This window comes from Elephas maximus, chromosome 3, assembly GCF_024166365.1.
Source record: "Elephas maximus indicus isolate mEleMax1 chromosome 3, mEleMax1 primary haplotype, whole genome shotgun sequence".
Lineage (NCBI taxonomy): Eukaryota > Metazoa > Chordata > Mammalia > Proboscidea > Elephantidae > Elephas > Elephas maximus.
Window position 1 is genome coordinate 199,314,419 of NC_064821.1, and position 144,179 is coordinate 199,458,597.

Below are 144,179 nucleotides of genomic sequence, written 5' to 3' on the forward strand. Positions count from 1 at the left end.
CTGCATGGTGACTTGGTAGCTCATGTTTAAGTGTTCAGTCTCCACTAAGGCCCAATAACAAGCTAAAAGCTGTTTCTCAAAAGGTGTAGTTGTCTGCAGAGGATGGCAGGGCTTTGTTCCAAAATCCTAAGGGCCTATGCTGTGATTCACCAATAGGGACCTGCCAAAGACTCCAAACAGCATCTCTATCTCCCATGGACACAAGAACCATTGGATCAGCTGAATCATATGGCCCAAGTGGCAGATCAACTTGCACAGCAGCCTAAACCTGTTGTAGATCCTTCTCTTGTTCTGCACCCAACTCAAAACTAGCAGTTTTTCGAGTCACTTGATAAATAAGCGAGAGGAGCACACCCAAATGAGGAATATGTTGCCTATGAAATCCAAAGAGGCTCACTAGGCACTGTGCCTCCTTTTTAGTTGTGGGAACAGCCAGATACAATAACTTACCCTTCACTTTAGAAGGACTATCTCGACATGCCCCACACCACTGGACCCCTAGAAATATCACTAAGGTGAAAGGTGCCTGAATTTTTGTGGGATTAATTTCCCACCCTCTAGCATACGAATGTTTTACCAATAAGTCCAGAGTCATTGACACTTCTTCCTTACTAGGTCCAATCAGCATAATGTCATCAATGTAATGGACCAGCATGACATCTTGTGGAAGGTAAAGGCAATCAAGTTCCCTGCAGACTAAATTATGACATAGGGCTGGAGAAGTGATGTAACGTTGAGGTAGGCAAGTAAAGGCGTATTGCTGCCCTTGCCAGCTGAAGGCAAACCGCTTCTGGTGTTCCTTTGAAGCAGGTATGGAGAAAAAGGCATTCAGCAGATAAGTAGCTGCATACTAGGCACCAGGAGATGTATTAATTTGCTCAGGCAATGAAACTACATCTGGAACAGCAGCTGTAATCAGTGTTACCACCTGGTTAAGTTTTTGATAATTTACTGTCATTCTCCAAGATCCATCTGTTTTTTGCACAGGCCAAATATGAGAGTTGAATGGGGATGTGGTGGGAATCACCGCCCCTGCATCCTTCCAGTCCTTGATAGTGGCAGTAATCTCTGCAATCCCTCCAGGAATGCAGGATTGCTTTCGGTTTACTATTTTCCTAGGTAGGGGCAGTTCTAATTGCTTCTGCTTGGCTTTTCCTAGTGTAATAGCCCTTATTCCACTTGTCAGGGATCCAGTATGGGAGTTCTGCTAGCTGCTGAGTATACCTATTCCAATTATGCATTCTGGAACTGGGGAAATCACCACAGGATGGGTTTGGGGACCCACCGGATCTGCTGTGAGACGGACATGAGCCAAGAGTTCATTAATAACCTGACCTCCATATGCCCCCATTCTGACTGTTGGGCCACGGTGATGTTTTGGGTCTCCTGGAATTAATGTCAGTTCAGAGCCAGTGTCCATAATCCCCGATTATGAGTATTTCCCTTTCCCCAGTGAACAGTCGCTCTTGTGAATGGTGGTAGATCCCTTTGGGGAAGGCTGGGAGAGAGATCAACAGTATAAACTTTTGGCAGTGTATTGGAGTCCTTCCTTAAGGGGACCTAGCCTCCCTTTCCTTCCAGGGGTTGTGGGTCTTTAAAATCTCTCAAGTCTGGGAATTGATTGAGAGACCATGGCTCTATTCTGGTGATTTGAGTTAGACTGCTGTTCGCCTGGCCTAGAATTCACCCACTTGTACAGATCAAGTAAATATTTAGTAGGTCTCCCATCTATTTCACTCCTAGGGACTCCATGACTAAGTAGCCAAAGCCATAAGTCCATACGAGTCAGACTATTCTGATTTCTGCTTTGACCCTGCTGTCCATTACTGTAATCATGTCCACCTTGTCTTTGTCGACTGAGTGCAGCCACTTGGCTCCTGCTACTACGGGGTCCAATCAGCCCCATTGTAGTTAGGTGTCTTAATTCAGCTAGGGCAGCTCCCACTGTCAAATCTGATTTACATAAAATAGCAATCACAGCAGTCTTCAAGGATGCTGGAGCTCCCTTCTCAGATTTGTTCCTCACCAAACCTGAAACCCTCTGCCGTTGAGTCAATTCTGACTCATAGCAACCCTTTAAGACACAGTACAACTGCCCCATAGAGTTTCCAAGGAGTGCCTGGTGGATTCGAACTGCCGACCTTTTGGTTAGCAGCCGTAGCTCTCAACCACTACACCACCAGGGTTTCCTTGTTCCTCCTCTGGGCATTCTATGTGTGGGTCTGTGGTACTAACCTTATAAATCCACTCTTGCACCCCAATTTCCCTAAGCCTTTGGATACCTCTTCTATAGTACACTAAGGCAGGTCTGGTACTTCAACTTGGTTTAGTGTACGCCACTGTGTAACCCATGCCTCAGCAACCCAGCCAAACATACTACTAGATTCTTTCCTAACTTCTCGAGCTGAAACACTGAATGAAGGATCTGTGCTTAGTGGACCCAGATCAATAAACTCAGACTGATCTGTATTTATGTTCCTTGCACCATTATCCCATACCCTTAATAGCCATTCCCACACATATTCCCCAAGTTTCTGTTTGTATGTATTAGAAAAGTCAAGCAGTTCTTTTAGGGTGTAGCATACAGCCTCCTGGGTCACACTTCGTACTTCTCCTTCTGGGGCTTGCTGGGACTAAACCTAGTTATAGGTCTAGAAGCCAGAAGAGGTGGTGTGGAATTGTTTTGAGAACATTCAGCATTCTCTTGTAAAGCATCTACCTCAGGAGATGCCGCAGGCAGTGACTCCTGCAAGGGCTCTTTAGAGGCAGCTGGGCTAGCACTAATCTCACGAGGTGGGAGTGCAGGGGCTGATGGTTTTTCTGGGCAGGGTGGTGGAGCAGACAAACATGAAGTAATCTCTTCAGATGGGAGTGGTTCTGTTGGCAGGAGTGATCTAACTTCAACAGAATTTAGGGGCTTCCTGTTTCCAGCTTCCCGATTATCTGCCCATATGTCCCCATTCCAAGTTTCAGGATCCCATTTCTTCCTGATCAATGCCCTCACTTTAACTTCAGACACTGCTCTGGGCTGGCAATGGAGCTGGTGTTGTAATTCAGCCACTCTTACAATAAGAGTCTGAGTTTGACTTTCAGCAGTATCAGCTGTTACTACAAGAAATAAGGCTTTATTTCAAAGCACAAGTGCAAGATTTGAGGTCATTTATGTGGCATTTGAGATTTGACTCTGAAGCCCTGAGCACATCTCTTTATTTCACCACTTTGTCCAGTGAAAGTAGGACCCAACGACCAGCTTCCTTATACTTTTCATTCTGAAAACTCTAGAAAGATATCACACATGTGTTTACCCAGAGCCTCGCCTTTCACCAGTGCCTGATCTAAAGGTGGCGATATTTTGCTTATTTGTGTTGCCACCTCATCCCATGGATTAGCAGTGCCTTCTTTACTGTTGGAAGCAGAGTCATCAACATTTTTAAGACTACCCAGATTTGAGAACCAATTTAGGATATTCATTCTTACAGTTCTGTTTCTCTAGAACCACTCCCAGTACCAATTGTCTTAGGCTGGGTTCTCCAGAGAAGCAAAACCAGTAACGCGTATAAACATATATACAGAGATTTATATTAAAGAAACAGCTCACACGATTGTAGGGGTTGGAACGTCCCAAGTCCTTGGATCAGGATAGAGTCCTTTCCCAATTCACGGAGCCGCAGAAGCTGGTGAACCCAAGGTGAGCAAGTTGGAGAGCTGAGATCCGGCTCACAGGTTGTGATGGTGGAGGAATCACCAGGGTCGGCAAGCAAGACCACAAGGTTTCTCCTGAGTCAGCTGCAGGGGCTGGAGAACCCAAGATAGGCAGGTCAGGGAGCAGGACTCTTGCTTATAGGCCTTGAAGATTGGCGAATTCCAAGACGGACAGGTAAGCTGCTTGCTCAAGTCCCAAGAACCAGAGGTCAGACAAGAGTCAGCTGCTGGATCCAGAACAAGCCAACGACCCTTGCAAGAGGAGCAGGAAAATGAAGTAGAGGGCGGAAGGTGACAGGTGGAGAGATGAAGGCTGAGGGGGCAGTGAGCCACCACAGGCCCCACCCCTGCCGGCACCACTCAGCAGATTCCATCATGGGGGTGATCACATACCAAATTTCAACAGGAAAGTGATCACAATATTATACAACTACCAAAATACTGAGAATCATGGCCCAACCAAGTTGACACACAATCTTAACTATCACAGAGACCATAAAAACTGTAAAGAAGTATTTGGCTTGATAGCGTTCAGGTCTGAAATTCATTCTGTGTGAGAAAACCTGTGGAACCAGTTCTGCCTGTTAAGAAAATGTGGGTTTTTTTTCCCTTGTAACCTAGCTAAAACCTAATGTTGCCAGTTTATTTCCAAGGGGCCTTTATGTACCTGAGACCACTCTGTGAACTCTTTATGGTAACTAAGTGGCAACTAACCAACAAAGCACCCATATTATCAAACAGGAACTATCTTACTTCACCAAGTACTACTCAGCATTGTGTTAGCTTGTTTCCAAGGGAACCTTAACCCAAGCTGCTTATCTCTATGCTTTATTACCAAGAAGACTTAAAATAATACTTGTAAGCTACTAATCCATGTAATGTCAGTAAATAGGTAACTAGTCATCTAAGCTCTGTAAACCTATCTCTATTAAGATGTCCTTTTGTTATCCCACCTTTGACAATGACGAACCTTTACTTCCTTCTGTAACATATATTAGAGGCTCCACGCTTGTGATTCAGTGGACTCTGCTAGTCTCTTGTGCCTGGTGCACACTAGCAGACCCTCACTGTGATGGCTGTCTTTGTCTTGGCTTAATGAAAAACTCTTTTAATTAAATTTGAGTCTGGGGTCTTTTCCCCTACAACAGAAACAAGAAGGAAGAAAGAGAGTATAGAATTTCCAAGAGCTGAAAACATGACTTCATATTCTCTTTCTTCCTTTTTCCTTCTCTGTAGGAATGTTCCTTCTTTCCTTGTCATTTAAAGCTTTTTCTTTTTCCTGGTCTCACGTGTATACCTTTAGAAATGTCAGATTGGTACCTTGCTGAAAGTCATATTTCCTGTTATGCCTGGGCCAGTGTCTTATCTTTGTCTCCACTTTAAACAGCAAGACAGCTAGTGGATATTTATCAGTAAGGCACTGGCTTTTGAGAATTCTTCTTTTGATAAAGATGTAGAAGGATATGAAGGACCTTCAGTTCCACCGTAACAACAAGAAAACCATTGACAAAATAAAAGCCATCCTTTTCTATGGGTCTATCAAAGGAAGGAAACCCTGATGGTGTAATGGTTAAGTGCTACGGCTGCTAACCTAAAGGTCAGCAGTTCAAATACGCCAGGCGCTCCTTGGAAACTCTATGGGGCAGTTCTATTCTGTCCTATAGGGTCGCTATGAGTCGGAATTGACCTCGACAGCAACAGGTTTTTCGGGTTTATCAAAGGAAACCCTGGTGGCGTAGTGGTTAAGAGCTATGGCTGCTAACCAAAAGGTCGGCAGTTCAAATTCACCAGGTGCTCCTTGGAAACTGTATGGGTCAGTTCTACTCTGTCTTATAGAGTCACTAGGAGTTGGAATCGACTCGATGGCAATGGGGTTATCGAAGAACGGTGCATGCAAGAAACCTTTGATGGACTGAATTCCGGAGAGAAAATGCATTATCCCACACATTTCATAATGGTTGGATTCTATGGTTTTAATATAAAAGTAAAGGAAAAATACTGAAACTGCAGCCCAACCCCTGCCCACCTCAAAAATTGATAAGATCTACAAGGCAGTGGTAGTGCAGAAGGTTGGGGTTAGGCTAACTACAGGTGGAGTCAATCTAGTTAAAGCAGTGATCCTATGTCAACTCAATTTAATTCTAACAGGAATATTAATAATCAGCTTCTCAAACTGCCAGACAAAGGGGAAGGCTTCCATTCCCTGGGAAATAAACAAAAGAAAATGAAAAATATTATACTTGAATATAATTCTTTTTATAATCATTAGAATAAAATAAAAATTATGAGATTTGTTAAAAAGCAAGAAAATGTGATTCATAATTAGGAGCAAAAGGAAGAATTGATGAAGTAAAAAAACTGAACAGAAGATTTCAAAGGGCAGCTCGAGAAGACAAAGTAAAGTATTATAATGACATGTGCAAAGAGCTGGAGATAGAAAACCAAAAGGCATGAACACACCCGGCATTTCTCAAGCTGAAAGAACTGAAGAAAAAATTCAAGCCTCAAGTTGCAATAGTGAAGGATTCCATGGGGAAAATATTAAACGATACAGGAAGCATCAAAAGAAGATGGAAGGAATACAGAGTCATTATACCAAAAAGAATTAGTCGATGTTCAACCATTTCAAGAGGTGGCATATGATCAGGAACCGATGGTACTGAAGGAAGAAGTCCAAGCTGCTCTGAAGGCATTGGTGAAAACAAGGCTCCAGGAATTGATGGAATATCAATTGAGATGTTTCAGCAAACAGATGCAGTGCTGGAGGTGCTCACTTGTCTATGCCAAGAAATATGGAAGACAGCTTCCTGGCCAACTGACCGGAAAAGATCCATATTTATGCCTATTCCCAAGAAAGGTGATCCAACCAAATGTGGAAATTATAGAACAATATCACACACAAGCAAAATTTTGCTGAAGAGCATTCAAAAACGGCTGCAGCAGTGTATCGACAGGGAACGGCCAGAAATTCAGGCTGGTTTCAGAAGAGAAAGTGGAACCAGGGATATCATTGCTGATGTCAGATGGATACTGGCTGAAAGCAGAGAATACCAGGAGGATGTTTACCTATGTTTTATTGACTATGCAAAGGCATTTGACTGTGTGGATCATAACAAATTATGGATAACATTGTGAAGAATGGGAATTTCAGAACACTTAATTGCGCTCATGAGGAACCTTTACATAGATCAAGAGCCAGTTGTTTGGACAGAACAAGGGGATACTGATTGGTTTAAAGCCAGGAAAGGTGTGTGTCAGGCTTGTATTCTTTCACCATATCTATTCAATCTGTATGCTGAGCAAATAATATAAGCATCTGGACTATATGGAGAAGAACGGGGCATCAGAACTGGAGGAAGACTCATTAACAACCTGAGTTATGCAGATGACACAGCCTTGCTTGCTGAAAGTGAAAAGGACTTGAAGCACTTACTAATGAAGATCAAAGACCACAGCCTTCAGTATGGATTGCACCTCAACATAAAGAAAACAAAAATCCTCACAACTGGACCAAAGAGCAACATCTTGATAAACGGAGAAAAGATCGAAGTTGTCAAGGATTTCATTTTATTTGGATCCACAATCAACACCCATGGAAGCAGCAGTCAAGAAATCAAAAGACACATTGCATTGGGAAAATCTGCTGCAAAGAACCTCTTTAAAGTATTGAGAAGCAAAGATGTCACCTTGAAGACTAAGGTGCGCCTGACCCAAACCATGGTATTTTCAATCACATCATATGCGGGATCAAATGCATGTGAAAGCTGGACAATGAGTAAGGAAGGCCGAAGAAGAATTGATGCCTTTGAATTGTGGTATTGGCAAAGAATATTGAATATACCGTGGACTGCCAAAAGAGCAAGCAAATCTGTCTTGGAAGAGGTACAACCAGAATGCTCCTTAGAAGCAAGAATGGCGAGACTGCGTCTTACATACTTTGGACATGTTGTCAGGAGGGATCAGTCCCTGGAGAAGACATCATGCTTGGCAGAGTACAGGGTCTGCGGAAAAGAGGAAGACCCTCAATGATGTGGGTTGACACAGTGCCTGCAACAACGACCTCAAGCATAGCAACGATTGTGAGGATGGCTCAGGGCTGGGCAGTGTTTCGTTCTGTTGTGCATGGGGTCACTATGGGTCGGAAACAACTCGACGGCACCTAACAACAACAACAATCAATAGAAGGAGGCCCATATTTGACCCACTTACTGGAATTAGCAGACAAGGACTTTAAAAACAACAGTTATAAATATTGTAAAGATTTTACAGGAGAAGATGTTGGAAGGTTGAAGAGTTGGGGTATTTCTGAAGAGAAATGAAAACTCCAAACGAGGACTAAATGGAAGTTCTAAAATGTAAAAAATATAATGTATTAAACAAAAATTAATTGGATGGGCTTTAAGCAGAATAGGTACTGCAGAAAAAAAATTCAGTAAACTTGAAGACAATAAAAACTATTCAAACTGAAGTGATAAAAATATCAAATATTTTGGCATAAATCTGGCAAAAGATGCATATACTCAAACTAGAAAATTCCACTGAGAGAAAGTAATAAGACCTAAATAAATGGAAAGATATAACTTGTTCACGGGTTTGAAAATTAAATATTGTCAAGATGTCAATTTTCCCCCAAATTAAGCTATAGATAGGGCCAAATTCCATTAGAATTTTTTGTAGATATCGACAAGTTGATTCTAAAATTCATATGGAAATACTACCCATTGTCATTGAGTAGAGGCTGACTCACAGTACCGTGTAGTCAGAGTAGAACTTTCCCAAACAGTTTCCAAGGAAGGGCTGGTGGATTCAAACTGCACGCCTCTTGGCTAGCAGCTGAGCCCTTAAACACAATGCCACCAGGGCTCCTGCAAAGTACCTACAATAAGCAAAACAACTTTGAAAATGAAAACCCAAATTAGAGAGCTAACACTACCTGATTACAAGAATTATAAACTCAGAGTTAAGCAGTGTGTGTTTGGCTTAAAGAAAGACAAATAGATCAATAGAATACAGAGTCCAGAGAGAGACTCACACATATATGGACACCTGAATTTTCAGAACGGTACAAAGGCAAGGCAATGAAGTGTAGAAAAGATAGCCTTTTCAACAAATGGCGCTAGAATAATTGGATATTCATATGCAAGAAAAAGAAACTTTGATCCATTCATTGTACCATATGTACAAAAGTTCACTCAATGTAGATCATGAACCTAAAATTATAAAACTTTTAGAAGAAAATATTTGAGACCTTGGGGTAGGCAAAGAGTTCTTAGATACAACACAAAAACCCAGTTTATAAAAGAAAAAACTGATAAACTGGACCTCACCAAAATTAAAAACTGTTCTTTGGAAGACATTGTTAAGAGAATGAAGAGACAAGCCAGAGATTGAGAAAATTTTCTAGAATATATAAAAAAAGAGCTCTCAAAATCCAAACAACAAGAAAACAAATAACTCAATAAAATGTATGAGCGAAAGATTTGTACAGACACTTACCAAAGAAGATATTAGGTTGGAAACTAAGCAAATGAAAAGGTACTCAACATCATTAGTCATTATATAACTTGTTGCCGTCGAGTTGATTCCGACTCACAACAGAGTAGAACTGTCCCATAGTGTTTCCAAGGAGCTTCTAGTGGGTTTGAACCGCTGACCTTTTGGTTAGCAGCCAAACTCTCACCCTCTACACCACCAGGGTTTCCATCATTAGGGAAATACAAATTGAAACCATAATGAGATACTGCTACACACCTATTGCTAAAATTGAAAAGACTAAGGCTGACTATACCTAAACGAGTTCTGGTGGTGCGGTGGTTAAGCACTTAGCTGCTAACTGATACATTGGTTGTTCGAAACCAGCAGCTGCTCCATGGGAATAAGGCATGGAATTTTGCTTCCGTAAAGGTTACAGCCTTGGAAATCCTATGGGGCAGTTCTATTCTGTTCCATAGAGTAGCTATGAGTTAGTTGTAACTGACTTGATGACAACGAGTTTTTTGACCAGACTGAATGTTGGCGAGGATGTGCAGGAACTGGAACCCTCAAACATGGCTGGGGGAAATGTAAAATGGTACAACCACTTTAGAAAACAGTTTGGCAATTTCTTAAAAAGTTTAATTACAGTTAAACTACAAGTGACTTCCTATTCCACTCGTTAGTATTTTTTTAAAAAATTGTATTTACTAAAGAAAAATGAAAGCATATGTTCTTACAAAGACTCGTGCATGAATGTGCATCACAACTTTGCCATAGTCCAAACCGGAAGCAACCCAGATGCGCGTTCATAGATGAATGAATAAACAAATTGTGTTATATTCCTGTCTAATACTCAACAACAAAAAGGAACAAACTATTGATGCATGTAACAACATGGATGAATCTCACAAAATTATGCTGAGTGAAAAAAGCAGATAGAAAATATACTGTTTTATTTATAAAAAATTTTAGAAAATGTGAATTTATACAGACAGAAAGAAGATCAGTGATTGGTTGGAAGGTGGGGACAGTTTTTTTTTTTTTTTTTTTTTTTTTACCGCCAAATACTTTCTTTTACTACGGATGTGTCACAAAGGATACAAGGAAACTTTAGGGGGTGGTGGATATGTTCAATATCTTTATTGTGGTAATTGTTTTACAGTGTATGTTGTTGTTAGGTGCCATCGAGTCGGTTCCAACTCATAGCAACCCTATGTACAACAGAACAAAACACCGCCAGGTCCTGTGCCACCCTCACAATTGTTGTTATGCTTGAGCCCATTGTTGCAGCCACTGTGTCAATCCAGCTCATTGAGGGTCTTCCTCTTTTTTACTGACCCTCTACTTTACCAATCATGATGTCCTTCTCCAGGGACTGATCTCTCCTGATAACATGTTCAAAGTATGTGAGGCTTAGTCCCACCATCTTTGCTTCTAAGGAACATTTTGGTTATACTTCTTCCAAGGCAGATTTTTCATTCTTTTGGCAGTATTCGATATTCTTCATCAACACCACAATTCAAAGGTGTCAATTTTTCTGCTGCTGTAGTGTATACATACATCTAAATATATGTATACACATATTTAAGCCAAGAGCATTTGGAGTTTCCTATGCCTTTTTTTTTAAATGCCTATTCCCTGGAGTGGAGAGCAAACATGGGTATCCGAAGTTCGATTTACACCAGGTTGTTCAATTTTTGTTGAAAGTATGCAGATTTGACTGTATATTCTAAACGTTGTACCCCCCGTATAGTGTTAGGCCGTTTTACCAATTAGTTTCACCTCTCACTGGAAAATGGTGAATGATGCACATTATCTCCCCTCTGACAAATTGCCTCTTCTGTCACTTATTTTCCTAAAGTGAGTTCAGTAACTGTTATCATTTCCATCACATAACTTCATGATAGAGGTTAAGTTTCCACGGTGACACCAGGAAGAGCCTGTGCAACGACTCTAGGGCCTTAAACTTATAGCAAAATAGTCAAGACATTTGGAATCTATGTTGGTGCTACCAAACCTCCAACATAATTCCTCAATCCCACTTTTATCCTTCTTATCTGTGCTTTGTGCAATAAGCACACAGTGGTGTGTGGTTTGGGTAAGAGAATGTGCAATGATTACCGTTATTGCTTCTTGATTTTTGCTTCTTTTCTAGCCTCTCTATTTGGTCTTTCTGAAATTTCTACTGAAATATGTGTGTGGTTTGGGTGAGGAAATGCACAGTGGTAAAATCGGCTTCAAAGATGTAGTAACCACAGAATTTTATGCACCTAACAACTTTTTTTTTTTTTAACAACATAGCATTCACATTCATGAAACAAAATTGTGGGCGTGTATGCAAGCAGAATTTGTCTTTGCATTCTAATTAACCTGAGACTTAACATTTTCTATATGGTGTCTCTTGTCCAGATCACTGGAGTGATTTTTTTCTAATTTCTTTCTGGTGGAGCTACCAGTTATCACATCCATGAACTGGTTAGCCAAAAGTCCATTTTTCTACTGCCAAGTTCTTTCTCTCACTGCCAATCTGTCCTAATGCCCTAACAGACAGGGATAAAATCTTGAAATTAATCTATTCTATTAATGATTACGCACTGTATTTTAAGAAACATACACAAATCTATTTTTATGTCAGTAATTAGAATTCACTAGTATTGACTTCCTAGCAAGGTGAAATATTTAGCATGTATTAATTTCTGTCCATCCTTTCATTGTGTTGAAATAAGCTGGAGTTTTTATTTACTTGGAAACCCTAGTGGCATAGTGGTTAAGTGCTAAGGCTGCTAACCAAAAGGTCGGCAGTTGGAATCTACCAGGCGTTCCTTGGAAACTCTGTGGGGCAGTTCTACTCTCTTCTATAGGGTCGCTATGAGTAGGAACCAACTCATGGCAATGGATTTGTTTTTTTTTTTTTAATTTACTTATTAATTTTTTCCCCCATCTTCTGTTTTAGGAATCTTCTCTTAGGAATTTGTTATATTAATAATGTCATTATCAACAATTATTGGGACTTAATATCATTGATTTCTTTGTTCACCAGTATATCTTGAGTTCCGTAACTTCCTCCTTGTTTTGGAAATCCTTAATTTATTTTTATTTTGTTAGAGAATATCCTTGAGTAAATTTTTAAGTGTACTTGAATAGTACACATTCTAAGTACATAAATAGCTGCAAATATCCTCATTTTACTCTTACGTAAGTAGTAAACTCCATGTTTTTTCTAGCATTTGGATTTGCAAACAAGAAATTGTATGCCAGTTTGATTCTTGTTCTTTAACTTCTTTGTCTGGAAACATTTAAGATTTTTTCTTCATCCTTGGAGTTCTAGATTTCACCAGGGTGTGCCCAGGTGTGTTTTCTTTACATATTCCTGCCCAGCATCTGGTTGTATTTTTAATTTGATGGTTCAAGCCTTTCTTCAGCAAAGGAAATTTTCTCCTATTTCCTTGATTATTGCTTCTTTTCTAGCCTCTCTATTTGATCTTTCTGAAATTCCTACAAAAATAAGTGATGCTATCCTCCATACTGCAAAAATTTCATCACTCAATTTTTCTCTGTCTTTTTGTTTTGTGTTCTGGTAGAATTTCTTATACTTATCTTATGGAATGCATTCTGAACATGAGTTTTCAGCCATGTTTGGAAGGCATACCATACTAGTTTTCAGCCTTCTGATTGAGTTTTAAATTTTGGTAATTATGCTTTAATTTCTAAGAGTCCTTTTTTTTTGCCTCTAGTTGTACCTGATTTTTTTTTTTTTTTTTTTTGCTTTAATATCTACTGTATTTCCATAGAAGTGGTACTTATCCCTCATGGGGGTACTCAAAATTTAGGCTCGTTTATGGTTTATTACTTTTGGATTTTTCATGAAACTTTCTCCCTTCCCATCTTGGATATTTTCCAGAATTAAACTCAGAGGAATGAGTAACATAACACTTTAAGAATCACTAAGTAAAAAAGCATTATTTATACCATTTTTCTGCTTAATATCATGTAAGCATATAAGAACAGTATTGAAATTAGCCAAACAGAGTAATCTGCTGCTGAGATAAACATCTTCTGATTCTGATAAGTATATTAACATTTATCAAAAATCATTCTATTGGCTACTTTTTTCCCCTAAATTTTATTTATTTGGTTGTTGTTAATCTACACAGTAAAACATACCAATTCAACAGTTTCTACATGTATAATTTAGTGACATCGATTACTATAGTTGGTTCAATTGTGTCCCCCAAAAACATGTGTCAACTTGGCTAGGCCATGATTCCCAGTACTGTATGATTGTCCACCATTTTTGTTATCCTGTGCAATTTTCCTATGTGTTGTAAATCCTAGCTCTTGATATTAATGAAGTGGGATTAGCTGCAGTTACATTAATGAGGCAGGACTCAATCTACAAGATTAGGTTGCATCCTAACCCAATCTCTTTTGAGATATAAAAGAAAGAAGTAAGTAGAGCGACAGGGTATGTCATACCACCAAGAAACAAGAGCCAGGAGAATAGTGTGGCCTTTGGACCCAGGGTCTCTGTGCTGAGAATCTCCTCAACCAGAGGAAGATTGATGACAAGAAACTTCCTCCAGAGCCAACAGAGAAAGACTTCCCTTGGAGCTGGCATTCTAGACTGTGAGAGAATAAACTTCTGTTTGATAAAGCCATCCATTTGTGGTATTTCTGTTACAGCAACACTAGATAACTAAGACAATTACATTCTTTGAGTCATATAACCATGTTCACCTTCCTTTTCTGAGTTGTTCCTCCCTCATTAATATAAACTCACTGTCCCCTAAGGAGCCTATCTAATCTTTTTCTAGTTCCCGTGGTCAATTTGATCCCATGTAGATAGTTCTTATAAGAGCATAATGCCCAAGGCAGAACTTTGTTCCACTGTCTGCCTTTTGATTGGAGCATTTAGTCCATATAAAAATGGCTTGGGGCAGTGCCTGACTTCCTCTTACTTTACAAGAGGAAAGGAGACTCAACAGTCCAAGGCTGATTCCCATGAGGAGGAGGTCAGACATGCCTCCTCTTTCTTCATCTTTACTAATTCTGACACCAACCATTCCTTGCACAGCACACTCTCTACTAGGTTCAATAATTCATTGCAATGGCCACACAGAAGTCACAGACCATATTCAAAATTATGGGGTTTATTAGTGAAGTAACAGTTATAATTCAGGCTCAAGAACACTCAGGATACAGTTTTTGCATCAGGACAGACTCTCCCCAGCCATGCTTTCAGGCACTCCTCTCCCTGGCCCTCAGTCTATGCACAAAGGCACTCATGTTTCTCTCTCCATGGGTCAGTAAGCCTACCACGCTGTCTTCTGCTGACATATCTGTCTTTCCTTGTTGTTGGTGGGTTCCTCCTCTTTGCTCTGGAATTGGGTCTTTTTTAAGCCAAAACTGACCAATCTCCTTGGTAGGCCACAATTACCCTATCACACAATTACCGGCGTGGGAGTTACAAAACCAGGGCTATAAAGGCCACACACAAAAGTGATTAATCCACCACAGTCCATTTGCATTCACTGTTAAGTGTAAGAAATGCCTTATTTCTGCCATTTTGTTGTTTTTTGTACGTCTTCAGACTTCGTTGCCTTTAACTTTTACGACTGCTTGCTTTTGTGTTTTATTGGTTTATTGTAGTGGGCCTTTTTGGTTCTCTTCTTCTTTCCTTTTATGCATTAAAAAATTTTTTTTTCCTAGTGGTTATCATGAATATTACATTTAACAGCTTGTATTTATAAAATTTATAACATTCTAGGGTAAGTTGGTACCAACCTGATTATTATGATTATCTGCAATTCCATGTGGGGGCCATTCTCTACACTAGAGAAAGTGTAGATCAAAAAAAAAAAAAGAACATAAAGACGAAATGCTGTGGGAAACAACTATGAGTGGAAGAAAAGGAAACTGACAAGAAATTGTTAAGTTATTGGGAGAAAACAGGAGAAGTGGCGTCATGAAAGCAAAAAGAAGATGGGCTAGAATAAGAAAAGAATCCAATATAGAATTAAACATTTTTAATTCTGCAGGTGATTAAAAGAGAATGGTAATTTTTAAAATAGTGTTAAGCAAAAGTTAGGTTCCAAGCAAGCAATGAACCAAATCAGATAAGACTACAAATGCATGAACCTCTGTGGCCATAACTTTGAGCTTTACAATAAAACTATAAGAAGAAAAGAGAAAAAGGAAACCACAACTTATCTGAGAGCCAATGGCAACGTGATGCAAGTAGATGAAAGCATGGGAGAAAATTGGCGGGTGACTCCCTCTACGCCCCACTAGCTGTATGACCTTGATTAGGGTTCTTAACTTCTCTAAGTCTTGGTTTCCTCATCTGCAAAATACCCTGTTGCTATCAAGTCGGACTCAAAGCAACCATATAGGACAGAGTAGAACTGCCCCATAGGGCTTCCAAGGAGCACGTTGTGGATTCAAATTACCAACCTTTTCGTTAGCGGCCAAACTTTTAACTTCTGCTCCATGAGGGTTTCCATCTGTAAAATAAGGATAGCCATATAATACCTTAAGTTTGTTTTCAGGGTTAAGTGAGAATGCCTGTAACCACTTAGCAAAGTGCTTGGCACATTGTCCGCTTTCAGTAAAAGCTAGTTCCTTTTTTTAAAAAATTTTCTAAATTTCCTCTCTTTTCAGGGCGGTCATCGGCTGTAGCCGGGAACCATCTAGCTTTTCTGGCCTCAGGCTAATGTAGTCTCTGGTTTATGTAGCTCTTCCAGTCTCTTGCGCTCATAATTACCTTGTGTCTTTGGTGCTCTTCATTCTCCTTTGCTCCCGGTGGGTTGAGACCAATGGATGCTTCTTAGATGGCCACTTGCTAGTGTTTTTTTTAAGACCCCAGATGCCACTCTCCAAAGTGGGATGCAAAATGTTTTCTTAATAGATTTTATTATGTCAATTGACTTAGATGTCCTCTGAAACCATGGTTCCTAAACCTGCTCCCCTGCTACAATGACCTTCGAAACGTTCAGTTTATTCAGGAAACTTCTTTGCTTTTGGTTTAGTCCAGTTGTGCTGGCCTCTCCTGTACTGTGTATTGTCTTTCATTTTACCTAAAATAGTTCTTATGTACTATCTAATTAGTGACAACCCCTCTTCTTCACTCCTTCCCTCCCCCTCCAACCCATAACCATCAAAGAATATTTTCTTCTCTGTTTAAACTATTTCTCGAGTTCTTATAATAGTGGTCTCATACAATATTTGTCCTTTTGCAACTGACTAATTTCACTCAGTGTAATGCTTTCCAGATTCCTCCATGTTATGAAATGTTTCACGGATTCGTCATTGTTCTTTATCCATGCGTAGTATTCCATTGTTTGAATATACCATAATTTATTTATCCATTAATCTGTTGATGGGCACCTTGGTTGCTTCCATGTTTTTGCTATTGTAAACAGTGCTGCAATAAACATGGGTGTGCATATATCTGGTTATGTAAAGGCTCTCATTTCTCTAGGATATATTCTAAGGAGCAGGATTGCTGGATCATATGGTAGTTCTATTTCTAGCTTTTTAAGGAAGAGCCAAACCGATTTCCAAAGTGGTTGTACCATTTTACATTCCCACTAGCAGTGTATAAGTGTTCCAGTCTCTCCACAACCTCTCCAACATTTATTATTTTGTGTTTTTTGAATTAATGCCAGCCTCGTTTTTTTTTGTTGTTGTTGGAGTGAGATGGAATCTCATTGTAGTTTTGATTTGCATTTCTCTAATGGCTAATGATCATGAGCTTTCCTCATGCATCTGTTAGCTACCTGAATGTCTTCTTTATTGAAGTGCCTGTTCATATCTTTTACCCATTTTTTAATTGGGTTATTTGTCTTTTTGTAGTTGAGTTTTTGCAGTATTATGTAGATTTTAGAGATCAGGCGCTGATCAGAAATGTCATAGCTGAAAACTTTTTCCCAGTCTGTAGGTAATCTCTTTACTCTTTTGGTGAAGTCTTTGGGTGAGCATCGGTGTTTGATATTTAGGAGCCCCCAGTTATCTGGTTTCTCTTCTGCATTGTTAGTAATGTTTTGTATACTGTTTATGCCATGTATTAGGGCTCCTAGCATTGTTCCTATTTTTTCTTCCATGATCTTTATTATTTTAGATTTTATATTTAGGTCTTTGATCCATTTTGAGTTAGTTTTTGTGCATGGTGTGAGGTATGGGTCTTGTTTAATTTTCTTGCGGATAGATATCCAGTTATGCCAGCACCATTTGTTAAAAAGACTGTCTTTCCCCCCATTTAACTGTTTTGGGGCCTTTGTCAAATATTGGCTGCTCATATGTGGATGGATTTATATCTGGGTTCTCAATTCTGTTCCATTGGTCTATGTATCTGTTGTACCAGTACCAGGCCATTTTGACTACTGTGGCTGTATAATATGTTCTAAAATCAGGTGGAGTGAGGCCCCCCACTTTGTTCTTCTTTTTCAGTAATGCTTTACTTATCTGGGGCTTCTTTCCCTTCCATATGAAGTTGGTGATTTGTTTCTCCAACACATTAAAAAATGTCATTGGAATTTTGATCAAAATTGCACTTCTATCTATAATCCGATATGATTCTTTTGATTTCAGTTGGGTCCGTTGTAATATCGCCCATCTCATTTCTTATTCTGGTTATTTGCTTCCTCTCCTGTTTTTCTTTTTTCAGTTTTGCCAGTGGTTTATCAATTTTGTTCATTGTTTCAGAAAACCAGGTTTTGGTCTTGTTAACTCTTTCAACTGTTTTTCTGGTCTCTATTTCATTTAATTCTGCTCTAATTTTTATTATTTGCTTTCTTCTGATGCCTGAGGGTTTCTTTTGTTTCTCTCTTTCTATTTGTTCAAGTTGTAGGGATAATTCTTTTATATTGGCCCTTTCTGCTTTTTGGATGTGTGCATTTATTGATATAAATTGACCTCTGAGCACTGCTTTCGTTGTATCCCAAAGGTTCTGATAGGAAGAGTTTTCATTATCATTGGATTCTATGAATTTCTTTATTCCATCTTTGATGTCTCCTATAACCCAGTCGTTTTTGAGCAGGGTATTGTTCAGTTTCCAAGTGTTTGATTTCTTTTCCCTGCTTTTCCTGTTATTGATTTCCACTTTTACAGCCTTATGGTCAGAGAAGATGCTTGTAATATTTCAATGTTTTGGATTCTGCGAAGGCTTGCTTTATGACCTAATATGTGATCTATTCTAGAGAATGTTCCATGTGCACTAGAAAAGAAAGCATACTTGGCTGCTGTTGGGTGGAGTGTTCTATATATGTCTATAAGGTCAAGTTGGTTGATTGTGGCATTTAGATCTTCCTTGTCTTTATTGAGCTTCTTTCTGGATGTCCTGTCCTTCACCGAAAGCGGTGTGTTGAAGTCTCCTACTATAATTGTGGAGCTGTCTATCTCACTTTTCAATTCTGTTAAAGTTTGTTTTATATATCTTGCAGCCCTGTCATTGGGTGCATATATATTTAGTGTGGTTATACCCTTCTGGCATATTGTCCCTTTAATCATTATATAATGTCCTTCCTTATCATTTGTGGTGGATTTAACTTGAAGTCTATTTTGTCAGAAATTAATATTGTCACTCCTGCTCTTTTTCGATTGTTGTTTGCTTGGTATATTTTTTCCATCCTTTGAGTTTTAGTTTGTTTGTGTCTCTGAGTCTAAGGTGTGTCTCCTGTAGGCAGCACATAGACGGATTGTCTTTTTTTTAATCCATTCTGCCACTTTCTGCCTCTTTATTGGTGCATTTAGTCCACTTACATTCAGCGTAATTATGGATACGTATGAGCTTAGTGCTGTCATTTTGATGCCTTTTTCTGTGTGTTGTTGACAGTGTCTTTTTACCACTCAATTTTTTGTGCTGAGTTTTTCTGTATATATTGTCTTTTCCTCTTATTCATTGCTGTTGCTTTTGTTTCCACTGAGTCTCTTTTTTTCTTGGATTTTCTTTTGATGAGTAGGATAGTTAGTCTCCTTTGTGGAGACTAGTAAATGCTAGTTCTTAATTTTTTGTGCTAAGTAGTTTATCTTTATGTATTGTCTTTTCCTCTTATTTGTTGTTGTTGATTTTGTTTCTGCTGAGTCCCTATTTTTTTTCTTGTATTTTATTTTGATGAGTAGGATAGCTAGTCTCCTTTGTGGAGAACTAGTAAATGCTAGTTCTTAATATTAATTACCACTAACAAATTAATGATAAAATACCATTTTGAATAACATTAATGATCTGGAAGAATGTCCACTAGAGGAAAACAAATGGTAAAATGTTGGGCATTGATAACAACATGAAAGACAAAATTATCTTTTACTGAGATTCAAGTTTGTTTCAAGAACTATGTTAAATGCTTCCACATAAGAAACAGTTGAGGGAACTGGAGCTGACTAGCCTGGATAAGGGATCCTGGTGGCACAGTGGTTAATAGCTTAGGCGTGCTACAGCTGCAAACCAAAAGGTCAGCCATTCAAATACACCAGCTGCTCCTTGGAACCCTATTGAACAGTTCTGCTCTGACCTATAGGGTCACTATGAATGGGAATCAGTAACAGATAGCCTGGATAAGAGAAAATCTGGTGGGTGCTGGGATTAAGGCAGTGGATGGGTTAGTGCAATGATCATGGTTAAGTGTTTGAAATGCTGTCATTTGAACGATGGAGTCAAAGTGTCTCCATAAGGCAGACTGTAGTCACTATGGATGCGGTTTCGGGGAAGCAGACTTCAGTTCAACGTAAGGACCCCCCCCCACCCTCCGACAGCTGTAGTCATTCTACAATGGACAGAGGACTTCAAACCAAGACTTGGATAGGCCTCTGATGTGGATGATAGCATGGGAATTTCTGCATTGTTAGGTTGGATCTTGAATGCCCCAAAACAAAAATTTTTAATTTTTAAAAATTCTGTGTTTTTTTTTATTATGAAATCCTCCCAGGTACCTAGTGTGCAGGGCCATGAACTTAGTGGCCGTTTATCTAAGAGATTTTGTTTTTCTAGCTGGCTTAAAAACACCATGAGCAGCACCATATAGGTAACCTACAATGATATCAGTGAGGGAAGGGGTAAAGTCTGCACTAGTTTTGATAGTCTCAGCATGAAAGCTGCATTGAACGGACTTAGTCACTTTTGGTATTAACATGTGGAAACTTATTTTGGGGTCATGAAAAGCAAAGAAGCTTGTGTTTAACTGTTGATCAGAAAGAGCATGAAACACCAGCTGGGGCTCAGGAACACTCTCTCCAGTTACTTGGATAAAAAACATGAAGAGAACAGGAATCCCCTACAGACACATACACATACACGTGCATGCACACACACACTCTTTAGGTTATTTGTTCGGAGTCAATTATTGGCATCTTGGGGCTGACCCGACGGCAGCTAACAACAGTCCATATCTCCAGTGTGTAAGGGAGAGGTTCAGGTTTTAAATAAAAACCATGTTTTTTTCCTTCCTGCTTTCTCCTCCCCTTTTTCTTTTCTATATTCTTCCAAAAAGGACTGAAAGTGGTTTACAAAAAAGATTTAAATATATATATATATATGGGAATAAAGCAGAATAAAACCCCAAAAAACCCTGTTGTTGTTGAGTCAATTCCGACTTACAGTGACCCTATAGGACAGAGTAGAACTGCACCATTGAATTTCCAAGGAGCAGTTGGCAGATTCAAACTGCCAACCTTTTGGTTAGCAGCCGTAGCTCTTAACCACTGTGCCACCAGGGCACCAAAGCAGAATAAAGAAGAGAAAAAGCAAATAGGTATACCAGAAGGGATAATATGATTAGTCTGAGAGAAAAGCCAATCTTCCCCTTGTTCTTTGGATCCCATCCCTTTCCCTCTCTCCACCCTGGATCACCAATTTCTGCCTCATTAATGGACTACTCTCACCACAAACAAGTATACTTTATGTAATTTAGCCCAAAAAATACAGTCCCCTAACTTCATATCCTCCACTATACACTTACTCATTTCTTTGCTCCCATTCAAAGCAAAACTTAATGAAAAAAGAAATACATTGTCACTGTTTCTACTTCCTTACTTCGTTTTGTTATTTTATCTCTCTTCAGTACAGCTTCTGTTGCCAGTAACCACTAAGACTCCTCCTGCAAGTTCATCAATGATCTATCTGCATATGGGGAACTCTATTGGTCAGTAGTTTAACATTCAAACCAGAAGGCTTTGGAGATTAAGAGGGTCAGTACACTAATGAATAGCCTTTGATTTTTAAAATATTAATTTATTGGGTGGCAAATTAATTTTTTATTATAGTGGTGAGTCTGTAAAATAGTTTTATTAAAATATTTTTAAAAGAAACTTATTTCTAAAAATAAATAGAACATATATCTGTACTTATTGAAATAACATAAAATTTTCTTTATTACTACTTGTATGTTAAACTATATTGATATTATTGATAATCTACACATCAAAAATAACATTAAGTAAAATAATTGTTCCTGACACATAGGTGCAGAATTTCATTAGTTTTTCAGCTGTATTTATCTCTAATTATCAGGTCACTAGAATTTTTAATAAGAATGTATTTTTTAAATAACATTGATCTTATTGTTTTAAATTAATTACCGTAAAATCAAATTTGAGTTATTAAGGTTTTTTAAAATTATTGTACCTTCATATGGCTTTTCTCTATAGAACGTAATGTTTTTAGCTGTGAAAATAATTTCTGTATAGGTGCTGAGGTACTTGGAAAGCTCAGGGAAAATTCTGCTAAATGGAAGATGTTCTGAATTCTAAATTTTCGTATGTAAACATTTTAGTTGGAGATATTTTCAGATTTTGTATTGTTAACGCTATTCAGATTATCTTTCTTCCACAAATATTTTTATGAGAAAAAATCTGTCAAGTAAGTTGTATCTACTTAAGATTCTTTTGGAAACCCTGGTGGCATAGTGGTTAAGTGCTACAACTGCTAATCAAAAGGTCGGCAGTTCGAATACACCAAGCGCTTCTCGGAAACCCTATGCGGGCAGTTCTACTCTGTCCTATAGGGTCGCTATGAGTCAGAACTGACTCAACGGCAATGGGCTTTTTTTTTTTTTTTTAAGATTCTTTTGCTAAATTTAAATGTTGTGAAATTATAGGCCTTATTAACTTCTTTCATGTCTGGTACTGAATAAAAATCTATGCAAAACATATTTTTTTAAAAAAAGAATTTGATTCAGAGATTCTTTGCAAAAGTCATATTACAAAGCATAGACCTTCTCCTTCTAAGGGGGATGTAACAGTTTGCAGCAGGTCAATGTTCCCACTGCAACAAATAAAAAAGGCCAGAGAATTACAAGTCTTACTTTTAAAGACATCATAGAGATGTGGACAACATGTAGACAATGTGATATAAAATTCCAGATAAGCAGAAATTTCCTAAGGTAAAATGACAGTCACTAGCCATTTTTCCTCCTGGGTGTATCTGCTGATTCTAGACATAAGCTGAATATTGAGTTTGATCCAGGCAAGGGGGAGATAAGAAACAGCAAAGATTTTATTGATTGTACAAGACTAGAGGCTAAATTGTGAAAGTGAGAAGGTCTTAAACTCATAGCTGATTTTCCCAATAGGGCATTTGCTAAGCTCCAGGAGTACATGGAAGGCTGGTGACCCAGACTGTCATCTTTTAAAAGCAAAGCAGAAATTCTCACAGTCCTGTAGTGCTGTGAAAGAGACCACCCATAGTGGCCTTTTCCTTAAGTAAGTGTGGAATGGGAGATTGGAGAGCTGGGCTAAGAAACTATGAAACAAAGAGCTAGATCTCCTATAGTCTTCCAGATCTAAGGGATGGATGCCTGACAGTCTCTTAATAAAATGCCCATGAGGGCCACTCCCAAGGAACAGGATGAAGCAGAGGTAGAGTAAGTCTTATTTAAATTGCAACCCAACCTAACCAAGCACAATCTCTGATTTCACTGAAGTAATCAGCCTCTCATCCTCTGCTTAAGAAAGCAATGTGGGAACCCTCTTTGGAGAAAGATAATCTGATAATCGGAGGCCTCTCTGGTTCTTTTATATACTACATATACATTAAAACAAGCAAAACAAAACAAAAAACAGAGAATCAAGAGAAAGAAGGGACATTAGAAGCATACCTACAGCAGATTATCCAGATATTTGATAAGGGCACATGGATTTTAAAATAGCTCTGATTAATATTTTAAAGAAAATAGAGGAAAAAGAAGTACACAAACAAAAAGACAGAGTATTTCAACAGAGAATTTGAACCTATGAAAAAGAAATGGACATGTGCATACTAAAAAATAAAAATCTGGAAATAAAAATTCAATGATAGGTTTAGTAGCAGTTTGGACACATCAGAGCATAAGATGAATGAACTGAAAGACAATAAGATGAATGAACTGAAAGACAAGGCAATATAAAATCCTTACACACCAAATACTCAAACTGAAGCCCACAGAGAGAAAAGATCAGAGGAAGGGGCAGAAAAACAAAAAACAAAACAAAACCCGTAGTGTAAAACACATGTGGGACATGCTCATAAGCATTATTGGAGTCACATAAGGTAGCAGAGCTATGTCTGAAGAGATAAAAAAAAAAAAAGAAACCACTAAAAGTGTAACAAGAGAATATATAACCAACAAGTTAATACTTGTTAGGAAAGGAAAATGGGATAACAAAAATTTCTCATGAAAGGCAAGAAATAAGTATAAAGGAAGGTAAAACAGATGGTCTAAATAGAAATAAATAATAAGATGGTAGATATAAACCCAACCATATCAGTAATCACATTAAATGTAAGCAGACTAAACACTCCAAGTAAAACATGAAGGCGTTTTATGATTGTATGATATTCATTTTGATTATAATTTCCTTGGATGGTGGGGCACAACACAAAGATGCTCAAATGAGCTCTAAATGAGCTTCAAATGAGAGAAGGGGCCACACAGGGGGTTGCACCCAGGGATAGGGTAACAGCAAGCTGGAGTTATATAAGACAGCTTATGTATGGCAAGTAAGTGGGGTTACTTGTTTCACAGGCCTCCTGGAGACAGGTATTTTGAATAATTCCACAGGCTCTGCAGCATAGAGGCTACGCCTAGTTGTTTGATATCTGGCCCTGGGGTGATTAGGGCAAGTGCATAGCGGCCCTGGAATGTAAGAACCAGATTAAGAAAGTGACTGGAATGTGGACTAAACAGCTTGTCAAGAAGGGTGACTGACTGGCCTTTAACCAGGGCTTCAAAACTGGGTCAAAACAACATTTGTGAAATAGTATGTTACAGAAGGTTATCAGATTGGATAAATAGCAAACCCCACCTACATTTTACTTAAAAGAAACACATTTTAAATACAAGGTCATAGAAAGATTGAAAATAAAATTAAAGAAAAATAATATACAAACATTAACTAAAAAAAAAAAATTTTTTTTAAAGCTGGTATAAATACACTCACAGTAACTATATTTAAAGTAGACTTTAAGGTGAGAAACATTACTATAGTTGAAGGAATATTTTACTACAATAAAAGGGTCAATCCAAGAGACCACCATCCTATATAGGTAAGCAACAAATAATATAGCTTCAAAATATAAAAATAAAAATTTGACAGGACTAAAAGGAAAAATTCCAGCATTATAATGGGATAAATTTATAATCTTTTCTCAATAGTTGCAAACAAATCATTAAAGATACAGAAGATCTTAACATAATTAACCAATTTGACTTAACTGATATATAGGACACTACACATAAACAACCACTTTGTTTGCAAGCTCACATGGACCATTTACCAAAATTAAACAAAAATAAGTTTGACAATTTGGATGAGATTGAAAAAAATTCCTCAAAAAAAAAAATTTATCAAAGATAATAGAAGAAACAGAAAGATCAGGATAGTTCAATGTCTATGAAAGAAATTAAACCTCTTATTGAACATGCTTTCCACAAAGACAACCCCAGACCCAGAAGGCTTCACTGCTGAATTCCAAATATTTAAGGAAGAAAATTCTTCCAAACATTTGAGGAAGATATAAGACTGAGGTGCAATGGATCGCTTTTATAATCACATCCTGGATGATAACAGTTCTACTCTTCTGTGCATTGGCATGTTTTACAACTGAAACACAGAGTTCACTCTTGAAAAGCAAATTTTAAGAGATGTTGGCAAACTGAATTGTATTCAGAGGAGGACAGTCAGGACACATGTAAGGGACATGTGTCATGTAAAGGACAGTTAAAGAAAAAAAACAGGCAAAATAAAATTTTAACAGAGAAGACCTTAGAAATCATCTGGTTTATGCTCCCATCACCCCACTTTAACTTACGAAAGCATGAAATCAAGTGACTTGTCCATGGTCATGTGGTCACACAGGAATGACACTTATTTCCAAATATTTGAAAAGTTGTCATGTGGCAGGGGAATTAGGTAAGTCAAAGAGAAGAACCAGGATGAGCAAGTTTCAGGAAGAAGAATTTTAATGTCCAACAACTTTCCACCTGGATCTTTCCAAAAATGCTATGGAAAGAGGACAGGGAAAGCAGGGAGGATGCTCAGCAAGGTAGTTAAAGAAAGTGGTAGGTTTTAGGGAGAAATCAACAAATGATACCTCCTTCTCTCCTCCTGAATTTGGAATCAATTTTGAGAAAAGCAGAAGAGTCATATAGATGGAAAAAAAGGATCAACTCAATTATTGACAAAGCTGATTGGCAAACCTGCCTTTAAGTTAGTTAATATATAATTGGCACTCAGGACAATGCCTGACACTTAGAAATCATTCCTAAGTGTTGGTTATTATCATTATAGTGATGAGGAGGAGGGAGAGGAGAAGGAAGAGAGGAAGAAAGAGGAGACCATCCCAAGTGGGCAACCTCAAACCTCCCAACAGGAGTACAGCCTGCCATCATGAGCAGGTATGAGTAGACAAGAATATATGCATCCTGCTTACAGGTTGGCTCCGAAAGAAAGGAATTCAGAAGGGGCTGAGTTGAGCTTACTTAGTTCCTGCTCCCAAACTCACATGAGGTGGAGTGACTGACAGGTTGGGGGAAAGGCCAGGAATATCATTGAGCCTCCGCAAGAAAAGGATGTCTACATTGGGTTGGGGGTTAGAGTAAGAGAATTCTAAAATTCCTACCACTTCTTTAAGTGTATAAGGCTATACTTCTTAAAATATATTCTCAGTTTTAGTCTGCCACTGTTTCCCTTAGTTTCTCCATTTCCTCTTCACCACTTTGTACAGGCCCTCTTGATTCCTCATTTTCCTAGTTGACTTCAACTCTATTTAGGCTAAGAGTACCTTTTTCCAAGACTGAATATTTGAGATTCCTTCTTTCCCAAGGTTGACAATAAAGAGTTGCTATTATGACACTACATCAATCCACCTTAGGTGTCCCAGAGAGTACCTAAAGAGACAGTGTTATGGATTGAATTGTGTCCCCCCAAATCATGCGCCAGCTTTCGTAGGCCATGTTCTCAGTATCATGTAATTATCTTCCATTGTGTGATCTGATGTAATTAACCTGCATTTTGTGATCTGATGTAATTATCCTATGTATTATAAATCCTAACCTCTATGATGTTAATCTACCACATGTCTTGTCAGTTTGTTGTACTGTGGTGGCTTTCGTGTTGCTGTGATGTTGGAAGCTATGAGATTGGTGTTTCAAATACCAGCAGGGTCATCCATGGTAGACAGGTTTCAGCAGAACTTCCAGACTAAGGCAGACTAGGAAGAAGGACTTAGTGGTCTACTTCTAAAAAACTGGCCAGTGAAAACCTACGAATAGCAACAGAACATAGTCTGATATAGTGCCAGAAGATGAGCCCCTTAGGTTGAAGGCATTCAAAATATGACTGGGGAAGAGCTGTGTCCTCAAAGTAGAGTCAATCTTAATGATGCGGATGGCGTCAAGCTTTTGAGACCTTCATTTGCTGATGTGGCATGACTCGAAATAAGAAGAAACAGCTGCAAACATCTACTAATAATTGGAAAGTGGAATGTGCAAAGTATGAATCTAGGAAAATTGGAAGTAGTTCAAAATGAAACGGAATGCATAAAGATCGATATCCTAGGCATTAGTGAGCTGAAATGGACCGGTATTTGCCATTTTGTATTGGTAATCATATGGTTTACTATGCCAGAATGACAAATTGAAGAGGAATGGCATCTCATTCATTATTTAAAAAAGAACACTTCAAGGTCTATCCTGAAGTACAACACTGACAATGATAGGATAATATCCATATGCCTGCAAGGAAGGCCAGTTAATGCTATTACTCAAATTTACACACCAACCACTAATGCCAAAGATGAGGAAATTGAAGATTTTGGCCAACTTCTGCAGTCTGAAATTGATCAAACATGCAATTAAGATGCATTGATAATTACTAGTGATTGGAATGTGAAAGTCAGAAACAAAGAATCAGTAATCAGAAAATATGGCCTTGGTGATAGAAATGATGCTGGAGATCACATGATAGAATTCTGCAAGACCAACAACTTCTTCATTGCAAATATCTTTTTTCAACAACATAAATGTTGACTATAAATGTGGACCTCATTGGATGAAATACAAAGGAATCAAATCAACTACATCTGTGGAAAGAGGATGGAGAAGCTCAATATCATCAGTCAGAACAAGACCAGGGGCTGAATACAGAACAGACCATCAATTGCTCATATGTAAGTGCAAGCTGAAACTAAAGAAAATTAAAACAAGTCTGTAAGAGCCAAAATACAACCTTGAGTATATCCCATCTGAATTTAGAGACCATCTCAAGAATAGGTTTGATGCGTTAAATGCTAGTGACTGAAAACCAGACGAGTTGTGGGATGACATTAAGAACATCATACAAGAAGAAAGGAAAAAGTCATTAAAAAGGCAGGAAAGAAAGTATAGACCAAAATGGATGTCAGAAGAGACTCTGAAACTTGCTCTTAAACATGGAGTAGCTAAAGCAAATGGAAGAAATGAAGTAAAAGAGCTGAACAGAAGATTTCAAAGGGCAGCTCATGAAGAAAAAGTAAAGTATTATAACGAAATGTGCAAAGACCTGAAGTTAGAAAACCCAAAGGCAAGAACATGCTTAGGATTTCTCAAACTGAAAGAACTGAAGAAAAAATTGCAATATTGAAGGATTCTATGAGGAAAATATTAAACGATGCAGGCAGCAACAAAAGCAGATGGAAGGAATACATAGAGTCACTGTACCAAAAAGAATTGGCTGACTTTCAATCATTTCAGGAGGTAGCATATGATCAAGAGCAAACGATATTGAAGGAAGACATTCAAGCCGCACTGAAGGCACTGGCAAAAAAACAAGGCTCTAGGAATTGATGGGATACCAATTGAGATGTTTCAGCAAACAGATCTATTGCTGTAAGTGCTCACATATCTATACCAAGAAATTTGGAAGACAGCTACTGGGCCAACTGACTGAACTTCGTACCTGTGCCCATTCAAAAGAAAGGTGGTCCAACAGAATGTGGAAATTATTGAACAACATCATTAATATCACACACAAGTAAAATTGTGCTGAAGATAATTCTAAAATGATTGCAGGAGTACATCAACAGGGAACTGCCAGAAATTCAAGCCGGATTCAGAAGAGGACGTGGAACAAGGGATTTCATTGCTGATGTCAGGTGGATCTTGGCTGAAGGCAGAGAGTACTGGAAACGTGTTTACTTATGTGCTATTGACTGTGCAAAGGCGTTCGACTGTGTGGATCATAATAAATTATGAATAACATTGCAAAGAATGGGAATTCCAAAACAATTGTGCTCATGAGGAACCTGTACATAGACCAAGAGGCAGTCTTTAGAACAGAACAAGGGGATACTCTGTGACTTAAAATCAGGAAAGGTATGCATTAGGGTTGCATCTTCTCACCATACTTATTCAATCTGTATGCTGAGCAAATAATCTGAGAAGCTGGGCTATGTGAAGAAGAATGCAGCACCAGGATTGGAGAATGACTAATTAACAACCTGCGATATATAGATGATAAAACCTTACTTGTTGAAAGTAATAAGGACTTGAAACACTGACGAAGATCAAAGACCAAAGCCTTCAGTATGGATTACACACCACTGTAAAGAAAATAAAAATCCTCACAACTGGGGCAACAAATAACATCATGGTAAATGGAGAAAAGGTTGAAGTTGTCAAGGATTTCATTTTACTTGGATCCACAATGAATGCCCATGGAAGCTGCAGTCAAGAAATCAAATATGCATTGCATTGGGCAAATCTGTTGTAAAAGACCTCTTTAAAGTGTTAAAAATCAAACATGGCACTATGAACAGGACCACAATGCCATCCCTCCACAACAAAGACCCAAAAAACTGAGTGTAACAGAGACAAATGACGATCCTGGAACCCTAAGCTTCAAACGAAGAGATAAAGAACTCAGCCAAGCACTGAATGGAATAACAAACTGATTGAGAACAGAGAGCAAGGAGAGATATGTGTGGAGGTTCCTTCTTAACTAATGCAGCACGGATTCGCCATATTGGACTCCTCTCCGAGGTCGGTTGACAGGAAGTACAGGAAAGCAGCTTCATAGAGCTCTCAGCAGGAGACAGAGCACCAGTAACCAGTGCTTTCCCACCCACCATTCTTCTCCTCCCTGCTGCTTGGCCTCTGCCGCTTCCTAGCTGGCTGTGGTCCCTCGGCCCTCTGGGAAGTGCAGAGTCCGTGCTGCTTGGATTTGCCCCACCCACACTGGAGATTGGGGGACAGGGAAAGCAGCTTCAGAGGTTTCCCAGCAGGGGACAGAGCACTCCGTAAACAATGATACATGTTTTCCCACCTCCCATCCTTCTCCCCACTGCTCCACCTCTGCCACTTCCTGCTGGCTGTAGTCTTTTGGCTGAGAGGCATTGGCACCAGCCCTGTGATGCTTGGATTTGCCTAGCCCACAATGACCAGCTCCTGGAGTGCCATTTGTTTGTTGCTTTTTTTCTGCTTCTTTTGATTTCCTGCTGGCCTTTCACCACCTCCCCACCCACTCCTTTCTCTCCAACACGTGGCTCTGGATGCCAGCTTTGCTTCTTGAAGAAGGGCTGTGAAACCCCGCTCAGCTGGGGAATTGCTTCTCCAGACCGTGCCACCATGCTGGTGGAACCCCCAGGCCTTTCATTTTGTTTGTTTCCTTCTTCTTTTTGAGGCTTGGGAGCCCTCTAACCAGACCGTGTTGCCTGGCTTGGAAGCCACTACCTCAACCTCCAAAGCTGTGTAGGTGGAATCCCTAGGGGCATTTCCTTTTTTTCTTGTTTTGTTTTGTTTGTTTGCGTGTTTTCTTTTTCTTCTCATTGCTTGGGAGCCCCTTCTAGCCAGGCTGTACTGCACAGCCTGGGAGTTACTTCCCTGACCTTCACAGCTGCACTGGTGGGATCCCTGGGGCTTTTCTCTTCTCTAATTTTTATATATTTTCTTTTTTCTTTTCTCCATTTCTCAGTTTCTCATCTCTCCATTCCAGTGGCAAACTCCCTTAGCACTCTTTTTGTTTCTTTGTTTTTGGCTCCTGTTTCTCTCTCCTCTCTCTCATCTTTCCCACACCAATCTTAGCTCCAAACATCACAACCTCCCCCTCCTTCCTGCCTACCTGCACCTTGTGCTGAACATCACACCCCCAAGCAGCACAGGCATGGATACCAGAATCTGCCCTGCACTGATTCCTGGCCTGACCAGTCAGCCCAAGTACGTGCCACAAACAACCCATCCCAGCCCCTCCTCTTCAGCTGGACCTGCCCTGCTGCACCACAGTTGAGCAACTGGCCCTACCCATTAGACAAAGAGGTGAAAAATATCATGCCCACAGACAAACAAGCAACAAAGAACACACAGTCCACCTGCTCAGACATAACCAAATAAAACAAAAAAGCAGGATGAAATAAACAAATCTACAATCAATAAATGAAGAAAATAACAGTGAATGTCCTGAAGACAGCAGACAATATCACAACATAAAAAAAAAAAAAAGACAGGATGGTTCCAGCAGACATTCCAAATAAAACACTAGATGACTTTCCAGTGGAAGAAAAGGCACTAGAACTACTTGATAGGGAATTCAAATATCTAATATTCAGAGCTATCCAAGAGTTAAAGCAAAAAAAGCAGACAAAAATGAAGAAAAAATGGACAAATTCATGGAAAAGGCAGACAAATTCATGGAAAATACAGACAAAAAAGGGCAGAATTCAGGAAAATAATACAGGAACAAAAAGCCAAAATAAATTCACAACTAGAAATCATACAAAAACAACAATTAGAAATCCAAAAAATAAACAACAAGGTTTCAGAAATGGACAGTGTCACAGAAGGGCTGAGGAGCAGGTGTGAAACAATGGAAGATAGGGTCTGTGAAACTGAAGACAAACAATTGGACACAACTTTATTTGAGGAAAAATCAGAGAAAAGAACAAAGAAAAATGAAGAAACTCCAAGAATTATGTGGGATAAAATCAAAAGCAAAAATTTGTGAGTGATCAGAGTTCCAGAACAGGGGAGAAAACAGAAAACACAGGGAAGATTATTGAAGAATTGCTGGCAGAAAACTTCTCTAATATCATGAAAGATGAAAAGCTGACCATCAAAGTAGCTCAGTGAAATCCATATAGGGTAGACCCCCAAAAGAAAATCACCAAGGCATATAATAACACTTGCTAAAACCAAAGACAAAGAGAGAATCCTGAGAGCAGCTCAAGAAAAATGAAAAGCTATATACAGAGGGGAAACAACAAGACTAAGCTCTGATTATCCAGCAGAAACCATGCAGGCAAGAAGGCAATGGGATGACATATATAAAACCTTGAAAGAAAAAAAAATTGCCAACCAAGAATAATATATCCTGCAAAACTCCTGTTCAAATATGATGGTGAAATTAGGACATTTCCGTATAAACAGAAATTAAGGGAATATGTAAAAATCAAGCCAAACTTACAAGATTTATTAAAGCGAGTCATTCAGTTTGAGAACAAACAATATCAGACAACAGCCTGAATCTAGTATGCAAGATCATACCAGCCAGATACCAACCCAGGAAATGAACTTTCAAGGACTACCCAAGAGCAAAAGAATTACAACAGGGAACCAGAGAGGTTAATCTGTAAATGACAACAACATCAGAATAATAAAAGAGGGAATAAATGGTGTAGGTATAGAACTTTCTAATGGAGAGGAAGGCAAAGTGATACCAAGTAATAATAGGCTAGTTCAAACCTAGGAGGATAAGGGTAAATTTCAAAGTAACCACAAAGAAAGTTAACAAACGTACTCATCAAAATAAAGAAGAAAAACATAAAGTCTCAGTAAAAACAAAGTCTACAAAAACAAAAGAAATGAAAAAAATCCACAACCAAAAGGAATTCAGCACAGGAGGGTAGGAGGAACAAAGAAAACGTCAGCACCACACACACACACACACACACACACACACACACAAAAGCACTACAAAATGACAGCAATAAACTCACACCTATCAATAATTACGCTGAATGTAAATGGCCTAAATGCACCCATAAAGAGACACAGAGTGACAGAATGGATAAAAAACAAATCCATCAATATGCTGTCTACAAGAGACACACCTTAGAAACCAAGATGTAAATTTATTAAAAGTGAAAGTATAGAAAAAATTCATCAAGGAAACAGCTACCAAAAAAGAGCAGGAGTGGCAATACTAATCTTAGATGAAATAGATGTTAAAACAAAATCCACCAAAAAGAAAGAAGGGCACTATATCATGATTAAAGGGGTGATCCATCATAAAGACATAACCATAATAAACATCTATGCACAACAGGGCTCCAAAATACATAAAACTAACTCTAACAGCACTGAAAAGAGAAATTGACAGTTCCACAATAATAGTAGGAGACTTCAACACACCACTCTCTGTAAAGGATAGAACATCTAGAAAGAAACTCAACAAAGATACAGAAGAGCTAAGGGCACAATCAGCCAGCTTGACCTCATAGACATATATGGAACACTTCACACAGCAGCTGCAAAGCATACATTCATTTCCAATGCACATGGGCCGTTCTCCAGCACAGACAACATCTTAGGCCACAGAGAAACCCTTAACAAAATCCAAAACGTTGCTATGATACAAAGTATCTTCTCTGACCACAACACCATCAAGACAGAAATTAACAACAGGAAGAGCAAGAAAAAAAAAAAAAAAGAATTACGTGGAAATGGAATAACGCCTACTTAAAAACCACTGGGTAATCAGAAATGGAATTAAAAAATTCCTAGAATCAAACGAGAATGAAAACACACCATACCAAAACCTTTGGAACACAGCAAAGGCAATCCTCAGAGGTCAATTTATAGCTATTGATGCACACATCAGAAAAGAAGAAAGGGAGAAAATCAAAGCATTAGCTACACAACTCAAACAGATAGAAAGAGAACAGCAAAAAAAAAAAAAAAACTCACAGCCACCAGAAGAAAGGAAATAATAAAGATCAGAGCAGAAATACATGTAATAGAGAATACAAAACAATAGACAGAATCAACAAAACCAAAAGTTGGTTCTTTGAAAGGATCAACGAAATCAACAAACACTGGCCGAACCGACCAAAGAAAACAGGAGAGGAGGCAAATAATCCAAATAAGAAATGAAATGGGGGAGAGTACAACAGACCCGACTGAAATAAAAATGATCATAACAGAGTATTATGAAAAACTGTACTCCAACAAATTAGAAACCCTAGAGGAAATGGACGTATTTCTAGAAACGTGCTACCTACCTAAACTAACACAAAATGATGTTGAAAATCTGAACAGACCCATAACAAGAGAAGAGATTGAAAAGGTAATTAAAAAAAAAAAAAACTTCCCCCACCCCCCCCCCCCCCAAAAAAACAACCCTGGCCCAGATGGCTTCACTGGAGAATTCTACCAAACATTCAGAGAAGAACTTACATCAGTACTGCTCAAACTATTTCAGAACAGAGAAAAGGAAGCGATACTTCCAAATTCATTCTATGAAGCCAGCATAACCCTGATACCAAAACCAGGCAAAGACAGCTCAAAAAAAGAAATTTACAACCAATACCTCTCATGAATATAGATGCAAAAATTCTGAACAAAATTCTTGCCAATAGAATTCAGCATCATATCAGAAAAAAAAAAAAAAAAGTACACCACAACCAGGTAGGATTCATACCAGGTATGCCCAGATGGTTCAACATCAGAAAATCAAACAATGTAATCTGCCACATAAAAAATAGAAAAGAATCACATGATCACCTCAATCAACGCAGAAAAGGCATTTGACAAAGTCCAACACCCATTCCTCATAAAATGCTCAATAAAATAGGTATAGAAGAGAAATTTCTCAACATAATAAAGGCACCTATACAAAACCGACAGCCAATGTCATTCTTAATTGAGAGAGGCTGAGAACAGGAACAAGACAAGGATGCCCATATTACCACTCCTGTTTAACATTGTGCTGGAAGATCTAGCTAGAGCAATAAGGCAAGAAAAAGAAATAAAGGGCATCCAAATTGGTATGAAGAAGTTAAACTGTCCCTATTTGTGGACAATGTGATACTATACATAGAAACCCCCCCAAAACTCCACAACATAACTACTGAAACTAATAGAAAGATTCAGCAGAGTAGCAGGATACAAGATCAACATACAAAAATCAGTTGGATTCCTATACACCAATAAAGAGAATGATGAAGAGGAAATCAGGAGAACAATAACATTTTTAATAGCCCCTAAAAAAATAAAATAGGAATAAATATAACCAGAGATGTAAACATCTATACAAAGGAAACTACAAAACACTACTGCAAGAAACCAAAAGAGATCTACATAAATGAGAAAACATACCATGCTCATGGATAGGCAGACTCAACACTGTGAAAATGACAATTCTACAAAAAGTGGTTTACTATTAAAATGCAATCCCAGTCAAAACAACAACAACATTCTTTAAAGAGATGGGAAAACTGATCATTAACTTTATATGGAAAGGGAAGAAGCCCCAGATAAGTAAAGCACTATTGAAGAAGAAGAGTAAAGCAGGAGGACTCACACTACTTGATCTCAGAACCTACTATCTAGCTACAATAGTCAAAACAACCTGGTACTGGTACAATGACAGATACATCGACCAATGGAACAGAATTGAGAACCCAGATGTAAATCCATCTACCTACGGTCACCTGATCTTCAACAAATGTGCAAAGTCTATCAAATGAGGAAAAGACAGTCTTTTTAACAAATGGTGCTGGCAAAACTGGATGTCCATCTGCAAAAAAATGAAACAGGACCCATACCTCACACCATACACAAATACTAATTCAAAATGGATCAAAGACCTAAATATAAAGCCCAAAACTATAAAGTTCATAGAAGAAAAAATAGAATCAATGCTAGAGGCCATAATACACGGCATTAACAGGATACAAACCATAACCAACAACGCACAAACTCCAGAAGGTAAACTAGATAACTGGGATCTTCTAAAAATTAAACACTTATGCTCACCAAGAGACTTCACCAAAAGAGTAAAAAGAGAACCTACAGTCTGGGAAAAAATGATTGGCTCTTACAAATCAGTCAAAGATCAAATCTAAAATCCAACACCTGTACAACAAAAAGACACATAATCCAATTAAAAAACGGGCAAAGGAAATGAACAGACACTTCATTAAAGAAGACTTTAAAGCGGCCAACAGACACATGAGGAAATGCTCTTGATCACTAGCCATTAGAGAAATGCAAATCAAAACCACAATGAGATAACCACCTCACCCTGGCATTCCTGGCATGAATCAAAAAAATAGGAAATACCAAATGTTGGAGAGGCTGCAGGGAGATTGGAACTCTTATGCACTGCTGGTGGGAATGCAAAATGATATGACCTTTTTAGATAACAATATGGTGCTCCCTTTAGAAAGCTAGAAATAGAAATACCATATAATTCAGCAATTCCACTCCTAGGAATATGTCCTAGAGAGATAAGAGTTGTCACACCAATATGCATATGCACACTCATGTCCATTGCGGCATTGTTCACAATAGCAAAAAAGATGGAAACAGCCTAGATGCCCGTCAACAGACGGATGGATAAACGAACTGTGGTACATACACGCGATGGAGTATTACGCAATGATGAAGAACAACGATGAATCTGTGAAGCATCTCATAACACGGGTGAACCTGAATAGCACCATGCTGGGTGATAAAAGTCAATCACAAAAGGACTAATATTGTATGAGACCACTATTGTAAAAACTCATGAAAATGTTTACACACAAAAAGAAACAATCTTTGATGGTTATGAGGGAGGGGAGGGGTGGAGATGGAAAGACACTAAATAGACAGCAGGCAAGTGCTAACTTTCGTGAAGGTCAAGACTTTACATAATACTGGAGAAAACAGCACAACTTGTACAAGGCAAGGTCATGGAAGCTCCATAGACACATCCAGACTCCCTGAGAGACAGAATTGCTAGGCTGAGGGCTTTGGGGACCATGATGTTGGGAACACCTAGCTCAACTGGCATAACATAGCTTATAAAGAAAATGTTCTACGTTCTACTTTGGCGAGTAGCGTCTGGGGTCTTAAAAGCCTGTGAGCAGCCATCTAAGATATTCCACTGGTCTCACCCCTTCGGGAGCAAGAAAGAATGAAGAAAACTAAACATACAAGGGAAAGATTAGTTCAAAGGACTGATGGGCCACATCTACCATGGCCTCCACCAGACTGAATCCAGTACAACTAGATGGTGCCTGGCTACCACCACGGACTGCTCTAACAGGGATCACAATAGAGGGTTCCAGACAGAGCTGGAGAAAAATGTAGAACAAAGTTCTAACTCACAAAAACAGACCAGACTTACTGGCCTGGCAGAGACTGGAGAAACCCAGAGAGTACGGCCCCCGGACATGCTTTTAGTTCAGTAATGAAGTCATTCCCGAGGTCCATCCTTCACTCAAAGATTAGACAGGCCCATAAAACAAAACGAGGCTAAAGGGGAAAACCAGCCCAGGGGCAAGGACTAGAAGTCAGAAGGGGACAGGAAAGCTGGTAACAGGGAACTCAGGGTCGAGAAGGAAGAGTTTTGACATGTCGCGGGGTTGGTAACCAATGTCATAAAACAGTACATGTACTAACTCTTTAATGAGAAACTAGTTTGTTCTGTAAACCTTCATCTAAAGTATAACTTCAAAAAAAAAGTGTTAAAAAGCAATGATGTTAAAATCTATGAGTAGGAACTAACTGGACGGCATCTAACAACACATTTTTGATTCTGAGTTGCAGTGTCCATCTTTGTCTAACTCCTGGATATTTTCCACTTCACTTCCTCAGTTGTAAACTTCTCGCCTCTCTTCACTCCTGAAGTCTGAGTTGGGTGCACCTCCTATGTGTCGTCTGAAGACCCCTTACTTTGTCTGTCGTTAAGGTGACTACACATTCTGATTTGCCCACCAGTTGACCTGATGTAATTATCAGTTGCATCCCCTGGCGGTGCAGAGGTTAAAGAGCTACAACTGCTAACCAAAAGGTCTGTAGTTCGAATCCACCATTCCCTCCTTGGAAACCCTATGGGGCAGTTCTACTCTGCGCTGCAGGGTTGCTATGAATTGGAATCGACTTGTTGGCAATGAGTTTGGTTTTTATTTTCAAATGGGTCCTAGATTGGACAGTAAATCATGCAATCACCTTTCACAATATTCTAACTGTGTCCTTTATATCTTCCACTGGATTATGAGCTCTAACACATAGTAAACCCAGAACACATAGTAAAACATAATAACTATTTGGCGAATGGGTAAATCACTGAGTAGAACTAGGAGTCTTATGTGAAATAAACAATGCAGTGACTTTGATTAGAGTCCCTCATCAATCCACATTGGGCCTCCAGCCTGTGTTTTGAGTTGATTAGAAACCAGTTAAGGTCTCAGGGAGTCTGTGACTAAGGCCACATTCTTTAGGTACAAAAGACGTGGTGCGGAGGCTGTAGTGAGGAGAAATTTATTGCTACATCACCCTCTTGTGGCTGTTGAGCGGAACTCTTCACAAAATTCTTTCAGGTATGACTATGGAGTTTCTAGGATGGTGGTTCTATAGATCTCAACTCAGATTTCATCTGGGTTTCAGGTAGGGATTAGACATCGGTATTTTTAAAAAGCCACCCAAGTGATTCTCAGGTGGAGGTATCCTTGGGCGTTCTGGCATGAGTTGGGCCATGCTTAAGTGACCAAGTGGACACTTTCAAAACATGATTTTTGATAGATTTGCTTCTTGCCATATACCAAAGCCAAACCTTTTGCCACTGAGTCAACTCTGGCTCATGGCAATCCCATGTTTACAGAGTAGAACTGCTCCACAGACTTAGAAGTATACCTAGTCTCGTATATGCTGACCAAGAGGTCAGCTTTTGTCTAGATCAGTGGTTCCCAATCAGTGATGAGTTCACACTCCAGGGGACATTTGACAATGTCTGGAGACATTTTTGATTGTCAGGACTGGAGCAGGGGATAGGCTACTGACATCTAACTAGTAGAGTCCAGGGATGCTACCAAATATTCTACATTGCACAGAACAGGCCCCCACAACAAAGAACTATCCAGCCTAAAACATCAATATCGCTGCTACTGAGAAACCGTGCTCTAACTGTCCTTCACGAGGGGAAATTGGGGAGATCCAGGGAATGGGTTTGTTCTGGCCGTGACAAAAAAATAAACTATGCTTCAGAAAGAATTCTCCTCTTTGTATGGAGGCTGGCCCCGGGCCTTTGGTGAAGGGGGTACAAAGCTAGCCCTTGCCTGCTCCCTCAGAAAAGGAAAATCTCACAGTTCACTCATCAAATCAATCAGCCCACCTTCATTATTTCATAACTATAGCTACAGAGACACAAGGCCATGGAACTAATCAGTGTTTATCCACATACCTCCATGAGAAACACAAAACAAAGGTACAACTTCTTTGGTGAACTGGCAGTATTTTATTTATTTCTAGGAGGTAGACACACAAGCTTCATTAGCATAATTAATTTATTATACTTAGTGGTTTCTCCGACAGTGGATGCACCCTTTAACAATCACGCCCCAGCATGTGACTGGGGTAAGTGTCCTAAAGAGGCCTGGGACTCCGACAGTGGATGCACCCTTTAACAATCACGCCCCAGCATGTGACTGGGGTAAGTGTCCTAAAGAGGCCTGGGACTACACCCAGTTGTACTTTAGAACGTCTGTCCCTTTTAAAACCAAGAATGGGTATCAGTTCCTTCTGAGTTCTCTAGAATTCAGATATGCTTGGTCAAAAGAAAAGAACCATTAGAGAAGAAACACAGGGAAACTAGACACTAGAGTACTCATTTTCTTTTTAAGCCTGAGGAAAAGGAATGTTTCAGCTCCCCCCCTACAGCGCAATTTGGAGAAAACTGGAGGATGGGAAGAGTAGCATCTGAGGAGGCTCTCTGCTTCCCACTTGTAATCTGGGGTCTCAGGGTGCAGGACATAACATCAACGGACATTCAAGGGAGGATGGACAGGCCAGAAGACTTCCTCTGGAACACAGCCTCCATCTCCAGTGAAGACTTGAGCCCAGGGATTCGGGAATTTTTAGAGGAAAGCCTCTTCTTTCTCCCTTTGTTTTTGCCCTTCCATCAGGTAGAGTTCAGCCACAGGAAAAACCCAGGTGTTGGGAACTGAGCTGCTAGAGCCAATCGGAGCTGCCGTAAAGGAGTGAGTGCTCATAACCCAGGATTCACGAAGGCCAGTTAGTAGCTGTACAGTTCTTGAGTATAGACAGCTAACGAGCCTAAGGTTATAAAAAGGATGGTATAATGGACATTTATCATTTTTTTGATTTTTTTGGCTGTCCCTATCTGAAGCTCCCGTCCTATGTTTGGGGAACTTCCTAACTCATAAGAGGCAGAGCCCACCAACCACTGCGAAAGTGGAAAATGCCAAAGTTTCAATTCCCAGCCTCCCTTGGAGGTGCGCATGAACATATGACCTAGGTTTGGCCAACTGGTCCCAGACTTTTAATTAGAAACTAGAGATGGCAAGATGGAAGAGGGACTCTGGAGAACTCATTTTGGTGGCTGACAGTGTGACAGCAACTGTAATATTGAGTTTCCAAGCCCAGTGGGGGCGGTGAGGCAGTGGTGTCCAGTGCCTAGTGCTGGGGGTGGGGCAGTGACAGTGAAACTGTGAGGCCCAGAATCATCATCCCTGGACAGGCTTTGTGACTTTTAGCTATAATCCTAGCCACATCCTAGTGTCCCCCTTTCTTGCCCATTTTCAAAGTATAGTTTTGCAGAACTTCCTAGCAATTCTTTGAGCCAACCAATACCTTTTCAGTAGAATTCCTATAAAAATAATTCCAGAGTCAGTTTCTGTTGCTTGCAACTAAGAACCCTAGTACAGAAGTTCGTACTAGGAAATGGGACGCACCAAGCAATAGCACCTAAATGGGAAGGGACAGAATAGAGGAGGTAAGGCAAAAAGCAATCAGGAACTCAGAGTTCCAGGCTGGGAAATTGGTGACCCTTGCTATGCAACTGTGAAATAGTTGGTTATTTCTTAAAGTGCTTCATAACTGTATACGATAACCTACAAGAAAAAGAGAAGCTTATATTAAGGAGAGTCAGGGTGGACTCGACGGCAATGGATTTGGTTCGGGGCTGAGCAGAGAATAGGAAGAAAATAGGACTTTGCCAAAAGAGGTTCTTTCTGCCTCCAACCTGCAATCCAAGTTACTGAGAGTTCAGTCATTTAAAGCCAAAATACCTTCATTTTCTACTTCAAGATGAAATTAGCATGAGGACAGCTATGCAGGAAACAGAAAGTACCTGGTACAGACCCTGGCCTTCAGTATCATTGAACCTTAGATCTGAAAGTGAGCTCAGAATCAGGTTAGAGAGACTTGTCCCTGAAGCTCCAGGTTTGTTGTTCAGGGGAATACACAGAGAACTAGGATTTAAAAAATCACTTTCCGGAAATGAAAAATCTCCCTGAGATAAGTTCTTCTGAGAATCCCAGGTTCCTTTGTAACACATACCCCTAAACACTTGCCACTTGTCTTTAAAACTGAATGTCATTTGCACAGAATCATACTTTTAAGGCTCTCAGATGGTTGTCATTCCATTATTCAAAGCTCAGAGACCTCAAAGTCTTTCTGTTTATTGACTCCTTACCTTTTGAGTTTTGCAAATAAAATACCGACCCTTTTAGCTTCTTTTATACAATAACCTCAGAGTGTTTTACACGTAATAAGGAATTCACCCTTCGTTGCCCATCCAGAGAGAGAGAAACAGGCCCAGAGCCTGGATCAGGTCTGCACGGTGATCAGATCGTCTTCCAGAACAAACCACAGCAGCTAAATGTAAACTTTTTCAGATTCAGTGGCTGGTGGGCAGCTGCCTGGGATAGGTCATATATGTTCTGGCTTTCTGTCTTTGGCTTTTATTCTCCAGTCCCAGCAAAGAGCAAGATGCACAGAAGTCTGGACTCACTGGACTCAAGCTAATCATTTCATCTGCTGCACCACAGAGGTGGAAAGCTGTGGCAAGTCGCTCTGTTCCATGCCTGTGCCCACACAGAGCAGGCTACATACTTGGGAAGCCTCACTTCTGTGTCCATTTCACAGGTGGTTGTGGAAGAAACATTGCCAAGGATTTGATCTGAGAAGGGTACAGACGTGTAGAGTGCCACAGGGAACTTGGGGCCTGTGGCCCAGCTCCGTGTTTATTTTGGTTCTTTCATATTCCTTCAGAAAGTCCCTTCCCTGGGTCTGTGGTGTCAGCTCTCCGGAAGGGTCACACTGGCATAGACTGTGATGGAGTTTGGTTCCTGGTGGAGAAGCAGAAGGCGGCCGTGAGTGGAGGGACCAGATACTGGGTTCACAGGCTACAAATGGAAACAGCAATCCTTAGGAAAAGAAAAAGGCCTCAGAAATCCTATAGCATAGAGACTTGCTCAGGGACTGTCACAGTTGGGACATTGCTGGAGGCAGAACCCAGGTCCCCAGACTGCCTGTCCCATCACAAGAAGAGTTACAGCTGCCTCCTAAGCATTCACATGCAACCTGAAGATGGGAGGACTTGTCCAGAGTGATCTGAGAACTACATTCATTACCATCTCCCTTTTGACCTCTTCCCTTGTAAGGAAAATTGTTTGTTTTACTGGTAGGCATGGGGTCCAATTTGCAGAAGCCAAGAGAGTTTTAAATTGCTGAACTTTAGAAAGGGCTCATGAAACCTGAGAAGGCCCTGGGTGGTGCAGAAGGTTAACATGTTCAGCTGCTAACTGAAAAAAAAAAAAAAAAAAGGTTGGCAGTTTGAGCCCATCCGGAGGTACCTCAGAAGAAAGGCCTGGAGATATACTTTCAAAAAATCAGCCATTGAAAACCCTATGAAGCACAGTTCTACTCTGACACACATGGAGTCACCATGAGTTGGAGTTAGCTCAACAGCCACTAAGTTGTGTAGTGAGACCTGAAGGGAGAAGAGAGCAGTGGTACAGGTAGGTGAGTGGGTGGGGAGAGGAGGTGGGAAAAGACCTCTCAGACGGAGAGGAGATTTAGATAAAGAAAGAGACAGGGATGGGGGAATTTAGGAGGTTTTGCTATAAAATGTAATATAACATACAGTTCTCTTTCCACACACAAACTTCATTAAAAATCTAAATTTTTTTAAAGCTTTTGAAGTCTGATTTATTTTTAATCTCCCTTTGATTATGGCAATGTACTGAGAATCGACCTGAAGATGAAGACAAGGAGAGGAAGTCAGTACAACTTGACCAGGCAAAGTCACAGAAGCGTTCTAGACACACCCAAACACTTTGAGGGACCAAATTAACCGGGGCTGAGGGCTGGGGACCATGGTCTCGGGGCACATCTAGGTCAATTGGCATAATATAGTTCATAAAGAAAATTTCTGTGTCCTACTTTGGTGAGTAGCATCTGGAGTCTTAAAGCCTTTTGAGTGGCCATGTAAGATACATCTATTGGTCCCAGCTTCGGAGCAAAGGATAATGAAGAAAACAAAAAACACAAGGAAAATATCAGGACAAAGGACTAATGGACCACATGAACCACAGCCTCCACCCACCTGAGCCTGGAGGAACTAGATGGTGCCCGGCTACCACCAGTGACTGCTCTGACAGGGATCACAATGGAGGGTCCTGGACAGAGCAGGAGAAAAATGCAGAACTAAACTCAAATTCACAAAAAAAAGACCAGATTTGCTGGTCTGACAGAGACTGGAAGAACCCCCAGGACTGCGGCCCACGGAAACCCTGCTAACTCAAAACCGAAGTCACTCCCAAAGTCCACCTTTCAGCCAAAGACTAGACAGGCCTATAAAACAAACAATAACACAAGTGAGGAATGTGCTTCTTAGTTCAATCAAGTACATGAGACCAAATGGGCAACACCTGCCCAAAAGCAAAGATAAGAAGGCAGGAAGGCAGAGGGAAACTCGACAAATGGACGCAGGGAACCCGGTGTGTAAAGGGAAAGGGGGAGAGTGCTGATACATTGCGGGGATTGAGACCAATGTCACAAAACAATTCGTGTATAAATTTTTGAATGAGAAACTAATTTATGCTGTAAACTTTCACCTAAAGCACAATAACTTTTTTTTTTTTTAGTTTTCAAAAAAGATGAAGACAGCGCACGCCCAGGCATACCTGGATTCTGTGTACAGTAGAGGCTTTGAAGAAGGGGGGTACTTGGTAGGCATTTCTGAGGTCTTTTAATCCTGGATTCTTTCCTAAAACATTTTATTTAATACAGCCCAACTGTATTAAAAAAAGAAAGAAAGAAAACCCTGGTGGGGTAGTGGTTAAGTGCTACAGCTGCTAACCAAAAGGTAGGCAGTTCAAGTCCATCAGGTGCTCCTTGGAAACTCTGTGGGGCAGTTCTACTCTGACCTATAGGGTCACTATGAGTCAGAATCGACTCAATGGCAACGGCTTTGGTTTGCATTTTGGTATTAAAAAAAAAAAAAGAACCATCCTAACATGTACGTGTAAGAAGTATTAAAGCCAAGAGGTGGGATTTTAGCCCAGAATTTATTTCCGTCTATTTCATAAAAAAGAAAGATTCCTGTAAGAAGTAATTTAGTATGTGCCGGTTTTGCTATGACCTAGAATAGGTAAGTCTCATTCTGGGTTGCATGACATATTCTCTTTTAGGCTTAATACCCATGCAGAGCTCCACCACAAAGTATTCTGTTTAAATAGGGCTGGATGGGGCCTTGGCATGAGCGTTTTCACAGAGCTCCCTAGTGATTCTGTTATGCAGCTAGAGCTGAGAACCGCAGGGCTCATGTTGTGATTCTCAAACTTAGGTGTGCTTCAGCATCACCTGGGTTGTTTTTTTTGTGTGTGTGTTGGTTCCTAGGTAATATCCCTAAATCAAAAAGCAAACCAGTCGCTGTTGAGTGGATTCTGACTTTTGGTGCACCCAGGTGTCCAGAGTAGAACTGTTCCATAGGATTTTCAGGACTCTGACCTTTCGGAGGAGATTGCCAGGCCTTTCTTCTGAGGTGATTCTAGGTTGGTTTGACCCACCAACCTTTCAGTTAGTAGTCAAGCACTTAACTGTTTGCACCACCCAGGGACTATCCCTAGACATTCTGATTTAACAGAATCCTGGGTGGGAGGTTCCAGGAATCTTTATTTTTAACAGCTACAACAGTTGATCCTGATATGGTCCTTGGACAACTCAGAAACACTAGCAAGAACCACATTTTATGCAAATAACATGCGCCTTCTATGTTTGTTTGCCAGCTGTGCCCTCCCACGCCCTGCCGCATGAGTTATTTTCTTGCACGTCACTATGCCAATTTTTTTACATGTTGCTGTAAAAAAAAAAAATTAGCATAGCATGCTTACAAAAGTACCTAGTGGGAGGGCCTAGTTGGCAAATAAACCCAGAAGGTATGCATTATTTGCATAAAAAATGCAGTGAGTATGCAGTGAGCCATAATCTCTGATCAGATCTGAGTGGAAGCACTACAACCAACGCCACAGATGCCCCTTGCTGCCTGCTTGCTGTGGCCTATGTTCCCATACCAGGATTCCTCAATTTGTTGTAGTCAGCCCTATAAAGGTGCCTCCCTTTCCCCTCCTCTGCCCATTCCTTCTCTACAGAGGGGAGACCCTGAGAGATTCCTCACCTGGACAGGCTCTGGGACAGGCTTTGTGGCAGCAACGTAAATGGTGGTGCAGGGGTCCTCAGCTGGTGGGAAGTCAGGCTTCTTCTGAACAGTCTACACAACAAGCAAAGAGAACATGGGATCAGCTGAGCAGAGAGCTATTCCCCAACCAGCTCTCTCCAGGGAGAACCACAGATTCAAGCAGATTTGAGTTAGGGCCTTTGAGTCATTTGGTCCAACGTCCTTCCCAGGTGGGGATTCTCCCCCAACATCCCTGAAACACAATTTTCCATGCTTTATTTGGACTCTCCCAGTGATATCTGGGAGCTCACAACCTCCGGAGGCAGACTTGTTCATTGTCAGCGCTTCCTAGCTCTTTTAAAGGTCTTCCTCCTAGTGAATGGAAATTAGTGTGGGTCTTATAAGAGCAGCTGAAGAGGATGGGATCGTAATAGTATTTAGTCTGTCTCACTTCTGTCCCCAGCCTCACTCAGAGCTCCTTCCATCTCTGCCCTGTTGTTCCTGCTAGTTCTCACTCTAACATTCTTTCTTATTGCATCTCTTTCCTGCCCGAATATTGAACTTAATAATAACAACACATACGTGTCTGTTAATATTTAAACAAAGTTCTCCACACATGGTTTTGTATTTGCCTCACAACCATTTTATATGTCAAGTACTACTGTTACTGACATTTTACAGATGAAGAAGCTAAAGCTCAAAAAGGTTAAGAGCCGTCCTAATGTGTATCAAAGCCAAGAGCCCCACCAAGTTCTTCTACCTTAAATTGCGTGCACTATCTCATCATCTTATTGGAGCCCTGGTGGTGCAGTAGTTAAATGCTGGTCTGCTAACCAAAAGGCTGGTAGCTCGAATCCACCAGCCGCTCCTTGGAAGCGCTATGGGCAGTTCTACTCTGTCCTATAGGGTTGGTATGAGTTGGAATTGACTCGATGGTAATGGGTTTTGTCCCATCATACGAGAGTCCCTGGGTGGCACAAATTGTTAAGCATTTGGCTACTAAAGAAAAGGTTGCTGGTTTGAATCCACTGAGAGGCACCTTGGAAGAAAGGCCTGGAGATCTGCTTCCCACAGGTCAGAGCCATGAAAAGCCTGTGGAATGTGGTTCCACTCTGAAACACATGGGGTCGCCATGAGTCAGAAATGACTTGATGGAAGGTGGTTGCTGATTCCATCATACTGTTCTTCTTTCATTACTCCAACTTATAATGATCTATTCCTGGATATTTAAAGTCTAATTTGCACATTAGGGCACTTAATTATACACTGTATTTAAAACATCAGGTATATTTACATGTTGTTTCTCCAAACAGACTGTAAATTCCTTGAGAAATAGCCTGTATTTCTTTGCATTCTCCACAATAAAATGCTGGACACGTAAAAACTTCAGTTGATATTTGTTGATGTGATTTTGAATGAGTTCGAATCCACAATACCAGAATAAGGTCAGTGTTGGGGTAAATTGAGACCACACCCCTGTAAGATGGAGATGACATATCTTATGCCAGACGGTTATCATTTCAACATTCTTTGGGGACACTGATATAAGATAATGCTTATCTCTACTTTCTCTGGTTATAGAGCAAGACCTGAAACAGCAGCATACATGTTTTAATAGGAGAGAGAACTTGGCATTTTGTTTAAGGAACTGGAAAAATTTACCGGAGAAAAAAAAACTCGAGATAGGACATGGTGTTTCTCTTCACCTATTTGACAATTGTCATGTAGAAGGGGAATTAGATTTGTTCTGCGAACGCTTCCGGTTTAAACCAAGATTGGAATTTTAGGGAAATATTTTGGTTGAATGTAATGAAGATCTTTCTCATAGTAAAAGATGCTCGAATGTGGGATGAACTGCCTTGGAAGCAGCGAGCTCCCCATGACTGGGAGTGTTTAGGTGTGGGCTTCTCACACTTTAATGTGTATATGAATTACTTCGGGATCTTGTTAAAGGTAGGTTCTGTGTCGGAAGATCTGGGATGGGGTCTGAGATTCTGCATTTCTAATAAGGTCTCAAGTGATGCTGATGTTGGGTGTCCTCAGTTTTAGTAAAAGTGAGCTAACCAACACTTTGTGAGTAATACTGTAGAAGATAATTCAAGCAGTAGTTGGTGGTTCAAGTTTATGAATTTCGCAACCCCAAATGATTCTTAGATACTATATTTTAGAGAAAATTCTAATTTAAGGAAGAATTTCTGGCCACAACGAAATAGATGAGGAGAATGTGAAAACAGTTTATTAAGAGACATTTATCAACAAATGGAACTCCTGCTGTCTTCCTGCTGGGAGCACTTGCTGCCTAAAGGCAAGGGGGGCGGGGGGAAGAAAAATAACTTATGCTTCTAACATTTAATCAAGGAAATTTAGAAGGACTAATGGACCACATGAGCAACAGCATTCACCAGCCTGAGCCCAGAAGAACTAGATGGTGCCCAGCCACCACCACCAACCACTCCAAAAGGGATCCAAAGAGGGCCCCAGACAGAGTGGGAGAAAAATATAGAAGAAAGCTCAAATTCACAAGAAAGGCCAGACTTCCTGGTCTGACAGAGACTGGAGGAACCCCCGAGGCTATAGCTCCCAGACACCCTGCTAACTCAGAACTGAAGCCACTCCTAAAGTCCACCTTTCAGCCAAAGATTAGACAGGCCTATAAAACAAACAGTAACACACCGGAGGAACGTGCTTCTTAGTTCAGTCAAGTAAATGAGACCACATGGGCAACACTTGCCCAAAAGCAAAGATGAGAAAGCAGGAAGGGACAGGAAAACTGAATGAATGGATACGGGGAACCTGGGGTGGAAAGCGGGAGAGTGCTGATACCTTGAGGGGGTTGCAATCAATGTCACGAAACAATTTGTGTATAAATTTTTGAATGAGAAACTAATTTGCGCTGTAAATTCTCACCTAAAGCACAATGAAATAAAACTTTAAAAAAGAAGATTTAGAAAGGAAGAAAAAGTATAAAGGAAATCACCCTTAGTCCTATATCACTTCATCGCAACATGATTAGCTTGTTGTTATATTCCCCTTTGGATTTTTTAATCCAAGCATAGGGAAAAAAAATCTTTTTTTAAACACAACTGTAATCATTTAGTGGAGCCCTGGTGGCACAATGGTTAAGAACTCGGCTGCTAACCATAAGGTCGCAGTTCCAATCCACCAGCTGCTCCTTGGAAACCCTACAGGGAAGTTCTTCTCTGTCCTACAGGGTGGCTATGAGTTGGAATCGACTTGACGGCAACAGGTTTGGTTTGGTAATCACTTAATACACTTTTTGTATCTTGGTATTTTCAGTTAGGGCCACTGAGCTGCAGATTTACTCCAGGGGCATAATTCTCACACGTTTTTTGTGAATGCTGCCCACTTGAGTGGTACAAGGCAGTAGTAGCCCTCACAAGACATAGGAGAGCTCTCGAGCAGAGAGTAAACATTTATTAGATAATTTTCCATATGATTATAGTCTTTATAATAATATTGCATAGCCATTACAAATAAGAAAAAAGGAAGTGGTAATTTTTGAATAATTATTCATGTCATTACAATCTTAATTTTTGAATAATTATCCATGTCATTACAATCTTTATAATAATATTTATGTAGGCATTGAAAATAAGAAGAAAGGAAATGGTAAGGATAAGGGTAAGTGTAAATGTATATTGATGTATAAAAGAATAATAATTATGTTTTGTATGTTTAAAATACATATGAAATTAAAATAATGACGAAAATGGCACGTGAATCAGGAGAGTAGGGTTAAAGTGTTGTTGGGCTCTGGCATTGTCCAGGAAGAGAGTGATATTAGACCTTGAGAAGTCAAGGGTGCATTTTATAATTTCTAGGCTAGCCACTAAAAGAAGAGAAGAGGTTAACTACTAAGCTAACAAAGGGGAAAATGGAATAATACACACATGTATGTATATATATATAAACATATATATATACATACAAGTATATATATGTGTGTGTGTATATATATATATACATGTATTTCTTTTCCAGGAATGCTCAGATGGTTTAACCTTTGCAAACAAATGTAGTTCACTATTAAAAAAAAAAAAAGAACCCACCGTGATTGAGTCAGTTCCAACTCATAGCGACCCTATAAGACAGAGTAGAACTGCCCCATAGGGTTTCCAAGGAGCACCTGGTGGATTTGAACTGCCCACCTTTTGGTTAGCAGCCGTAGCTCTTAACCGCTGCACCACCAGGGTTTCCATAGCAATAGAAAATAAGAATAAAAATCTTAAGATTAACACAGATGCAAAAGAGTGTCAATAAAATTCAATATCAATGTGTGATAAAATCTCATAGTACACTTGGAATAGAACAGAGTATTCTTAATTGGTAAAAAGACAGCTACAAAAATCCTTCAGCAAATATTGAACAAATATCAAATCATATTCAAAGCTTTCTTTTTGAGTTTGAACACATACGAGGATGGTACAACCACCACGTCCAACACCATTGTGTGGGGCAATTTTAGCCAGTACAATAGGACGAGAAAAAGGAAGAGAAGCTATGTGAATTGGACGTGAAGACCTGAAACTGCAGTTTTTCACAGATGGTACAATTGTGTATGGAAAAAGTCCAAACAATCTGTAGATAAATGACTATGATTTACAAATGAGTTTATCGATATTGCTGATACAAGGCTAATATACAAAAATTGCATTTCTATACATTGATAATAAACAGAAACTAAAAAATTTTGAAAAGATAACATTGACTATAGTATTCCAAATAATAAATTATGAAGGATGTACAAACATTCTTAAGCAGAAAACTATAAAACATCATTGAGAGAAATAAAAGAACATAAAAATATAGAAAGGGATATGCTATTTCTTTTCATTAAAAGACTCAATACCCTAAAGATGTATGGTCTCCTCAAATTGATCTATAGATCAAATGCCATCCCAATTAAAATCCTAGCATGATTTTTTTGGGAGGAACTTGACAAGCTGAATCTAAACATATATGAGAATGCAAAGGACCAAGAATGGCCAATAACTCTTGAAAAAGGTGGAAAGACTCACTTTATCAGACATTAATATTGATAATAAAGCTATAATCAAGACAGCATGATAATGGTGCAGGTATGAACACATAGACCAATGAAGTAGACTAGAAAACCTCAAAACATACCCACACCTATATAGACCCTTGACTCATTAATTATGAAAGGGGCACTGCAGTGTGGAAAGGACAATCTTTTTGCTAAATGGTCAATGGGATATCTATATGGGAAAAAATGAAACTTGACTCCTCTCAGCTACACCCTAAAAATCGTTTTCAGGTATATAACAGATATAAATGTGAAAGATAAATCATACAGCTTTTAGAAGATAAGAGAAGGATATCTTCTTTACCTGGGGGTAGAGAATGATTTCTCAAATAGGAGACAAATCAGTACTAATTGTAAAGGAAGAGATTAATACATTGCCCTATATTAAAATTAAGAATATCTCTTTATCTAGAGATATCACCAAAAAGTTGCAAAAGCAAGTCACAGAATGGCTATTACTGCCAAAGGAATATATAAGGAGCTTCTACTGATCCACTAAAAAACAAAAAACAGAAACTCAAAGAAGAAATGAGCAAAAGATTTAACAGGTGTTTTAAAAAAAGGGATGTTAATATGGGCAAATAAATGAAAAGCTGTTCGACTTCTTTAATAATTATGAAATACAAAATAAAACTATAATAAGACACATCCAATAGAATGGCTAAAATTAAAAGGACTGATAATGCCAAATGTGCAGCAGTTGGGACTCTCATATATTGCTGGTGAAAAGTAAATTGGTACACCCACTTTGAGAAACAGTTGGGCCTTTTCTAGATAATATGAGGATATCCAAACTCTCGGAGTCAACAACTCTATTTCTAGGTATACAGTCAACAAAAATATGTGCACATATCCATCAACAATCATGAATACAAATGTTCATAGCTCAAATTTTCATAATATTTCCAAACTGGAAATAACCCCAAGCCCATCAATAGTCAACTGAATAAATTGTGGTGTATTCATACGTTGATATTCTAGGAAAGCAATGAAAATGAATCGCTGTATCTAAACTCAAAGGCAGGTATGAATTTCATAAAAATAACGTGGAGCAAAAGTAACCACACACGAGAAAAGAAACAAACAAACCAAAGGATTCCACTTCGATAAAGTTCAATAAAAGGAAAAACCGGGGCTTTGAACTGGCTCATTCCAGGTCAAACCCCTGCTGATAATTTGCATTTCCACCCCAGGTATACTGAATCAGAATCTACATTTTAACAAGATCCCCAGGTGATTCTTATGTATACTAAAATTTGAGAACCACTGCTCTACAAATGGCTTGCAGAATTAGTTCCTAACCAGCATTATTAGCATCTTCCTGGGAACTTGTTAGACAAATTCTCAGCATGAGTTCTAACAGAAACGAACCAGTTCAAAGCCCCGGAGAAAACTAATCTATATTTTTATGAGTCAGGATAATGGTAATCTCTTTGGGAGGGAAAAGGGGGCGGTGATTAGAAGGGGGCATGAGGAGGTCTTCTGGGGGTGCTGGCAATGTGCTTTTTTTCCCCTGATCTGGGTGATAGTTTTATGGTATTGGAAGACTCAATACTGAAAGGCGTAATTTTTCCTCAAACAGACCTATAGATTCAATGAAATCCTAATATGATTTTTTTTTTCTTTTTGTGGAACTTAAGAAGCAGATTCTAAAATATATATGAAAATCCAAAGCACCAAGAACGGCCAAAAACTCTTGAAGAAAAATGAGGTGGGAAGACTGGATTTACCAGATATCAAGATGTGCACATTGAGATAATCCATTGAGCTGACATTTAAACTTGGTGCACTTTTTGTATATGTGTTACACTTGACGGTAAAAAAGAGAGTGCTAGCAGCATGAGATAGGGTAGACAAGGAAGGCACCATGGTAAAGATGAACTTGGCTACCTAAATGTGTAAATGTATCCGAGTGGGAGGGGTGTGCTCCAAGGTGTCTCAGAGGGGACTATGGACTGTGTAATAAGCCATGTAGCCACTAGGGAGCAGCATCTCCTGGTTATCAGAAATTAATTTATTGTCACCTGAGGCAATTTTCCAAGGTATCAATCAAGCTATCTTTACCTTCTCATCCTTTACATCAGGATTTGCCTCCTCCCACACCCAGGATGGCCGGATTTTAAACTACACATTACCTAGAATTGCTTCATGTCACAACATCCCTGTATTTAAGCACAATTTTTTTTTAGCCTCCCTCTCTCCTACTCCTAGCATATCTGCTCCTCAGCTTCATCATGCTTCCATTTTTTTCATCCTTCTCTACTGTTTCAGTCTTTCAGCCTAACAATCACTGTTTCGCTTTCTTGCATCTCCAGGCTACATGTCATCTTCAACCACTCTCCAGCCAAAACTCTCAAGATTCTCTTTCCTAGTCCCTTTAGCATCTTGCAAGCCCTTAAACAAAGATCAAGCCAACCACATCACTCCTATCCAAACTTTCCCCGCTCTCCTTAAGCCTGCATCTTTTTCCCTAAACATAGGAGAGTGTTTGGTAGCATGGAACCACAGACTCTGAGAATGCCAAAGATGGAGGAAGCCTTATACATTATGGTGTTTCTAGCTTCCTCATTTTTTTTCCTGTGAAGAAAGAGATGACCCAAAGATTACCCAGTGTTATGGATTAAATTATGTTCCTCCAAAACATGTGTTGTAAATCCTAGTCTCTATGTCTGTGGTTATAATCCCATTTGGGAATGGGTTGTCTTTATGTAAATGAAGAAGGAGTAGTACAGGGTATATCTTGAGTCAATTTCTTTTGAGATATAAATTTTACTTGGATCCACAATCAACACCCACGGAAGCAGCAGTTAAGAAATCAATGATGCATTGCATTGGGTAAATCTGCCGCAAAAGACCTCATTCAAGTGCTGAAAAGCAAAGATGTCACTCTGAGGACTAAGGTGCACCTGACCCAAGCCGTGGTATTTTCAATTGCCTCATATGCATAGGAAAGCTGGACAATGAATAAGGAAGACTGAAGAAGAATTGATGCCTTTGAATTATGGTGTTGGCGAAGAATATTGAATATACCACGGACTGCCAGAAGCATGAACAAATCTGTCTTGGAAGAAACACAGCCAGAATGCTCCTTAGAAGTAAGGATGGTGAGACTTCGTTTCACATACTTTAGACATGTTATAAGGAGGGACCAGTCCCTGGAGAAGGACATCGTGCTTGGTAAAGTAGAAAAAAAAAAAAAAAGTTTTTTTTTTTTTAAAGTAGAAGGTCAGTGAAAAAAAAGGAAGACCCTCAATGAGATTGATTGACAGAGTAACCTCAACAATGGGCTCAAACCTAGCAATGATTGTGAGGATGGCACAGGACCAGGCGGTGTTTTGTTGTACATAGGGTAGCTATGAGTCGGAACTGACTCAAGAGCACTTAACAATGACAACCCTAACAAACAAGAGAGCTGAGGAGAGATGGGGTAAGATAGATGCCAAGACACATGGAGACGTCCAAGGAACAAAGAAGAAGAAGCTGAAGAGATAGGGACCTTCCTCCAGAGCTGACAGAGAGAAAGCCTTCCCCTAGAGCCAGCGTTCTGAGTTCGGACTTCTAGCCTCCTAAACTGTGGGAAAATAAAATTCTGTTTGTTAAAGCCATCCACTTGTAGTATTTCTTTTATAGCAGCACTAGATCACTAAGACACCTAGTGTTTTACATTATTTCAAATAATAAGTAGTCCCATCTGACACTGAAGTTCAGTGACCATTCAGAGAATTCTTGTTATTGATTTATGCTTCCCTATTTTTCTCTGCTCCAGAACTCATGTAGAACCATGGATGTCAGATGTTTGAGGAGAACTGGCCAGGAATCCTACGGGGAACATGACAGGTCCATCCCAGACAAAGAAAGCTATAGGACTTACACCTGAGTTCTGTACTTGGGCGTAGATAGTAAGGCTTTTTGCTTCCACGGTTGGCTGGACATGGTCTGCTTTACCTGGGGGGAAGAAGGTGTAAAAAAAAAAAAATAGTAGTTATTTCCCTCTGATCTCCAGCATGAACTCCTTGCTCAGGCCTGTTCAGTCTCCATTCCCCATTGCATACCCACCTTCCCTAAGAGCACCAGCTTTGGACTTATAGGGACAAAGCACTCGGTCCCAACACTTGTGTACATCTGCCATATGACACTGAGTTTGTTACTTGCTCCCTCTGGGCCTATTTCACTATCTGTGAAATGGGATTTGAAATACCTGTTTGGCAGGACTGTTGTGATGATTAAATCAGATATTATTTACAAAGTGCTTATATCAGTACCTGGCACATAGTAAATGCTAGTGTGTGTTAGATGTTACTCTCACTGGTGTTCCACTCAATTACTTTAATTGGTTGAGGTACACATCAGGTCTCAGGAGGGATCAGGGTCTGGAGAAGGACATCAGGCTTAGTAAAGTAGATGTTAACGAAAAATAAGAAGACCCTTAATGAGACGGATTGACATAGTGACTACAACAATGGGCTCAAGCATAGTAACAATTATGAGGATGGTGCAGGACAGGGCGGTGTTCCTTTCTGTCGTGCATAGGGTCACTATGAGTTGGAACCGACTTGATGGCACCTAACAACAAGAGAATTCTAAGTTACTTGACACCAGGGATTGTTACTTCTGCCTCTTTTGTGTTAATTTCTGGTTATCAGAAATTAATTTATTGTCACCTGAGGCAATTTTCCAAGGTATCAATCAAGCTATCTTTACCTTCTCATCCTTTACATCAGGATTTGCCTCCTCCCACACCCAGGATGGCCGGATTTTAAACTACACATTACTCCAGCAAGTAGCACAGCTTTCTCACTACCTGTTCCTAGGGGAATTGGTGGACGACAAGGATGTAGGAGGGATAACCCACCTGAGACTATTTGGAAAATTAAGCCACAGTGTCATTTTAATCCTCACTATTAGAACATTTTACTCAAACTACAGTCCCTGGAAATTAATACATTGCAGAACAGTTTAATTTTTAGACAGGCTTTAAAAAGTTTTCTCTTCAAATTATAGAAGTAATATTTGTCATTATATGAAGATATTACAGTGAATAAAGAAGTCAATCAACAAAAGAACAAATATTATATGACCTCACTTATGTAAAAAGACAAGAACAGGCAAAGGTATAGATAATAAATAACTTTTATTATATAAATAAAGAACTAGCTAATATAAATAAATGATATAAATATATAGACAAAAATAAAGTTGGTTAGTGGTTACCAGGAGCAGGAGGGAAGGAGGAAGGGGGTTACTGCTTATGGACTACTGAGTTTTGGTTTACGTCAATGGAAAAATCACATTGATTAAGGGTAGGCCTGCACAGCCGATTAATGTAATTGCTGTCAATAAGCTGTACACCTGTAAAAAGTTTAATTAGCAGAAGTTGTGTGATAGCTATATTTACAAAAACAACGACAAAAAGAGTGGCGGCCGAGGCTGCTTATGTATAACCACACACCTCACTGGATTTGCTTCCTTGAGTTTGGAGGTTTAGGGTCATGGTTTCATGGGACATCCCAGTTAATTGGCCTAATAATATGTTTAGTGCTTCTCTTCTCCCTCCTAGTTCAATGAGTTGTGCGTGGCATCTTAAAAGCTTGCAAGTGGCCATCCAGGGCACAACAATTGGCCTCTATTTGCCTGGAGTAACAGAGGAAGGGGAATCAGGAACAGGAGAAGAAAATGGAATGTGTGGCTAACTGCCTCCAAGAACAAATGCCTCCTCTGAGGCATGAGACCAGAACTGGATGGTGCCCAGCTACCATTACTGAATGTTTTGATCAAAGATTGTATAGAAGAATCCTGATCAAAAGGGGGAAAATGCTGGATAGAATTTCAAGTTCTTATGGAATCCAGCATTTCTAGAGCCACGGAGGCTGGACGAACCCCTGAAACTATTGTCCTGAGGTAATCTTTAAACCTTAAACCAAAAATATCTCCTGAAGTCTTCTTAAAAACCAAACAATAAAAAAATAGTTTAGCTTAATTGGTCAAAAATGTCTGCCTTGAGCATTATGCTCTTTTAGATAAATCTATATGGGATCGAATTGACAATAGCAATGAGTTTATGGGTTCAAACTGCCAAGCTTTCGGTTAGCAGCCGAGCACTTCATCACTGTGCCACCAGGGCTCCTTGAATAGCACTTAGGAGAGGTATATTTTTTCTTGAGCAGGAAAGGTCTAGTTTGTGTGTGGGAGAGATGGTGGAATGTGCTGCATGAGGGTGTGATTCTTAGGGACACAATGATGGGCAGCCACTGGGGAAGCTAGTGTTATTTTCTTGTGTGGGGTGTAAGCATGGAGTACCGAGTGGTTTCAACTTCACCTATTTGTTCAGGGTTGGTCCTGAAGAGGAATAAACACGTGTGTGTGTGTGTGTGTGTGTGTGTGTGCGTGCATGTACATGTGTGTATAGAATAGAGGGCAGGGGTAGTACAGGCGTTCACAGGCCTTTAGAGGTAACAGAAGGGCTGTAACCAGAGTCCTCTGAAATATAGCCTTTTGGTTCAAGTCGGCGAGTGTTTGGAACGTTAGAAATCTGTCCAGCACTGTCCTAGATGCTGTAGGGGATACATAGAGTATAGAACAGACCCCAGTCCTCAAGGATTTACAGTCCTTTGGGTCAGCTCAAGTTGAAACTTATAACTGGGGAGACAGTCCTAAATGGCCACACAAATGGAAAAAGTGAGGGTGACCACTGCCTCTCAAAAAGACCCCTGGATCAAGATAATTTAGTCTCATATGTTTTTCCCCAGTGCAAGGAGAGATTTTCAGGAACTGGGCCAACTCTGCCCAAAGTCCAGAAGGCCTTAGATCAAAAACCAAACCTGTTGCCGTCAAGTGGATTCCAACTCATAGAGACCCTACAGGACAGAGTAGAACTGCTCCATAGAGTTTCCAAGGCTATAGATCCTTACGGAAGCAGACTGCCACATCTTTCTCTTGCAGAGCAGCTGGTGGGTTTGAACTGCCCACACTTCGGGTCTAATAAAAAATATCTTAGCCTTAGAGCATCTACATTCTAGCCCTCATGAACTGTGTGGCATTGGACAAAGCGTGTCCTCGTGGTGGATCTCTCTTCTTGCCATTACTGTAAAAGAGGTGTAGACAGTCTAATGTCTTTTTCAACTCTCACCTGAAGTATAAAATTTTCTAATTTTATCATGACTCCAAATGCTTTAAATCTGCTGTTTCACACCTAGGTACTGTCCCCAGAAAGAGCCCTGGTAACGCAGTGGTTAAAGCACTTGGCTGCTAACTGAAAGGTCCGCAGTTTAAGCTCACCAGCTGTTCTGTGGGAAAAAGATACGGCAGTCTGCTTCCGGTAAAGGTTACAGATACGGAAGTCCTATGGGGCAGTTCTACTCTGTCTTATAGGGTCACTATTATAAACTGAATGGCAACGGGTTTGCTTTTTGGTTTTATACTGTTCTCAGATGTTTCTGGTGCTGCCTATAGAACTTAAACACTGGTGTTTTAACTCACCTACATTAATAATACTTTCAAGACCCAACTATTTTCTGCTTTGAATTTTTTGTTGATACCATGCGTTTTCATTAATGGGTGGGGTGTGAGCACGGAGTATTGTTGAATTTTGGTAGGTAGTAGGGATTTTTTTTTTTTTTTTTTTGCCCTCACCACAATCCTACCCTCCGAGTCCCGAGGGACATTCGTTTTCTCACTAATTCTACCTCTGGGGGCCCCCTAGAGTTCAGAGGGACATACTGTGTCCCTAAGAAAAAAAATTCATAATTTCTATGTTTCTTACCAGAAGTGCACACACCTCATACAACACCCTGTAGAAACAGTAATTTGTGGCACACGTCTATTTTTTTTTGGTTTCAAACAGTCATAAAGGCCCCTGCCTTACGTCAGCATGCACTGTTAGTGGGAAAGCAGCTTCCCAATGAAGCTGAGAGGCAGAAAAAGTCAGTGGGCACCTGTATATCCCAACGGTCATGATTAAGAGATATGTCTATCTGCCTGTCTGTCTATCATCTATAGATTGATTGATCTATCATCTTTATCTATCTCCTATAGATCGATTTATCTATTTATCGTGTATCATCTGTAGATCAATCTATCATCTATCTATCTATCTACCCATCTTTGGAAGTCACCCTGCTCAGTGATTTCTTTGTGTAACTCACTGATCCTCACAACAATCCCATGAAGTACATAGTATTATACCCATTTTGCAGATGAGGAAACTGAGAGGTTAAGTAATTTGTTTGGTCATACGGCTTGTCTGTGTATCTAAGTTTGTCCAATACCAAAGCCTACGTTCTTGCTGATGTACTCTCCTAGACATAAATTGCCAGAGAGTCAATTTGAAAACTCTCAGGGTCAGGCAGCATTCTGGAGATAACCATGGAATTTTTTCAGCAAAGTCTTGTGGAAAGTGCAGCGGCTAAGTATAGATTTTGCACAGGTTTGAGGCAGGGTTTCGTATGTCCCTGGTTTACACAGAATAAATGGCGACTGGAGATAAAGTACAGCCCTGGTGGCATAGTGGTTAAGAGCTTGGCTGCTAACCAAAAGGTCGGCAGTTCAAATCCACCAGCCACTCCTTGGAAAACCTATGGGGCAGATCTTCTGTGTCCTATAGAGTTGCTATGATGGGACGGCAACAGGTTTGGTTGGTTTGGAGACAAAGGTGGGCATATGTGTTGGGAAAGGTAGTAGGTGGGTTGAGGAGCACTATTCCCTTTAGAGTACAACCATATGACCAGCAGAAGGTAGCTGAAGAAAGAACGTGGGTTGGGATCCCAGCGTTTTCACTCTCTAGGTTAATGTGCGTGAGTTGATCTCTCTGGGCCTCAGTTTTCTCATCTCTGGTATCTCGGTGTTTCCTTAAAATCCAAGTCAAATGTGGTCTCCTTAGATTCTCATCATAATTTCTACCCAAATCACTCCTCTCATTTCCTCCCTGCCAGTACTTAGATGGAGGAAACGAGACAAAAGTAGGCGGCTGTGCTACAATCTAGACTTTTTTTCATACAAGCAAAACCAACATCAGAGTGCTGAGGTAAGGACTTTTCTGAGAAGGTTTCGTGTGAAGAACACTGACCTGATTAAGAATGAAATCAACCATCAGCTTGGTGGTATTACCATCAAGTTTGTCCTTATCACAGAAAAGCCAGCCAGGGCGTGTGATCCCTGGGACCTGAGATACTGAATCCTAGGACAATTTGGGGGAGAGGCCAAGAGATAATACCTCTAGAGACTTAAGCTTAGGGGAATAGTAGGTTCTTAACAGTTTCAATATGTTCTGGGTGATGAATTTCCACACTATTTAGTTTGACTTTTAGTAACCTTGTAACTCTCACACTTTCCCAAGGTGAGTCAGAATTTGTTTTAAAATCTTAGTAGAGTGTGTTCTGTATGTGTCTTCTGATGACCCATGGACCTTCCCAGTCGAAAGAGCACTAGGTGTTGGAGACTACAGTTCTGGTTCCCCCGCCAACCAGCTGGGTGACCTTGCATGAATCACTTAGTCTCTCTGTGCCTCTGTTTCCCCATTGGCAAGTCACATGGAAACAGTCACCCTACTTCTCTCAGAGCGATATTGTAAGGCTAAGAAGAAATGATCGAAAGGTGTCAATCATTTGGGTGAAATCATCTTTTTCTAAAGTCTTGATGCTATTCAGTAATTACAACTTCACTTGAATGAGATTCAAGACTTCTCTGAATTCTACTTCCTAGTGAATACTGCTATGCCTCTTCTCTGGATCCCTTTAGCAACCTGCACATACTTTTACTATAGTGATTGTTGTTGTTAGGTGCTATCTAGTTGATTCCAACTCATAGTGACCCTACATGACAGAGTAGAACTGCGCCATAGAGTTTTCTAGGCTGTAACTTTTATGAGAGCAGATCACCAGGTCCCTCTCCTGTGGAGCCAATGAGTGGGTTCAAACTGCCCACCTTTTGATTAGCAGCCGAGCTCTTAACCTTTGCACCATCAGGGCTCCTTTTACTGCAGAGCTAGCCATTTGGAATTGAAATTATTGGTGTATGTATCTGTCCTCCACATCAGACACTTGTGACTTCTCTCTCTTTTTGTCCCTATAGCTTAGATAGGGGATCAGGACATGTTGAATTACAGTAAATAGAGCAAGGTCCCAGGATGTGTTTATTTAGTGTTTTTGCAAAGATGCTCCATGCAGAAAGTCAAAGTGGTGAGAGCAAGGTTGTGCTTTTGGGGAGAGGTCCTTGCTCACCACAGAAAGCCTGATAAGAATCTCTATTTTCGGATACCTACCTCTTCTTCGCAACAGTAGTATTATCAAATTGACAATCACAACACAAACAATGGCCCCTAAGGACAACCAAGCATACAGCTCCCATGGTTTTGATTCTGAAAAAAAAAAAGAAAGAAAAAAAAATTAAAGGGCCATCTCAAAGTACTATGAGTTTAAAAAAACATCCCAGATGGAATTGAGGAGACTGAGCCTCATGGACACTTTCTCCATTCTTTCACAGGGAGATATGCATTCTCATAGTTTTAGAGATCGGCTTTCAACTACTAAAGTTCCTCAACCTGTTTTCTTATCTTAATTTCTCTCTCCATACTTGACTTTCATATTCCCAAATTCCATAAGAATTTTTCAGTTCAGATGCTGGATTTCCACCTCAACTACCACAGGTCTAAAATTAAACTTATCTTTGTCTCTCCTAAGTTAACCTCTCTGCCTGGTTTCTCTATTTTTAAATCGCTACTGCTCTGTATCTACTTTGGTACAAAGAACAAGAAGGCTGATGTGCTCTCCCCACACCCTACACCATTCTCAAGAGACACTGGGAGGAAGAAAGATCTATTTTTCTTTTTTTTAAAAATAAACAGGATATTACTATTAATGTCCTACCATGCAAATTGAATTCACCAGACCTGAAAGACAGCTTTTCCTCTCCATCATTCTTACATTTAATATTAGCCCTAGAGTACCAATCACCCAGTCAGAGAGCCAACTTGTATTCCTTTCTCTCCTTTACCAAATCCTTCTGAACAAGGAGCAGCACTTGGAAAACAGTGAATGAGATCTCTGTCCCAGTAAGCAAGATGTTTAGCTCCAAAGATATGACTAGGCAGTCACTGAGCACTTACAATGGGCCAGGCACTTTTCTGAATGTATCATCTGTACCAATGTATTTAATCCTCACAACAATCTCACATGGCAGGTACTCTCATAATTCCCATTTGATGGGTGAGGAAGCAGACACAGAGATTATCAAGAGTAGAGCTTGGTCTAGGAGGAGAGGCAAGGTTGAATTCTGAAGACAGAATTCTTGGGGACTTTGAGAGACTTTTGGGCTTGGGGTAAGTTAGCCAGGGTAATGAATAGTGGGGATCAGCCTGAGGCACTAGGGTTCTAAGTAGTTAAATAGCACTGGCATCTAAATAGTGTAATACCAGGTGTTAACATTAATTTGTAAGGGTAACTCGTAAGGATAATTGTGGAATGACCCTGCTTGTTGAATCTGTGATAAATCTCTTGAGAAGAAGATGAAAGGAAGGAATAGGTAGGTTATAAAGGATCAGAGTGCTTGCAGACATCATTCAGATGTTTACAGAGTTAATCAAAGATACAGATGGAAGTCTTCATGAACTGAAAGAAGGCATCCCACCAGGATCCAAGTGGGCCTTCAGCCTGACAGCTAACCATAAGTTGCCTTCTGGGTTTGAAAACTGTCTTAGTCATCTAGTGCTGCTATAACAGAAATACCACAAGTGGATGGCTTTAACAAAGAGGAGTTTATTTCCTCACAATAAAGTAGGCTAAAAGTCCAAATTCAGGGTGTCAGCTACAGAGCAAGGCTTTCTCTGTCACCCTTCTCATCAATCTTCCCCCAGACTAGGAGCTTCTCCATGTAGAGACCCCAGGTCCAAAGGAAGCACTCTGCTCCCAGCACTGCTTTCTTGGTGGCATGAGGCGTCTCTGTCTCTCTGTTCCTTCTTTCTTTTCTGTCTCAAGAGATTGCCTCAAGACACAATAAAATCCTGTAGGTTGAGCCCTGCCTCACTAACACAACTGCCGCCCATCGTCCCTCATTAACATCATAGAGGCAGGATTTACAACATAGAGGAAAATCACATAATACCAGGAATCATGGCCCAGCCAAACTGATACATACATTTTGGGGGTAACATAATTCAATCCATGACAAAAAAGACTCTCTCCTTTCCTTCCTAGGCCTCTCACACATCAGTCGTTCCAAGGAATCTTACTGAACTGGCTTTCTGAACTCTTTGATTATGGATCCTCTTTCGAAATTAAATACGTTCGAACCGTGCCTGGGGGGTAGTCATTGTCCAGGGGTGGAAGGCTCACCTTCCGTGCAGGAGACCCACGTTCGATTCTCAGCCAATGCACCTCAAGTGCAGCCACCACCCGTCTGTGTAGGCTTGTGTGTTGCTGTGATGCTGAACAGGCTTCCAAACTAAGACAGACTAGGAAGGAAGGCCTGGTGATCTACTACCAAAAATGAGCCAATGAAAACCCTGTGGTCTCATCCTGTTGTGCATGGGTTGTCACGACTTGGGGCAGACTCAATGGCAGCTAACAACAACACCAACAACCCTGCCAGAAACCAACTTCAGCAGAAAATCACATAATCTGATCAAAAAGTTAAGGATTAAAACAAGAGTTCTAATAAGACCCTTGAATGTGTATAAAGCATGAAATTGGAGCACGGAATCACTGCTGAAGTTGGTACTGTCTCCTGGGCAGCTACCCTCCGAATGGCTTATGGTCACTGGGAACCGTCCATGTGGGAAGGTGAGTATGTGTGTGTGTGTGTGAGTGCAAATGTGTGTGTGTGAGAGAAAGCAAGAGTGAGATTGATTAATTCTGGGCTTAAATTGCCAAAATCAGGGACCCACAGAGGAACCTCCCAAATACTGAAATAACAAGCCGAGCCAGCAGCCCAAGCTCTGGCCTTTGTCAGCCCATGGATCTTGCCCAGGAAACTGCTATATAGCACTTATGATTTGAGACCATTTCCTCTTTCTTCTTCCATCATATGTATTTTGGGGTCTTCTAAAACAACAGCTAATTTAAGAGCAAACACCTCAACCATTTCTGTCACTGTAAAAGGTAATATTTCCCTCGAATTTCCTTTGAGATAAAAATAAAAACCAATAAACAAGGTGGGGCCTTAAAAACTGGAAAATAACAGGTGACAAAACTGCACTGGCAATGCCGGCAAAGTCAGCCTTTCCCTGCTCCGGGGTGCCCAGCTCCGCTGCCCACCAACTCACGTAAACTAACAATGATGGGGGCACGTTACTGAGGCTCAGAGGCCTCTCCTTCTTTTCCAGAGACTCAGGAGGATGACGAGTCCCTGGGTGGTACAGTTATGCGCTCCACTAGTAGCCGGAAGGTTGGCAGTTTGAAGCCACACAGAGATGCCTCAGAAGAATGGCCTGGCAATCTGCTTCCAAAAGGTCACAGCCTTGAAAACTCTATGGAGCAGTTTCACTGTGCACACTTAGGGTCGCCAGGAGTCAGAGTTGACTCAATGGCAACTACAAATAACAACAGGAGGATGAAAGCAGCCTGCTACCTTTGTCCCATGACATAAACAACCAGATCCTCGAGGGAAAATGAAGAAAACCAAAAACATGAGGGAGAGGTTTGTCCAAAGGACTAATGGACCCCAACTACCACAGTCTCCACCAGACTGAGTTCAGTGCAGCTAGATGGTGCCCAGCTACCACCACCGACTGCTCTGACATGGATCACAATAGAAGGTCCTGGACACAGCTGGAGAGAAATGTAGAACAAAATTTTAACTCACCAAAAAAAAAAAAAAATCAGACTTACAGGTTGGACAGAGACTGGAGAAACCCCAAGAGTACGGCCCCTGGACTCCCTTTTAACTCAGCACTGAAGTCACTTCTGAGGTTTGCCCTTCAGCCAAAGGTTAGACAGGCCCATAAAACGAAATGAGACTAAATGGGCACACCAGTTTGGGGGCAAGGAGAAGGAAGGAGGGGACAGGAAAGCTGGTAATAGGGAACCCAAGGTCGAGAAGGGGAGCGCGTTGACATGTCATGGGGTGGGCAACCGGTATAACAAAACAATATGTATACTAGTTGTTTAATGAGAAACCAGTTTGCTCTGTAAACCTTCATCTAAAGTACAATAAAAAGAAATGTTTTTGAAAATAAATAAATGACCAGCTCCTACCAATCCAGCTAGATTTGAAAGGCAACCTGGCCGTAGTCCTGAAAGATGTATCACAAACCCACTTTTCCTTCTAGTCTTTGGATACAAAGTATTATGGATCTATTGGGGGATGTTTTAAGTTACAGAATCATAGCCTTTTTTTTTTTTTTTTTAACTGTAGCATTCATCTTGCTCAATCAGTAATTTTAGGTTGAAGAAATTGAGACTCAGAGAGGTGAAGGGCACATGGGGTCAGAGAAATGCCGTGGCAGAGCTGGGGTGAGGATGAGGACGGCAGATCATGCAGATTTCGTTTTAGCCTCTTGGGTTGGGTTCCTCAGAAGTAAAGCAGAGAGATCTGCTCTGATGCCTCGGAGATCAGTTGAGTCAAAACCCTCTGAGCTGCCAACCTACCCTTTTACCACCCTCTGTCCAACATGTGCCCATTCCTGCCTCTAGGCACCACTACTATATTCTCCTTCCTGCTCCACCTTCAGCTGTCCACCTTGCCTGACCCCTGACGCCTAGGTCAATCTTGTTTCCTCCTATCAGCATTCTTCATCAACCTACCTCTCACTTCTCCCTTTCCCTTGGACTCTGCAGCATATGTGGTTTATGTCATGTGTTTTAGAGCCAGAGTTTTGTCAGTATTGTCTTTGCCATGGAGACCTTTTTTGATGGTATTTGGAGTCAGGCACATGGACTCAAATTCTGAATCTATCAATTGATAGCTCTGTGACCTCAGACAGTCTACTTATACCTTCTAGGGCCTCAGTATCCTCCATTGGTAAAATGAGCATGACAACGTCTAGTTTACCCTGTTGTTCTGATGAATCAATGAGATAATGTATCTGAAGTGCCAAGAGCAGTCCTGGAGTCCAGCAGGTGGTCCGTAAGTGTCAGCTCCTTCCTCTGGCCTCAATTGCCCACTAGCTGTCGATTCTTGGAGGCCAGAGACTCTCTCTCGTACTTCTTTCGTAGCTCTCTTAGTACTTGGCACATAATAGGTCCTCAGTAAATTTTTGCTGATTAATTGAAAGGACAAGGAGATGGGTCTGATCTCAAGGTCTAGGTGAGCTCCTTCACTGATATTCAGAGATGCTTCAGTCTCGTCCTTTGTGTATGACTTTGTTTCCATGTCTATATAGCAGGCCCAAGTATTTTTGCATTTACTCTGAATCTGTTTGGTGCTATAATCGAATCATGATATTTCTATGGAAACTAAACATCAGGGGCTCTATGGCTCTCAGGAAGTTGGACAAATATAAGCAAAATGCTACTTGTACAGCTTGTTTACGTCAAGCTGCCCATGATTCTGCAATTTCTGGGAATAATTTCCTTGTGGTCCTCTAAGTCTTTGCACGTGCAGCTCCACCTCTTCTACTCTGTGGGTTCATCAGTTTCCATAGAAAACCATACACCAAGAGTTTTGTGGGTTTATAAATACTCCATTGAAGATTTGAAGGGTCACAGGGAATGAATTCCATCGTGCACTAGGCAGCTTTCTGCCCTTCTATTTCTGCACAAGTAAGGTCTTCCCCTTTCTCATAGAGCTATACAACCCATAGCTGTATTACTTTGCTCTAGAATTTATTAGGGTACTGTCTTAGCCATCTAGTGCTGCCATAAAAGAAATACCCCAAGTGGATGGCTTTGACAAGAAGTTTATTCTCTCACAGTCCAGTAGGCTAGAAGTCCGAATTCAGGGCAGCGGTTCCTGGGGAAGGCTTTCTGTCTCTGTCAGCTTTGAAGGAAGGTCCTTGTCATCAGTCCTGCCTTGGTCTGGGAACATCTCAGTGCAGGAACCTCGGGTCCAAAGGATGCGCTCCACTCTGGGCTCTGCTTTCTTGGTGGTATGAGGTCCCCAACTCTCTGCTGGCTTCCTTTTCCTTTTATCTCTTAAGATAAAAGGTGGTGGAGGCCACACCCCAGGGAAACTCCCTTTACATTGGATCAGGGATGTGAGTTGATAAGGGTGTTACAGTCCCACCCTAATCCTCTTTAACATAAAATTACAATCACAAAATGGAGGACTGCCACACAATACTGGGAATCGTGGCCTAACCAAGTTAATACACACATTTTTGGGGGGACATAACTCAATCCTTGACAGGTACTATCCTAAATAAGGAGTCCCTGGATAGTTAAATGGCTAATGTGCTCAGTTGGCTCAAGTACATTCATGGTGCCTTGAAGGAAAGACCTGGCGATCTACTTTTGAAAAATCAGACGTTGAAAACCTTATGAAGCACGGTTCTACTCTGACATATGTTGGAATGCCACAAGTCAGACACCAGGACTAGATGACAGCTGGTTAATCTTAACAAATACAGTTCTCTTCCAGTGAGGAATTCTACCAACAGTTTCCTTAATATTATTTTCCTACCTACTAATGTATAGAATGACAAGTTGGTTGTTCAGTGGTAGAATTCTTGCCCTCTGCGCGGGAGTCCTGGGTTCAATTCCCAGCCAATATACCTCAAGTGCAGTCACCACCTGTCTGTCAGCAGTGGATTGTGTCACACTCTGAGGCTGAACAGGTTTCAGCGGCACTTTCAGACTAAGAAGGGCTAGAAAGAAAGGCCTGGCAATCTATTTCTGAAAATCAGCCAGTGAAAAGCCTATGAATCACAACTGGTCTGATCTGCAACCAATCCTGGGGATGATGCAGGACTAGGCAGAGTTTCGCTCTATTGTGCATGGCAGTTAATTACTGCAACAATGTACAGAAGTCTTGCCTCAATTGTAAATTCCCTGAAGGTAGGCCCTCTACTATTATTTATTTACATCCACCATTTTACCTGACGCAGTGTAGGGCAGGAAGGCATGCAGTATACACTGGATGAACTAAATTAAATTAAATTAGAGGCTGTAAGGAATGAAGGTGTGAGAAGTCTGTCCTACACACTTTTGGAATGATTTATCCAAATGCCAAATATAAGAAACCAGAAGGAAAGCAGGGTCACCTTCCAAATGGCATGCAGGCAGGAATAGAACAGAAGGAGCAATGACCTACTTTATATATGTTTTATGATACCAAAATGGACCCGGGGGAAAACGTGTGTCTGTGCTCTCAAAACATCACCTGTGCTCCCATTTTCAAACCACCATTTCCTGTGGTGGAAACTCCAGCTTTCCCTCTTTTTGCTCAGCGGTGTAGTGGGGCCTCTAGGGGTGGTGAGGTGACACTCAGAAATCAGGCCCAGGATGTTCTGGGGTCCACAGACCCTATTCTCCTTTGTCCACGAAGAAGCCCTATCTGCATATTCTTAAATTGGAGGTTTGGGACTATTCCCTCTGAGATCCTCTTAGAAGCAGCTGAGCAGGCTGGTTGTGAACTCCTATGCCATTTATGAAGAGTGCTTTGCATGAGTTTCCAACCTACGGTGTTCAGCTCTATTCCCTGTGGCTTACACGTGGTGACTTGGCAAGTAGCTATGCCTACAAGGAAAATACTGGAGGGCTTCTTTTGTCTTTGTGAAGTCTGCTGCCACAGAAACACAAAAGCTTCTCTCTGTCCTCAAGTCCCCAAACTTAATTCTTTAAGGGAGATAAAAAGAAAATAAAGGAGAACCTGAGAAACAAAAGTAGTTCACCCCAGGAGATACTGAGGTGCTCATGTAACGGCTCTGAGAGCACCACATCTCTTTCCTGCCTTTCATGTGGTTCTGCCAGTGAGGCTGCCAGAGTAAGGGTGCACATCTACTTGGAGAAGTCAACCATCTTCAAGAAATACTTTCTTGGTCAGATGGCCCAAAATGGTGGCTTATCACACACACCACGCCATTCTCCTACAGCAAAGAACCAAGAAACCAAGTGAAACAGATACAGATGACAATCTGGGAAACTAGAACAGCAAACGGAAGAATGAAGAATTAGAACAAACACTGAAGAGAAAGAGAAACTGAATGAAAACAGCAAATGAGGAGTCTTATGGACTGTAGGCTCCTTGCCAGCTGACCTGGCACAGCATGGCCATCTTGAGATAAAACAAGCAGTGTTCCCATGTGAGGAGCACAGGAAGGCAGTTTCATGGAATCCCCAATAGGAGACAGAGATACTGTGTAGACAAATCCAAAGCACAGCAAGGTGAGCATATCATAAACTAGATCTAAGGAGGGAAAGTGCAGGAAGAAAGGTGAGAGCCTTAGGGATCCAGGCGAACATACAGCAGGGAGGAAGCCAGAAAATAAGGACAGAGCTATGCACCAGCAGTGGTCTCTTATCATTTGGACTGGTGACGCTGGTGGAGTAGAGGATCCTTGGAGTAGTGGCTAGAGATCCCCCACCCAACTCGCGTCTGGACAGCACCTCCACCTCACATTTGGTCAGGGCTGGTTCCTGATCACTAGCTGTATCCTGTGGGGAGTACCCTGGCACCCATGCCAGAGACTGGGGGAAGATGTTCCCTTCCCTCCTCCCCCCTCCTACAAACCATGGTGCTCCTGCACCATCAGACTTACAACCGGAGGCTCGTGGCCACTTATCCCCACACCACCCTGCCTGCCCAGCAACTCATAAGAAACAAGTATCACTTAGAAAGGGAGATGAATAAAACAAAGCACTGATTTCTCCCAGAAACCGTGCAGGCCAGCAGGCAATGGGATGACATATGTAAAACCATAAGAGAAAAGAATTGCTGACCAAGAATCATATATCCAGCAAAATTGTCTTTCAAATACAATGACGAAACTAGGACATTCCCAGAAAACCAGAAATTGATGAAATTTGTAAAAACCAGATGAACCTTACAAGAAATATTAAAAGGAGTCCTTCAGACAGAGAACCAATGACATCACACAACCACCTAAGATTAAGACACACGACAGCATCACCCAGATACCAACACAGACTAAGAACTCTCAAAAGTAAAATAAAACTGAAAATGGGAACCAGAAATGTCAATCTGTAAATGACGACAACTTCAAAACAAAAAGGGGGAATAAATGGTATAGTTGTAGAACTTCCATATAGAGAGGAAGTCAAGACGATATCAAGATGTAACAGACTGTTTTAAACTTGTGAAGACAAAGGTGAATTTTAGAATAACCACAAAGAAAATTAGTAAATCTACTTACCAAAATAGAGAAGAAGAAAATCAAAAAGCCTTGGTAAACACAAAATCAGCAACAATGAAGGACACAAAAAGAAAATCCATGAACAAAAAGAACTCAGCACAGAATATTAAGCAGAACAAAGAAATCTTTAACACCATACACACACACACAAACAGCTAACAAAACAGTAAATTCATACCTATCAATAATCACACTGAATGTAAATGTTTTAAATGCACCAGTCAAGAGATGGAGAGTTGCAGAATGGATTAAAAAAAAAAAAAATGATCCATCATCAATATATTGCCTACAAGAGATACATATTAGACACAAAGACATAAACAGGTTAAAAATCAAAGTGTAGAAAAAAAAAATCAAGCAAACAATAACCAAAAGAGAGCAGGGGTGGCAATAATAATCTCTGGTAAAATAGACTTTAAGTCAAAATTCAGTAGAAGAGAGAAAGAAGGGCATTATATAAGGAATAAAGTGTCAATCCACCAAGAGGGCATAACCATAACAAATATTTACACACCCAATGTAAGAGCTCCAAAATATAGAAAACAAACTCTTACAGAATTGAACAGAGAGAGAGAGAATAATAGGAGACTTTAACACACGACTTTCAGTGAGGGAACACAGAATGAGAACAACTAGAAAGAAACTCAGCGAAGATACAGAAGATTTAAATAACACAATCAACCAACTCAGCCTCATAGTCACATACAGAGCACACCACCCAGTAGCTGCACAGTACGTATTCTCCAAAGCTCACGGATCTTTCTCCACAATATACCCTATTTTAGGACACAATGTAAGTCTCAATAAATTCAAAAACATTGAAATAATACAAAGCATTTTCTCTGATCATAATGCTATAAAACTAGAAATCAGTAACAGAAAGAGCAAGAAAAAATAATTAAATACATGGAAACCAACTAACACTTTACTTAAAAACTATTGAGTAATGGAAGAAATTAAAAATGAAATTAAAATATTCTCAGAATCAAATGAGAATGAAAGCACAACATACCAAAACCCTTGGGACACACAAAAGCAGTGCTCAGAAAAGGATTTATAACAATAAATGTACACATCAAAAAACAAGAAAAGGCCAAAATCAATACCTTAACCCTACACCTTGAACAAATAGAGAAGAAGCAGAAAAGTCACCAGGAGAAAGGAAAAAATAAAGATTAGAGCGGATATAAATGAAATAGACAACAGAAAAACAATAGAAAAAATCAACAAGACTAGAAGTTGGTTCTTTGGGAAAATCAACAAAATTGACAAAGCACTGGCCAAACTGACAAAGGAAAAAAAAAATGATAAGATGCAAATAACCAAAATAAGAAATGAAACGGGTGACATCACAATAGAACAAACACAAAAATGATCATAACAGAATATTATGAAAAATTGTACTCTAACAAATTTGAAAACCTACAAGAAATGGACAAATTTCTAGAAATATACTACCTACCTACCTAACACAAACAGAGGTAGAAAATTTGAACACACCCATAGCAAAAGAACAAATTGAAGATGTCATAAAAATAAAATAAAATGAAAATTCCAAACAACAACAAAACCCTGGCCCAGACAGCTTCACTAGAGAATTCTACCATTCAGAGAAGAATTGATACCAATTCTACTCAAATTATTCCAGAACATAGAAAAGGAAGGAGTACTCCTTAATTCACTCTATGAAGCCAGAATAACCCTGAAAACAAAGCCGGGCAAAGACAACATAAAAGAAGAAAATTATAGACCAATATCCCTCATGAATATAGACACAAAAATTCTCAACAGAATTCAACAGCATAAAAAAAAAAAAAAAAAGATCAAGTGGGATTCAAACCAGGGATGCAAGGATGGGTCAACATTAGAAAATCAATCAATATAATTCACCTTTAAATAAAACAAGGAAAAGGATCACTTGATCTCCTCAATAGACACAGAAAAGGCATTTGATGAAATCCAACACACTTCCCTGATAAAAATTCTCAGCAAAATAAGAATAGAAGGGGAATTCCTCAACATAATTAAGGGTGTTTATACAAAAGCAACAGCCAACATTATTCTCAAAGGAGAAAGAGTGAAATCATTCCTCCCTAAGAACAGGAATGAGACAAAGATGCCCTTAATTACAGCTCTAACTCAATATTGTACTAGAAGTCCTAACTAGAGCAATAAGGCAAGAAAGGGAGATAAAGCGTATTCGAAATGGAAAAGAAGAAGGAATACTATCTTTATTCACAGGTGACATGATCCTATACATAGAAAATCCCAGAGACTCCGTGAGAAAGTTACTGGAACTATAGAAGGATTTAGCAAAGCGCAGGGTACAAGATCAACACACAAACATCAGTAGGGTTCCTCTATGCTAACAAGGGAAGACTCTGAAAAGAAATCAAGAAAACAATACCATTTGCAATAGCCCCCAAAGGATAAAATACCTAGGAATAAACCTAGCTAGGGATGTAAAAAATTTATACAAGGAAAACTATAAAACACTACTGCAAGAAACTAAAAGAGATTTACATAAATGGAAAAACATTCCATACTCATGAATTGGAAGACTTAACATTGTGAAAATATCAATACTACCAAAAGTGATCTATAGATGTAATGAAATCTTGATCCAAATCCCAACAACATTCTTTAGTGAAGTGGAAAAACTAATCTCCAACTTTATATGGAAAGGAAGGAGGCCCCAAATAGCTAAAGCAATATTGAAGAAGAAAAACAAAGTAGGAGGCCTCTCACTTCCCAATCTCAAAACTTACCATATAGCCACGGTAATCAACAGCCTGGTACTAGTTCAATGAGGAACACATAGACCAAAAATTGGGAATCCAGAAGTAAATCCATCCATCTACGGGCAGCTGATCTTCGACAAATGGTCAAAGTCCATTCAATGGGGAAAAAACAGTCTCTTTAACAAATGGTGCTGGCAAAACTGGATAAATATCCATATGCAGAAAAACAAACCAGGATTCATACCTCACACCATGCACAAAAATTAACTCAAAATGGATCACAGACCTAAATGTTAAAGCTAAAACTATAAAGTTCTTGGAAGATAACATGGGGTCAAAATTAGGGGACCTAATTTTCCGCATGAATAGCCTATCAAACAAAACTAAAAATGCACAAGTGACAGAAGATAAATTAGATAACTGGGACCTCCTAAAAATTAAATACTTAGGCTCATCAAAAGACTTTATCAAGACAGTGAAAAAGAGAATCCACAAACTGGGAAAAAAATTTTTGGCAACAGCATATCTGATAAAGCTCTAATCTCTAAAATACATAGAAAACTTCAACAATTCAACAACAAAAAGAAAAACAATCCAATAAAAAATGGGCAAAGGACATGAATAAACATTGCAAAAGACAATAGTCAGGCAGTCAACAAATGCGTGAAAAGATGCTCTCAATCATTAGCCATTCCAAAAAAAAAAAAAAAACCCATTGCCATCGAGTTGATTCTGGCTCACAGTGACCAAAACTACAACGAGATACCACCTCACCCCTGCAAAAATAGCAACGATAAAAACAAACGAACAAACAAAAAAACAGAAAGTAAATGCTGACCAGGTTGTGGAGGGGTTAGAACTCTTATATGTTACCAGTGGGACTGCAAAATGGTATAAACACTATGGAAGACAGTATGGCACTTCCTCAAAAAGCTAGAAATAGAAAAACCAATCTCACTCCCAGGAGTATATCCTAGAGGTAAGGGAGAAGTGACAGGAATAGACATGTGCACACCCATGTTCATTGCAGCATTATTCACAATAGCAAACAGAAACAACCTAAGTGCCTATCAACGGATGGGTAAACAAATTATGGTACATAGATACAACGGATACTATGCAACTATAAAAAATAACCTAACCTGCTTTTCATAAGGTTTTCACTGGGTAATTCTTTTCAGAAGTAGACTGCTGGGTCCTTCTCACTAGTCTGTCTTAGTCTGAAAGCTCAGCTGAAACCTGTCCTCCATGGGTGACCCTGCTGGTATCTGAATACCAGTAGCATAGTTTCCAGCATCACAGCAACACAAAAGCCCCCACAGTATGACAGACAAACTGGCAGACACCTGGGGGAACTAGCCAGTGAAAACCTTATGAATAGCAGCTGAACATTGTTTGATATACTGCTGGAAGATGAGCCCCCCCAGGTAGGAAGGCACTCAAAAGACAACTGGGGAAGAGCTGCCTCCTCAAAGTAGAGTCGACCTTAATGATGTGGATGGAGTAAAGCTTTCAGGACCTTCATTTGCTGATATGGCACGACTCAAAATGAGAAGAAACAGCTGCCAACATCCATTAATAATCAGAACCTGGAAGATACAAAGTATGAATCTAGGAAAATTGGAAATCGTGAAAAATGAAATGGGACACATAAACATCGGTATCCTTGGCATTAGGGAGCTGAAATGGACTGGTGCTGGCCATTTTGGATCAGGCAATCATATAGCCTACTATGCTGGGAATGACAACTTGAAGAGGAATGGTGTTGCATTCATCATCAAAAAGAACATTTCAAGATCTATCCTGAAGTACAACGCTGTCAGTGATAGGATAATACCCATACGACTACAAGGAAGATCAGTTAATACGACTGTTATTCAAATGTATGCACCAACCACTAAGGCCAAAGATGAAGAAACTGAAGATTTTTATCAGCTGCTACAGTCTGAAATTGATCGAACATGCAATCAAGATGCATTGATAATTACTGGTGATTGGAATGCAAATTTGGAAACAAAGAAGAAGGATCGGTAGTTGGAAAATATGGTCTTGGTGATAGAAACAATGCCAGAGATCGAATGATAGAATTTTGCAAGGCCAACGACTTCTTCACTGCAAATACCTTCTTTCACCAGCATAAAAGGCAACTATACACATGGGCCTTGCCAGATGGAACACACAGGAATCAAATAGACTAAATTGGTGGAAAGAGACGATGGAAAAGCTCAATATCATCAGTCAGAACAAGGCCAGGGGCCGACTGTGGAACAGACCATCAATTGCTCCTATGCAAGTTCAAGCTGAAACTGAAGAAAATCAGAGCAAGTCCACAAGAGCCAAAACATGATCTTGAGTACATCCCACCTGAATTTAGAGGCCATCTGAAGAATAGATTTGATGCATTGAATGCTAGTGACCGAAGACCAGACGAATTCTGCAATGACAGACATTAAGGACATCATACATGAAGAAAGCAAGAGGTCATTGAAAGGACAGGGAAGAAAGAAAAGACCAAGATGGATGTCAGGGGAGACTCTGAAACTTGCTTGCAAATGTAGAGCAGCTAAAGCAAAAAGAAGAAATGATGAAGTAAAAGAACTGAACAGAAGATTTCAAAGGGCGGCTCAAGAAGACAAAGTAAAGTATTATAATGACATGTGCAAAGAGCTGGAGATAGAAAACCAAAAGGGAAGAACACACTTGGTGTTTCTCAAGCTGAAAGAACTGAAGGAAAAATTCAAGCCTCAAGTTGCAATAGTGAAGGATTCTATGGCGAAAATATTAAATGACGCAGGAAACATCAAAAGAAGATGGAAGAAATACACAGAGTCATTACACCAAAAAGAATTAGTCGATGTTCAACCATTTCAAGAGGTAGCATATGATTAGGAACCAATGTTACTGAAGGAAGAGGTCCAAGCTGCACTGAAGGCATTGGCGAAAAACAAGGCTCCGGGAATTGACGAAATATCAACTGAGATATTTCAACAAACAGATGCAGTGCTGGAGGTGCTCACTCGTCTATGCCAAGAAATATGGAAGAGAGCTTCCTGGCCAACTGACTGGAAGAGATCCATATTTATGCCTATTTCCAAGAAGGGTGATTCAACTGAATGTGGGAATTATAGAACATTATAATTAATATCACAGGTCAGCAAAATTTTGCTGAAGGTCATTCGAAAATGGCTGCGGCAGTACATTGACACGGAACTACCAGAAATTCAGGCCGGTTTCAGAGGAGGACGTGGAACCAGGGATATCATTGCTGATGTCAGATGGACCCTGGCTGAAAGCAGAGAATACCAGGAGGATGTTTACCTGTGTTTTATGGACTATGCAAAGGCACTCGACTGTGTGGATCATAATAAATTATGGATAACATTGTGAAGAATGGGAATTCCAGAACATTTAATTGTGCTCGTGAGGAAGCTTTACATAGATCAAGAGGAAGTTGTTCAGAAAGAACAAAGGGATACTGTGTGGTTTAAAGTCAGGAAAGGTGTGTGTCGGGGTTGTATTCTTTCACCATACCTATTCAATATGCATGCTGAGCAAATAATCTGAGAAGCTGGACTATATGAGAAGGAATGGGGATCAGGATTGGAGGAAGACTCATTAACAACCTACATTATGCCAATGACACAACCTTGCTTGCTGAAAGTGAAGAGGACTTGAAACACTTACTAATGAAGACCAAAGACCACAGCCTTCAGTATGGGTTGCACCTCAACATAAGGAAAACAAAAATCCTCACAACTGGACCAATGGGCAACATCATGATAAATGGAGAAAAGATTGAAGTTGTCAAGGATTTCATTTGACTTGGATCCATAATCAACATCCACGGAAGCAGCAGTCAAGAAATCAAAAGACGCATTGCATTGGGCAAATCTGCTGCAAAGGACCTCTTCAAAGTGTTGAACAGCAAAGATGTCACCCTGAAGACTAAGGTGCGCCTGACCCAAGCCATGGTGTTTTCAATCAAATCATATGCATGTGAAAGCTGGACAATGAATAAGGAAGACCGAAGAAGAGTTGGCCCCTTTGAATTGTGGTGTTGGCGAAGAATACTGAATACACCATGGACTGCCAAAAGAACAAACAACTGTCTTAGAAGAAGTACAACCAGAATGCTCCTTAGAAGCAAGGATGGCGAGACTGCGTCTTACATACTTTGGACATGTTGTCAGGAGGGATCAGTCCCTGGAGAAGGACATGATATTTGGCAGATTACAGGGTCAGTGGAAAAGAGGAAGGCCCTGAATGAGGTGGATTGACACAGTGGCTGCAACAATGGGCTCCAGTGTAACAATGATTGTGAGGACGGTGCTAACATACACGATTTTGCAACTGTAAAAACAATCTAAAAAATATGCTTGTGGTTATGTAGGTAGATATGGACACATATATGGTTATAGGAAGGCATATGTGAGTAAACGCATGTGCAGGTATAGGTATGTCATGGATTGAATTATGTCCCCCCAAAAACATGTGTATCAATTTGGCTGGGCCATGATTCCTGGTATTGTGTGATTTTCCTATGTGTTGTAAATCCTGCCTCTATGATGTTAATGAGGAAGGTTGGGCTGAAGTTGTGTTAGTGAGGCAAGACTCAATCTACAAGATTGGATCGTGTCTTCAGGCAATTTCTTGAGATATAAAAGAAAGAAGCTAGCAGAGAGATGGGGGACCTCATACCACCAAGAAAGCAGCACCAGGAGCAGAGCGTGTCCTTTGGACCCGGTGTCCCTGCACCTGAATAGCTCCTCGGCCAGGGGAAGATTGAGGACAAGGACTTTCCTCCACAGCTGACAGAGAGAGAGAGCCTTCCCCTGGAGCTGACCTCCTGAATTTGGACTTTTAGCCTACTTCACTGTGAGGAAACAAATTTCTCTTAGTTAAAGCTATCCACTCGTGGTATTTCTGTTACAGCAGCAGTAGATGACTAAGACAAGGTGTATCTGTAGCTATATGTATATACACATTTGTGTGTGCTGCATATATATCCACATATATAACAAACCACATAGGGGGCACAGTTATGGAGTCTTCCTAGACATATGCAAACAACTCAAGGGATTCGTTTACTGGGTTAAAGGCTTGGGACCATAGTCTCGGGGAACAACTCGGTCAATTGGCATAACACAGTTCACAAAGAGTGAGAGAGCCGAGCACCTTTAGGCGGAGGCTTACTGGTGGAGTGGGAAGCCCCTGGGCAATAGTTGGAAGAGCCAAAGAGATTTGTAACTGTTGGGTGAGCAGGGTAGAGGTTAGGCTGAGGAGCTGAGGGGCCAAGGGACTGAGGGGCCATGAACCAGAGAGAGAGGCCTGCCTGTAGGCACAGCTGAGAAGGGCTATACTGAGTCATTTCTGTTTCTGAATTATAACCTGCTAAAAAAAAAAAAAATTTTTTTTTTTCCCTAGTAAACCGCATAACTGTGAATATTGTCTGTGAGTTCTATGTGGCCATGGCAACAACCTACTGAACCCAGCAGAGAAGTAGAGAGCCACGGGAGGAAAAGCTGGTGTCAGAATTGGTAAAAATTTTGGAGCGAGGGGATGTGCCTGACCTCTGCCTCATAGGAGTTAGCCTTGGGCTGTTGATCGTGATTCCTCTTCTGCCTTGCGAAGTTCGTGGAGGTCAGTCCACTCTGCCACACCATCCTTACAGTAGAGTTTTCAGGGGCCGATTCTTTGGAAGTAGATCACCAGGCCTTTCGTCTGAGGTGTTTTGGGTGAACTTGAACACCCAACTTTTCAGTTAGCAGCTGAGAGTGTTAACCATTTGCACTACCCAAGGACTCCAGCTGCTCAAGTAAGGACTACATTTCTCAGCTTCTGATAGCGGGTGTGACCATGTGATGAGGCCCTGGCCAAAGAGAGATGCCCAGGTTCCATCCTTCCACCATTCTTAACAGGCTTGCTGGACCGGAAGAACCATGGAGAGGGATCTGACTCTGGGCATGGAATATCTGTAACAATGGATAAACTCCCTGTTTGAATCGAAATGGCCTTGATAGAAAGGAGGATACTCTGGAGCTCAATGGCAGGTGTCAAGCCTTTTCTTCCACTGAGCTAATTCAGGCTTGCTGAGCCAGCTTTTTGCTCATCTACTGAAAAGGGTCCCCTTCTTTTAAACAAGCTTCCAGGGGCATTCCCTTTTAGCTGAATCATTGAAAGCTGTGTATTAACTGTTTTAGCACAGGCCTAAACCAAAACCAAAACCAAAGCCACTGCCATCGAGTCGATTCCGACTCATAGCATAGGCCTACCTATTACAAATCATTAAGGACAGCAGCAAGCTGCACACTATTTAGTGTTGCCCCATGTCAACACTGCTTCACACGACCTGGTGAGAGTACTCTGTAGTACCTGAGGATTTAGACATTGCAACGAAGGTGTTTCATTACAATAGACATTAAAGTGTGTTTTTACTGCAAAACACTGAAATGTTGATTGGAATAGAATGAATATATGACCTGCAGCCATAAATATGTCATTAACAAATTATTTTTAAAAAAGAATTAGAGAAACAAATATGTTCTCGTGTGGCTTAGTTTAAGTGAGCCCAGCCAGGAGGCTACTGACATCACATCACATTAGGTCTTGTAGCATCAATAATTTCTCTGAGCTTTTCATTCATGGAAGTGAAAAATATCTAAAGATTTTTCAGAAGCCATGACCTCTGTAAAAAACTATACTTGAATGGCTCCAGACTTTAAATTAGTATGTGGTTTCTGATCATCCTTCTCCCACCCCGACGGCAAAGTGGAGACCTCCACCAACCGGAAGGTATCTCCTGAAGATGGCTGCCTTCTCCATGTAGACGTGTGTCCTCGCTCTAGCTGCCTTGCTGACAGACTGCTCTGATTATAGATTGTGACGTGACCTCTAATAAACACTTCGACCCTACCATTTCATCCCAAGCCTGGTATTTCCCTTTGTATGCCCTATGAAAAAAGTCTTTGTAAAACTAGCAGTCACTGCTTTGGTTTAGATCTCATCATCACTTGATGGATTACTGTAAGAATGGCCCCCCATGGCAGTTTGAATACACCAGGTGCTCCTTGGAAACCCTATGTGGCAGTTCTACTCTGTCCTATAGGGTAGCTATGAGTCGGAATTGACTCGATGGCAACAGGTTTGGTTTGGATTATGACTAGTTTGTCTCTCTTCTACCTCTTCCTGCCCCAGTCTGTTCTCCACGCTGTTGAATTTTCTCTCTGAAGTGCAAAGCTGACCATGTTACTCCTCTGCCTAAACCTCTTGATTAGCTCTGATCACCTACGGGATAATACAGAACAAGACTCAACTGTATCTGATTACCCTCTGCCTGGAACGTCTTTTATCTGCTCGTTATTCTTCAAAACCCAGTTGATGTCACACCCTCTGTGATGCTGCCTCTGACGCCCTGACACACTGTTAATGGTTCCCTCCTCTTTGTTAACCTTGCACGTACTTCTGTTGCACACTATATGTTATGGTAATTCTTTATCGTATAACTTATAGAACTATCGCCCTCCTTCAGAGCAATGCTCGTGTCTTTCTCATCTCTGTATACGTAGCACCTAGCACAATGTTGGAAAGTAGTTGGAACACAGTAGAAGTTCAATAAATGTCCATCTGGAAATACTCCGGGGCATCTCACTGGAAAGAGTACTATATTGAAGGGCATAATCTGGCTGGACTCCCCATCTCCCCATTTTAGTGATCTGGGAAAGCCCTCCACGTAGATGTCAAGCCTACTATGGGCAAGAGTCTCCTTGCAATGACTCCTATATCCTTCAATGGATGCAGAAAGAAGAATATTAGGGCCTAAGGAATCCCTTAAGGAGCTCTGCTGGCACAGTGATTAAGTGCTTGGCTGCTAACCGAAAGGTCAGCAGTTTGAACCCAACGGCCACTCCGAGGGAGAAAGATGTGGCAGTCTGCTTCTGTAAAGATTACAGCCTAGGAAACCCTATGGGACAGTTCTACTCTATGAGTCAGAATCGACTCGATGGCAACTTGTTTGGTTTTTTGGAGTTTGTTTGTTTAAGTAATGCCTTGCGGTGCCAGGCCCCTGGTTCTTCTGTCCCTGAACCTGCCTGAGGCAGGGATGCAAGATCTGTTAGCAGAAAGGGTCAGTGGTCTGTCCTGTTTCCAAACTCAAATGTTTAGATGGGCTTACTTAACCTGCCACCTCTTCCTTTTGGTAGCACAACGATGATGCTTTTCTTTCTAGAGAAAAAGCAATCAGAGGATCTAGGTTTAAGTGCTGACTCACTATTTACCAGCTGAGGAAACTTGAAGAGGGTAGTGAGATGCAATGAGTTTTAATGTCCTCATCTGTAAAATGAGGGTGATGCTAACACATATCTAGCATGGTTATTGTGCAAATTAAAAGAGATAATGCAGTTGAAAGTGCTTTGTCAGTAATAAAGAGCCATACGATTTATCGTTGTTATTCCCTAGACTTCCAGGTCTTAGTCCCACCTTTCTCTGACTTCTCTGCTATGGATTCACAGTGCACTACATAAAATGTGGTTCTTCATGATTTTCTGTTTTTCATGATTGATCAAATGTGTCATACCTTATCTTTACAATGTGTTATTTGAGAGCAGAGATCATGTGTCATGTTTATTCCCAATTTCCTATAGCATATCGGATCAATAAATATTGATTAATGGTACAGAAGTGGCCCATCACTAGTGGCGCATGGACTTGGAAGTCATGGCCTGCCACCTGCACCTCCTCATCCAGCCTCCCCTGCAGGTTGGAGTCAAAGCAGGTGGGGGAGAGGATGGATCACAACTTGGAGACCTGGACTCTGGGTCTGGCTCCATCGCTTCCTGTTGGCTTCCTCAACTATGAACTGAGCGTAATAATGCCACCCTGGTCATTACAAAGGAGCCCCCAGGTGGCACAAACAGGTAAGCACTTGGCAGCTAACCAAAAGGTTGGCAGTTTGAGCCCATCCAGAGCCACCTCAGAAGAAAGGCCAGGTGATCTACTTCCCAAAAATCAGCCATTAAAAACCCCACAGAGCATAGTTGTAATCCCACAAACATTGGGCTGCCATGAGTTGGAATTGACTGTGACTGTGACTGTTTTTCCTTTCTTTTCGGTCATTATGAGGAGAATGCACTCACTGAACACACATGGGCGCTTTTGTAAACTATGAAGAAAAATTTAAGTGCTATTACTAAAGTGAAGGGTATGACTTTGGAAGCAGAGCAGTTGATCCAGGTGGGGACTGAGCCCACACTCAGTCAAGTGGCATACTAGCCACCCCCAGGGCACTCACCTGAAGGATTAGGCCCGCAACTGGGCCCCGGGATGAAGATCTGGGAGCGGTTGCTGACGGGGTTACTCACGGTGCAGATGTACATGTTGTTGACATGCTGAGGGCCAAGGGTGAGGTATAGGAGGTGAGAGCTGTTGGCCAGGCTCAGTGGGTGGACGTCCATCTCCTTGCTCCAGCTGTAAACCACATGGTCCCCCTTCTCGACTGTACAGGCCAGCAGCAAGCTGCAGTTCCCAGTCTCCTGCGTCCAGTTTAACACCTTAATTTCTGGAGTGGAGACCTCCTCTGTCAGTAAGGGGGGGAAGGGAGCCATCATTGAAATGAACCCCCTGGAATTCTGAGTTGACTTTTATGTTAGAAAACAACACAGCCTAATGACATCTGTCGCTCACTGAGGGGGGTTAATGTGATTTATTTCTAGTGGGACCTGCTACTTGGCACCATCCCTTTCTCTCCCCTACACTCCTTTCCAGGACCGCCTCGGGATAAAATAGAGAAGAAGGAGATTTTGTTTTTTAGTTTTCTCTTGCCAATGCTATTTATAACCAGAGCTCTTCCAGACGTCCCTTGATCTAGTTTGCTCTCCTGTATTCGATCAGTGGAGTTTGCCATCGACTAATCTCATATGGGTTTCAATTGTAATTGACTAAAGGTATTAACCCAAAAAACAAACAAAAAAACTCAGATGACATAAATTACTAAAATAATGGGTTTTTAATGGTAGGGCTTTATCTACAGTGTGTGGTGTGTGTGTTTGTAGCAAAAACTGTATTGTATCTGGGGTGGGAATGGCTCTAAAATCATAGCCACAGACTCCATCAACCTACCCCACTCTTATGCTGTGGAGTGGGTAAGGAAAAAGGGAAAGTCTTATTTATTTTACAGCTACTGTAGGACAGGCTGGAGCCCTGGTGGCACAGTGGTTAAGAGCTTGGCTGATAATCAAAAGGTCACAGTTCAAATCCACTAAGCCACTCCTCGGAAACCTCATGGAACAGTTCTACTCTGTCCTATAGGGTCGCTATAAGTCAGAATAGACTCGACAGTAGCCAGTTTTTTGTTTTTTTTTTTGTAGGACAGGGGGAGACCCAGTGACATAGTGGTTAAGAGCTATGGCTGCTAACCAAAAGGTTGGCAGTTTGAGTCCACCACCTGCTCCTTGGAAACCCGGTGAGACAGTTCTACCCTGTCCTATAGGGTTGCTATAAGTTGGAATCAACTTGATGGCAATGCATTTTTTTGTTTGGGTAGGACAGGCACACTGCTGGAATTTAACATTCATCCCCTTCTTTAATCTTCTCAACAACCCTTTGAGGTAGTCATAATTATGCCCATTTTATAGATGAGGAAACTGAGTCCCAGAGAAGTGGGATGTCTTATATCATGTCACACAGCTTCAAACAGCCAAGCTGAAAAATGAACCTGGTCCTGACTCCAAAATCTGGTCTCTTTCTTTGACTTAAGGAGAAAGTCATGGTTGCAGAGACCATATTTTCCAAGGTAAGAATTTCACTATAAGATGTGACAAAGACTGAACTTATAGGAATAGAAGGACAGAATGTATGACATAGGCTGTTCTGAAAAATTGCAGGTTGTATGGTCTCCCTGGTTGTGGCAGCCTTGTCCCCGGTCACTGTTAGAGCTAAATGGACTCCTTACACCTGGTGGGGGGTGGGGAAGCTCTGCTCACACTGTGTGAAGGGAGGACAGTGCTGGGGGAAGGGGTTGGGAAGGGTGGGATACTGCTAACTCTCCTCTAGACACCTGAGGATTTCAAAGAAATGTTGGGTGGGTGGGGCTCCCTGTCCTGTTCACAGAGAGAAGAAAGTCACTTTGAGGAAGCAGGGAAGACCCATGCGGTTGTAAGGATTCCTGGGAATTCATGTGAGCCTTTGGGCCTAAGAGACACAAACTCTGGGTGCATTCAAGGAGTGGCAGATGCCAGAAAAAAAGTGCTGACCTTGGAGTCAAGTGGACCTGGGCCCTAGTTTAAGCTCTGCAACTAACGACCCTATAACCAGAGCCTTTGTTTAAATGACAAAAAGTCACTTCTATCAGGTAGATGAAATCCTGTGTCAGGGTGGTGAGCAGACCAGGAGCTGAATTTCAGCTCTCACTTACCCAGTGCCCTAAGGCAGTGAACAACCTACACACGTGCCTAAGCATGTGCAAATCCTTCTCTCTGGATTCCAGTGTCCTCAACCATGAAAGAGAGTTTGGGCTCCATTTTAAAAATCATAAAGAAAAGCCTTTTTTTTCCCAAACAAAATCTTTTTTGCAAACTAAAGCTCCTGTGGTCTCCAGGCCCCCCAGTACACAGGCAGCTGGACTCCTTTCCTTTGGCAAATGAGGGCGAGGGTAGCTAGTGTTAATAGCTACCACCAATGTGTAATTCAAAATAAATTGTGAACCTCTACAACTCCTTCCATGAAGCCCAGTTTATATCCTCAGACTAGATGACCTTTCAAGTTGCTTCCAATTCTAAATACTCTTTGCTTCTGAGAGAGGTCTACATTCTTGGATATAGGACCATCTTGGCCCTCCAGTGTGAATTGGGGAAGCCACAATTATTACCATAAAGCCTCAGCTCCAGGCAAAACTGCTGGACCGAATGGTTTTGCTCCATAGTCATAGAGTACCAGCCTTCATCCTCTTTCCTGCTTTTCAGGATCTCCAGGCTCAGGCTTTCCAGGTGAAATTTATAGCGGTCTTCTAGATTGGGTGGAGAGCTCCTTTCAGATGGATCAAGAGACACTATTTTTTTCTTGAAGATGCTTCCAAGCGATGTTTCCATTGTGACAACAATGCGGATGCTCTCGCTCATGCTTTTATTTATCCCTTTGTACGTCAGGGGCAGCATCAATTTGCTTCCCAACCTCTGGATAATCTTGGGGCAGTCCATTGAGTGTCCACCTATGGGAAGGAGAAGAGAGTCCTTTATCATAGAGGTCTTCAAGAGCCACATCATCTGTGGATTACTAATGGCAGACTGGGAGGATCACCCTCTCCCCCTTGGGTTATCCTTGGGGTTGCCAGGTCCTTAGTACTCTATGAGGACCGTCATGAGGATCTCCATTGTATTTTCAATATTTAAAAAATCCCAGTGGAAATCTTAAGCTCCTTAGGATAGAGCTAACTAGAACTAGCACGACTAACACAGACTACTAGAACACTGGGTTTCTCTGATCTGGGAGGGAATACTACCAAATTGGACCTATAGATAAGGCATCTAAAGCACAGAGGGATGAAATAATTTCCCTAAAGACACATAACTAGTACAAGGCAGAGCCAGGACTGGAATCCAGGTCTGTTAATTCCTCCATCAGGCTTCTTGCCACCATTGGGTATATAGGATGAAAGATAAAGAGCAAATGAAAGTAATTCTGAGCTCCCAGGGGACCAGGGAGCCAGGAGCATCATTTCTAATGGTGAGGAATAAACAAAAGTCTGAAAGACTTGGGGTCATGGTGGTGGTGAGCCTAGCATTAAAACTGTAAAGTCCTAGCTCCCCTCCCCCCCCCGCCCCAAAATCCTAAGATAGTTAATAATATTGAGGGTGAGAAATTATTTTGGGTCTCTTCTTGAAAAAAGCTGAGCCAGCAAAAAACCAAAACAAAACGAAACAAATAAAAAAAAAAACTTTTAAACCACTGTAAGGGATTCTACTGCTGATCATTTAACACCTCCTCGCTCCTCAAACCACAACCTGCTTTTCTCTCTCTCTTAGCTGATGTACTTGCTTCTCATTTCACTGAAAAGCTAGAAGAAACAATAGAGAACTTCTATGTATTACCACCACCAAATCAACCCACCCACCTGGCTGAATGGTCTATGCTCTCATTTAAGGCCAGAGCCTCTTCCTTCATGGAGCACTCATCTGCTTCAAGGCTTTGTTCCTACAATTGTCCCTGCCTCTTGCATCATCAATTTTTTAAAAAGTGTACTTTAGGTGAAGGTTTATAGAGCAAATTAGTTTCTCATTAAACAATTGATACCCATATTGTTTTTGCAACATTGGTTGCCAACCCCATGACATGTCAACACTCTCCCCTTCTTGCCCTTGGGTTCCCCATTACCAGCTTTCCTGTCCCCTCCTGCCTTCTCGTCCTTGTCCCCGAACTGGTGCCCCTTTAGTCTCGTTTTGTTTTATGGGCTGTCTAAACTTTGGCTGAAGGGTGAACCTTAGGAGTGACTTCAGTACTAAGTTAAAAGAGTGTCTGAAGGCCATATGCTTGGGGTTTCTCCGGTCTGTCAGACCAGTAAGTCTGGCCTTTTGTGTGTGTGTGTGAGTTAGAATTTTGTTCTACATTTTTCTCCAGCTCTGTCTAGGACCCTTTATTGTGATCTTTGTCAGAGCAGTTGTTTCTGGTAGCCGGGCACCATCTAGTTTTGCTGGACTCAGTCTGGTGGAGGCTGTGGTAGTTATGGTTCATTAGTCCTTTGGACAAATCTTTCCCTTGTGCCTTTGTTTTTTTTCATTCTCTCTTTCTCCAAATGGGGTGGCACCAATGAAGTATCTTAGATAGCCACTCGCAAGCTTTTTAGACCCTAGATGCTACTCACCAAAGTAGGAGGTAGAACATTTTCTTTATAAACTGTGTTATGCCAGTTGAGCTAGATGTCCCCTGGGACCATGGTCCCTAGCCCTCAGTCCAGTAATTTGGTCCCTCAGGGAGTATGGAGCATCATCAGTTTTCTACTGGGCTATTTCCATTAAGAAAAATCATGCCGATTTCAAAAATCCTTTCCTTGATTCCACGTCCAAGTCAAGCTACTTCCCCATTTCTCTGCTTTCCTAGAAAAAAGGCATTTAACTTAAACTTATACTTTCTGTTTCCATTTCCTGACCCATCTTCCCTTGTACTCACTCCAGAGAGACTCCCCTACTACTCACTGGAATAGCCCTTGTCAAGGTCACTGTCTGCTTCATGATGTCAAGTTAATTCTCAGGCCTCCTCTTATTTGCTCTCTCAGTAGCATTTGACAAAATTAATCACTTCCTCCGTGAAAAACTTTCTTCTTTTGTCTCCTGGGACACCGTGCTCTCCTAGTTTTCCTTCTATTCCATTGGCTGTCTCTTCTCAGTCTCTGTGGCTACAAGCTTTTCTTCTAGACCTCCAAATATTGGAGCGTCCTAGGACTTAGTACTCAGACCTCTTCTTTTCCCCTTCCTCATTAATCCAGTGTCTCATCCAGTTGCATGGTTTGAAATATTTCCAGTATGCTTACAGAGTTATATCTCCCACCCACATTCTTTTGTTGCACTCCCAATTGTCTACACAGTTCAGCACTGCTGGATGCACAGGTGTCCTACGTTATAATTGCCCCCTCACTGTCTCCCTGGCTGCTAATGGACATAATAGTTACTAATGCACATAAGGTATGTGCTTCAGGGGGAGATGATTGTCCTTTAAAGAAACCCAGAACACTATCTTTGTGGGGTAAAGGAGGAAGGGCTGTATTCTGGCCCCAGTAAATCTAGAATAGCCTGAGCAGGGGCAATAAATGATATTTATTGCCTGCAGGGGACTTTCCATTTTTATCACCATCTTTTACTTTTTACTTCCCCTTTTTATCACCCCTTCCCCTACCTATTCTCTGTACATGCTATTTGGCATGTAGATATGGTTGTCTGATTAGTATTTAATCACAGGAGAGAGGAATTTAGGCAATTTCCTCCCAAGATGTGAACTGGGATGTGCTTAGATGCTATTTAACCCTGTGGTGGGAGCCTAACGTTGGGGAACCTAGGCTAATGAAGATGACGTGTGCAGTCCTATTCATCCGTGTCCTATTTATTCTGTAAGAAATGAAAGTCTGTTGGTCACGCCATTAGAAGTGTTTGGTCTGTGCTCTGCTCCAAACTAAGAACTTGTGAATATAGTGACACTGTAGCACGTGGAGGTCCAAAGGCAATCTCAACCTTAACAAATGAACTCTGGATTCTGTGGCCCCTCCTGCAAAGAATATCACAATTCACCCAATTTCTCGGATCAAAAATATTGGAATCATCCTTGACTGCTTTCTTTCTCTCATACTCTACCCTCAGTCTATCGGCTTATCTTGTTGGCTCTGCCTTCACAATATGAATGGCATCCAAGCACTTCTCACCTACTTCATCTTTACCTTCATCATCACAGACCTGGGTATTTCCATTGTCTTCCAACTTATCTGCCTGCATCGTACAATGGACAGAGTAATCTTTTGAAACCGTGTCGGATTTGGTCTCTCACATACTTTTAAACTTCCAGGGCTTTCTATCATCCATAGAATAAAATCCGACCTCCTTGCAAGGGCTTCAAAGACTCTGCACCACCTGGTCCATGGTACCTAGCCCTCGTTCACTGCACTATCACCACATTGGCTCCCTGCTATTCCTCAAACGTTTCTATCTCAGGGCTTTTGTGTTTGCTGTTCCCTCTCTCTGGCATATTTGAATAGCTTGTTCCCTCACTTTATTTTAGGTTTCTGCTCAAAAATTTATCTCCTCTGTAAGGCCTTTCTGACCATTCTATCTAAAAATAATGTTCTTCCCTCTTCTTATAGCACTTATCACTTCCTTATGTTGTTGTCATGGATTGAATTGTGTCCCCCCAAAAAATGTGTGTATCAATTTTGCTGGGCCGTGATTGCCAGTATTGTGTGGTCATCCTCCATTTTGTGATTGTAACTTTATATTAAAGAGGATTAGGGTAGGATCGTAATACCCTTACTAAGGTCACAGCCCTCATCCAATGTAAAGGGAGTTTTCCTGGGGTGTGGCCTGCACCACCTTTTTATCTTAAGAGAGATAAAAGGAAAGGGAAGCAAACAGAGAGTTGGGAACCTCATACCACAAAGAAAGCAGTGCCGGGAACAGTGTATCCTTTGGACCCAGGGTCCCTGCATCAGGGGAAGATTGATAAGAAGGCCGACAGAGAGAGAAAGCCTTTCCCTGGAGCTGACATCCTGAATTTGGACTTTTAGCCTACTTTACTGTGAAGAAATAAATTTCTTTTTGTTAAAGACACCCACTTGTGGTATTTCTGTTACAGCAGCACTAGATGACCAAGATAATTATATTACATGTTTCTGATTTTTATCTCCCTTGCTAGAATGCAAAAACCCTGAGAACAAGAGCATCATTTTGTTCACTGTTTTTTTTCTATGACCTACGACAGTGCTTAGCACATAGTAGGATTTTAATAAGTATTTGTTGAATTTACAAATGCTGAAAGCCATTTTAACTGACAAAAATCTCTCTTATTTAACTTTGCCCAACTGAACTTAACCATAAGCTAGTGTTCATAAAAGAAGGAGCCCACGACTCAGAGAGAGCACAGATTGTTCTAGCTGATAAAAAGTCAGAAGAGCAAAATAGAACCTTCTGCTTAAGTAATCCAGCCACTTAGAAGGGACATGACTGACTTGTGGTTAAGATGAGTTGTTGAAAAATTGGGCAAACTGGTCAAAATATTCTTGATGCCCAGATGCCCCAAAACCCGAGCACTGTCCTGTGAAAATCTCAGCTCATGTCAGAACAGAGATCTGGGAAAAAGAAAATGCAGTCTGGGCTGAAATCGGGACTAGAGGGGCTGAGATCCATAATTGTTAAGGAAACTGAAAAAGGCAATTATGCATTTGTTCCTTTAAAAAAATTGCTGCTACTATATCAACTCTTAAAACAGAGTGTTCTTTCCTGTTTTTTTAATTAACTAAACTAGGAATGCTGTTTTGTGGGTTGTTGTTGTTTTTTAAACCACTATAAATTGGGAAGCATGTTGGACTTTCTTCCAGTCACACAAATGCCAGACTGTCCAGGTAACGTGGCTCCGCTGGTGACTACATGCCTGAATTACAGGTATGGCACCCAAGGGAACAACCTCTTAAGTCCTGAACATAATTGTCTATATTTAAAGGAATGACAAAATTTATAGCTATACATGCAAGTAGAAATGTCATGTGGTACATGGACCCCTGAAATTGTGTACAAAAGTTGTGGGGATGAGCATAGGTGTATACTTCTCTGGGAGAACAACTGTAAGTCTCACCTCTCAAAGGAACCTGAGGTTCAAAACAAGGTTAACAACCTCTACCATATCGTTGACTTTTTGACCAATTTTGGATATGGAAAAAAAAAAAAAAGAATAGAAATGATCCCCACTCTCAGACCATAACCCCCTCCCCTCCCAGACCCCTTCCATGCACCCTTCCCTCTACCTTGCCCTGCAGACTTTGCACTGTGGTTGCTTCCAGAACTTGGAATTGGGGAGAGAGGGGTTATAGGATGAGGAGGGGAGTAGCAAAATAATATATATATATATATATATATTTTTTTTATTGAAGAAAAATAAAGAAAACGGGAAGGGAAAGAGTAATAGAAAACTGGGCAGCTGTAAAGGGCAGGCTGAGTGACTGAGTGGTTTATGTGGGGAATGAAACCAAGAATTAACCAGGAAGAGCTGGGGAACAGACCCACAACCCACATAAACAATGTTGATGTAACACCTGCCAGTGTGTGAGAGGCAGGTCTGGAGGGAACGCTGGAAATCATTTCTACCTAAACATAAGTGGAAAAATAAGTGTGTGTGGGGTGGGGGGGAGTGGGGATAGGTGGTAAAGTGGTTCATAAAACCCACCAAGTGGAGTCCCTGCCTCTGAAACATCCTACTGCCTGATGAGTGTTTTCCAGTGAGTCTGTGATTCAGTTAGCCCTGTTTATCAAAGTAGTCTGGCAGGAAACATTGGTTGCTGGAAACACCAACTCACTTTCCTTCATGGGTAATTCTGCTTAGAAAGTAGAGTCATTCAAATGAACCCATGGATATTGGCCTGAAAGCAGCAGGATTTAGCTAACCCAGTCACAAGGTCATATTCTACCTAACGGTAACCCTTTTTTGCCCACCCTGATGCTTTCTTGTGTCCTTGTAGCATCTTGCCACATTTCCTTCAGGTAGAGAAGAGGCAGGCTTATAGTTCTTTTGGTTTACCTAGGCCTACAAAGAAAAGATAACTTGTCTAATACTGCTTTTTAAACCATAACCCCAGTGGCAGTTCATCTATTTCTTGGTGTTGCTGGGTCTTCCTATCTTAGAGCATTTACACTTACCGTGCCTCAGCCTGAAAGCTCTACCCCTTTATTTATCTAACTCCTCCCATCCTTCAGTTCTCAGCCTCCACATCCCTTCCTTAGGAAAGTCTTCTATGACGCCTAGCTTAGGTTAGGCTTCCCTGCAATATGCTTCCAATGCACTTTGCAACTCTCCTGCATCACATATTTGACTTATGGTTCAATGCCTGTCATCCTTACTCAGTTATAAGCTCCCATGAGCAAGGACTGAGTTTGTTTTGTTCTCTGCTGTATCCCTAGCACCCACCTAGAACACTGTGGAGGCTCGATACATTCTTGTTTCTCAAGTGAACAAAAAACCTGAAGGAACGAATCACGACATAGAGCCTACGTTTTCTTCTTTCAAAAATCAGAATGTGCTCTGTTTCACCTTCTAACAGCCTGTTATGGGTCGAATGGTGTCCCCCAAAAATAAGTGTTGTAAATTCTAACCTCTATGCCTGTGATGTCACCTTGAAGACTAAGGTGCGCCCGACCCAAGCCATGGTATTTTCAATTGCATCATATGCATGTGAAAGCTGGACAATGAATAAGGAAGACTGAAGAAGAGTTGACCCCTTTGAATTGTGTTATTGGTGAAGAATATTGAATATACCATGGACTGCCAAAAGAACGAACAAATCTGTCTTGGAAGAAGTACAACCAGAATGCTCCTTAGAAGCCAGGATGGCGAGACTGCATACTTTGGACATACTTTGGACATGTTGTCAGGAGGGATCAGTCCCTGAAGAAGGACATCATGCTTGGCAAAGCAGAGGGTCAGCAAAAAAAAAGAAGACCCTGAAAGAGGTGTATTGACACAGTGGCTGCAACAATGAGCTCAAGCATAACAACGATTGTGAGGATGGTGCAGGAGAGGGAAGTGTTTTGTTCTGTTGTGCATAGGTCGCTATGAGCCAGAACAGACTGGACGGCACCTAACAACAACAACATGCCTGAGATTATAATCCCGTTTGGGAATGGGCTGTCTTTATTATGTTAATGAAACAGGATTAATGTTGGGTGTGTCTTAAATTAATCTTTTGAGATATAAAAGAGATTAAATAAGTAAGGGAAAGAAACAAGAAGCAAAGATGGAGGAAGAGAGGTGCCAAGCTACATGAAGACTGCCTAGGAGCAGAAACTCAAGGAGACAAGGACCTTCCTCCAGAGCTGACAGAGAGAGAAACCTTTTCCTAGAGCCAGTACCCTGAATTTGGACTTCTAGCCTCCTAAATTGTGAGAAAATAAATTTCTTTTTGTTAAAGCCACCTGTTTATGGTATTTCTGTTACAGCAACATTAGATAACTAAGACATACCCCTAAGAGGTATAGTGTGGGGAAAAATTATGAGGACCCTTCTCTTCACTTCCCAGTGAGGAGATGGAAGTACTGGAGCCATGCAGCCTAGATTTCATTTACCATTCCCTCTGAACGCTCACAAAACTTTACCTCTGCATTTGTGCCTTCATCTAGAATACTATTTTTTCAAATACCACAAAAATTCAACCCAATAGACATATATATTTGGAAGGACACACAAGAACCTGGTAACAGTGTATGCCTTCAGGAAGAGGGATGGGAGGGAGAGTAAGTCTTTACTTCACACCTTTTTGAATTGTTTAGGTTTTACAGATATTTGTGTGATACTCTCCCAATAAATAAACCACTTAACAGAAAATTTAAGTGAAAAATTGCATGACAAAAAAAGTTTCTATCCACTTTCCGAATTCCAGATCAAATCCTTCTAAATTTTATCCAAGTCTCTCATATTTTAAAAATTCTATGGCATGTTCCATATACTTCAATTATAGTAGTATATTCTAATTTTTACTAAGGGATATAGGTACAGATTGAAGCCTCCCTTCACCAAATATAAACTCATTCAGTTTCCTTCGTTGAGACAGTAGTCTCTGGAGTCAAGCTATGTGACAGTGGAGAAATCACTAGACCCACTCTGGGCCTCTTTTTTTATTTATAAAATGTTAATGCTAGTAGTCACAGTACATATCCTATAGGGTTGGTGTAAGAATTAAATGAATAATACACATAAAGAAGTTGAAGCAGTGCCTGGCATACAGTAAGCATGCAATACATGCTACTATTTTCATTCAACAAATATTTATGGAAAAACTCTCAGGACCAGGCACTGTGTCAAGTGCTGGGCAGAGGTTGTGGTTGTTTGCTTTATTTCTCCCACACCTTACATCATGTGTCCTCAATAGATAGTGGCTGAATGGAATCATTCAAATTATTTTGTGGATGAAACCAAATAGCCCCGATGTTCTGATTTCTAGCCAAGAGCTGGAGATGCCAAAAGTGATGGCTTCATATTACCGTATGCAACTTTCAAGAGATGGAAGCACTAAGTCTACGTCTTGGGATAGAATGGGTCAGTGAACAGACAAATTTGGGCCAAGTATAGCACCCACCTACTTGTCCCTCACCTCTCCCCTAGTGTGTGTGAAGAGGCTGGGGAAGGCATGCCTGAAAAAATAAAAGAGCTCCCTGGGTGAAATGGAAAACCCACTTATTTGGGGATGGGTCAGTAGACTTTTTAATTTTTAGAATTCTGCCTGGAAGGTGAGCTGAGTTGAGATGGGAAGGAGAGTGGGTATGGATTTTACAAGAAATCAGTCTTCTTGGTTGAGTAAATCTGTCATGGCTGACCTATCTCATGTGCAAAGCATTTCCGCCTGGGTTTTATTGGGGTTTCACAAAATGGTGTGTATTTAAAAATAAAAATACTGAAAAAAATTTTGTACATATTTCGGAGAAGACAGAATGCAAAGAAGGGAGTAGCTGCTAATTGGGTGGAGGCTCCTATCAGGCTGGGCTGTTTTCTCACTAACCATTGACTCCCAAAGTGCGCAGTGAAGCAGCTGTCAGCAGAACCTGGAGGTGCCATGGGCTAGACTGATCAGGAGCCAAACAAGCCCAGAGATGAAAAAGCCCAGGCAACACTTCAACCCAGTCACTCCTGGTAGTCACCAACAAGTACTCCAAGAAAGATGGTCCACCAAGGAAGACTTGGCTCTCCTATGACAACTTTAAGTGGCTCATTTTGGCTTTCTGAGTCCTGAGTTCCATTCTTCCTCTCCTAGGCCTCAGGAAGTAAGAGCCTTGGGGTCTGCCTGATTCTGAGGTAAAGTGAGGCATAGCAAAGGCTCAGGCACCCTCTGGGCCTCCTCATCTGGGAGTCTGGCAAGAGAGAGTCCACATCCGCAGCTCCCACACATCCCTGGCATATCCCGGGGCTTTTCCTAGAAAAGTCCATGATGGATTTGCCATCTTGAAAACCCCAAGGCCAAAACACCCTGGGTGTCAGGATTTCCCCCCTTCCCTGATGCCGCTTCTACTCCAGGTTGTCTCCTACACTCTAACCAAAGCCCCAAGGCATTTAAGCAGAAAGGAATTGATGCTCACCCCCTACTCACACAGCCAGCCCAAGGTGCACTTCTAGCTTCACTTTTTCCCCCTCAAGTACCGTTTCTCATAACCCTGATAATACTGAATGGAGAACCCTAGCTTACCTTTGGAGGAAGACAGGCAAAAGACAAGAGCAGGACCCAGCTCCAAATGCTCTGCTATTTATATGGTCCAGCTGCTGGAGCTGCACTGACCCTGAAGGCTCCAGATTTGCATTTCCCACTTACCATAATTAGCCCTGGGCTCCAGAAATCCTGGCTTCTCCCCTCCTTTCTACCATGGAAACTTCTCTTCTAGGAAATAGCCATCAGTGACCACACTGTGGCCACAGTCTGTTCTTAGCTGAAGACCTGAGGTTTTCACTTCTACCTCTCCTTCCCGCTCTGACCCCCTCCTTCTTGTTGGACCATGTTCCTGGTTTGTCTGCTAGTGTGTGTGCAGCATCTCCTTCAGGGCAGAGATATAGGATTAATCTCTCAGAGCTTTGCCCCTCCAGCTTAGTTTCTCTAGCCTGGGTCTTTGCCAGAATGGTAACCCATGCAAAACCAACCACTCAACCAAGATTTCAACCAGAACCTCTCGCCCGGAAAGGCTGGTCTACAATGTGACCAGTACCTTTGGATTAGAGCTCCCAGTTTCCCTGGGAACTAGGATTGGTGAGGCTGAGCCTTAGTAGGAGCCCAGGAACTCATAATGTTCCTTCCTTCCTTTTTCAAAGATGCTGGAGAACTCAGAGCCAGTCCCTAAGGAAGAGAGAGCCGGCCACAGCCCCCAGCCCCTGCATCTTTTCTCTATCCACAGGGCTGTGCTGATTCCTAGCAGGTCATCATAGTATCCAAAACCTCAAACAGATGAACACTCACCTGTTCCGCAGCTCAGCTCAGAAGCCAGAGAAAGCAATAGCAGGAGGTTCAACGAGAGGAGCCCCTTGGGATCCATCAGTCAGGAAGGAGAGAAAAGGGAGCTTGCCAGGAGTCCGGCAGCTGCTTACAGACACACCAGGGCAGAAGATCTACATGTCAGACAGCGCTGCCTCTGCCAGCAAGGCTATGCAGCAGCTTCCTGTCTCAGAGGGACTTTTTCTGCCTGTGTATTGAGGATTGCTCATCTCTCTTTAGACTTTAAATCACTTTGTTGTTCTCAAGAAGTACGAGTCAGGCGCTTAGACTACTGGAGCCAGGAAGGGGGCTATGCCGAGTCATCTCAACCAAACCCCAGCTTTTGGTAGAAATATACACCCCTTGCATTTTCTTAGCTGTTTCTTGGAAAGTGGTGTCACAGTTCTCTGGGAAGTTCTATCTGCTAACTTTTCTTTGAGTGCAAAGAAAGTCTTCTTTGTGCTCAGGTCTATAGTGAATGTGGGGTTTTGTCAGACCCATTTCCAAATTTGGATGAGTTAGTTCAAAGTCCAACTTGGATGGCTGAACTTGGATGAGCGTGGGACCCTTACTTCTCATTTGCCCCATAATTTTGCAGAACAACTCTAAATGTAGGTACCTGGTGCCACAGTCAGGAGTCACTGGGTGGTGCAAATAGTTAAGTGGTCAGCTACTAACCATAAGACTGATGATTCAAATCCACCCATAGGCACCTCAAAAGAAAGGCCTGGCCATCTGCTTCTGAAAGGTCACAGCCTTGGAAATCCTGTAGACTGCAGTTCTACTCTGAAACACATGGGGTCACCACGAGTTGGAAGCGACTTGACAGCAATTGGTTTAGTTGTTTTTTTTTTTTTTTTTGGTTTTGGTGCCACAATCACAGGTGGGCAAGTGCGGATCACTTGGCAAAAACTCATCTTCTCTGCTGGGTACAATGTGGTAAATCTTAGTGAGCTCCAAGCTGTGGTTGAAGGAGTCACCTTTATTTTAGAACTTGTGTCTGCTGAGGAGAGGGGGCTAGAATTGCCAGAAGAAAGACCCTGTGCTTTTTCATGAGTCAAGCTGTAAGAGTGGGACAAAGGAAGGTTCTACTCCCAGTGCTCACGAAGAAGGCCTTGTAAGGCAAGGCTAGTGTTTCAGAAAAGTTGATTTCAATAGGGCAGAGACACTTTCTGATAGGCCTCTAAGGGGTCCAGGTGATAAGAGCTGATGATATTGTGAACTTGCTATTTATCCTGTTTTCTCCCTTCTATCTCCCAGTACCCAACCATCCCCTACCACGCCACTACCCAGTGGTGTGCTGGAGCCAGCATTACCGACTAATGAGGTACAATTGCTAAATTTTCAGGAATCTGTGAGCTGGTTGGTAAAAAATGGTCATTATCAAAAATTAAATTATATAAACTTGTGGTTAAATAAATTATATTAAAAATAAAGGGAATAAAAACTCAAAATTATTTTGTTGTTTTTAGGTGCCATCGAGTTGGTTCTGACTTCAAGTGACCCTATGTATAACAAAATGAAACCTTGCCCAGTCCTGTGCCATTCTCACAATCATTGCTATGTTTGAGCCCACTGTTGTAGCTACTGTGTCAGTCTATATCATTGAGGGTCTTCCTCTTTTTTGCTAACCCTCTACCCTACCAAGCATGATGTCTTTCTCCAGGGACTGGTCCCTCCTGATAACATCTCCAAAGTACATGAGATGAAATCCCACCACCCTCCCTTCCAAGGAGAACTCTGGCTGTACTTCTTCGCAGCCATACTTGTTTGTTCTTCTGGTAGTTCATGGCATATTCAATATTCTTGCCAACACCATAATTCAAAGGCATCAATTCTTCTTCAGTCTTCATTATTCACTGTCCAGCTTTCCCACTCATACGAGGAGATTGAAAATATCAAGGCTTGGATCAGAAACACCGTAGTGCTCAGAGTGACATCTTTGTTTTTCAACACTTTGAAGAGGTCTTTTGCAACAGATTTGCCCAATGCAATACATTGTTTGACTTCTTGACTCCTGCTTCCATGGGCATTGATTGTGGATTCCAGTAAAATGAAACCCTTGACAACTTCAATATTTCTTCCATTTGTCATGATGTTGCTTCTTGGTCCAGTTGTGAGGTTTTTTTGTTTTCTTTATGTTGAGGCATAATCCATATTGAAAGCTGTATTCTCTGATCTTCATCAGTAAGTGCTTCAAGTCCTCTTCACTTTTAGCAAGCAAGGTTGTGTCATCTGTATATTGCAGGTTGTTAATAAGTCTTCCACCAATTCTGATGCTACATTCTTCTTCGTTAACCCAGATTTTACTATTATCTATGCCCCTGAGGTTATTTACACCTATCACGGTGCAAATACTATGCCATGGGTGCTGTTGGACCTCTCTCCCCAACTGCACATTCTAAGGCATCATGTTGGTAGCTTGAACTCAGCTGGTGGGAGTGTTTATGAAGCATGTTACTGCAACACTGGAAGCTTTGCCACCGGTACTTCAAATATCAGCAGGTCCACCCTTTAGTGCACAGGTTTCAGCAGAGCTTCCAGACTAAGACAGGCTGGGAAGAAGGACCTGGCAGTCTATTTCTGAAAGAATTGGCCAGAGAAAACCTTATGAATAGCAGCAAAACACTGTCTGATATAGTGCCAGGAGATGAGCCCCTCAGGTTGGAAGGCACTCAAAAGATGACTGGGAAAGAGCTGTGTCCTCAAAGTAGAGTCAATCTTAAGGATGTAGATGGAGTCAAGCTTTCAGAACCTTCTTTTGCTGATGTGGTATGACTCAAAATGAGAAGGAACAACTGCAAACGTCCATTAATAATTGGAACATGGAATGTAGAAAGTATGAATCTAGGAAAATTGGAAGTCATCAAAAATGGAACACATAAACATTGATATCCTAGGCATTAGTGAGCTGAAATGGACTGGTATTGGCCATTTTGAGTTAGACAATCATATGGTCTGCTATGATGGGAATGAAAATTGAAGAGAAATGGCATCACATTCATTGTCAAAAAGAGCATTTCAAGATCTATCCTGAAGTATAACGCTGACATTGATAGGATAATATCCATACGCCTCCAAGGAAGATCAGTTAATATGACTATTATTCAAATTTACCCACCAACCACCAATGCCAAAGATGAGGAAATTGAAGATTTTTACCAATTTCTGTAGTCTGAAGTTGATCAAACATGCAGTTAAGATGCATTGATAATTACTGGTGATAGGAATGTGAAAATTGGAAGCAAAGAAGGATCAGTAATTGAAAACATGGTCTAGGTGCTAGAAATGACGCCAGAGATGACACAATAGAATTTTGCAAGACCAACAACTTCTTCATTGCAAATACCTTTTTTCAACAACATAAACAGAAACTGTACACATGAATCTCACTGGGTGTGTCATGGATTGAATTGTGTCCCCCCCAAATATCTGTCAACTTGGCTAGGCCATAATTCCAAGTATTGTGTGATTGTCTACCATTTTGTCATCTGATGTGATTTTCCTGTATGTTGTAAATCCTACCTCTATGATGTTAATGAAGCAGGATTAGAGGCAGTTATGTTAATGACGCAGGGTTCAATCTACAAGGTTATGTTGCATCTTAAGTCAATCTCTTTTAAGATAAAAAAGAGGGAAGCAAGCGGGGGCAAGGGGGACCTCATTAGGACCAAGCAAGAAGAGGCAGAAGTGAGCGTCCTTTGGACCCTGGGTCCCTGTGCTGAAAAGCTTCTAGACCAGGGGAAGATTAGTGACAAGGACGTTCCTCCAGAGCCAACAGAGAGAAAAAGCCCTCTCCTGGAGCTGGCGCCCTGAATTCAGACTTCTATCCTGCTAGATCGTGAGAGAATAAATCTCTGTTAAAGCCATTCACTTGTGGCATTTCTGTTACGGCAGCACTAGATAACCAAGGCAGGATGGAAAACACAGGTATCAAATAGACTACACCTGTGGAAAGACACGATGGAGAATCTCAATATCATCAGTCAGAACGAGGCCAGGGACTGAATATGCAACAGATCATCAATTGCTCATACGCAAGTTCCAGTTGAAGCTGAAGAAAATTAAAACAGGTTCTTGAGCACCAAAATGCTACCTCGAGTATATCTCACAGGAATTTGGAGACCATCTCAAGAACAGATTTGAAGCATTGAACACTAATGACTGAGGACCAGACGAGTTGTGGGAAGATATCAAGGACATGATAAGTAAAGAAAGCATAAGGTCATTAAAAAGACATGAAAGAAAAGAAATGGATATGAGAAGAGACTCTGAAACTTGCGCTTAACATAGAGTAGCTAAAGCAGATGAAAGAAATGATGAAGTAAAAGAGCTGAACAGAAGATTTCAAAGGGCAGCTCAAGAAGACAAAGTAAAATATTACAATGAAATGTGCAAAGACCTGGAGTTAGAAAACTAAAAGGGAAGAACATGCTCATCATTTCTCGAGCTGAAAGAACTGAAGAGAAAATTCAAGTCTCGAGCTGCAATTTGGAAAGTTTCTATGGGCAAAATATTAAACAATGCAGGAAGCATCAAAAGCAGATAGAAGGAATACACAGTAACTGTAACAAAAAGAACTGGTCGATGTTCAACCATTCCAGGAGGTGGCATATGATCAAAGACTGATGGTATTTAGGAAAGAAGCCCAAGCTGCACTGAAGGCATTGGTGAAAAACAATGCTCCAGGAATTGATGGAATATCAATTGAGACGTTTCAACAAACAGATGCAGTGCTGGAGGTGCTCACTCCCCTATGCCAAGAAATTTGGAAGACAGCTACCTGGTCAAGTGACTGGAAGAGGTCCATATTTGTGCCCATTCCAAAGAAAGATGATCAACAAACAGAATGTGGAAATTATCAAATAATATCATTAATATCACATTCAAGTAAAATTTTGCTGAAGATCATTCGAAAGCAGTCACAGCAGTACATCAACAGGAAACTGCCAGAAATTCAGGCCAGATTCAGAAGAGGATGTGGAACCAGGGATATCACTGATGATGTTAGATGGATCTTGGCTGAAAGCAGAGAATACCAGAAAGATGTTTACCTGTGTTTTATAGACTGTGCAAAGGCATGCAACTGTGTGGGTCCAAAAAATTACAGATAACATTGCAAAGAATGGGAATTCCAGAACACTTAATTGTGCTCGTGAGAAACCTGTACATAGATCAAGAGGCAGTTGTTTGAACAGAGCAAGGAGATACGGCATGGCTTAAAATCAAGAAAGGTGTGCATCAGGGTTGTATCCTTTCACCATACCTATTCAATCTGTATGCTGAGCAAATAATACGAGAAGCTGGACTGTATTAAGAAGAACAAGGCATCGGGTTTGGAAAAAGACTCATTAACAACCTGCAATATGCAGATGACACATCTCACTTGCTGAAAGTGAAAAGGACTTGAAGTACTGATGACGATCAAAGACCAAAGCCTTCAGTATGGATTACACCTCAATATAAAGAAAACAAAGATCCTCACAACTGGAACAATAAGCAACATCATGATAAACAGAAAATATTGAAGTTGTCGAGGATTTCCTTTTACAGGGATCCAGAATCAATGCCCATGGAAGCAGCAGTCAGGAAATCAAACCATGTATTGCATCGGGCAAATCTCCTGCAAAAGCCTGCTTTAAAGTGTTGAAAAGCAAAGATGTCACTCTGAGGACTAAGGCACACCTGACCCAAGCCATGATATTTTCTGTATACATGGGAAGGCTGGACAATGAATAAGGAAGACCAAAGAAGAATTGATACCTTTGAATTATGGACTGCCAGAGGAACAAACAAGTCTGTCTTGGAAGAAATATAGCTAGAATGCTCCTTGGAAGTCAGGGTGGTAAGAATTCGTCTCACATACTTTGGACATGTTATCAGGAGGGCCCAGTCCCTGGAGAAGGACTTCATGGTTGGTTAAGTAGAGGGTCAGAGAAAAACGGAAGACTCTTAATAATATGGATTGACACAGTGGCTGCAACAATGGGCAGAAACATAACAATGATTGTGAGGATGGCACAGGATTTGGCCGTGTTTCATTCTGTTTACATTGGGTGGTCATGAGTCAGAACCAACTCGATGACACCTAACAACAACAACTATATATATATATACACACACACACACACACACACACACATATATACGTATGTATTATGTATGTATGCATAGAGAGAGAGAGAGATTTAGCTCAAGGAAATGGCTCATGCAGTTATAGAGGCTGGCACATCCCAAGTCCATGAGTCAGGCATAGGCTGGAGGCTTCTGACTCATGTAGCTGCAGGGGATGATGAACCCAAGACTGGCAGGTCAGATGGTAGGCTGCTGGCTCACTGACTGTGAAGGTCAATGAATGCCAAGATTGGCAAGCAATATGGTGGACCACTGGCTCAAGTCCCAAGAATCAGAGGTCAGATGATGAAAAACCAGATGCACGATCCAGAGCAATGAAAAGACAGCAAGCTTTGCCAGAACATCCATATACATTGGGATACAGCCACACCCCCAAGGAAAATAAAATAAAATAAAACTGATAGGCTGATCACATCATGGAGGTAATTACATTGTATCACAAAGTGGAGGATAACTACATCATTACATGACTGCCAAACCACTGAGAATCATGGCCCAGCCAAGTTGACACACAACCTTAACCATCACATCTTCCATCAAAAGCTGGAAGAGGCAAGGAAGGATTCTTCCCTAGAGCCTTTGAAGGGAGCGCAGCCCTGCTGATACCTTGATTTCAGACTCCTGGCCTCTTTTTTGTGTGTGAGAGAGAATAAATCTCTGTTGTTTTAAGCCACCAAGTTTTTGGCTATTTGTCATGGCAGCCACAGGAAACTAAGACAGGTCTAAGGCGCATTGTGAGCAAGCCAAGGTTTGCAGAGTTAGTACACCTGGTACACCAAGCTGTCTCCCTCTGCTATAAAGTACAGACTTTGACAGATCAATAACAAAAGATAGGCAGGCAGTAGTGCCTTGTGTTTACAAAAACCTTCACCTTCACTACCTTATCTGGTACTCACAACAGCCCTATGAAGGGGACAGAGCTGGTGGTGTTGTAAGACAGGGCCTGTACCAAACTTGGGAATCCCAATTCTGGGTCAAGAGCTTTTTTCCCTTTCCCTGTAGTGTACTCATTCATTATCCCTATGAACAGTGACGGGGGTAAAACAAAACAAAACAAAAAAACCTAACCTGTTGCAATTGAGTCAATTTCAATCCATAGGGACCCTATAGAAGAGTAGAACAGTCCCATAGAGTTTCCAAGGAGTACCTGATAGATTTGAACTGCCAACCTTTTGATTAGTAGCCATAGCACCTAACCACTATGCTACCAGGATTTCCATGAGGGTAGGAAGAAGGAAATCCCATTCATTAAACTATCTAAATGCTGGGACCTTCCATATATGTTATTCCATTAATCTTAACAGTAAGCAGCAGGCATAATTATCCCCACTTTACAGATGAGGAAAACGAGATTCAGAGTCACTAGATAACTTGCCCAGTGGCTCAAAGCCAAAAATCAAAAGGCCTGGACTCTAAATCCGGATTGTTTGACTCCGGAGTCTGTAGTCTATCCACATACCATAAAAAAACAGTTGCTATTGAGACAACTCAGGCTCACAACGACCCCATGTGTGTCACAGTGCTCCATAGGGTTTTCAATGGATGACTTTTCAGAAGTAGGTCGCCAGGCTTTTCTTTTGAAGTGCCTCTGGGTGGATTTAAACTCCAACCTTCTGGTTAGCAGCTGAGGGTGTTAACCATTTGCCAACCCAGGGACTCCTCCACACACCATATCACCTCTTTTTCCTGAAGCGGGAGATTTTAGACTAGTGTTGCCCATAACCCATTATCTGTGGAACATCCTCTCTGGCACTGACCAAAGCACGGGCTGCAGGAGAATCCTGGATGCGCACAATTTACAGTCCCTCCCTGGCATGTCTGTGGCACAGCACCACTTCCTTCCCTGTGGCTATGTGGAGCCTCACCCTGAGAGTGGGGAGGTCCCTAGATGTGTGGAAAGCAGCCCTCCCCAAACAACCTTGGGTGGGCTGCAAGTGGGCTCATCTCCTACTCTTCATGTCCTACTTTCTAAGACTTGTGCTCTCTCTCCTGACACTTTATGGCTGGAATAACAAAGCAACCTGCCTGAAGGTGCCTAGGGCAGGGCTGCTCCTGGGCATCCTGGCTTCCAATTCAAAGGCCATCCTCATCACAGTCCCTGATGGGAGGTTCCCTATAACATGAGCCAGCCACAGAGGGAGGAGTCACCATGGGGCTTGGCCCACATGGAACCCAAGATGAGCACATTTATCTGGATATGTAAGAAAAATACCCACGAAAACAAAACGAAAATACAAAATTCCCCCAAAACTCTGAAATATCTCCTAGGAGACCTGATTGCAAAGTCTAAAATTAGCCTGGGGAAAGCACTAGGAAAAAACACCGTTGGGTGGGCCCTGCTCAGTGAGATGCGGAAGGTCTATGAAGCCTGAGGGAGCAGGTGTCTGGTACGGGGGCTGAGCAGACCAGTCAACCAGACAGCACTGTTGTGGGACTTGGGCTGCAGAGGAGGAAACTGGGCTGTGAGGTGGCCTGGGCCCAGGTTTTACCCATCTCTCTTTATATGACTTTTCATGCCACCAAGCACCTCCTTGGGCTCATAGACACGCTGAGTGACCCAGACCCACAGAGGGGAGCTACAAACAAGACCCAGTGAGGCCTGTGAAGATGCCCACTGGCAATGCCTTCTCGCCCCTACCGTCTGTGCTACCCAGGTTGCCAGCTCCAAGGCCCTCACCAGGTCTCTCACACAAGGGCCTCTTCCAGGAATTTGATCCAGTTGATCTGGTTGAGTGAGTCATCAGTGGGCATCTATCATCTAAGGATTTCCTCCCAAACTCTTGTCATTTCCATTGAGGCTCTTGTCTCCTTCCAGACCACAGAACCAACCTATGAGGGGCCCTCACCTCCTGGAGCCTTTCCTGGACTGACTGAATTCCTCACATCCCTTAAGGGGTGACTCTGATCAAGACAGTCACTGCTTCATGGAATCTCCCCAAAGCCCTTTTAGAAGCATTCTTGGTAGCAATGGAAGTACTTCCTAGTATCTCTCGAATTACTCTACATGTCAGCCATGTAGTTTGCTAGCCTGCTTTCTACTGGCATAAGTTACTAGACAGAGGGAAATGCCCATGTCATTCTACTACTAGGAAGGAACGGAGTTCAGGAACCAAGGATAGTGGCCGTTGAGTCACCAGCCTCAGACCTTTTCTGTGCACCAAAAACTTCCATTACCTGATCTACTCCCTTAGATAGACTGGTAAATATAATAGTAATTTGCAAAGTGACCTAGAAACCCTGGATCAACATTGTCTGCCTTGTCTTTCCCTATACAAATATCAGACCAAAGTCTAGAAGGCTCCTCGGCAAGTCCACTGAGCAAGCTAGTTACCAAGGCTGTTGAAGAGCTGGAGTCTTTCCTTTCTGTCTTAATTGTTCTGGTCCCCAGCATTCCGATCACTTCCCTGAGAGGCAGAGACAACTGGGAAAATGGTACCTGCAATGCTTCACCAGGTCATTCAATGACTCTCTGAGATGCTTATGGGCCATTTATGAAGCCCAGTACAGGAACTCCTGCACCGTCACCTTGGTGAGATGGGCTGGCCTGAAGTGAGTCCAGGGAAGAGGAAAGACTTAGGACACTTGAGCAGTTGGGAAAACCTAGCTATAGGCTAGGATGCCTCAGTGAAGGATTCTAACTGGGATCACTGAAGAGACATATGAATTGTGGGGAATAGCCCTAGATGTAGCACAGTGGTGGAAGTTCAAAACTTCCTCTCCACCCACTTGTCTGCCACAGCATTGACCATGAGAAAATCATTCCTTTGGGTTAAAATATAATGACTTTAAATATCCTTTAATGATGTGGTCATACTTCAAGGAGTAACACACTTAATTATCAATCACTTGAATAACTTTATCGGGTAACACTTATAGTGAAGAGAAGAATATTTAGGAAATGAGATTTTTAAATATTGGAGTTCCCTCTTGGCACAGTGCTTAAAAGCTAGGGAGAGCTATTGTTACCCAAAGCAAGTCCTACTCGCTGTGGCTTCTCATCAATAAAGACACACCCAGATGAGGACCGCGGTCCAAGTCCAGGTCTGTCCTTTACAAAACATGAGACCTTGGGCAAGCTGTTTTATCTCTCTAAGCCTTAATTTCCTCATCGGTAGAGTGAAGTTAGACAAGGAAGCAACCTTATAAAGTTGTTGGGAAGACTAAATGACATTAAGTTAGTTGTTCAGTGGAGTACCTAGTACATGCTAGTCATTTTTAGTTTGTTGTTTATCATTTTTATTGTTTTCTTGGGTGGTTAAATAATTAACCCATGTAGCTGCAGCTGGTGGCTCACAGAAAGCATCATTGAATCCATTTTTCTTGAAACTCAGAAACTTCCCACCAAAATCCCATTCTAGGTGCTACAGTGTGGTCAACATCAGGGACAGTCCTCAGAATGGAACAGAATGCTTCAGGCACCCCCACAAATGAATGTCACTCTTGGGCTTCTCTATAAGAGGTGATAGTAATTTTGTAGCATAAATTAGAGACAGAAACACATTATGGGCCATTAAGAACTGTTAGCAATTGAAGACATAGAGATCAATTTTCTGCAGTAAGTATTGTATTATAAAACCAAAAAAAACCACTGCCGTCGAGTCGATTACAACTCTTAGCGACCCTATAGGACAGAGTGGAACTGCCCCGTAGAGTTTCCAAGGAGCGCCTGGTGGATTCAAACTGCCGACCTTTTGGCTGGCAGCCGTAGCACTTAACCACTATGCCACCAGGGTTTCCACTGTATTATAAAGGAATTGAAAATTCCCAGCATAGACTATCACATTTTGTGAAGGAAAATATCACTGTAAAGAACAGGAACAGTAAAATAAAAGATGAATCAGAACAGAAAATATGAAACAGAATGAAAATATGAAGCTGAACCCTTAACCACATCTGATTTGGGGTTTCACAAAATCCACCTGTGGAAGGATTTGAAGTCAATATCAAAATCACACAAGATCGTAATTACTCTAATTGTTAATTTTAACTGTGACTGTATAAAACTTATAAAACCACCAAAACCAAGCCCAGTGCCGTCGAGTCAATTCCAAATCATAGTGAACCTATAGGACAGGGTAGAGTTTCCATAGAGTTTCCCCATAGAGTTTCCCAGGAGTGCCTGGCGGATTCGAACTGCTGACCCTTTGGTTAGCAGCCGTAGCACTTAACCACTACGCCACCAGGGTTTCCACAAAACTTATGTGGGGTTCTAATTATTGTGGACTCAGTTGCTTCAATTTATCCTTTTGTTGTATTTATGAAACTCCAAGTAAAAAATTGTCAGTTATCACTGTAAGTAAACATTTGATAATTGGGCTAATCTTAATCATTACAGTCAAGAGGCTGGTGCTCAGGGTAGAGACCATGGAAGCAGTACCCCTGACTAGCAGTGGCTGAAGTGAAGTTTTCTCCTGCATCATTGAGCTACTCGTTACATTTGTACATTAGCCTGTGGAGCACATTTCATTCTGATACACGTGGGGTTGCCATGAGTTAGAAGAGGCCATTGGGGTGCAGTGGTAAATTCTTCCCTTTCATGTAGGAGACCAGGGTTCGATACCCAGTGAGTGCACCTCAAGTGCAGCTGGAATGGCAGCTAACAACTAAAACTACTGATAGCCACACAATTTTGTGCTCTTTTTGATTTAACACAATTCATAAAAGTGTATTATAGGCTGTCTCCTAATTTTATGAAGAAGGATTTCTTAGAGAATATTGTACTAATTATCTTGCATTGAAAACAGAACAAATGTAGCTCATGAGATTGCTAAAAATGTTAAGATTTAGAAGGCATCCTACCAGGTAAAAGATTCTGTACTCAGTCATAGATGCTTCCTTCTTTAGTTTTATTGTTTCTAAACTTTGCTTTGTTAAGGAAGGTAACAGCTAAAATAATGGGTCCCATCTTAAGAAATTTTTTTAGGAGTGAGTAAGTCAGTTAAAAGGAGGCCTCCATTTCTGCTGTATTGTGTTTAAGAAGGCTGCCTCTTGACTCCCAGTTATGTCAATGGAACCAGAACGAAAGCCATTAAAATGCTGAGCCCTGGTTTCAACTGGTCCTCGTCAGGCAGATGTTCAATCCAGGGTGCTCAGATGGCACCCGGAGACAGCTGTCCCTTCAGCCGGAACCTCCAGCAGGGGCTTCTGCAGAACTCTTCCCTGTATCCCAGAGCATCTACTCCTCCTGGGGAGACACCCACGCCATGAGAAAACCTACTCTGGGAAGAAGGGTTGGGAGAAAGACAGGCAATCATGTTGCTTCTTATGTTGTCTACTAGACTTATTAAACGTAAGAATCTATTTTAACAGTCTGGATCGTTAATTTGATTTGCCCACACACGTGTGTTAGGTCATGGGGGTGGAGGAATATGAGAACTTCTGCAGTAGAAGTGCTTATCTTTCCCATGAACTCTCCACCAGGTCTAGACCTTACTGGTCACTGGGCCAATGAAAATAATATTAATAGTTAACATTTAATGAACACTCACTATGAACCAGGAACTTACAACTCTGTGAGATTGGTACTACTATCGTCCCCAATTCACTGATAAGAAAACTGAGGCTTAGAGAGTTAAATAATTTGCCTGAGATCACACATTAAATAAGTAGCAGAGGCAACATTTGAGAGAAAGCTCTGTCACCTCCTGCTACACCAGACCAGGACACATGCTGCCTATCAATGCCAGTAACAGAGCCCTTAATAACCAGGGGCAAGAGGGCCACGTAAGGAGTGACCAGGGAAAGAGAACAGCTGTGGCTTTATGGGTTCCTCCTCTCACTTCCTTTTGGGCTCTATAACCCGTGTTCTAATCTACTTATCACTAAGATCCTTTGACTCTTGACTTTCTGTAACTTTTCCCGTCCTCTTCTTATGAATTGGCCCCATCTCAGCCTTACCTTCTCTCTTTCTCCCCCTCCTCCCACCAGCTCTTTGAGATCTCTAGCTCTCAGCCCATTTCTGGCTGTGGTCAAGGCCTACGGTTGCTGCCTTGCTGGCTTTCAGCTGCTGGTCCCCTGCAAAGACTTGTCCTGAGCCTGCCATGAGCATTGCACTGCTTTCTTTCTTGGAGTCCTGGGTTTTACAAAGAGGCCCTACAGGCCCTGATGCTTATACTGTCTGTTTTCAGAAACCTCCACTTGGGACCTTAGATACGTGGCCCCATCATTGCTCAGCAATAATTCTTCCTCTAGGGATTAATGCCTTTGACAATTTATACTGCCACCCAAAGTATGTGAGGGCTCCAGTTGAAACTGACACTATTGAGATTGTTTTCTATTTGTAGAGATATAGGTAGCCAAAGGAGCATAGAGTCAGACAAATATGAATTAGAAATTCCAGTCATTACTTCTATGACCTAGGGCAAGTCACAGTGTTTTTGAGAGTTAGTTTCTGAGCTATAAAATGGTGCCCTTAATAAGTTAACTTGGATGGTGAATGCTATGTTGCACTGCTCAGATCTTCCCCTTAGGACTTGGGCGCTCATTCTCCCAATTTCTGGAAGTGTTGGTAGCTGACAGTTGCCAGCTGTGATCCTTACCAGGAACTGTCCTCAGAAAAAGGGAACTGCCCTTAGCCAAAGGGAACTGCTCTGCCCAAAGTCAAGCTCCTTTCCTGAGAGCAACTTAACATATAAGGATAAACCAAAAAAAAAAAAAAAAAACTTGTTTCCATCAAGTAGATTCCACTCAAAATGACCCCATAGGACAGAGGAGAACTGCCTCAAATGGTATTCAAGCAATAGCTGGTGGATTCAAACTGGCAACTTTTCAGTTAGCAGCTGAGCTCTTAACCACTTGTACCACCAGGGCTCCGTCTAAGGATGGGTCCCTGAAAAGATATAAAGGCCCAGCCACCCTGACTCAATTTGGAACAGCTCTAAAGGCCCATCCTTCTCCGGAGCTCCTCATGGAGTCAGCTGAGGTCTTTGTTGAAACTGTATCCACAATTCAACCTCTCCCTCTGCCCAGTCCGGCTTCCTTCTCCCCCACATAACTTGGGGCACACAAACCTCCATCTCAGAGTCTGTTTCTTGAGGAACCTGACCTAAGCTCTCTCATATATTTTTTAAGGATTAAAACAATATAATGTGTATAAGCGACATTATTTTGAATATCATAGGTACTCAATATTTGTTAGTTCCCTTCTCTTTCTCGTTATTTTGATTTGTGTTTCATTCATTCCTAGGAAAGATACACAGCCTAGTGAACCTGGCAGTGTTCTTCCTTCCACCCAATCAAAACTCCTTGTCACATACAAATAGTAAATACATTCTTGGAAAGACATCCTTGCCATGGAAGCTACCAAAATTTGCAGGCAGGTAAGTGACCTGATGGTATTTATGCTTCAGAAAGATTACTTTGGCCATAGTGTGGGAGGGATTTTGGTAGAATTGGAGGCTGGGAGCTGGTGTGAAGAAATAGTGGTCTCCACTAAGGAAGTGGCAGTGAGGTAGGAGAGAAGGAGGTCCACTGGCAAGTTATTTCATAGGCAGAATTGGCAGGGTTTGGTGACTGATTGGATAGGTGGTATGGAGGAGAGCAGCCTGAATACAATGGTCTTTTAGACTTCGTTTGGGTTCTGCAGATGTTATTGCCATTCTCTGAGATAATCTTGGGGCAAAATTGGGAGCGATGGGTGTAAGATTAATTTATCAGCTTGGGATGTGTTCAGTTGAAATGTTTTTGGTTTATCCGGATGGAGATTTCCAGGGAGTATTTGAATATAGAGAGCTGAGTTTCAAGAAGTAAAATCTGGAAAAACAAGCAAACGAAAAATTTAGAAGTCACCTTTCTAACTTCTTCACCTCACCCTAAGAAAGTTCAGACTTTAACACCTCTGAGGGACTTGCCCAAGGCCACACGGCTAGTTTTTGTAAAGCCTTGACAAGAAACCAGGTCTCTTGGGTCTAGGCCAGTACACAAATCTCCTGACTTTCATTTTGTTGCATGTTTCCCTGTTCTATAACACCTGACATACAATAGGTGCTAAACGTGTTTGTGAAATGAATATACTGATTGCAGCCATTCTTGAGGTAGGGCTGGCCCCTCCTCTCCACAGCATCACTGGAATTATATCTCAGAGGCATCTTGAAAATCATCAGACCCAGGGAAGTCCTAGCTAGCCACCAAATTTGCATTTCCTCCAGGTACCTCCCAACCTATCTCCACTTCCTCTAAGAGCAAAAACTCTGTTGTGCAGGTCATATCTGTGGGAAGGCTTTGTGCTGAGTCCCCAGACTTGACTGGGAAGATTGATAAAAACAAACTAGTTGCCATCGAGCGGATTCCAACTTATTGTGAGCCCATGTGTTGCAGAGTAGAACTGTGCTCTGTAGAGTTTTCAAGGCTATGAACTTTCAGAAGCAGTTCTTTGCCAGGCCTTTCTTCCAAGGCACCTCTGGATGGGTTCCAACCTTTCAGTTGGTAGTCAAGTACTTAACTGTTTGCATCACTCAGGAACTCTTGATAAAAAAAAGAAGGGTAGAAAGGAGGTATGATTTGGGGCACAGAAATCATGTAATCAATTCCCTCATGTTTTGCACCTGGAGAAATTTAGACCAATAAATATTTTCTTGATTCAGTTGAGTTAAAGTCCTGAGCTTGAGAGAAAAGAGGAAGCAGTACAGGACAGAGGAAGGCAACTGAAGTTTATTGAGCACTTACTGTATGCCAGACCACACTGGATAATATACTGAAGATATCTCATTTAATGCTGATAAAAAGATAAATGTTTTATTTTCATCCATTTTTCACGTGAGGAATCTGAGGCTTAGAATGATTAATTTTCCTGAGGTTCTAAAACTGGTAAATGATAGATTTAGAACTCAAACCCCAGTCTGTATGGCTCCAAAGGTCATTCTCTTTCCCCTACACCATGCAGCCTTCCTCGGACTTCCAGTGTGGTTCCAGGTGTTAACTATGAGCCTGGAGACTGAATATGCTCATTCCAGCACTTTCCTTAGATATGGACAAGCCACTCCCTCCCCCCCCCCCCCCAGTGTTGCCATCCTAACAGGCTCTGCAAAATTCAGTAGTCTGAGGTTTGAGAGACTCAGGAGACCCTCAAGAGCATAAAATGGGGAGTGGGTTAATCCCCAGGGAGGAGAGGGCTGGTGGACGTCAGCAAAGTCCAAATGATGGAGGAAACACCTTTGACTTCCAGCCCCAGCTCTGCTGGTAACTTGCTGGATGCCTTGGACAAATCACTTCCCTCTCTTGGACTTCCAAGATTGAAGAGAATATGGGGAAATGCAAATCTTGTGGGCTTCCCTGTTGATGACTTCCAAGACTTTACCGTAATAAACCATCTCCATCGCATTGAGGGTGGAAAGAGGTGATGTATAGGGCAGAGAGAAAGTCCCACCCCTAAGCAGCAGTTCTTGGACTTTGGAGAGGGAACGGATTGGTCAGTCTTGATAAATGAGTGGGAGTTTGTTAGGCAAACGCAGACAGGAAGGGGAGATTAGAGGAAGTGCAGAGGCATGAGCAAGGGGGTGAGTTTGAGGAACTACAAGTAGCTCAGGAAAGTTGCAGCATATGGTGCAAGGGAGGGGCCAGGCTAGAAATGAGGCAGGAAATATCTAGAGGCAAGGTCAACACTAGGGATCAGGAGCCTTTAGGCCTTCTGAAAGGCCTATCCTTGAAGGTATTAAACATGGAACTAAGTTCAAAGTTCTGCTTTTAAAAGATCCTTCTGCTCTGTATTTCCACTCTGGCCAGAGATCAGCAGCCAGAGAGGAGCTGTTCTTGTAGCCTGGGAACCAGAATGGAAGGATGAGTGGGGCAGATCCCAGCAGAGCCATAGCCAACTTGTGACCCTCACCTATGGATGCTATTCATGGAAGCTTTCTCTTCTTCCTATTGGGTCAACAGAAAAATCACCTATTCTCTTCAGGCAGACAATTCAATGCGAGGTGGAAATGATTGTGGACCCTGAGAGCTTGTGGGTTTATGAAAGGAGAGCCCAATATAGGAAAGGAGTCCCTGGGTGGCAGTGGCATCTGCGGGAGGTGCAGACTGCACCAGGTGACACTGTCAGAGGGGGTGACACCAAAATGACTGTCTATAAAATTTTTGTGCAGTGTTTCAGCAGAAAAAAAATTTTTTTAATAAAAATATCCATATAGTTACTTATAACGACAAAAAAAAATTTTTTTTTTCCGGAAGCTCAGCTTACATGTATCAATGTACCTACAAGGCTAAAACTCTGTGCTAATTTACTGTTTTGAAGCTTCTAATGCGCTCTGGGAAACTCTGGTGGCATAGTGGTTAAGAGCTATGGCTGCTAACCAAAAGACTGGCAGTTTGAATCCACCAGGTGTTCCTTGGAAAATTTATGGGGCAGTTCTACTCTGTCCTATAGGGTTGCTATGAGTCAGAATCAACTCGATGGCAGTGGGTTTGGTTTTTGGAATGTGCTCTAGAAAACCCTGCCTGGTGGCGTAGTGGTTAAGTGCTACAGCTAATAACCAAAACGTCGGCAGTTGGAATCCACCAGGCGCTCCTTTGAAACCCTATGGGGCAGTTCTACTCTCTCCTGTAGGGTCACTATGAGTTGGAACGGATCCCACAGCAACGGGTGTTAACGCGCCCTGGTCATTGACAACAAGTTCTCGCTGTTGTTTGTGTTGCTGCCAGTCTTTTCATAGTAGCTGATTTTGTCAAATTTTTAGCTATAATATGGCAGTAATTAGTATTTATGAACCTATGTAAATAACTTTTTTTTAGAAACAAAGTAGTAATTAAAGGAAAAGAAAGGGAAAAATCAAAACAGGCTTCCGCTCAGTTACTAATAATGTAACTAATAATGCCGTAATTCAGCGTAGAAAGGTTTTACAAAACCGTTTTGCTGTTAGTATTTATATAACCTAAGTAATACCACACTTCAGCAATTTACAACTATATTTCTCACTTATTATTCTATGATTAAAATTTATAATAAGCTTACATGCATGACAATTATTGATTGTGTAACTCTGATGACTAGGGAAATTGACAGTTTAAAAACATGAAGTGGGAGAAATGTTATGTTTCTTGATACATATATTTCTTGTTTAGAAATATAACTTAAATCTTAAATTCATTTTTTTTAATTTTAGTGCTTTTAAACATTTTCTTTAAAAACATCTCTGTCTTGGGAATATATATCTGACTTTAATGACATTTTCAGGGTTTAAGTTTGAATTATGACTTAAAAGAACAGTGACACATTAAAAAGTGAGTTGGCGAAAGGCATCGATTTTGCTGAAGTCATTCACAAGTTCGCAGCTTTGAAGGCTGGGAAAGTTCTGATTCAGTCGAAATGTTCACTAAGTGCTGAAATGCTTATATATTTGTTCCTGTTTATTTTTATTGTGCTATTTCCGCTATGAATATATTTCCATATGCATCTGTCTACAACTTCTACATTATTCAGGCCATTATTCACTAAGCAAACCTAATCCATTAATGTGTCTCACGTAAAGGTAAAGTTTAACATTAAAATGAACATCGTTTTGGTGTAGTTCTTAAACGTTTTCACTTCAAAGCCTATTGTTTTTCTTACTGGATTTTCACTTTAAACCAAAGGCTGGGTATATGATATTGTAATTTAAATGTGTAATTTTAATTTTGCTAGTTGTTTACATCACTACTATTGCCATTACGTTCAGTGATATATGGGAATTACAATTTACAAGGAACTTTAGTACAGAAGGAAACCCCGGTGACATAGTGGTTACATGCCATGGCTGCTAACCAAGAGGTCAGCAGTTGAAATCAGCCAGGAACTCCTTGGAAACTCTATGGGGCAGTTCTACTCTGTCCTACAGGGTCACTATGAGCCGGAATCAACTTGAGGGCAGTGGGTTTTTTTTTTTTTTTTAGCATAGAAAACATTATTAAGTACTCTGTGCGGTCTGGTACAGGAAGAGATCTATGGGGGGGGGAGTGACACCATGAGTTACCGCACTGGGTGACACCACCCCTAGTGATGCCACTGCTGGGTGGTGCAAATTGTATTTCTTCTCAGCTGCACTTAGCTGCTATCTGAAAAGTTAGAGGTTTGAGCCCACCCAGAGGCAGATGAAAGGCCTGGTGATCTACTTTCAAAAAAATCTGCCATTGAAAACCTTATGGAGCACAATTCTACTCTGACCACATGGGTCACCATGAGTTGACTCAACAACTGGCTGGTTTTATATAGAGAAAATGAAGGACATGTTGGATTCAAAACAGGCTTTCAGCATCTTGAGGGCCGACCAAAGGCAAACAGCTACAGACCACTCATTAGTTCGCTCTTTTGACTTTTCATTGGAAAATAATGTCAAACTCAAACAGTTGCAACAATAGTACGGAAACACTCTTACATGCAGATTCACTTGTTTAACATTTTGCTTTTTTATTTATGCAACCTCTCTCTACATACATACATGCACACACATGGCAGTGTGATGGATTGCTTTTTTGTGCCCTTTCTTGCCATGGTCTTGTAATCACTTGGGTGGGACAGTGCAAATAACGTAATTGTGGATCACCAAGGGAATTGGTCAGTTTTGCCAACCCTCTAAGCTGAAAATGAGCCACCCCAGGGTGGGATGGAAGGATCTCACCACCACCAAGGAAGAACAGCCAAGAGCAGAGTGCATCATTTGGACCCAGGATCCCTCTGCTGAGAAGCTCCTGGAACCAGGAGACAAAGAGAGAGTGTAACACTGAAGACGGCGAGAAGAGGTGGCAGAGAAATAGCAGTAGGACATACCAGCAGGAGGCTGCCCAGTGGTCTCCGAGCCCACAGAGTAAGATAGCCTAGTGTCTTCGGGCAGGAGCTTGGTAGCATAGTGGGGTGCCTCACGACACTTGATGGAGCTAGGTTTGCTGACCCACAGAGCTAGAGCTGAGCACCTTAGGGCCGAGGCTTGCCAGCAGAGTAGGGTCTCCTGGGCACTTACTGGCGGAGCTAAAAGAGCTTTGTAACACTTGTCCTAGCAGAGCAGAGGTCAAGGGGCCACAGAGAGGCCTCTCTGAGGGCACGGCTGAGAAGAGGCTGTCCTGATGGAAGAACTGTATCCTGAGCATTCCTGAACCTGAACTGTAACCTAATGGATATGAACTGCTGACCTTTTGGTTGGCAGCCTGCGGTGTGATGAATTACATAGCATGGCCTTTCTCACCATGGTCTTCTAACTCCCACCCACTTGGTTGGGTGGGGCTGTGCCAATAAGATAACTGTGGTCCACCAAGGGGATTGGTCAATTTTGCCTTAAAAGAGGGCCAATTTCAGAGCAGAAAGAAGAGCTCACCATTACCAAGGAAGGAGAGACCAGCAGCAGAGATCAGCTGCAGAGACTGGTTGCAGGGACCCACAGGATACTGTACAGTGGGTTTCCCAGCACAGGGAGAGAGCCCATGAGTGCCTTTAGGCAGAGGCCTAGGGCCAGGGAGAGGTGTGCCTTCTAGCACAGCTGGGAAGAGGCTGTCCTAACAGAAGAACTGTATCCTGAGTGTTCCTGAGCCTGAATTGCAACTGTTACCTCCCTAATAAACCCCATAATTGTGAGTATGGTCTGTGAGTTCTTTGTGGCCATTGCAATGATTTACTGAACCCAGCAGAGAAGTGGAGAGTGCTGTATGAGGGATGGTTAATGTCAGAGTTGATGAAGATGGTGGAGAAAATAGGCATGTCTTACCTCCCCCTTATGAGAATCAGCCTTGGGCTGTTGATCTTGGTTCTCCTCCCGCCTTGTGAGGTTAGAGGAGGTCAGATGCCACCCCCACACCGTTTTTACGCAGCCATAGCTCTTAATTGTTGTGCCACCAGGACTCCCTGTAACCTGTTACTTCCCTCATAAACCCCATAATTGTGAGTATTGTCTATGAGCTCTGTGTGGCCACTGCAATGGATTATCAAACGCAACAGAGAGGTAGAGAGTGAGAGGGACAACTGGTGTCAGGACTGGTAAAGGTGGCAGAGAGACAAGGCATGTCTGACCTCCGCCTGATAGCAATCAGCCTTGGGCTGTTGGTCTAGATTCCTCTTTCCCCTTGTGAAGTTAGAGGAGGTCAGACACCATCCTCATGCCATTTTTATACATACACATACACACACACATACATATATACATGTATACACACACACATACACACATATATACATGAGCCCTTGTGGCTCAACAGTTAAGTGCTTGGCTGCTAACTGCAAGGTTGGCAGTTTGAACACACCCAGGCGCTTCACGGGAGAAAAGATCTGGTGATCTGCTTCTGTAAAGATCGCAACCTAGGAAACACTAAGGGCAATTCTACCCTGTCACAGGGGTCACTGTGATGGTTGAGGTTGCGTGTCAACTTGGCTGGGCCATGATTCTCAGTGGTTTAGCAGTTACGTCATGCTGAGTTTGGCAGTTATATAATGAGGTAATCATCCTCCATTTCATGATCTGATGTGAGCAGCGAATCAGTTGAAAAGGGAGTTCCATTGGGGGTGTGACCTGCGTACCATATATATGAATGTTCTGGCAAAGCTCACATGTTCAGGCTCCCGCATCGAACATGTCATTCTCTGACCTCCAATTCTTGGGATGTGAACCAACAGCCTGCCACCTGACCTGCAGATCTTGGCATTCATGAACTCCCACAACCCTGTGAGCCAGTAAGTAGTCTTCTGTGTGACCTGATGATTTTGGGTTCCTTAGCCCCCGCAATGTCGTGAGTCAGAAAAAGCCTCCAGCCTGATGTCTGACCCATGGATTTGGACTTGCCAGCCTCCACAACTGCATGAGCCATTTCCTTGAGTTAAATCTCTCTCTCTATATATATATACTTCACTGGTTTTGCTCCTCTAGAGAACCCAGTCTAAGACAGTTACTATGAGTCAAAATTGACTCAAGGGTACCTAACAACAACATACATGTATATATACATGTATACAAATTTTTCTCCTGAACCATTTGAGGGTAAGTTACATAGATCATGGCCCTTTACCCTTAAATACTCAGTGTGAAGAATTAGGATAGTCTCTTACATAATCACAGCATATTTACCAACTTCAGTGAATTTTACACTGATAACTATCTTTTCACTGTGTTCCAAGTTTGTTAATTGACCCAGTAATGGCCATTATAGCATTTTCTCCCTCCAGCACAGGTCCGGTCTAGTGTCAGATATTGCATTTAGCAGGCATGTCTCTTAGGCCTCCTTCAGTCATTTATCATTATTGTCCTTCATGACACTGACATTTTTAAAGAGTAGAGTTTCTCCACTACCTTTTGTTTTAATAGCAAGTTCCTTGTTTGGGGTTTTTCTGGTATTTCCTTATGATTAGATTCAAAGTACGCGTTCCTGGACTGAGTACTACATGAGTGATATTGTGCCCACTATGTCTCCTTATTGTTAATGTGAATTTTGATCACCTGGCCAAGATGCCAGATTTCTCCATTACATAGCTATGATTTTTCCCCCCTTGCAACTAATAACAATCTGTTAGCATGCACTTTATGACATGCAAATATTCTCTTTCTCGTCAAAATTTCCTCTGAGACAAGGGAGTAAGAAGAAAACCAAAAACACAAGCAAAAGATTAGTCCAAAAGACTAATGGACCACTACTACCACAGCCTCCACCAGACTGAGTCCACACAACTAGATGGTGCCTGGCTACAACCACTTACTGCTCTGACAGGGATCACAATAGAGGTCCAGACAGAGCTGGAGAAAAATGTAGAACAAAATTCTAACCCCTGCCCCCCTCCCCACAAAAAAAAGACCAGTCTTACTGGTCTGACAGAGACTGGAGAAACCCTGAGAGTATGGCCCCCAGAAACCCATATAACTCAGTAATGAAGTCACTCCTAAGGTTCAGCCATCAGACAAAGATTAGACAGGTCCATAAAACAAAACAAGACTAAATGGACACACCAGTCCATGGGCAAGGACTAAACGGCAGGAGCGGACAGGAAAGCTGGTAATAGGGAACCCGAGGTCAAGAAAGGAAGAGTGTTGACATGTCATGGGTTTGGCAACCAATGTCACAACACTATATGTGTATTAATTGTTTAATAAGAAACTAGTTTGCTCTGTAACCTTCATCTAAAGTACAATAAAAAAATTAAAAAAGACATTTCCTCTGAGATTTAGGACCTATTGATTTTTTGCCTGGACCCATCTTTACTGTGGAAACCCTGGTGGCATAGTGGTTAAGAGCTATGGCTGCTAACCAAGTTTGGTGGTTCGAATCCACCAGATGCTCCTTGGAAACCCTCAGTGCTATAGGGTCTCTATGAGTCAGAATTGACTCAACAGCAGTGGGTTTGTTTTTTGGGTTTTTTTTTAATCTTTACTGAGATGGTTGTAAAGTGATTTTCCAGCAAGGCTTCATATTCACCAATCAGAATTCTACATAAGTAAAAGCCCTCTCTTCTCATCTCTCACTCTCTATCATCCATCCATCCATCCATCCATCCATCCATCCATCCATCCATCCATCCATCCATCCATCCATCCATCCACCCACCTATCATCAGTATGGTCTTATGGTTTCCCATTTTTACAATGACTTATAATTCATTACTGTCCCTATTATTTTGGTGCTCAAATTGTCCCACACTTGGCCAGTGAGCACTTTCAAGCTTGTGACACACCTCCAACTTTTTTTTTAGTTCTTTTACTCATATTTTTATATACATATATATTTGACTTAAAGTCTAAAATTAATAAATATTGGTTACATCCCTCTCAAACACTGCAAAAATATGAGAATGCTTAATAACAAGGATTCCCTCTTAAATTATATGTTATTGTTGCCCAATATCGCAGTGTAATCTTATTCATATACCCCAAACCCATCATTATTATTACCATCTGTCTTGGTTATCTAGTACTGCTGTAAAAGAAATACCACAAGTGAGTGGCTTTAACAAGCAGAAATTTATTTTCTCACAGTTTAGGAGGCTAGAAGTCCGAATTCAGGGTACCAAATCTAAGAAAAGCCTTTCTCTCTTTGTAGGCTATGGGAGAAGGTCCTTGTCTCTTTTCAGCTTCTGTTTTTGGCACCTTGGTAATCTTCAGGAGGTATAGTGTCTATCTTTCCCCATCTCTGTTTCCTTCTCTGTGCCTAATCTGCTCTTTTTATATCTCAAAAGAAATTGACTTAAAACAATCCCTACGCTAATACGGCCTCACTAACATAACAAAGAAAACACACTCCCGAATAGGATTATAACCACAGGTATGTTGTTGGTGTGTGCTGTTAAGTTGATTATGACTCATAGTGACCCTACAGGACAAAGCAGAACTGCTCCATAGGGTTTCCAACACTGTAATCTTTACGGAGGCAGATTGCCACGTCTTTCTCCTGAAGAGAGAGGTTTGAACCCTCAACTTTTCAGTCAGCAGCTGAGAACTTAACCACTGCGCCACCAGAGCTCCAACCACAGGCACAGGGGTGAGGATTTACAACACATTTTTTTTGGTGGGGGGGGGGGGACACAATTAAACCCATAACATCATCGGCATTGTTTTATACAGTCAATGCTTTCTAGGTTTACCTATATTGTAAATTCTTTCTCATCTTTCCTTCTTGCATCTCACTTCGTCCTTCTGGGATCATGTTTCTTTCTTCTGAAGTATGTTTTTAGAAGTTCTTTAATGTGGATCTACTGGTTGTTAAGGAAACCCTGGTGGTGTAGTGGTTAAGTGCTACGGCTGCTAACCAAAAGGTCAGCGGTACAAATCCACCAGGCGCTGCTTAGAAACTCTATGGGGCAGTTCTACTCTGTCTTATAGGGTCTCTATGAGTCCGAATCGACTCGACGGCAGTGGGTTTTTTTTTTTTTTTTTAATTATTGTAAACTGGTTTATTTTTTATTGTAAACTGTCCTTGGTTTTTGTTTTTGTCTTTTGTCTGAAAATGTCCTAATTCCAGACTTGTTCTTGGAAGAGTTTTGCATGGTACATCATTTTAGGTTGGTAATTATTTTCTTTCAGGACCTTAAAGAAATTATTCCACTGGTACCCGTCTTCTTTTGCTGCTGTTAAATCAGCTTTCAATCTAATTGCTTTTCCTTGTGTGTGAGAGAATTTAAAAAAAAAAAAATTTTTTTTTTTTTCTGAGGTACCTGGTAAGACCTGAAATGGCCAGTTTCAGGACTGAGTTCTATTCCTTGTTTGCTGGTTCTGTTTTTACCTAGCTGCGGCCATCTTCCGTACTGTTTTTAAGAGAGGAATGTCTGGTAATGATGATGTAACTACACTGCGAGCCCTTCCTGTCACCCATGTAATTGCCATACTATAACCCACCTCAGAAAGAGATGTATACCCTTTTCAGCCAACCGCCTTACAGAGCTTGCATTACAAGATCCCCCATAGTTAAGTCCTGCCTTATGAGTTCCTGCCACAGGAAGTCCTGCCTTAAAATAATCTGCTACCAATCAAGTAATGTCTTTCAATGATCTAAACCGCAATTACCAATCGCGTAATGTCTCTTGATGATCTAAGTTTGTAAATGCCAATCAAGTAACGTGTTTCATATCCATTGTTCCCCTCTTATAATACTGTCACTGCTAAGTTGCACCTTTGGATTAGTGGATTCTTTATAGCTTGGAGTTCAGTCTGTTCTCAGCTCTAGCTGTCTCTTTTCTTTCAATAAATCTCTCAATTTTACATTAATTAGAGTAGGGATGGTTACTTTATAACACTTGGTAGATTATCTTTTTGCTGCTTTTAAGATCTTTCATTTGTTTTGTTTTTTTTTTTTAATGTTTTCTGGTTTCACTAGAAAGTGTCTAGGAGTGGATTTAAACAAATTTATCCAGCTTGGGATTCTCTGGTCTTCATAAATCTGAGAATACATTTATCAATCCTGAAAAATTCTCAGCCATTTTTTTTTTTTTTTTTGGATATTTTTCTCCCCCATCCACTTCATCATTTCCTTTGGAACCCTATCATTGCTGCGGAGTCAATTGCAACTCATAGAGACCCTATAGGACAGAGCAGAGCTGCCTCATAGGATTTCTAAGGCTATAATCTTTACTGAGGCAGACTGCCGCATCACTCTCCCGCCGAGTGGCTAGTAGATTTGAATCACCAACTTTTCAGTTAGCAGCCCAGTGCTTAACTGCTGTGTCACCAGGCACCTTTCTGGAACCCTGATTAGAAGTATTTCAAATTCCCACTTTAAGATCCCCAAATCTTCACTTCTCTTTCATACATTCTGTCCCTTTACCTTTCTCTTTTGCATTCTTACTAATTAATCAGATCTATCCCCCCGTTCACTCACACCTTTTCCAGCAGAGTCTGGTTAGATGTTTAGCCAATCTTTAGAGTCTCTGATTTCATTTATTACAGTTGTGGTTTCCAGAAGTTCTGTTTGGTTCATTTTGTTTATCTTTTGTGAACTAGTCGTACTTTTGATACTCATTTTACTTCTTTAAGCGTCATAAACATTTTATATTGTTTTCAGTATCTGAAATCTTTGATCATCTGATTGTACTTTGATGTTCCACTGACTCTTGTGCCTGTTGGATTTTTTTTTTAACTCAAACGTTTTGTTAACTTTTATTTCTTTTTGTGCACTCATATGTCTTAGGAATTCTTTGAGGTTGGTTTTTAAAGTGCATTCCCCCAGAGACAATTTTTGTTTACTTCAGCCAAGTAACATGAGGCTCTGCCAAGCCGGAACTACTTCATTTTTTAAACTTTATATTATGGAAAATTTCAAACCTATACAAAAGTAAACAGAATAGTATAATGAAACCCCATGTATCCATATGTGGCCAAACTTACCTATATTGTGACCTACTCCCCATCCCATGGAGCATTTGAAACAGATAGAAGACATTGTATAATTTTATCTGTAAAGGTTTTAGTGTGTGTCTCTAAATCGTAAGGACTGCCTTTTTATAAACATAACTACAACACCATCATCATCCCTAAAAGTATTAAAAATAATTCCTTAATGTCATCAAATATCCGAGCAGTGTTTACATTTCCCTGGTTGTATAACTCTTTGTTTGTTTATAGTTTCTTTATTTAAATTAGAGTTGCAATTGACTGGCATGTTTCTTAAATGTCTTTAAATGTTTGGTTTCTCAACTTCCATTTCTTTTTTCCAAAACTTTTTTTTTTTTAAGAAAGCAGGTTATTTGTCCTAAAGTGTTTCCCACAGTCTGGGTTTTTCTTATTTACCATGTTTCTCTGTCCAGACCACTTTAAATTCTTGATTTGGAATATTTTAAGCCACATGTCACTTTAAGGACTAAGGTGCGCCTGACCCAAACCATGGTGTTTTCAATCGCCTTATATGGATCTGAAAGCTGGACAATGAATAAGGAAGACTGAAGAGAATTGCCACCTTTGAACTGAATGGTGTTGGTGAAGAATATCGAATATACCATGGACTGTTAGAAGAACAAACAAATCTGTCAGCCAGAATGCTCCTTAGAAACAAAGATGGCAAGATTTCATCTCACATACTTTGGACATGCTATCAAGAAGGACCAGTGGCTGGAGAAGGACATCATGCTTGGTAGAATAGAGGGTCAGCAAAAAAGTGGAAAACGCTCAACAAGATGGATTGACGTGGTATCTGCAACAATGGGCTCAAGCGTAACAACGATTGTGAGGATGGCACAGGACTGGGCAGTGTTTCATTCTATTGTACATAGGGTCACTATGAGTCAGAACCGACTCTGCAACCCTTAACAATGACAACAACAGCATCCTGTCTTTAAACCTGATGGAGGGTAGGCTTGTGGTTTTGACTTCTCAGTGAAGATTTTTTTCTTCTCTACCAATTGCTAAGTCTGAGGCATGCAAATTTTATTGGATTTTCAATTCAGACCATCATGATTTCTGCAAATAATAACAATTATGTTTTTCTGTCCAACTCTCAAAATGTGTATTTTTTAAATCATATTGCATTGACTAGACTTCCAGCATAATGTTGAATAGAAGCTACGACATTGGGCATCTTAACTTTAAAGGGAATGTTTTCAAAATTTCAGCATTAAGTATAATCTTTCCTATAGTTTTTCATCATTATTGTCGATATATAATTCACCTACCATAAGATTCACCCCTTTAAAGTATAAAATTCAGTGGATTTTAGTATATTCACAACGTTTTACGATTCTCATTACTATTTAAGTTCAGAGCATTTTCACCAACCCAAAAAGAAACCCCATCTGCATTGGCAATCACTTCCTATTTCCCCCTCCCTGCTACACTGGCAACCACTAACATAGTTTCTGTCTTTATGAATTTGCCTACTTTGAGGCATTGTTCGAACAGAACAAGAGAATGCTGAGGGGTTTAAAATTACGAAAGGTGTGTGTCAGGGTTGTATCCTTTCACCATATTTACTCAATCTGTATGCCTCAGTCCCTGGAGGACAACATGCTCGGTAAAGCCAAGGGTCAGTGAAAAAGAGAAAGACCTTTAAGAGTGGCTGCAACAATGGCCTCAAACATAGCAATAATTGTGATGATGGCTCAGGACCAACAGAATAGGCAGTGTTTCATTCTGTTGTACATAGGATTGCTATGAGTCGGAATGGACTTGACAGTACCCAGCAACAAAGGACATGTCATATACATGGAATCATACAACACGTAACCTTTTGTATCTGGCCTATTTCACTTAGCATAATATTTTCAGGGTTCATGCATGTTGTAGCATGTGTCATTACTTTTTTAGGGTAGAATACTATTCCATTGTATGGAAAACTATATTTTTTAAAATAATTTTTATTGAGCTTTAAGTGAACGTTTACAAATCAAGTCAGTCTGTCACATATAAGCTTATGTATACCTTACTCCATACTCCCACTTATTCTCCCCCGAATGAGTCAGCCCTTCCAGTCTCTCCTTTCGTGACAATTTTGCCAGTTTCTAACCCTCTCTACCCTCCTATCTCCCCTCCAGACAGAAGATGTCAACATAGTCTCAAGTGTCCACCTGATACAAGTAGCTCACTCTTCGTCAGCATCTCTCTTCTACCCATTGTCCAGTCCCTTCCCTGTCTGATGAGTTGTCTTCGGGAATGGTTCCTGTCCTGGGCCAACAGAAGGTTTGGGGACCATGACTGCCGGGATTCCTCTACTCTCAGTCAGACCATTAAGTCTGGTCTTTTTATGAGAATTTGGGGTCTGCATCTCACTGATCTCCTGCTCCCTCAGGGGTTCTCTGTTGTGCTCCCTGTCAGGGCAGTCATCGGTTGTGGCCGGGCACCATCTAGTTCTTCTGGTCTCAGGATGATCTAAGTCTCTGGTTCATGTGGGGAAAGCTATATTTTGTTTACCCATTCATCAGTTGATGGACATTTGGATTATTTCCAGTTTTTGGCTCTTATGAATAATGCTGCTATGAATATTCATGTTCAAATTTTTGTATAGATATTTTCAGTTCTTTTGGGTTTATACCTAGAACTGGAATTTTAGAGTCATGTGGCAACTGTATGTTTGACTTTTTGAGGAACTACCAAACTATTTTCCAAAATAGCTGCACCATTTTATATTCACACCAACAATGTATGAGGATTCCAATATCTCCACACCCTCATCAACAATTTTTAATCATAGCCATTCTAGTGAATGTGGAGTGGTATCTCATTGTGGTTTTGGTTTGCATTTCTCTAATGGCTAAAGATGTTGAATATCTTTTCATGTGCTTTTTGGCCATTTGTATGGCTAGTCAGGTTTTTTACCCATTTTTAATTATTTATTATTTTATTGTTGAATTCTAAGAATTTTTTACATGTTCTGAATACTACATCCTATATCAGATATCAGATAAGGATGTAGTATTCAGAACATATAAAAAATTCTTAGAATTCTGCAATAAAAAGATATATATGCTGTGGGTTACCTTATCGCTTTCTTGATAGTGTCCTTTGAAGCACAAAAAGTTTTTAATTTTGATGAAGTCAAATTTATCTGGTTTTCCTTTGGTTACTTATACTTTAGGTATCATATCTAAGAAATCATTGCCTAACCCAAGGTCACAAAGATTTACATATATGTTTTCTTCTAACAATTTTATCATTTTAGCTCTTACATTTAGGTACTTGATAAATTTTAAATTAATTTTTGTATATGCTATGTGATAAGAGTACAACTTCATTCTTTTGTATGCAGATGTCCAGTTTTTCCAGCATCATTTGTTGAAAAATTGACTGTCTTTCCCATTGAATTGCCCTGTCATCCTTGCCAAAAATCAATTGACCATAAATGTATGGGCTTATTTTTAGACTCTCAATTTTATTCCATTGATCTACACGTCAGTCCTTCTCATGGATTGAATTATGTCCCCCCAAAAATGTGTGTATCAACTTGGTTAGGCCACGATTCCCAGTATTCTGTGGTTGTCCTCCATTTTGTGATTGTAATTTTATGTTAAGAGGATTAAGGTAGGATTGTAACACCACCCTTACTCAGATCACCTCCCTTATCCAATGTAAAGGGAGTTTCCCTGGGATGTGGCCTGCACCACCTTTTATCTCTCAAGAGATAAAAGGAAAAGGAAGCAAGCAGAGTTGGGGACCTCAGACCACCAAGAAAGAAGCACTAGGAGCAGAGCGCGTCCTTTGGAGCCGGGGTACCTGTGCCTGAGAAGCTCCTTAACCATGGGAAGATTGAGGGCAAAGATCTTCCTCCAGAGCCTGGAGTTGACACCCTGAATTTGGACTTTTAGCCTACTTTACTGTGAGAAAATAAACTTTTTGTTAAGGGCATCCACTTGTGGTATTTCTGTTATAGCAGCACTAAGACAGTCCTTATACCAGAATCTTACAGTTTTGATTGCTGTAGCTTTGTAGTACGTTTTGAAACCAGGAACTATCAGTCTTCCAAATCTGTTTTCCTTTTTCACGATTGTTTTGGCTATTCTGGGTCCCTTGCATTTTCATATGAAATTTAGGATCAGCTTATCAATTTCTAAAAAAAAAATCCGGTTGGAATTTTGATAAGGATTGTGTTGTTGAATCTCTAGATTGATTTGAACAGTATTGCCATCTGTCTTAGTTACCTAGTGCTACTATAAAAAAAAAAAAAGCACTAGTGGGTGATTTTAAAGAATAGAATTCTATTTTCTCGTAGTTCAGAAGGCTAGAAGTCTTAATTCAGGGTGTGGCTCTTGGGAGAGGGCCTTCTTGGCCTAAATCAGCTGCAATAGATAACAAATACAAATACCATGATGGTTTTTCTAGCTTAAGGTCTTAAAGGTAGAAATCTAGCCCTGATAAGCTTGAAGTTCTACTTTAATCTTCTTGACTCTGATCTTTATTTTCACCACCCTCTTCTATAACCACAAACTGGACCTCGCCAGTTATAATCTAGAACTGACCTACCCTTCTGAAGTATTGAACTTCTATATCCTATCTTTTGACCACAAATTCCTATCCTTTTATCTTGTGTGTACTTTCTCCATAAAAATTATAAACCTCATAAATATCTCTAGTCCAATAACTCATTTTCTCCCAGTTTAATAGCCTACTTTCTGGCCTTAGTTTCCTTTGTTACTGTAGTGGACAACTGTTGCTTTTCTCTATGCTAAGCATCTATATCTTTTGGGAACTGCTTTTCTTTCACTCCACGTGGTGTTGATGGGGCTGTTGGTCATGTGACCCAATGACCACCACCATATGTGTGGACTCCTGGTCCAAGCTGACCAGGGAAATCTTGTTGGGGATTGATATGTACATTGAGAGAGAAAGGGCCAGGGTTTGCCTATGGGGTCATGAGCTCTAAGGAATATGAAAGAATGGAGCTGCCAGACACTACCCTCCCATATTTGGAGAGAACCGGGAGAGAATTAAGTCAAGCAGCAGCAAGAAGAGCTGAGAGATGAAGAGCCATGACATCTTTATGACATTATTTGAACCATGAATACCGCAGGGCCTGAAGCTAGTTCTATCTCTCAGACTTTTCGGTTACATGAGTCAATAAATCTTCTCCCATCTTTTTTTTTTTTTTTCTCCTTAAACTAATTTATTATGTCTTTCCTTTGCAACCCAAAGTATCGTGACTAATACCCTTATCTACCATGGACCTCTGTTTCTTTCAGTTATGAATGCATTTGGTTTGAAATCACCAGAAAATGCAAAAACGGTATCTTACATAAGTAATTTATTTAGCTCACATAATAAGAAGCCTGGGGTAGGGCAGTTTAGATGTGATGCAACAGCTCTGCAATACCGTAAGAAACCCAAGTTCTCTCCTACATTTCTGCTCTGGTATCCTTGGTAGAAACCCTGTTGCCGTCAAGTTGATTCCAACTCATAGCTACCCTATAGGACAGAGTAGAACTGCCCCATAGGGTTTCCAAGGAGCGGCTGATGGATTCGAATTGCTGACCTTTTTGTCGGCAGACAAGTTCTTAACCACTGAGCCAGGCATCCTTAGTATGCTGAGTTTATTCTCCTACTTGTTGCCTCAGGATTGCCAAATGGCAGCTGGTTCTCCTGACTGTGCTCTAGGCAGAAGGAAAGACCAAGTGGAGAGGCAGCATTAACAGACTTATGCTTATGATTCATTGGCCAGAAGTATGTCACATGTCCTCCCCTAGCTGCAGGCAGAGGAAAGAAGACTTGGAAATGGACAAACCCAAGGTGACAATTCAGATTATTCTTTGGCTTCCAGCACCCTATCTCACTTTTCACCTGACCTACAAACCACCATCCCTGACCTAGTTCTACAAATCTGTTTTTGAGAGACTGAATGTTATTGAATAAAAATCACAGAACTGTAGAAAATGTAGCTTCTACAGATTAATGACATTTAATATCATTTAGGCACTCAGAGCTCTTTGTTAACTCTTTTTGCGTTTTGTCAGCTCTCTCCTATTCCCTTTAATTATTATTGCAAATGTTTAGCCTATAGTACCATTCTTTTTTGTGTGTGTGTAACTTATTTTTATTATGGTGAGAATATACACACCGAAACATTTACCAACACAACCACCTCCACATTTACAATTCAATGACATTGATTACATTTTTCATGTTAAGCCACCATTGTTGTTGTTAGGTGTCATTGAGTCGGTTCCAACTCATTTTGACCCTATGCACAACAGAACAAAACACTGCCTGGTCCTGCGCCATTCTCACAATCTTAGCTGTGTTTGAGTCTGTTGTTCCAATCACTGTTATTCCATCTCATTGAGGGTCTTCCTCTTTTTTGCTGACCCTTCACTTTACCAAGCATGATGTCCTTCTCCAGGGACTGGTCCCTACTGATAATGTGTCCAAAGTATGTGAGATGAAGTCTCACCATCCTTGCTTCTAGGGTGCATTCTCTCTGTACTTCTTCCAAGACAGATTTGTTTGTTCTTCTGGCAGTCCATGGTATAGTCAATATTCTTCACCAACACTATAATTCAAAGGTGTCAATTCTTCTTAGGTCTTCCTTATTCATTGTCCAGCTTTCGCATGTATATTGAAAATATCATTACTTGGGTCAGGTGCACCTTAGTCGTCAAAGTGACATCTTGCTTTTCAACACCTTAAAGAGGTCTTTTGCAGCAGATTTGCCCAACGCAATACATAGTCTGATTTCTTGACTCCTGCTTCCATGGGCATTGATTGTGGATCCAAGTGAAATGAAATCCTTGACAACTTCAATCTTTTCTTTGTTTATTATGATGTTGTTTAGTGGTCCAGTTGTGAGGATTTTTGTTTTCTTGATGTTGAGGTTCATCCATAGTATGGACGCCACTGTTATCACTATCCTTTTCCAAAATATTTCACCACTATTAACATAAACTCAATGCCCCCTACACAAAAACTCCCCCTCCCCCCAACCCTGTTATAACCATTAAAAATCTTTGGTTTCTATATATCTGCTTATTTCACGTATGCCAGATCATAAAGTATTTGTCCTTTTGTTACTGGTTTATTTTGCTCAGCATCTTTTCAAGGTTCATGCATGTTGTGGCATGCATCAGAACTTCATTTCTCTTTATGGTTGCATAATATTCCATTGTATGTATATACCTTATTTTGTTTATTCATTATTTGTTGATGGACATTTTGGTTGTTTCTATCTTTTGGCTATTGTGAAAAGTGTTGCAGTGAACATTGGTGTACAAGTTTCTGTTTGCATTCCTGCCTTCACTTCTTCTGGGCATATATCTAGGATTGGGATTGCTTGGTCGTATGGTAATTCTATGTTGTAAAAATGGCATGGAAGAGGTGTCTGGCCTCCTCTAACTTCACAAGGGGGAAGGAGAATTAAGATCAATAGCCCAAGGCTGATTCATATGAGGGGGAGGTCAGACGTGCCTCCTCTCTCCATCATCTTTACCAATTCTGACACCAACCGTCCCTCCCACGGCACTCTCTACTTCTCTGCTGGGTTTGATAATTTGTTGCAATGGCCTCGCAGAACTCACAGACCATACTCACAGTTATGGGGTTTATTAGGGAAGTAACAGTTTATAATTCAGGTTCAGGAACATTTAGGATACAGTTCTTCCATCAGAACAGTCTCTTCTCTACTGTGCCCACAGGCACACAGGCCTCTCTCTGGCCCTTGGCCTCTGCCCTGCTCAGGAGAGTGTTACAAATCTCTTTCACCTCTGCCGATAAGTGCCCAGAGACATCCCACTCCACCAGTAAGCCTCAGCCCAAAGGCACTCAGCTCTAGCTCTGTTGGTTGGCAAACCTAGCTCCACCATATGCCGGGGTCCACCCTATTCCTCCAGCAAGCCTCCTGCCCAAAGGCTCTCAGCTTTCTTGCTCTGTGGACCAGGATGCCCATTGCACTGTTTCCTGCCAGTCTTTCCTGCTGCTGTTTCTCTGCCACTGCTTCTTGCCATCTTCAGTGTTACAGCTCTCTCTCAGTCTCCTGGTTCCAGGAGCTTCTCAGCACAGGGACCCCAAGGTCCAAAGGATGCACTCCTGGCTCTTCTTTCTTGGAGGTGGTGAGATCCTCTCCTCCCACCTTGGCATGGCTCATTTTAAGCCTAACAGGGTGGCAAAACTGACCAACCCCTTCTTTAGGGTTCCATAGACCTTATTTGCATAGTTCCATCCCCACATGGGTGCCATGAACTTTATTTGCGTTTTCGCAAGCTATCCAATCCCCTTGGTAGGCCACAATTACCTTGTTTGTATAGTCCCACCCAAGTGAGTTACAAGACTATGCAAGAAAGGCCATATAAAAGCAATTCATCACATTGCATATATTCAACTTTTTGAGAAACTGCTAAACAGTTTTCCACAGCGGCTGTACCATTTTACATTCCCACCAGCAATGGATGAAGATTCCAGTTTCTCTACAACCTTGCCAACACTTGTTGCTTTCCATATACTACCCTTTTAATTCCCTTTCTCATATTCCCTTCACTCTTAACAGATTGCAATCTCTCACTTTGCTGAAGAAAATAAGGCCATCACAAATGAAATTTATCAATTTTCTATAACTTATCCTTTCCTCTTTTCTTTCAGTTTCCCTTCAGTTTTAAGACGAGAACCTATACTTGTGGTTTTAATCTAACTACTTCCCCTTTGCTACAAACTAAAAAATACTTAACTATCGTACCCCAATGCTTGGCATGCGACCCTCTGGGACATAGTAGAACTGCCCCACAGAGTTTCCGAGGAGCGCCTGGCGGATTCAAACTGCCGACTCTTTGGTTAGCAGCCGTAGCACTTAACCACTATGCTACCAGGGTTTCTGTATGTAGTAGGCACACCATAAATATTTATTAGATGCTATTGATTTTTTTTGCAAGAGTTTGCCACTTCAATTATCTTTTTCCTTTACTGAATCTTCCCCCTCTTACCTCCTGTCTTTTAGCCTATAAACACACTCAAGCTTCTCTAAAAGACAGACAGAAATTCCAAAAAACATAAATCTTCCTTCTTGTGAACCATCACTCACCCCCTAGATAACCCCTAATTTGTCTTTCCCTACTTTACCAAGCTTCTCAAAAGAATAATCTCCAATTTCAGTCTCTACTTTCATATCTTCCAATCATTTTCAACTAATTACAAGCTTCGACCCCTTCCATGACAATGAAACTGTCCTTGCTAAGGTCTCTGATGACTTCTTACTCACCAAATCTTATATTACTTGTTTTCTGCAGAATCGCACACTTTCTATTTCTTAGAACTCTTCTTTTACTTGAGCTTTGCGACACTAGAATTTTCTGGTTCTTATACTTCTCTGTCAATTCCTTTTTCTTCTTCTGTTGGAATTCCCTTCTTCAGTGGTGGTTCCCAGGGCTCTGATTCTGATCATGTTCTCTTTTCACTGTACACACACTTTTTAGTTGATCTCACCAGTACCATGGCTTCAGCTACCACCCAAAAGCAAATGGTTTCCAACTCTGTATCTCCAGCTCCAACCATGTTCTTTTGTTCAGGCCTAAGAAGGTGACATTCGAGCAAGTTTAGAAGAAGGTGAAAACCAAACCAAATCCATTGCCATCAAGTCACTTCCAACTCACAGAGACCCTACAGGCCAGAGTAGAGCTGCCCCATAGGACTTTCAAAGCTGTAAATCTTTACAGAAGCAGACTGCCACATCTTTCTCCCAAAGAGTGGCTGGGGGGTTTAAACCGCCGACCTTTCAATTAGCAGCGCAGCACTTAACCACTGCTTCACCAGGGCCCCTAAAAGAAGGTGAGCCATATGAGTATCTGGAAGAATAACTAACATTCTAGGGAATGGAAATAGCAAGTGCAAAGGCCCTGAGGTAGGAGTGTGTTTGTCATGTTCAAAGAATAGCATAGAGACTGCACGGCTGTAGCTGAGGGATTAAGGGGAAAATTAGTAGGAGATGAGGTCAGAAAACTGATGGAGTGGTGTAAAAAATCATGTAAGGCTCTATAGGGCATTTGAATGACGTATTAAACTCCAAGTGATTTCTATTGCAAGTAATATGGGAAGGCATTGGAGGGGTTTGAGCAGAGGGATGATATACTTTGACTAATGTTTGAAAAGGATCGTTCTGTTCTGAGAATAAATTTGAAAAGAGCAAGAGAGGAAGCAGAAAAAGCAATGAGAAGGCTATTGCAGTGATTTAGATGAGGGATGTTGGTGATCTGGACCAGGGTACAGGCAGCAATGTAGCCAATAATTAAATAGAGACCCCATAGCATATGATGATAGATCGGACGTGAGGTCTTAGAAAAAGGAAAACTCCTAAGATTTTTGGCCTGAGTAACTGGAAGAATGAAGTTGTGATTTACTAAAATGTGGAAAACTGTGGTAAAATCAGTTTGGGGAGATTAGTTGCTCCGGTTTGGACCATTTAAAAATGAGACACCTACTAGACAGACATTCAGGTGAAGATGTTTGAGGCAATTCCTCTGCCTGCAGCTAGGGGAGGACATGTGACATACTGAGATCTAAACTCAGGAGTCATCAGCCTGAAGACAGTATTTATATTTAGGAGGCTAGCTGAGGTCACCATGACAATAAATGGAAAATTTCTAAGAACTGAGCCCTGAAGCAACCTATTGCTAAAATGTAGGTGTATTTATTTCCTAGGACTTCCATAACAAATTATCATAAACCGGGTAATTTAAAGAACAGAAATTTATTGTCTCAGTTTTGAGGGCTTGAGATTCAAAATTAAGGTGTCAGCAGGACCATACTCTCTAGGAAACCTATAGGGGAAGATCCTTCCTAGCTTCCAGTGGTTCCTTATGTCTTAGAGTAACCAGTCATATTCTGATTAATGTAAAATTGAGAGATTTATTGAAAGAAAAGAGACAGCTCGACCTGGGAGTAGACTGAACTCCATGCAGTAAAATCCAGTAATTCAAAATGGCAACTCAGCAGTGACGTTTTCTAGGAGGGGAAACAATGGATATGAAACACGTTACTTGATTGGTGTTTACAAGCTTAGATTACCAAAAGACATTACTCGATTGGTATTTCGTTTTAAGGCAGGGCTTCCAGTGCCAGAACTCATGAAGGATGGATTCTTCTAGCAGAACTTGTAAAGGCTTCCTGTGACAAGCTCTGTAAGGCAATTGGCTTAAAAGGGTATACGTCTCTTTCTTAGATTGGTTACAGTGTGGCAATTACACGGGTATGTGATGGGAGGGGTCAGAGTGTAGTTACATCACCGGACCTTCCTCTCTTAGCAGCAGTAGGGAAGATGGCTCTGGCCCTAGGGATAAAACGGAACCAGCAAACAAGGAATTGCGCTCAATCCTCAAACTGGCCATTTTAGATCTTAGTAGGTATCTCATTTTTTTAAATTCCCTTACACACTTGGCGTTCCTTGGTTTACAGATGTGTCACTCCAATCTCTGCCTGTCTTCACTTGGATGTTTTCAGCCTGGGTTTGTGTCTCTTCCCCTTTTTAATAAAGGCATCACTCATATTGGATTAGGACCCACCCTACTCCAATATGACCTCATGTTACCTAAATTGATAACATCTTCGAACACTCTTCCCAAACGAAATCACATTCACAGTTACTGGGGACTAGGGCTTGACATATCTTTTGGGATGACGCAATTCAATCCATAACACTATGGAAGATGAGACGGAACCAGCAAAAGAGGCTTAGGAGGAGCGGTCAGATGAGAAGAAAATCAGGAGAGTGTCCTGAAAAATAAAGAAAATGTTTCAAGAAGGAGGGAGCGATTCAGTGTATCGAATGTTGCTAATAGATCGGTTAAGATGAGGACTGAGTGTCTCAATGGTCAAGAAAATGGGAGGAAAGAAATAGGAATTCTGTTATAAAAGGAAGAAGAGAAGGAAGGTGGTAGCTGGAGAGAGAAGTGGGCTCAAGAGAGTTTTATTTTGCTTTTTAAATGGGAGAAATAACATGTTTGTAATCTGTTGAGAAAGATCCAGTAAAGAGGGAATTTATTAAAGCTGGGAGAGAAGAGGGATAATTGCTGGAGTGGTGTCCTTTAGTACGTTCTAGTGGAGCCCTGGTAGGGCGGTGGTTAAGATCTACAGCTGGGAACTAAGAAAAGGTAGACAGTTGGAATCCACCAGGCGCTCCTTGGAACCCTATGAGGGCAGTTCTACTCCTTCCTGAAGAGTCGTTATGAGTCAGAATCAACTCAACGGCAATGGGTTTTTGGTTTTGGTTAATGCCTAAGTAGAGGAGTTGTTTTTTGCTTGAAGCGTAGTTAATTCACCTATAGCAACAGGAGAGAACACAGAGTACGGTACAGATGTAGGTAGGTGGGTAGATGTCATGCTGGGAGCATATAGAAATACTCTTCATATGGCTTCTATTTTCTCAATGAAGAACCTGAAAGTGAGGATAGATGAAGAAGTGTTAGAAGGTATATGCCCCCCCGCCCCCCCATTACTTCCCTGATCCCATCTTTAGTTGTGTAGGAGAATGAGAGAAGAGAGAAATACAACTGCCTGGCAGAATGAAAGGCCTACTCGAGATTAACCAAAAACCAAACCCATTGCTGTTGAGTCAATTCTGACTCATATTGACCTTATAGGACAGGGTAAAACTGCCCCACAGAGTTTTCAAGGCTGTTTTTTTTTTTTTAATCTTTACGTCAGCAGACTGTCACATCTTTGTCCCTCAAACCTCAGAGCATAGAGTGAAGGGCTGAAGGGCTAAAGGAATGAAAAGGGTGGAGGACAAAACCATTGGAGGAGAGGAGGTCAAGGAGCTGAAAAAACAGCATAATGAAGGGAGCATTTACATAGATGGAATTATGAAAGGAGTGGTATAGAAGGATGTAAGAGTCAGCCAGGGGATAAACTCATCAAAGAATTAGGAGAGGGACCTGAGGGCGGAAGATGACTCCAACAGGAGAAGTGTTTGTGTAATCTTGAAACAGGGGATTCAAAGCTAAAATTGCTCATCTTATGGTAACACATGCATCTATATTCATAAGGGATATTGATGGGTAGTTTTCTTGTGGTGTCTTCTTATAGCTTTGGTGTCAGGGTATTGCCAGCCTCATAAAATGAGTTAGGAATTGTCCCTTCTGTTCTATTTTTTAGAAGAGTTTGAGAAGGATTGGTGTTAATCCTTCTTTAAATGTCTGGTAGAATTTCCCAATGAAATCATCTGGTCCAGGACTTTTCTTTGTTAGGAGATTTATGAATACTGATTCAATCTCTACAGTTGTTATAGGTCTGTTGAGATCTATTTCTTCATGAGTCAGTTTAGATGGTTTGTGTGCTTTAGAAATCTGTCCATTTTATCTAGGTTATCCAATTCATTGATGCATAATTTTTCATAATATTCTCTTAAAATCATTTTTATTACATGTTTACGATTTTCTCTACTAAAAGAAGACAAAAGGTAGGCAGTTTAGATTTGGTATGGTGGTCCCTCAGATATATTTAAGAGATCTTGGATATCTCTAGAATATGGTGGCTCTACCATCTTTAGGTTGTGCCCCTTGCCCTTGTGGTCCAAAATGGCTGTTGAAGCTTGACCCATATATTTTTGTCCCCTGCAGTAAGATGAAGGAAAAAAATGGAGAATACCTTCTTATCCCTTCTTGGAATCCAACACAATTTCTACTTACATGTTGTTAGGTGCCATCGAGTCAGTTCCAACTCATAGTGACCCTATGTACAACAGAATGTAACACTGCCCTGTCCTGTGCCATTCTCACAGTCATTGTTACAGCCCATTGTTGCAGCCACTGTGTCAATTCATCTCATTGAGGGTCTTCCTCTTCTTCAGTGACCCTCTACTTTACCAAGCATAATGTCCTTCTCCAGGGACTGATCCCTCCTGATAACATGTCCAAAGTATGTGAGATCTGGTTTTTTCATCCTTGCTTCTAATGAGCATTCTGGCTGTATTTCTTCCAAGACAGATTTGTTCGTTCTCCTGGCAGTCCATGGTATATTCAGTATTCTTCACCAACACCGCAATTTAAAGTCGTCATTTCTTCTTTGGTCTTCCTTATTCATTTTCCAGCTTTCGCATGGTATGAGGAGATTGAAAACACAATGGCTTGGGTCAGGCGCACCTTAGTCTCCAAGGTGACATCTTTGCTTTTTAACACTTCAAAGAGGTCTTTTCCAGCAGGTTTTCCCATGGGTGACTGCTGCTTCCATGGGTGTTGATTGTGGATTCAAGTAAAATCCTTGACAGCCTCAATCCTTTCTGTGTTTATCAGGATGTTGCTTATTGATCCAGTTGTGAGGTATTTTGTTTTCTTTATGTTAAGATGTAATCCATACTGCAGGCTGTGATCTTTGATCTTCATCAGTAAGTACTTCAAGTCCTCTTCACTTTCAGCAAGCAAAGTTGTGTCATCTGCATAACACAGGTTGTTAATGAGTCTTCCTCCAATTCTGATGCCCTGTTTTTCTTCAGATAGTCCAGTTTCTTGGATTATTTTCTCAGCATACAAAGTGAAAGAATACAACCCTGATGCACACCTTTCCTGTCTTTAAACCACACAGTATCCGCTTGTTCTGTTCAAAAGACTGCCTCTTGATCTATGTACAGGTTCCTCAGGCGCACAATTAACTGTTGTATTTACACAGCATTGGCTAAAATTTAGCTACATGCCCACACTAAGATTAAAAAAAAAAAAAAAAGATTAAAGCTGTTGGGAAATGGAGCTTTTAGATGAGTGATAGTGTACCCAATTAAGTGTGAGAGTTCATTAATTTGAGGAAAAAAAGGAGAAGGTATTTATTTGATAGGCAACTAGGAGTCTCTGAAGGAGCGCTGGTGATGCAGTGGTTAAAGCACTCAGCTGCTAACTAAAAGCTTGGTGGTTCTAAACCTCCAGCCACTCCTTGGGAGAAAGATGTGGCAGTCTGCTCCTGTAAAGATTACAGTCTTGGAAACCCTATGGTGCAGTTCTACTATGTCCTGTAGTGTTGCTGTGAGTTGGAATTGTTGCAGCGGCAACAAGTTTTAGGAATCTATGCCACCTTGGGAATGGTTTGATCATGTATGAGGAACATCTTTGTAACAGTGTGTGGGAAGAAGGTGTGTGTATGTATGTGTATCTGTGTGCACATGTGCTTGTGTGCACACATACAGGCACATGTACTTGGCAGTCAGTGAGGATGAGGAGGACATCTATTGGCTTCTGTGCTCATTCCCTTTTCTCTGAGAGCAGTTTCACAATAGAATTCCCTCACATTTATTAAAGTTAACCAGAAGTGTTCAGTTTTTTGATACGGATGCTCATTACAGAGGTGTGTTTATTTTGTGGTTAATTTATCATGCACTTTAAAAAAAATTTTTTTTTTCAAGTACACATGAAAGTTAATGATAAAAGGCAGATTGTGAGAAAATTCTGGCTCTTAAGGTTTTATTTTCAGTCCTTCTCTAGTTTTATCCATTTGAGCCACAACAATTTGAACGTATTTTCTGTCCCTTTTATACATATGTATTATTATACATTATTTTATACATATATGCATACATATATACATTAATATACATACATAAACAGAGAGAGAGAAATTCTCCTGGCTTTCCTAAACACGCTGGTCTTCTAAAACCCAGGACTGTCCGGCTTCTTCCTTTTCCTGAATTAGGGAATTCAGTTTCAAATCTTTGGTGCCAGAATAAGGCATGAGGAGGTGGGACTAGGGGGCTAGGTGCCTGCCTGTTCATCTGTCTGATGCTACCAATAACCACCTTTGGCTTTATCCAGAAGGTCGTAAAAGAGTGGGGCTGATTCTTCTCCAGCCTTGTCTCCCCAGAGCCCTCACAGGATTAGAGAGGGATTACTGACCGTTTTCAGTTTACCTCCTGCCTTTCCAGTTTTTCCTCAGAACAAACACACCTCACCCTTTCATGGGCATATAGAAAGTCCTTTACCGAATGGTCCAGTAGATGTCAAAAGTGTAGGGAACATTAGAAAGAATAGAATTGATAAGAATTTGCATATTAAGCAGAGTGTCACAAGTGTGAAAACAATTGGAGCTGATTCATCTTGAGGAGTAACCCTAAAAAACTGCCCATTAAATCTTATTACCTAGATGCCAGTGCATTTTCTCTTCATTCTTCAAGTTACTTCAAAACCTTTCAGTAAAATCCTTCCTTCCCCCATCTTTTTTTGTTTTTCTATCTTGCATACAACCAGGTGATACACTACAGGAGGTGAAATTTTTGCCCTTTCAATTATTTTTCATCTTTTGCAATCACAATGCCTCTGACTTTGCCAGATGCTAATTGACATCCTCCTTTGTTCAATCAAAGTTGATTTTGGAACAGGGAAAGGTAAACTCTAGTCTAAAGGACCATTCTAGTTGAGTCTCCCCACTTGTGAGATTTTGCAGCTGATTTTCTCACTAATTTTCCTAAGAAAGAAGCAGACCTAAGCTATATTAAAAAAAAAAAAAAGAAAGATTTCTCTTCTTGATATGGCTCCAACTCTTGTGAAATTATAGCCTTAAAATTATTATGTTAACAAACATTTGATTCTTTGAGAACTGGTTTATTTTCCAAGAGTCAAAACCCAAGATAGGAATGACTCTACTTAACATCCAGAACTGTGGCAATGGCTTTATTCAGATACCTTTTTATGGAGCCCTCTCCAGTAACCAAGTTTTATTTTTCTTCTAGAGTACCTCTGCATTATCCTCCTTCCTTTTCCCAGAAGGTTGCTTCACACACTCTCCTGGTTATTTTTCAATCTCCGACTCCAACAGGAAGCCACCTCTGACCCTCACAACTGATTGACACTCTCATTGTTCACTAGTTCTTTTATCTACAAGTTGTCATATTTGACACAAGTGAGAGTTGTCTTAATTAAAATTAGATTACAAATTTTCTTTGTGGCTGTCTTCCAGACTACAGTATAACCTGGATGAAGGCAAAAACTGTGTCTGTCTTTCTCACTGTTATATCTAGAGCAGTGTTTGGCTCGTAGCAGCTGCTTACTAAATACATATAACCAGTTTTTTGAACAGTCTGAATTTGGTTGTTTGAGGACTAACATCAAAGGGCTTCCCCCCACTGCCCCATTCACATCAGGACTAGGGCAAATCTGCCTTTCATCATGTAGGATATTTTGGGCAGATCTTTCAGTTTTGTTTTTATCACTTCCAGTAATTTAACAGTATAGTTCAATGTAAAACTTCTCCTTTACCTTTCTATGTCACCCCAGCTCAGGCTTGTCTCATGGCCTATTGTGGTTGAGATTGTGTGTCAACTTGACTGGGCCATGACTCTCAGTGTTTTGACAGTTGTATAATGTTGTGATCACTTCCCTGCTGAGATTTGATATGTGATCACCCCCATGTTGGGATCTGCTATGCGTAGCCAATCAGCTGATAGGGAATTTCCTTGGACATGTGGCTTGCATTGAATATAAGCAAACATTCTGGAAAGATTTCAGGGGCTTTTTGCTCACTCTAGATCCCGTAGCTGGCTCCTATTCATCACACATCCAGTTCTTGGGACTTGAGCTAGCAGCTTCCTGTGGCCTTGCCTGGCGATTCTTGGAATCACTGATAGTCACAGGCTGTGTGCAAGAGCCCTGCTCTCTGACCTGCCAATCTTGGGTTCACTAGCCTCTGGCAAATCAGGAGGATCCTCTATCCTGACCGATGGACTTGGGACGTTCCAACCTCAACAACCGTGTGAGCCATTTCCTTGATATAAATCTCTTTCTGTATACTGGTTTTGCTTCTTTAGAGAACCCAGCCTAAGACAAGGTCCAAAGACCTATAATAGGGAGGGGGTGTGATTAATAACAATAAAATGATCTGATCTTTGCCTCACTTATTTCACCTCATCTACTTCAAGCTTTTCTAGTGGTTTGAGGGAGGGAGGAGATGGCCAAACTATTTCTTGTTTACCTGGCCACTGTTGGTTGTCTTTGTCTCTCTGGCTAATACTGATCCACTGTAGATGCCTTCTGTGTGGCAGATATCTAAATGTTGGCTCTTTTGTGGCGCACAGGTGTGAGTGCTTTAAGGCTTGCAAGATCGATAGGTGCAGAGGATCACCACTGAAAAGTTTGCTGATGTCAGAGATGTGCTCTGGCTTGGCCTCTTCCAGGCCTTCTTTCACTCAGATCCCACTGATGATGTACCATACAGCCTCTTGATGCTGGAATCTGCCTACCTGGTGGTCAGGGTGGTAAGACAACTCAAGCCTGGCTACCTATACCATTCCATGCAAAACAGCAGGTGTACGGGCTACTTCGTGTCTTTCTCCAGTTCCACTTTTCTACCTTAGGAAAGATCAAAAGATCCACTGCGCAACCAAAGAATGAGAGGTTAGTCTCTCCTTCTTTTCATGCCTTGAATCTCACAAGTGCTGTTCTTGGTGCTCCCTTTCATTTGACCTTATAGAAGGGGGACCTCCTCCATAGGGAGCAGAGAGAATAGCTAAAGGTTTTGTCCCAGCTCCAGGAACATTGTTCCTGATTCCTTTTCTCTCCTCTCTCCCTACTTTCTGTTTATATAGACTGGGGATGGGGAACATTTGAGTGATTGCTGGGAATAACAGAAACAATTCAGTCACCTCTTACTAAGTCTTGAAGGTGGTGCTGCCCCCTACTGCTCTGCAGTTCTCTTTAGATTGTGAGACCTCTTTGTCTTAACTCTAAATTTGAGCTATTAGAGAAAGTCTCATCCAGAATCTTTTTACAAATATCTGTTGACAGAATAAACCAATGTGTTTGTTGTGTTGCCTGTTCCTTAGGGAGTGTCTTAGTTATCTAGTGCTGCTATAACCGAAATGCCACAAGTGGATGGCTTTAACAAAGAGAAATGTATTTCTTCACAGTAAAGCAGTCTAAAAGTCCAAACTCAGGGTGTCAGCTCAAGGGAAAGGCTTTATCTTTCTGTAGGCTGTGGAGGAAGGTCCTTGTCTTCAATCTCTTGAGAGATAAAAGGTGGTGCAGGCCACACCCCAGGAAAACTTCCTTTACATTGGATCAGGGAGGTGGCCTGGGTAAGGGGTGGTACTACAATCCCACCCTAATCCTCTTAACATAAAATTACAATCACAAAATGGAGGACACCCACAGAATACTGGGAACCATGGCCTAACCAAGTTGATACACTTTTGGGGGGACATAATTCAATCCATGACAGGTAGCTTCTGTCCAAGCTGGGCTCCTGGGTGCAGAGGTCACTGTGTTGGAAAGGTACATGTTGAGGGCATCATATTTTCTATTTCACTAAGAGAAGAAACAAACCAAAGCATGTTTTATCTGGGTACATCCTCACAGGCAGATGAAACATCAGGACGAGAATGCACTGGAAAATGGCGAGGACTAAGTATAAAGCAGGAGTGAGGAAACAAACATATTGACAGGATGGGGTGGAAAAGAGGAACGTAAAACTCAGAGATGGGAAGATGATGGGGGCAGAAAAGGAGGATGAGAGAAATTTGAAAGGGGAGAAGATGGTGGAGAGAAGATGAAAGACTGGGAGACTATAGTCAGGGTGGAGGGCTGGGAAAAAAGGATTGGGCTTGCCCAGCTGAGCACAGGGGTATAGGCAAAGCAACTGGTAAGAAGGAATAAGGGTCTGTAGTTACCACTTGTTAGCTGGTGCAGGTGGCTCTGGGCTAAATCCGCCCTCCCCCCACCATGCAGTCTTTTGAAGAGGTTAAAGATGGGGTTGGGGGAATCAGGGAGAACACACCTCTCCAGGTGCAAAGGCTGCCAGTTTGCCAAATGCCCTGGAACATAGCTCAAGGGCACTGGAGGAGACTGATCCCGTTATTCGTGGACAAGAAGTGAGGACGACGGATGGAACACTTTCTAAGGCTAATTTGATCTCAGCAAGAGTTGTATAGAATTAACTTGGCCAAAAAGGCCATTTAAAGCCCAAATTTTCAAGGAAGAATTTTGAGAAAACTTCCTTTCCCAGCACCCAGCCCTATTCCTTAAAGGAGAGCATTCATGTAAAGAGCTCAGTACACAGCCTCAGTCAATATTAGCTCTCATAAAGCAGTTCTCAGCACAGTCTCAGCACTGAGTATCGGTTGGCACTCAGTAAATATGGGTGGTGAATGAACGAATTCATTTATCTGAGGTACAGGTCTAATTCATGTGTACCTCTGCCTGGTGCCACCACCAGGACCCAATTCAAGTCATTTGTCTGCACAGTCAGATGTGAAGGCGGTATTCTCTCGCTTCACAGGAACTCTGTAACCTTGTGCTTGCCATTGGGACAAACTGGTGTCTGGAGCATAGCCAGTGTACCTAGAGCCCATGGGGGTCTGGAGGACCACTGGAAACTTTAACTTGAGAAAGGAAGCCGTGTTGCAGCCAGGAGTAGGGAAACAAGTGGAGGAGAGGACCGGATTCCATGGGCCCATCTGTTATTGTTCGGAAGTACTGTAGAGACAGTTCTGACTCATAGCGACCTTATAAGGAGCCCTGGTTGCACAGTGGTTAAGAGCTCAGCTGCTAAATGAAAGGTCAGTTTCGAACCCACCAGCCACTCCATGGAAGAAAGATGTGGCAACCTGCTTCCATAAACATTTACAGCCTTGGAAACCCTATGGAACAATTATACTCTGTTCTGTAGGGTCACTAGGAGTCAGAATCAACTCGACAGCACACAACAACAAAAGTGACCCTACAGGACAGAGGAGAATTGCCCCATAGGGTTTCTTAGGCTGTAGTGTTTATAGGAGCAGATCACCAGGTCTTTCTCCCACACAGCTGCTGGCGGATTCAAACTGTTGGCCTTTCGGTTAGCAGCAGAGCGCTTAACCATTGCACCACTAGGGCTCCTTTTGGACATACCTAAAACCAGGAAACTGAAGGTCTGAACAGCAGGGAAACTTAGAATCTTGTGCCTTCCTGCTCAAAAGTGGTTCATGGACAACAGTGTAGGCATCACCTGGAAGCTTGTTAGAAATGCAGAATCTCAAGCCCCACCCAGACCTACTGACTCATAGTCTACATTTTAACGAGATTCTCAGGTAATTTGCCAGAAAGTTCAAGTTTGAGATACTCTGATCTAATCCAAGTCTTCAAATTTTATTTGAACTTGCTGCGGTAGGGCCAGCAGAGGGCAGTGCTGCAGGGCTCTCCAGAGCTTGCTGAGGGACAGAGTGAAACATCTTGTCCTGAGACTTCAGGGCACATGAGGCTGCCCTTTGGGCACATGCTGGAGTGTCCTCTTTGCACAAGGACAAATGGCTCGAGTTCACTAAATTCACTCCCACGGCACTGGGTTTCTGGGTTAAATTTGGATGCATAAAAACAAATGACGGGTTGGGGAAGCATGTGAGAAATCAGGCTTGGTCCCTGCACTGGAACGTCCAGAGAAGGGATTTGTTTTGGCACAGGATATCAGGCACCCTTGAGGCAGGTCCAGCTTCATGGGTGCAACCTGTGCAATACACAGGACCCACACTCAGAAACGCCCAGCACTTGTTTAATGCTCTGGTGTTACCATCTTGAAATTCTTAATAATTTTATCTTTCAACTTGCGCTTCATAAGTAAAGTCTGTTGGGATAACAGAGCATGCACAAGGGCAGAGAAAACACGTGCAATATGTTGCAGAGTGCAACAATGTCCACTGCCATTCCTTATCAGTCTATTTAAATGTCATATTCATGATACTCCATGAGCATAGAATTCCAATGGACCCGTGTTGTATGGGAGTTGAGTGAGGCTCCAAGAAAGTACAAGGTCAGTGTGTTATGGAAGTCATCAGCTTCTATCAAGTGTTGGTAGAATGTGGGTGCATCAGGAAGTAAAATAAAATAGTTGCATTAGTTTTGTGGAGTGTTTCAACTGGGTAGTAAGAATAAAATATGTATATATGTACTAGCTATGAAATATGAACTGAGTAATTTCAGTGAAATCATATATGAATTAAATGTTTTTATATTTGCATTTAAAATTGACATTTCAAGATATAACTATAAATGGTAAAACTCATGATAATTCAAATTTTTCTTTGCCTAGAATGACATTAAATACCAAATAAAAAAAACACCATTGCAAAGAGAAAGAAAGACTGCATAAGAAAGGAAAAAGTTTTATATTTTAGTACCTTTAATGGCACTTTTTTCTGCGTTTTGCACTGGACCCTACAGATTATATATATGGTGCTGCCTTGAAAGGATGGAACGGTATAAAAACGGCACGGGGCCAGCGTTTGACCTCCTCTAACTTCACAAGGGGGAAG

At 41.2% G+C, this 144,179-nt stretch overlaps 1 protein-coding gene across 3 annotated transcripts; it reads right to left on the reverse strand.

The window, feature by feature from the left end:
* Positions 1-3,734: 3,734 nt before the first annotated feature.
* Positions 3,735-95,199, reverse strand: SLAMF1 (signaling lymphocytic activation molecule family member 1). Of its 3 annotated transcripts, XR_007516862.1 has the most exons (9): positions 95,019-95,199; positions 84,213-84,551; positions 81,639-81,923; positions 60,627-60,722; positions 54,243-54,316; positions 45,304-45,396; positions 41,317-41,971; positions 15,631-15,680; positions 3,735-3,795 (listed from the first exon to the last, which is right to left on the reverse strand). XR_007516862.1 is itself a non-coding variant. In XM_049880980.1 (7 exons), exons 1-7 carry the CDS (start codon positions 95,092-95,094, stop codon positions 41,921-41,923), a joined length of 1,014 nt encoding a protein of 337 aa, XP_049736937.1. In that variant the 5' UTR covers positions 95,095-95,199; the 3' UTR covers positions 39,107-41,920. The 3 variants fall into 3 exon arrangements, 2 of the variants coding, with proteins under 2 accessions (XP_049736937.1, XP_049736938.1); XM_049880980.1 differs by lacking the exons at positions 3,735-3,795; positions 15,631-15,680 and having other exon boundaries at positions 39,107-41,971; XM_049880981.1 differs by lacking the exons at positions 3,735-3,795; positions 15,631-15,680; positions 95,019-95,199 and adding an exon at positions 94,383-94,550 and having other exon boundaries at positions 39,107-41,971.
* Positions 95,200-144,179: the final 48,980 nt, after the last annotated feature.

Coding starts and splice junctions, on each gene's coding strand:
- SLAMF1 (XM_049880980.1), bottom strand. CDS start 95,094: ATGGATCCCAAGGGGCTCCTCTCGTTGAACCTCCTGCTATTGCTTTCT. Junction 60,723..81,638: donor TTGCGGGCCTAATCCTTCAG/GTGAGTGCCCTG, acceptor TTTTTTTTTCAG/AATCAAAACCATGGGAGCTG. Junction 54,317..60,626: donor ACTACTGTTGCGAAGAAGAG/GTAGGTATCCGA, acceptor TCTTCCCCCCAG/GTAAAGCAGACCATGTCCAG.